The 107,234-nt window shown below is 45.9% G+C and overlaps 1 protein-coding gene across 1 annotated transcript; it reads right to left on the bottom strand.

Moving 5' to 3' along the window:
* Positions 1 to 16,151: 16,151 nt before the first annotated feature.
* On the bottom strand, positions 16,152 to 89,642 carry LOC121271621 (myosin-binding protein C, fast-type-like). Its single transcript, XM_041177666.1, has 31 exons — positions 89,475 to 89,642; positions 89,334 to 89,360; positions 86,580 to 86,603; positions 86,447 to 86,476; positions 80,151 to 80,228; positions 78,596 to 78,744; positions 77,250 to 77,364; positions 75,503 to 75,548; positions 74,355 to 74,411; positions 72,595 to 72,764; positions 71,577 to 71,709; positions 69,731 to 69,855; positions 66,705 to 66,810; positions 64,024 to 64,190; positions 62,244 to 62,409; positions 61,799 to 61,905; positions 60,125 to 60,154; positions 58,589 to 58,731; positions 53,001 to 53,160; positions 51,667 to 51,771; positions 49,370 to 49,558; positions 48,993 to 49,127; positions 46,684 to 46,851; positions 43,619 to 43,707; positions 39,999 to 40,194; positions 32,030 to 32,169; positions 30,270 to 30,429; positions 27,329 to 27,465; positions 25,548 to 25,734; positions 20,456 to 20,497; positions 16,152 to 16,347 (listed from the first exon to the last, which is right to left on the bottom strand). The coding sequence occupies exons 1-30, from the start codon at positions 89,527 to 89,529 to the stop codon at positions 20,487 to 20,489; spliced, it is 3,405 nt and encodes a 1,134-aa protein (XP_041033600.1). The 5' UTR covers positions 89,530 to 89,642; the 3' UTR covers positions 16,152 to 16,347; positions 20,456 to 20,486.
* Between the last annotated feature and the right edge of the window lie 17,592 nt (positions 89,643 to 107,234).

Below are 107,234 nucleotides of genomic sequence, written 5' to 3'. Positions count from 1 at the left end.
CCAGACCCTGGCTGTGCTGTGCCTGTCACTGTGCACCCAGACCCTGGCTGTGCCCGTCGCTAGGCACCCAGACCCTGGCTATGCCCGTCGCTAAGCACCCAGACCCTGGCTGTGCCCGTCGCTAGGCACCCAGACCCTGGTTATGCCTGTTGCTGGGCACCCAGACCCTGGCTGTGCTGTGCCTGTCACTAGGCATCCTGACCCTGGCTATGCCCGTTGCTAGGCACCCAGACCCTGGCAGTGCCCGTTGCTAGGCACCCTGACCCTGGCAGTGCCCGTTGCTAGGCACCCTGACCCTGGCAGTGCCCGTTGCTAGGCAGTGGCAGCTACACTCGGCTCTCACGAGGGTATAGTGCAAACTGCCCAACGTTCCATCCTTAACGGCCGCTCAGCCCGACCAGGCCCGCACAGCTCTCATCACCACCACCACCACCACTCCCGGCCTCTCTTCACGGTTACAATGCCCTCCCAAGCTCGCTCACTCACTCACTCACCCTCCTGGAGTTGCAGAGACCGACACGGAAGAGGCTGACGAGCAGAAAGCAACTCTGGATCCAAGCGCAGCTTAACACCATCATCGCGCAACCAAACTGCAGAGGAGCAGAAACTACAAAGCCCAATGCAACATGGGATACCGGAGGACCATGGGGGCCGGTAGGATGATGGGATACTGGAGGACCATATCTCCCGGTACCGTGAAGCTTGCCGGGATCGGGGAGGACTGTTTCTGAAGAGGATGGAGGTGCAGTAGCAGGCTGGAAGAGAATGGTTGCTACCCCTGTTCCTGTGTCACAGACTGAACAAACACATTAAAGTCTTAATTCTTTAGAAAGTAGAAGCCCACCCACAGAAACGTGTCTGCACCGGCTCTCCAAATGAGTATGGTGACTTTGTGCCATTCTGCTGCCCCTTCCCCCTTAGAGTGGATGCTGATTCCCTTAGCAGAAAGGGGGGGAGGGGGGGTGACTGGGGGACCTAGACTTAAAGTGATTCGTACAAGGATTAGAAGGGAGATGAGAAACGATTTTTTTTCACCCAGGGAATGGCAGAGGTCTGGAGCTCACTGCCTGAAAGGGTAGTAGAGGCAGAAACCCTCAATTAGTTTAAAAGGCATCTGGATATCCACCTGAAGTTCCGTAAGTGTTTCCATATTTTCTAAATATTTGAAAAGGAGGAATGAGTAGAGATGTGGGGAATGGCAGTATGTGAATTGCTCCTTAGGAGAGCTAGCACAGTTACGATGAACTGAATGGCCTTCTGTTCTGTACTGATTCTATGACACTAACCATTCCACTATTGACCTATTGCCCTCACATACGTAATTCCAAAGTTATTAAGCTGCTATTTGTTCTCAATTCTCCCATCAACTTCATATTATGTGTGGCCTAATCAACTTACATTTATATAGCATTTTTCACAACCGCCAGACATCTCAAAGCACTTTACAGACAAGTACTCTTGAAGTCACTCTTGTAATGTAGAAAACGCAGTGACCAATTTACACACAGCAGCAAGTACCCACAAATAGCAATGTGATAATAACCAGATAATCTTTTTTTGATTGAGGGATAAAGATTGGCCAGGAAGCAGGGATAACTCCCCTGTCCTTCAAAATATTGCCATGGAATCTTTTACATCCATCTAAGCTGGCAGATGGAGCCATAGTCGTACAGCTCATCCAAAAAGACACCACCTCTGACAGTGCAGAATTTGAGTGTCAGACTTGATTTTTATGCTAAGATAAAAGCAAAAAACTGCAGATGCTGCAAATCCAAAACAAAAACAAAAATACCTGGAAAAACTCAGCAGGTCTGACAGCGTCTGCGGAGAGGAACACAGTTAACGTTTCGAGTCCGTTATGGACTGTGTTCCTCCCCGCAGACACTGTCAGATCTGCTGAGTTTTTCCAGGTATTTTTGTTTTTGATTTTTATGCTCGAGTTCTGATTTGGGACTTGAACCGAGAACCTTGTGACTCAGAGGCAAGAGTGCTCCCACCTGATACTTTTAATATGTTTAAATGTTCTCAAACTCTGCATTCACTTATGCACATTGGCAGTTTCAAGTTGTTCAAGGCATAATGTACCCTTGTCAATTAACGTGACTCCTCAACACTTCCTTCAATTCCATACTTTCTCCGTAACCTCCCCCAGTAATCATAGGTTCATACAGCCTGTCCTTCTTGTGCCGATGCTTTGAACAGCTCTCCTAGTATGCCCCAGTTTGTTCCCTATAACCCCATACAAATTAGTCCTCTTTATGGACATAGCCAACTATCTTTTGAAAGTTTCTGTGGAATCTGATTCCACAACCTTTTCAAGCTCTGCATTCCAGATCTTAATGACTCTCTGTGTTAAATCATTTTTCCTCATTATCCCTCTAGTTCTTTTTCCAATTATTTCAAATCTATGACTTCTGGCTACCAATGCACTTGCCAGAGGAAACAGCTTCTCCCTATTCTATTAAAACCCCTCAGAATTTTTAGTTTATCTTAACCTTCACTGTTCTAAGGAGATCAAGCACAGCTTTTCTTATCTCTCCACATAATTGAAATCCCTCATCCCCGATATCATTCTGCTGATAAACCTCCTCTGTGCCTCCCCAAGTCTTTGACATCCTTCCTCTAGAATTATACATAATACGCTAGTTGAGACCTAACCAGAGATCTATAAAGGTTCAGCTTAATATCATTTTTTTGTATTCAGTGATCCTATTTACAAAGCCAAACATTCTATATACTTTCTTAACCAGCCCAACAACCTGCCTGCCCCCTGCAAAGATTTGAATATATACTCCCAGTTCACTGTGCTCTTGCAACAATACCAACCCCAACCAAAAATAGTACTATTTAGATTACACCCCCTTTCTATGTTATTTCTGCCAAGGTGTATCGTTTCACATTTATCTATATTAAATTGCCCCTGTCTGTGTCCGCCCAGTTCACCTGTTTGTCTACATGCTCCTGAAGTCCTAAAGATTGGATAGGCTGAGGTTGTTCTTCTTGGAACAGAGGAGGTTGAAAGTAGATTTGATTGATATGTACAAAATTGTGAGGGGCCTGGACAGAGTGGATGGGAAGGGCCTATTTACTTTAGCAGAGAGGTCAGTGACTAGGGGGGCCATAGATTTAAAGTGATTGGTAGGAAGATTAGAGGGGAAATGAGGAAAAACTTTTTTTACCCAGAGGGTTATGGGGGTCTGGATCTCATTGCCTGAAAGGGTAGTAGAGGCAGAAACCCTCATTTCATTCAGAAGGTTATTCAGCTCAAGTGTATGGCTATGGACCAAATGCTGATAAGTGGGATTCGGCTGGGTTGCTTGTTTTTCAGCCGGCATAGACAGGATGGGCCAAGTGGCCTCTTTTTGTGCCATAAGCTTCCTATGATTCTAAGTCTGCCGCTATTATGCTCATTATTAACATTGCTCAGTTTTGTATCATCCACAGTTTCAAAAATGTGCTCCCTATTGTCGATCCCATCCATTATTTTTGCTGATAATTTCCTCCCTACATTCATCAACAGATCCTTCAGCGATCCTACAAGGCAGTAGTTAAGTTACTGCATCTTCATCTTCTCTATGCCCTTTACCAGGATAATGTAACCCTTGTTTTTTTTGTAAATCTTTGAAGTTTCATCATGTCTCAAGTCTAAAAAAAGAACTGCTTTGATGGCTCCTCGATCATGTAACAAGAGCTGTTAATTCAAATTCCATCAATGGCTTGAGAAAGATTGCTTGATAAATGTTTATTCCCCTCCAATCTGGTAAAACTAATGAATAAAATTATTTTCTGTCAATGATCCTTGTTTATGGAACTGAAACTACTGCCACACTTGAGGAGACTTTACCCTCTGATTTGTATTGTGTGCCATTAGCCAGTTTCTACATGTCCTTGAGAGAGCCTTGCTTTTCCTTCCATAGAATCATAGAATGGTTACAGCACCAAAGGAGGCCATTCACCCCGTCATGTCTGTGCTGGCTCCCTGAGTGAACAATGCACCTAGTGACATTTTCCCACCTTCTCCCCGTAACCCTGCATGTTCTTCTTTTCCAGATAATAATCAAATTCCCTCTTGAATGCCTCAATTGAACCTGCCTCCACCACACTTGTGGGCAGTGCATTCCAGATCCTAACCACTTACCGCGTGAAAAAGTTTTCCCTCAAGTCTCCATTGCTTCTTTTGCCAATTACCTTAAATCTGTGCCCTCTGGTTCTCAATCCTTCCACCAGTGGGAACAGTTTCTCCCTATCTACTCTGTCCCAATTCCTCATGATTTGGAATTCCTCTATCCAATCTCCTTTCAATGTTCTCTTCTCCAATCTATCTACATAACTGTCTGAAGTTCCTCATATCTGGAACCATTCTCATGAATCTTCTCTGCACCCTTTTTAATGCCTTCACATCCTTCATCCATTACAAGTTTAACATAACTTCCTTGCTTTTGTACTCTATGCCCCTATTGATAAAGCCCAGGATGCCAAATGCTTTATTAACTACTCTTTCAACCCGTCCTGCAATGATTTATGTACATATACACCCTGGTCCCTCTGCTCCTGCATCTCCTTTAGAATTGTACCCTTTATTTTATATTGTCTGTCCACATTCTTCCTACCAAATGAATCACTTCACATTTCTTTGCATTAAATTTCATCTGCCACTTCTCTGCCCATTCCACCAATCTATGTCCTTTTGAAGTTCTACACTATTCTCCTCACAGTTCACACAGTTCACAGTTCTTCCAAGTTTTGTATCATATGTGCACCAAGGCCTAGGTCAATATATATCAGGAAGAGCAGGGTCCTAACACCAATCGCTGCGGAAACTCCACTATAAACCTTCATCCTGTCCAAATCATTAAATACTACTTTCTATTTCCTATCACTCAGCCATTTTCTTATTCATGTTCCTACTGTCCCTTTTATTCCATAAGCTCTAACTTTGCCCATAATTGTGGCACTTTATCAAATTCCTTTTGGAAGTCCACGTACACCACATCAACAGCATCGCCCTGATCAACCCTCTCTGTTACCTCGTTGAAAAACTCAAGCAAATTAGTTAACAAACCCATACTGACTACCCTTAATTAACCCGTATTTGCCCAAGTGACTATTAATTTTGTCCCAAATTATTGTTTCTAAAAGCTTCTTCATGACCAACGTTAAACTGGCGGGCCTGCAATTGCTGGGCTTACCTTTACATCCTTTTTTTGAATGAGGGTGTAACACTTGCAATTTTCCAGTCCTCTGGCACCACCCCTGAGTCTAAGGCAGACTGGAAAATTACAGCCAATGCCCCTCAGTATCCTTGGACGCATCCCTTCTGGTCCTGGTGCCTTACCAACTTTAAGTATAGACAATCTACCCAATACCTCTTCCTTATCAATTTTAAACCCGAAACCTGAACAACCTCCTCTTTCATGACCTGCGCATATCTTCCTTTTTGGTAAGGACAAATGCAAAGCATTCATTTCATATCTCAGCCGTGCCCCGCCTCCATACATGGATACCCTTTTCGGTCCCTAATCACCCCGACTCCTCTTTTTGCCAGACTTTATTCCACATACTGTGCATGTCGAGTCTCGATTGCCCTGTCTCTGCTGATGTCAACGGAACTTTGCAATGGGGCGCGTTTCTCTCACAATTTGCTGCCATCTGTGTGACATAGTTAGAGCTCTTCCCTCCTGTCATGGTGTTTGCTCACTTCCCACAAGTGGACCTGCGCAAATTGTGGACATGCTGATAATTGGTAGCCCCTCAAAGCCAGGAGGATGCTCACCACAGAGTGCAGCCCATGGCAAGAACCCGCACACGGAATCTACTAATGCGGGGAGCTGTTGCGCTGCAGCTACCACACAGTTCTTGAGACTCGCCCACTCTTATTGACTGTCATAGGCATGTTGGAAGGTTTCTCAGGTTGAAAATCAATCTGTTTGACCACGCTCCGCAGTCATCAAATGGGACTTAAATCCATAACTCCTGGCTCGGAGGCAGGGATACTATGCACTGCGTCACAACTACCTCTGCAATCTTAACATAAAATCACATTCATATTGGGCTCAGAGTCCATATGAAGTGACTCCATGTACGTACAGATATTATTTATGCAAGACACACACAAAACAGCAAATGTTTATGCAACAACAACTTATATTTATTACAGCCAAAAACCGAAGACAGTGGAAATCTCATATTCATATAGCGACTGTAATGTGATAAAATGTCTCAAGGCGCTTCACAGGAGCGTCATGAAACAAAATATGACACCAGGTCACATAAGATATGGGGTCAGATGACCTAGACCTTGGTCAAAGAGGTAGGTTGTAAGGACCGTCTTCAAGGCCAAAAGTAAGATAGAGAGACAGAGAGATTTATAGAGGGAACTCCAGAGCTTAGGGTCCACGCAACTGAAGAGGCAGCTGCCAATGGTAGAGCAATTAAAATTGGAGATTCTGAAGAGGCCAGGAAGAGATGAGTGTAGATGTCTCGGAGGGTTGCAGAGCTGGAAGAGAACCTCAGAGATAGGGAGGAGCAAGGCCGTGAAGGAATTTGAAAACAAGGATGAGAATTTTAATGTAGTCAGCGTAGATCAGTGAGCCGAGGGGTGATATGTGAATACTTGGTGTGAGTTAAGACACGAAGCAGAGTTTTGGATGACCTCAAGTTTACAGAAGGTAGAATGTAGAAGATAGACCAAAAACTAAATCCACAATTTATTCTTGCTAGCCAATGTAAAGACTACCAATAATTTCTAACCCACATTTGGTTCCATTCTCTACAAATCTGCCTGCACCTGCCTATATCAACATCCTGGGGGTTACCATTGAACTAAAACTGAACTGGAACAGCCATATAAATACTATGGCTACAAGAGCAGGTCAGAGGCTGGGAATTCTGTACAGAGGAAATTACCTCTTGACTCCCCAAAGCCTGTCCACCATCTACAAGGCACAAGTCAGGAGTGTGATGGAATACTCTCCCCTTGCCTGGATGAGTGCAGCTCCCACAACACTCAAGGAGCTTGACACCATCCAGGACAAAGCAGTCTGACTGGCACCCCATCCACCACCTTCAGCATTCACTCCCTCCACCATCAACGCACGGTGGCAGCAGTGTGTACCATCTACAAGATGCACTACAGCAACTCACCAAGGCTTCGACAGAACCTTCCAAACCCATGGCCTCTATCACCTAGAAGGAGAAGGGCAGCAGATGTAAGGGAACACCACCACCTGGAAGTTCCCCTCCAAGCCACTCACCATCCTGACTTGGAAATATATCGTCGTTCCTTCACTGTCGCTGGGTCAAAATCCTGGAACTCCGTCCCTAACAGCACTGCGGGTGTACCTACACCACATGGACTGCAGTGGTTCAAGAAGGCAGTTCACCACCACCTTAAGAACAATTAGGAATGGGCAAAAAATGCTGGCCTAGCCAGCGACGCCCACATCCTGCAAAGGAATAAGTCAAACTCCACTGTGCTGTCTCCAACTAATTCTCTGCAGGACTTCAAAACTGTGGAATTCCTCACTGCCTTTATTGGTCCCACCCTCTTATAATATACAGGCTCAGCATCACTAGAGCCTGGGTTTGTCTCGTCCACCATTTTGAAATTTGAAAGGTCTCCTGTGAGTGCTAGGCCTGGATGCTACAAAGATTTTGTTGAAAGGGCGCTGTACATTTTTCTTATAATGAATTTGCTCCGAATGCAATAATGAGGAACAAAGGCCTGCAAATCTTCAAAGAATTCGATAGTCTTAATTAAAATACATTAATGGACTTGCAGCACCCCCTTAAGCTACCATTTTGAAATGCTGCTGTGTAACAGAACTGCAGTAGGATCTTTCCATTCACCTTGGCCAGTGACTTCTAGATAAAGCAGTTAATGCTGTCTGATAGCTCATTAACTACTTCAGAAACCAGGATGAATAACTGGCTGGGAAGAATATGAATGAGGATTAAAAGGACAAGATGAGACAGGAGATCAAATGTCGACTAGAACACGATGGTTGCTGCAGATCTGTCAACACTTGTCAAATCCAAAGTATAAGATTCTCTGTTACATGCCGGTCGTCTGTCAGAGGAGTTATCTCGAGCCCAAAAAAAAAAAATCAGAAGCTGCAGCAAAAAAAATTGCATAAAAATTTGAAAGTTAAAACGAAGTCTGGTCATTAATTGCTGATCCCTTCATTCACGTTTTGATGATTCAATAACTTGGTAGCTATTTTCCAGTCACTCAGTCACACAGGAATCATGAGGCTGGAGGGCGGTGGATTTGAGAGTTTGAAATCCCCTCTCAAATCCCTCCAGCTCAGCGTCTCTTTAAGAGCCTCCTTTAAATCCACCTGTTTGACCAAGCTTTTGATCACCCCTTCAAATCTCTCTTGCTTTGGCTTCAGCGTCCATTTAATAAAATATACTATGTGTGGGTGAAGCTCTTTGTTGGCTTTGTTATGTGAAAGGCACCAATTTGTTGAGTTAATCATAACGACCCGGGTGTGTGTGAAAAAATAGTTTTCTCTGCATGAATATAAAACCAGAAAGCGCTGGAAGGATTCAGCAGGTCTGGCAGCATCTGTGGAGAAAGACACTGAGCTAACGTTTCAAGTCCAATATGACTCTTCTTCAGTTCCTCTTTCTAGTTTCCTGGTTTCATACTTCACTTCAGTTCTGAAGAAGTCATATTGGACTCAAAATGTTAATGCTGTTTCTCATTCTACAGATGCTGCCAGACCTGCTGATTTTTCTAGCACTTTCTGTTTTTATTTCAGATCTCCAGCATCCGCAGTATTTTGTTTTTATAGTACTGTTTTCTCTTTAATCAAGTGGTCGTGAACATACTTAATACTGTCGTAATATGCCTTTTAAGGAATAGCAGCATGCCATTACTGGAAGAGAAGTATGTCATGTGATCCAGCCTCAGTTTCACTTCAGCCTGGAGCAGAACACACAGCTCTGCTGATGTCTTCAAGCTTTCTCTCCATGTATGTATATATTCTCATGTGCCTAATCTAAATAAATGAAATCACAATGTGTTTAAACCATCCCTTGGTATCTTTATATCATAAAAACACAACATGGTGGCAGCAGTGGTCAAACAGCGTGGCAGCAGGATTAAGTATAGGAACAATTTGGCGGTGGACAGCCTTAGATTGTGCTACATGGCATGAGATGATCCTTGACATTTTGGTCAGAGTGCAATAAGTTCACAGCTTCAGAAAGCATTGAAGTCGCAACAGAGTGACTGCACAGAAAAGTTTTGAAGACATCAGCAGAGCTGTGAGTGCTGGTTTCTGCTCCCAGGCCAAAGTGAAACTGAGGCTGGATCACATGACACACTTCCCTGCTAGCGATGGCATACTGCTATCCCTTAAAGGCATATCACAACAAATAAATCTATCAAAGTGGCTTTAATCAAGTGCCAGCCACGGCTTAATTGGTAGCACTCTCAACTCTGAATCAGAAGGTTTTGAATTCTGAGCACCACTCCAGAGACCTGAGCACAAAAATCAAAATTAACACACCAGTGCTGTGCTGAGGGAGCGCTGCACTGCTGGAGATGCTATCTTTCGGCTGAAAAATTAAACCGAGACCCCATCTGCCTCTCAGGCAGACAAACAAGATCCCTTGGCACTCTTTCGAAAGCAGGGCAGTTATCCCCGGTGTCCTGGCCAATATTTGTCCTTTAATCAACATCACAAAAACAGATTATCTGGCCATTAACACCACCATTTCATCAAACATCACTGTTTCTGGGGGCTTGCTGTGTGCATATTGGCTACCATGTTTGCAACATTACAAAAGTGACTACACTTCAAAAGTACTTAAGTGGCTGGAAAGTGCTATGGGATGCCCTGTGCCCATGAAAGGTGCTATATAAATGCAAGTTGTGTTTATAATTACTTTGCCTTTCACTTTCTTGTGCTCTTTTCTCTCCCTTTTTTCCAACACTGTCTTTATTCTGGTTTCTTTTCTTGATGTAACTGTGTCTATTTTGCCCTTCTTGTTTGCAACCAGCCTGTTTTGGGATCTGCTGCTGCCTTCCTATTAGGAACACAAAGGAGAACAAGACATCTCAGAGCTTAAAGTCATAACTCAACGACTAAAGCTCCCTCGGGTACCTGAGGCAGCTGAGCTGTATCAACTACAGCACCTGATCTGAGCTGAAATTGCTAATCTCACCAAGAGGATGTTTGATAGTCCACTCCTGAGTTAGGAAAGGAGAATTTCAGACCGTGTTAACATTCCTGATACCTACCTAACATCGTCCGCTCCAGGTGCGATTGTGTGGAAACATACGAACAAGGAGCAGGAGTAGGCCTCGAGCCTGCTCCGCCATTTAATAAGATCATGGCCGATCTGATAGGAACCTGAAATCTGCATCCCACCGACCGCAGGTAACCTATCACTGGGCTTGGCCTGATGCCTCCACAGTCGAATAGCATGCCCACACTGTCAAATCTCACACATGAAGAGACCACTTGAGCAAAATAATGAAGAGCTGTATTTCAGCAAGGAATCAACAACCTCAGGAGAGGAAGAATTGATGGCAGTTACGGTAATTCCCCCATTTTGAGCTCATTCTAATAACATATTTTAGTTTCAGAGCAAGTTTCATATGGAGAAACTTTTTTGAATAGCACTGACAGCCACAACCTCAATGTTCCTCGGTGTAGCGTGGTTGGCCAGCCTCAAGGGACTGAATGGACATTTTCTGTTATTATTCCTGAATGATTCCCAGACTCTTCTGATGGGACAGGGACCGATTCCCGGTTTCTACCGGTGAGACAGGATCCTTCTGTTCCTGTCCCCCTGCCTCTTCTTGCTTCTTGCCTGCTGCTGTTTTGGGCTCTCTTGGCAGTAACTCAGGCCAGGGCCTGACAGCCTTCCCTGGACACCCCCCACCGCTAACAGCCAGTAAAGGTGCCAGGACTCTGGACCAAATGTTACTGGGAGGCAGCCAGTACCTGTGGAAAAGTACACCAACGTGAGCATGAGAGGAGATGGGGAAATATTTAAACATTCACAAAATAGCCACACTTTGTGGGTTCATGCATTCTCCAGGGTTTGAGTAGTTCATCTAGGACGAATCTTCAGTGTCGTACCAAGACCCTTGCGCTGTAGGTGGTCCCATCTTTTGCACAAGGCATTGAACCCAGGTCCCATCTTCCCAATTCTGGTGAAAGGCCATCAACTTGAAATGTTAACTTTCTTCCTCTCTCTACAGATGTTGCCTGACCTGCGGAGTATTTCCAGCTTTCACTTTTGTCTGCTTTGTCAGGAGTACCTAATGGATCCCACGGCACAAATCAAAGAAGAGCAGGGGAGTTCTGCCCAGTGCCCTCCCTCAGCCAACATCACCAGAAAACAGATTTGGTCGTTATCATGTTGCTCTTAACGGAACCATGTGCACAAATTTGCTGCCACATTTCCTGCATTGCAACAGTGGTTGAGTCAGAAACTCTTGTAACATTTAACGAAGTATTTAGATATTCCATAGCTTCCGGGACTACGGGCCAAGCGCTGGAAAATGGGATGAGTGTAGTCAGATCTCTGTTGAACGGACACAATGGGCCAAATGGCCTCCTTCTGTACTGTAAACGTCTGATTCTAGGAGTAAGAGGCAGACATTCGGGCTGGAGGACCCCCCTCAATCACCTGCTGCCTGGTGGACCTGTTGATGGCCAGGCCCAAGAGCAGGCTACAGTCTTTCTTTATACTCCTTTTGAGTAACAACCAAGCAAATAAATTAATGAACTAATTGACACCCTGTTAACAGGGGCACCAGACTCCCTTTACTCTCTTTTGAGTACAGCAAAAAAAACAAATGAACAAATTAAATTAAAGTGATAGCCCCTTAAAGGGTCACTGTAGCTAAAGACATAATTTTTAAAGGAAACTTAACTAATTAAATTAAGGTGTTTCTCCCAGGGCTGATGATGCACTCTAGCCCCTGCAGTACCCACCAGGCAGGGGGGATTCCCTGAGCCGAAAGTGTGCTCTTCTGCGCATGCACACGAAAGAGCGCCCTCATCTCCCTGAGGCTAAGTGCTGCCTCAGGGAGATCGGCTCCACAATAAAAAAATCTGAAAAATAGATAAAAAAATTTCCCTGCCATGACCCCTCACGTGTCACTGTCACATGAGCTGGGACATGTCCATCACTTTTAAATACACTTTAATTACATTTTTTAAAACCTACATGAAACCTCATCCCACCTTTGGATGAGGTTTGATGCTTTTTCTATTGCCCGCCAGGGCTCCTGGCCTCCCCGCCAATCTTAAGGTTGGACGGGCAGGTCCATTAATTAGTTTAACGACTTTGTCAATGACCTCAATTGGCCATAAACAGGTCAACAGGGGCACAGCTGATTCTGCTGAGCCCCCGCCTTCCTGAAAATTGAAATGGGGCGGGGTGACCTCGGGAGTTCCGCCCGACATTGTCCCACGTCATTTTACGCGTTGGCGAGCGGGCCCCATCCCCCCTGCTCGCCGACCGGGAAATCCTGGCCATAATGTCCCTTAACCTCCAGGTGGAAAATCCTGGCCATAATGTCCCTTAACCTCCAGGTGGAAAATCCTGGCCATAATGTCCCTTAACCTCCAGGTGGAAAATCCTGGCCATAATGTCCCTTAACCTCCAGGTGGAAAATCCTGGCCATAATGTCCCTTAACCTCCAGGTGGGAGTCAAAGTCACCTGCCCATTGAAAAAGAATTCACATGCCATCTGATTTCGAGTGATTCAGCTTCTCAGGTTTGTAACTAGTGTGGCCGACTGTGATTAAATGTATTCCTGGAGGTTTCATCACATGATTTGCCCCCACACTCCAGCCATTAGTCGGCCAACACATCCATCCTTGTGACGTACGGCCTTCCTACGCCAATTGGAAAGCAAAGACACTCATTACCCAATTGGATGATGCTTGACTGTCAGCCAAACAGCCCATTTTCAATATTTTTATATCTGGTAAAGAGAAATATTCAAAGAATATGACAAAAAAAACCAAACATTTTAATGCCCCCGATGATTTTTCTCCAGGGTTGCACACACAGTAGTGTTCAGGAGATTGACCTTCAATTCCTGGAGACTCCAGGCCAATCCTGTAGAGTCGACAACCCAATTTGTATCTATCCTCATTCTATTGATGTCAACATTTGCCCCCAGGGTTTTGCATCTGTGTATGGCAGAAAACCAGGGACAAATAGCAGAGGCCAACTGTATTCACACTGCTCATTCGCAAAATTATTGACCAATGGCTGAAAAAAAATTAGACCGTTTCAACAAAATGGCAGAGTTCGCGACTTTCAGATGAGATTTTAAACCAAGGCCCTGCCTACCCTCAGGTGGATATAACCAATCCCACAGCCATTGTTTCAAGGAAGAGCGGCAGTGTTCTCCACTGGTGTTTTGGCCAATATTGATTTCTCGACCAACACCGCTAAAACAGATTATCTGGTCTTAATTGCTGTGCTATATGAGATATATCTGTGCCCGAATGGGCTGCTGTGTTCCCTGCCTTCCAACAACGACTACATTTCAACAGTACTTCATTAGCTGTGAAGCGCTTTTGGGATGTCCTGAGGTCGTGCAAGGCACTATATAATCGCAAAGTTACGGTACTCATAACATACTGACACACAAGCCAACATCCTTAACATGACACCATTGGTAATATCTCCACCATGTCATCTGCTCTGCCTTTTTACCTTTCTAATCCACCAACTCACCTGCACTAGACTACATGAAAGGGAACGTAAAACCAAACATTTGTTTGCTTGTCATCTCTCACTCACATCCACTACATTCAAAGTGAGCTGGGTGGCTGATTTCATCTTAGGTGATTGCCACTTCCTCCCCACTCGGGACGAAGAGCTGTTGGGCTCGTTGAAGAAAGCAACCAGCACTGTTCCCGAGTGGCTTCCGTTATTCTTTCTAATGAAACTTCTTCCACTCTTTTCCCGCTGCTGAAGATGCCAACCTTCAACTGGAGTGTGGCTGCCCAATACTGGCTCAGTGACTGTTAGCAAGCTATTCCACTAAGGAGAGCATCACAGCTGAGCCCAAACCAATTAACAATTAACAGATGTGCTTTCCAACAGAGACATAAGATGTACTCAGCTGTAAGCCAATATTTTTTTAGCCAGGGGGTACAGAAGCTCCACAATTGAGATGGCTTTTTCAGCAGAGTTTTATTCCCTCTATACTGTTTCTCTGGTCTAAATAGCACTATTGATATTTTCAATGGAAACCTTCCGAAAGCCATTTTCATCTCTTTGGGAGTGAATGGGATAGGGTCTGATCAGGTTATCCTATGGAGAAACTGAATGAGCTATACCTTTATTGCCTAGAGTCTAGAAAAATAAGCGATGATCTCATCGAAACATTCTCAAGGGGTTTGATAGTCTAGATGCTGGGAGGAATATTCCTCTGGCTGGGGAGTCTAGAACCTGCAATAATTTATAACGGAGATGAGGAGAAATTTCTTTGCTCAATGGGCCTTTGGAATTCTCTACCCCAGACAGTCTTTAATGCACAGGAGGCCATTCATCCCATCGAGTTCATGCTGGCTCTCTGTAGAGCAACCCCATTCTCCCTCCTCTACCACGTAGCCCTAGACGTTTATTTCTCTCAAGTGCCCATCCCATTTCATTTTGAAATCACCCATTGTCTCTGCTTCCACCATGCTTGTAGGCAGGGAGTTCCAGGGCATTACCACTCGCTGCGTAAAAAAAGTTCTTCCTCAAATCCACCCCCTGCACCGCAACTCTTTCCCAAAATCTTGAATCTGTGGCTCCAAAGATGTTGAAGATTCCATGGCAGCGTGTGAAAAGGATGAGGGTGGTCTCGTACTGTCCTTGTCAATATTCTTCCCTTAGCCAACATTTCTAAAGAACCAAAAACAGATTGACTGGTGGTAGAGCTGTAGATGCTGATTAATTGACTCCATGAAAGTCAAGCTCAGTAGACTTTTGGGTATTAAGGGAATCAAGAGATATGGTGGTAGTGCAGGAAGGTAGAGTTGAGGTAGAAAATCAGCTGTAATCCTACTCAATGACAGAGTAGACACAAAGGACTTTTCCTTTTTCTGATGTATGTTCCTGTCCACATCTCAAAAGAAAATTAAGATAGAGTACACCAGTGGTCCCCTCTTAGTGATGTTATTCCACTATTAGAGAATAATCTTGCAACCTCTGTGAAGTGAGGTATGTCACTGAGGAAGGAAAGAGCCTTACGTGACAAAGTACACAGTGATGGCATCTCTTTGTAACATTGATCTAGAACAAGGGGTCACAATTTCGGAATATGGGGTCGACCATTTAGGACTGAGACGAGGAGAAATTTCTTCCTGCAGAGGGTGGTGAACCTGTGGAATTCTCTACCACACAGGGCTGTGGAGGCCAAGCCATTGAATATATTTAAGAAGGAAATAGATAGATTTCTAGACTTTTAAGGTGTCAAGGAGTATGGGAGAGATCAGGAGTATGGCTTTGAGATAGAGGATCAGCCATGATCACACTGAATGGCGGAGCAGGTTCAAAGGGCCGAATGACTTACTCCTGCTCCTATTTTCTATGTTTCTATGATCAAAGATCACATTCAATAAAATAAATCAATATTTGTTTTAAAGTAGCCTGTTCTGACAGAAATGTCAACTTTCTTTCTCTCTCCACAGAAGCTGCCAGACCTGCTGAGTATTTCTACCATTTTCTCTTTTTACTTCAGATTTCCAGTGTCTGCAGCATCTTGTTTTTGAATAGGAAAAATAGTTTATGGTTTAGCAGAAGATGAAATGTATTCATGGTGGACACCCTGCACTCTCATTACAATCCAAAACAAATAGTTGTGATGTTTATAAGATTTGATGGGAGATATTCACTCAGACCCTTGCGCCACCCCAACCCACACAATCCCATAATCACCGCCACCCCCACCCTGCCACCAAGTTCTCACCCGCCACTCTTGCAGTACGCAGCTCGGAAGGGAGCCTCAAGAATGTGGCCTTGGAGACAATCAGGAAGAAAGTTGCACCAAATTCTTACAACACAAATTGGCAGATATAACCGACCTGCCATAACCCACGGCTGCCTGTTTGCCAGACGGATGCAAAAACTGTTCAATTTTTTTTTTAAGACCAAAGAAATACCCAACAAAGACATTGTCTAACCTCTTTATTTCACTAAAAATATATATGGGTGACATAAAACTGAAGGACAAGATAATGCTTTCATATATTAATACAGTCAAATGTAGCCATATCCATTTTGAGGGGAATAGTTGGCATCGCTCCAATCATCCTTTGTTGCTTGAAGAAAACGGTTGCCATGCATTCTGGGAAAGTGAATTGAAGCTGCCTGCGGAGCACAGGGTCAGAGGTCAGATCAAGAAGCACCATCACTTCAAAAGGCTATCTATTTCATAACTGAATTTGAAAAATCTCCTGTCACCTGAGACACATTAATCTTGTCATAATGAGTATGCCGGGGTAGACAAAAGTGACGTTTCTGATCAGACCTGGATGAAATGCAACCAGCTATCTCACTACTGTCCTGGCCAGAACATGTGGAACAGGCTACCGGAAGTTGCTAGAGGTATGGCTGCCAGGGGCCAGGGTGTGCACTTAAGAACTGGAAGGAGCGTGTAGCTATGGTAAACAAAAACCAGAGATGTGGGAGCGACACTCCCCCTCCATTATGGTAAGAACTTAGTTGTCAGGGGCAAGACGCTCTTAGTGCTGCTGAATGTGGCACAGGTGTGGCCCGTTCCTCACTCCTACACCGTGGTGATTACCCAATCCATCTCTGCTTTATCTGGAGGTCAGAAATGGACCATGTTCGCAGGAACACGATGTACAAACCTCTAGATAAGGGGGAGAAAATATACCCAACATCACCCTCATCTTGATGGCCACCTTTGTGTGTGCCTGCATCAAGCTGTGTGTGGACCCTCAGGACCGAGGTTCCACCTGTGCCCGGTGTTACAGGGTCTGGCCATGTTGCCGGGAAATGTTCCAAGCAGTTGGACTGTGCCGTACCACCTGTCCCTCATGGAAAAGTTTATGCAGAGAAACACCACTTCCCACAAGTCCATCAGGCAATGGTCTGCACATAATGTCCTCAAGGCCTGTGGAGATGGTAGATCCTGTCAGACGGTTCCCTGAGCAGACTGTCAAAGCTATTTGGCAGAATGCCTTCAAACAAGCACCAAGATGTAGCTTGGCGAGACAGGCCCTCTCCGTCAGGTCCTTCCTACACGCCCAGAGTCTCACTCCCTCCGCACGTTGCCCTCAAGGTGGCTGCGATGGGGGAAGAGACTGTTGTCCACCTCCTTCTGGAATGTGCCTTTGCAAAGGAGGTCCGGAAAGAGTGGCAGTGGTTTTTGTCGAGGTTCATCCCGAGCAGCTCTGTGACGTGGGTCTTTGTGCTCTACAGGCTGTTCCCAGCGACGTACAAACTGACAAAAATCACTGGCTGAGGGAGACCATCGTCTCGGCGAAAGACGCTCTTTGGTCTGCCCGAAACTGCCGGGGGCAGGCCCTACCCACAAGGTTTAACAGCATTTGCGTTCAACAGCATTTGTTTGCACTCATTTGACATCAATTGGACACAAAAGCAATCAGTTATCTATCAATTGTTCTTAAGAGCAATTATTTAGCTGTCATTTAACATTGCAAGTCACCTAACTGGCATCAATGTCATCAATTGCCCCAAACCTCAGCACTCAAACATTTGCCTTTAGTAACATCACTTAGGCATTCGGACACCAAAAACAATCATTTTCCAAGATTGCGGCATTTTTCTTCACCACCTCCCCCCATCCCCAGATTATTTTCTCCCCCCCTACCCCCGATCAATTTTCTCACCAACCACACTTCCCAGAGCAATTTTCTTCTCCCCCTCCTGAACCACCCCCCATCATCCCCAAATTGCAGCAGTTCTCTTCCCCCTCTCTCTCTCCCCCTCCCCCCACCGCTCTGTCCCTCCCCTTCTCCACTTCTCTCTCCCCATCCCTCTCTTCCTCCCCCACCATCCTCCATCTCTCCCCCCTCAACCTCTCTCTCCTCCACACCTCTCCCCTATCTCTCTTCCAACTCCATCTCTGCCTCTGTCTCTGCCACCTCCTCACCATCCCACACCATTCGCCCCCTCTCTCCCCCCTCCCTACTTTCTCTCACCTTCTCCTCCTCCCCTCCCTCTCTCTCCTCCATCTGCCCACCCCCCCTTCTGCCTCCCCCCATTCTTCCTCTCCCTCTCCCCCATCTCTCCCCTTCCCTCAACCAGAGCGGAGGTTGCAGGGCCAGCCAGACCCAGAAGTGACAGTGAGACCAGCCCTGAAGCAGTTTTGAACAGGCGCAGGAGCATCGATGGCGCCAGCAACAAGGTGAGTAATTTGGAGGGGGCTGGTGGAGAGAGTTGAGGGCGGCCCAGATCCTTGAGTTCACCGGGGGCCCGAGACCTGGGGCTCGACGGGCCGGAGACTGGAGTTTGGCAGAGATAGCGGGGCCCAAGACCTGGAAACTAAAGGGAGAGAGGGGGTAAGAGATTGAAGACTGGAGGTGGATAAGAGGTTTGAGGTTGGCGTGTAGTGGGGGGGTGGTGGTTGCAAGGGAAGAAATTGGAGACTGGGGGTGGGGTGAGTGAGGTAAGAGATTGGAGACTGGGGGGGGTGAGTGAGATAAGAGATTGGAGACTGGGGGGGGGGTGAATGAGATAAGAGATTGGAGACTGGGGGATGGTGAGTGAGATAAGAGATTGGAGACTGGGGGGGTGGTGAGTGAGTTAGATTGGAGACTGGGGGGTGTTGAGTGAGATAAGAGATTGGAGACTGGGGGGGTGGTGAGTGAGTTAGATTGGAGACTGGGGGGTGTTGAGTGAGATAAGAGATTGGAGACTTGGGGGGGGGGGTGAGTGAGATAAGAGATTGGAGACTGGGGGGGTGAGTGAGATAAGAGATTGGAGACTGGGGGGGTGAGTGAGATAAGAGATTGGAGACTGGGGGGTGTTGAGTGAGATAAGAGATTGGAGACTAGGGGGGGGGGGTGAGTGAGATAAGAGATTGGAGACTGGGGGGTGAGTGAGATATGAGATTGGAGACTGGGGGGTGTTGAGTGAGATAAGAGATTGGAGACTTGGGGGGGGTGGTGAGTGAGATAAGAGATTGGAGACTGGGGGGGTGGTTGAGTGAGATATGAGATTGGAGACGGGGGGGGTTGAGTGAGATAAGAGATTGGAGACTGGGGGGGGTGGTTGAGTGAGATATGAGATTGGAGACGGGGGGGGTTGAGTGAGATAAGAGATTGGAGACTGGAGGGTGAAGGAGGGCAAGAGACTGGAGGAGGAGGGGGTAAGAAATTAGAGACTGAGGGGGGGCGGTGGGCTGAGGGTTTGAAGACTGGGAAGAGTCAGGGGGAGAGTTTGGAGACCAGGGGGAGTGGAGGGGGAAAGGGTTTGGAGATGGAGGGAGGGGATATCTAAGAAAGATTTTTGATCCTGAGACTGGGGTGGTGGGGGAATGGGGTGAGAGAGTTTAGATACTGAGGCTGGAGGACAGGTGGAGAACAGGATTTAGACCATGAGATCTGGGGCAGATGGGGTGGGCAGGGGTAGAGTTTAGACCCTGAAACTTGGTGTGGGGTCGGGGGGGGGGGAGAGTTTAGCCCTGAGATTGGGGTGTGGGTGCATGGAAAGAGTAAAATAAGTTAAGAAATGATGGGGGTCTGGTGGGTGTTCTCAAGCATGTACTGCATAGTGGAAAGATTTTTTGGTCTATATGAAAAAACTGAATAGATTCTCTATTATTTAAGTAATTAATTTCCTTTTGTTTCAAAGCAGGTCGCTGAGCATATTGGATAGCTTTGATTGCACTCGATGCCTTTGAATGTCTTTTGCCATTCGATGTCAAAGATGGTGAACACTGCTGACATGCACTGAAACTCATTCCAAGTTAGAACATTTTATGTCAAATGATCGCTGATAGTTTTTGAGCACATTGAACACAAAAACGATGTCAAAATTTTCGGGTAGGGGGAATAGGTCTATAAATCTCTGGGTGTGCCAATGCTAGCTGGGAACCAAAAACAGGACTGACTCTCAAAGGATGCCATAGCCTGCCACGGTCTGAATGCTGATCCAGGCACAGAGGGTTTATGTTAAGTAAGCTGACTTAAAACTTCTGGTACAAGGGACAGAGCATTTACACTGCTGCTCTGAAATCAGATCATGGAAATCTGTTGCAAGCACACCAAAGGAGTGACGTGGCAGAGACATAAATGTAATATGAGAGTTTTTATATTAATAGTTGAACGTGACTGGAATCAGTCCACTCAAACTGAAGAATCTCAGCATTCTAGACAACCTGGAGTGACAGTTTTAGTCGTGGTATCTAATCAAAATTTTAAAGCGTTGGTTTGTAGTCTTTTCTCGAAAAAACAAAATCAGTCTAAACATCAATTCGGACTCTTACCATGCTGTTGCTGCACTATACAAAGAGCGCTTTATTGAGGAACTGTAACAGAAAGAAAAACAGAAAATTGGTTTGTTTCTCATCCCTGAAATTATCTTCCCTCCTGTCCTGACCATGCTCAGTTCATCGCTCAACCTCCATTGCTTCACCAGTTCATCATGTGTGCACCCAGTCGGTGCTTATTGGCAGGTTGTCCCATCCTGTGACACTTTTGCCCTCCTTAACCACCATACTCGAATGCCTCCTGATTGACCTTGGCTCCTTTCAAGAATATTTCAATAGCTATAGGCGTGATATACATACTAACTGAAGTTGCTAAATGTGAACCTGTGTCCAATGGATTTGGATCCAGCTCCCAGTCATGAAAAGATGGTTCAATAATAGCATCGTTCACACACTGGGTACGTTGTCATATATATTTCTGTTAATCTTTCATGGGATGTGGGCATCACTGGCAAGGCCAGCATTTGTTGCCCATCCCTAATTGCCCTTGAACTGAGTGGCTTGCCAGGCCATTTCAGAGGGCAGTTAAGGCTCAACCACATTACTGTGGATCTGGAGTCACATCTAGGCCAGACCAGGTAAGGATGGCAGATTTCCTTCCCGAAAGGACATTAGTGAACCAGAAGGGTTTTTACAACAATCGCTAATAGTTTTATAGTCACCATTCCTGAGACTGGCTTTCAATTCCAAATTTTATTTAATGATTTTAAATTCCATCAGCTGCTATGGTGAGATTTGAATCCATGTCCCCAGAGCATTAGCCCAGTCCTCAGGTTTACTAGTCCAATGACATTGCCCCTGCACCACCATCTCCCGCAATAGAAAATTACAGGATACCAACAGGTACAGTCACCTGATCTCAACCTAAATAAATGCATGATTGGCTGCAATGCTCGTTGGCTTGGGAGAAAGAGGGAAGGTGGTTCGACTGGGGGAAAATCAGCCAATGTTACTCTTTGTGATTGTCATTTTGTGATTTTTGGGTGTGGACATTAGGTGAAGATAAGAATGGCTACGACATCAGCTGGGATTTAACATAGAATCATAGAATAGAAATAACACAGAAAGAGGCCATTCGACCCTTCATTTCCACACTAGCTCTCTGTAAGGGGAACCCGGCTAGTCCCGCTCCCTGCCTTTCCCCAGTGGCCCTGGCAAGTTCTCTCTCTTCAATTCCTTTCAGAAAGCCATGACTGAATCTTCCTCCGCCACACTCTCAGACAGTGCCTTCCAGGTCCTAACCACTTGCTGCATAAAAAAGGTTTTTCCTCATGTAACCTTTGCTTCTTTTGCCAATCCTTTTGCCTTAAATTCATCTCCCCCGGTTCTGGAACCTTCCACCAACGGGAACAGTTTCTCTCTACCTACTCTGTCTAGGCTCACGATTTTGAACACCTCTATCAAATCTCCTCTCAGCCTTGTCTTTCCTAAAGACAACAGCCCCAGCTTCTCCAATCTAGCCACGTAACTGAAGTCCCTCATGCCTGGAACAATTCTCGCAAATCTTTTCTGCACCCTCTCCAATGCCTTCACATCCTTCCCAAAGCGCGGTGCTATAGAAAAATGTCCCGAGCAACGTTCCCTCAAACCCTCAATCTAAAAGTCCCCAAGCAGGCCATGCACAAGTTGACCCATTTAAGTTAATGGGCATGCACGGGAAAATTACAGGAGCTACGCCCTGAAACAAATTGCCTGCGCATTCCAAAATAATATCGAGGGTACGTTGGTCCTAAGGTCCCATAGTCAAAAACAATGGATGCTGGGCCAAAGGAGGAGCAATTGGGAGAGGTAACCAAAAGCATGGTCAAAGTGTTGGGTAAGGAAGAGACTCTGAGAAGGAGCACAGGGGGGTTGGGAAGGTTTAGGGAATGGATTCCAGAATGTGAGGCCGAGACATGGCCAACCAACGGTAGGGAAGGAGCAGGGTTCAAGCAGAAAAGACCGCCAGAATCGGAGGAGGTAAGAGTTCGAGAGGAAAAGGTCGTTGGGCTGGAGGAGATGACAGGGGTACGGAGGGGTGAAGAGTGAGTGCAAGACCACTTAGGCATTTAAATGCTATTTTGGAGGCGTCGGGACAATGTAGGTACAGGATAGGAAACTGGGAGCATAGCTTTGACAGAGCTGAAATTTACAAAGGTGGGAAGAAGGAAGGATGGACGAGCTTAACTGTGAAGCAGCCAGGAGGTCAATCCCATCTTTACCTGTCATCCACAGACAAACAGACTGCAGTTAAATATTGAGGATAGTGACCATTTTTTAACCTCTCTCTGTAGCCATGGTGCACTATGGATTATCTGGAGCTCCCAGTTACTACACGGGCTGAGATCAGGCAACTCAACACAGGCCAGGAACTGAACCTGGGACTTCCTGGCTTGTAGGACTTCATGTTTTTTCTTTATCTTGTCATGGGATGTGCCATTCGCTGGCAAAGGACAACATTTGCTGGCCAAACCTAATTGCCCTTGAACAGAGTGGCTTGCTAAAGTTAACCACATTAGTGTGGATCTGGAGTCAGGTAAGAATGGGAGATTTCTTTCCCTTCCCTAAAGGGGATTAGTGAATCAGATAGGTTTTTAATATCAATTGATGACAGTTGCCATGGTCACCATTACTGATGGCTAGCTTTCCTCTGTCAGATTTATTAATTGAATTTAAATTCCACTAGCTGCCGTGGTGGGATTTAAACCCAGATTCCCCCAGAGAATTACCCTTGGCCTTTGGATTACTAGCAGGGTAACATTACCACTACAACACCATCTCCCCTTAGAAATACACTTAAAATGCATAGAATTTACAACAAGGAAACAGGCCATTTTTTCCAAACTGTTTGTGTTTATTCTCTACATGAGCATCTTGTTCTAATCACGTTTACCCACCCTGTTCCCATATCCCTTCAACTGCTTTGCCTTCATCCACCCATCCAATATAATTTTGAACGTTGACAGTGGCTGCCTGAATCACAAGCCCAGAATGAATTCCACACCAGCCTTACCACACTCTTGTGCAAAGAAATTTACCTTTTCCCTCTGTTCTAAGTATTTTACATTCAATCTTGAACCTCCAGCCCCTTGTCCCAGGTACCTCAGCTACATGGAAACAATTTGACCCTATCCACCTTGACTCATCCTTTCATAATTTTCCATGTCTATGAACATCCAAACAATGACAAACAGATAAAGATCCTCAGATCAATTCAATCTGTTCCACGCCATCGAGTGTCACGATATAGACACACTGCACCCCGACCTATGCGATCTCCTGGGAGAGGTGAAAAATCGGATGAAAGTACAAAATCTGGATTGGATGAAGAAAGTTGGGAAAATTCTCTTTGACCCATCCAGCCAATCGAACTAATCCAGGTCACTATGGCTTTGCACGGCTATTACGTTGACCTGTATTCCACATTCCGGGGATTGGTTTACTCGGTTGGCCAGATGGCTGGAGTATGATGTAAAATGATGCGAACAGGGTAGGGTCAATCCTCACACCTCCTCGCCTCGCCCTGTGCTTGCAGAGTGGCACTCCTCAAACTATAAGTCGCCAAAAATGTCTCTATCTGATGGAGAGAGATGCCTGTGGTACTTTGGGAATTTGGCTAGATGTACTCTGCATTCTTCATGAAAAAAGACCCTTTTTTTTTCAGCACTAAAATAAAATCAAAATACTGCGGATGCTGGAAATCTGAGATAAAACAGAAAGTACTGGAAAAACTCAGCAGGTCTGGCAGCATCTGTGGAGAGAGAAACAGTTAACGTTTCGAGTCCGGATGACTCTTTCTTCAGTTCTGACTTGAAATGTTACTCTCTCCATAGGTGCTGCCGGACCTGCTGAGGTTTTCCAGTACTTTCTATTTTTATCCCATTTTTTAAGTCTTCCTTAATGGTTTTACATCATAACAGGCAACATTCTAGCGAAGCTGTGTTGTACCCCTCTAAAGTGCTAATATCCTTCCTGGAGTGTGGAGCAATTGGGAACAAAAGCAATAGTGGTTATGTTATGGAATGAGTAACACAAAAGCCTGTACTGAGACATGTGTTCAAACCCCACCATGACAGTTGGGGAAATTTAAATTCAAGTAATTAAATAAACTTGGAATAAAGAAGTTACATCAGTAATAGTACCAGGAAGCTACCAGATTGTGATTTTTTTAAAAAAATCTAGTTCACTAACACCCTTCAAGAGAGGAAATCTGCCATCCTTTTCCTTTTCTGTTTTTGTTTTTGTTTTGGATTTCCAGCATCCGCAGTTTTTTGTTTTTATCCTTTTCCTGGTCTGTCTTATATGTGGCTGCAGGTCTATAACAAATATAATTGAATTTAAATTCCACCAGCTGCCTTGGTGGGATTTGAACCCATGTTCCCCAGAACATTAGCCAGGACCTCTAGATTACTAGTGCAGTGATATTATCGCCTAGATGGAGAAGGGCAACAGATGCATGGGAACACCACCACCTCAAGCTCCCCTCCAAGCCACTCAGCATCCTAACTTGATTCACTGTCGTTCCTTCACTGTCGCTGGGTCAAAATCCTGGAACTCTCTTCCTAACAGCACTGCGGAGTGCTGCAGTTCAAGAAGGTGGTTCAACACCACCTTCTCAATGAGGGCAATAAATGCTGGCCAAGGCAGCGATGACCACATCCCATGAACGAATAAAAAAAAAACTGCCCTCTGAATTCGCTTGGCAAGCCACTCAGCTGTCAAGAAGGAAGCTCACCACCACCTTAAGGGCAATTAAAGATGGGCAATAAACGCTGGCCAGACCACATGCCATGAATGGAACAAAAAATACTGAGATTGCACACAGTGTTCTAAAGCTTTTATATTGGTCCATCATTATCACTCACTTTAAACATTTTAAAACCCTTGTGTTAAAACCTAGAATCCTATTAGCTTTACTTTTAACAACCCCACCGACCCAAAGTGCTGCCTTTAATGTCCTTTGAAGATGTTAGCCCCTCTGAATCCCTCCATTCTTCCAAAGAAACGAGCCTACTTCCATTCGGACTGGGCATTGGATTCAACCACTGAGACATCAACAAAACTGGCACATACCAGACAACACATGAAGCAAAAAAAAAGTGAACGGCACCTCTCACTTCCAGTTTACATTCCACCTCAGCTTCACCCAGGTCGTTTACAGCCTTGCAGCTATATTTTCCACCATCAAATGTGCTTGGCTTACGGATCTGCAGTGTCAGGACGCCTTGGTTGTGGTACATCAGGAACTTGGGATCATCTATGATTGCCATTTTGTTCTTCATCCAGACAATCTTTGGCTGCATTTGGGAAAAGGAACTGGGTTTTACTCGTGTGGAGGTCGCGGAAAAAGAGCAAGAGCAAAATAGACTTGAGTAGCAATGCATGGCTATAGGGAAGAAAAGGCTTGCTTTATAGATTTGATAGAGGTATTCAAAATCATGAGGGGTCTGGACAGAGTTGATAGGGAGAAAGTGTTCCCACTTTCTGGAAGGATAGAGAATGAGAGGGCACATATTTAAGGTAATTGGCAAAAAAAAGCAATGGAGACACGGGGAGAAACTTTTTCACACAGCGAGTGGTTGGGATTTCGAATGTGCTGCCCGAGAGTGTGGCCATGATCTCACTGAATGGCAGAACAGTATCAAGGGGCCGAATGTCCTCTTGTTCCCACAATCTTACGACCCTTCCCACATACACATACACATATTACACATGGTTCGGGGATTATTTGCAGCAGCCTCTTCACATCATTCTCAGTGGCACGTATTGATCAAACTAGAATTTAGCACTTTTCCCTTAATATTTCTTGCTGTTTAGCAAAAAAGTGCAAGGGGTTGCTATTAGAATCAGCATTAGTTCAGATTCCATAGGGCAAATGAAAGGATGCTACTTTAAAGAACAAGTCTTGGTATATTTGATAACATTGGCAATGCCACATTTATTGCCCATGTCTAGGTGCCCTGAGGAGGTGATGGTGGCTGCCATCTTCTTCCATCACAACAATTGTTTCTTTTATTTCCCACCAAAGATAGCACTTTCAAAGATGCAGCACTAGAGCATCAACATGGGTTTTTGTTCTCAAGTCTCTCAAGTGAGATTTGAACCCATGACCTTTTGACACAGAGGTGAGAATGCTACCAACTGATCCACAACTGACATGGAAGATGTTAAGAGTCAAACATAAAGTGTGGGACTGGAACTATGCACAGGCCAGATAGGTTGTGGTAGCAGTTCTCCCTCCCTCGAGGGCACTTGTGAATAAGGTGGGTTTTTAACCACAGCTTGACAGCTTTGGAGTGTGCTGCTGTGTGGGTTAATGTTCAGACAGTCAGATATAACCTGATGTGAAATGATTTGATCATATGGAATTCCATACAATGGAGGTAAACGGGGCCGAGTTCCCTCCAATTGAACTCTATATATTAGGAGTGAGGGGAAGGGTTTTTGCTCCATTATAACCTTATACACTTGGAATAGATTAGAAAGGGCTTGGCCTATTAGATTCCGAACAATGAGAGTGACTAGGAAAGAGTGTGTTCCTTTGGATTGTTATAGCTGGACCAGAAATATGGTTAAAAACATCCTCCTCCTCCCTAAGAGGGCATTGGTGACCGTGGACTTCTAATGGATTGAACATAAGAAATTGGAGCAGGCGAAGGCCATTCAGCCCTTTGAACCTACTCTGCCATTCAGTAAGATCATGGTTGATCTCCAACTTCAACAACATCTTCCTGAATACCCCCCTATCCCTTGATGTTTTTAATGCAAGGGATTGGTTCATGGTTACACTCGGCAAAGTACTGCAAACTTCTGGCCTAGTGGCAGGGACATTATCCAAGGCACCACAAGACCTCCATTGTTAGAACTAACTGTCTTAAATAATACACTTACTTTAGGAGAGCCTCGTACAGAGCAACTCAGCTTTGCTGTGTAACCTGCTACAATAGAACGATCCAATAGAGGCTGTGTGAATTTCGGTGCTTGGCTAAAGTCATGCTCCTTGAACGGTGGTGATGCATAAATCTTGCCTGTGGAGGGAGAAAGGGAAGAATTAAGACTCGACTTGACTAACCTTTTTTACCCCCCAATGCTGCTGAGTATTTTTCTCCACTTTCCCTGTTTCACCTCAGTGCCTGACATTGCTAAGTATTTATCACATGTCTGGAAATACGCATGCACTGCCCCACCACCTGCCCCCTGCCCCAATCTCACTGCTTCACGGTGTTGCCTGCTGGTACGCCAACTGACAACAGAATTTGTACACAATCTCATGGTGTAACCGTGCAGGCAAATTGTTTGCGGACGATACAAAACTTGGAAGCATTGTGAACCATGAGGAAGAGTGTAGAACTTCACAAGGGCATAAACATGCTGGTGCAATGAGCAGAAAAATGGCAGATGAAGTTCATTGCAGAGAAGTATGAAGTGATTCATTTTGGTGGGAAGAATATGGAGACAGAATATAAAATAAGGGGTACAGCACTAAAGGCTCTGCAGGAGCAGAGAGACCTGGGTGTATATATGCATAAGTCATTGAAGGTGGCAGGACAGGTGGGAAGTGTGACTAATAAAGCATACAGTAGCCCAGGCTTTATTAACAGGGGCATAGAGTACAAGAGCAAGGAGGTTAGATTGAACTTATATGAAACACTGGTTCATCCTCAACCTCAAGTGGAGTATTGCAACCATTTCTATGTTCTAGACTTTAGGAGAGATGTTAAGGCATTAGAGAGGCTGCAGAAAGATTCACAAGAATGGTTCCAGGGATGAGGAAATTTAGTTTTGAAAATAGATTAGAGAAGTTGGGACTGTTTTCCTTGGAGAAGAAGGCGGAGAGCAGATTTGATAGAGGTATTCAAAATCATGAGGGGATTGAACAGAGGAGATAGGGAGAAACTGTTCCCACCAGTGGCAGGATCGAGAATGAGAGGGCACAGATTTAAGGTAATTGGAAAAAGCAGTGAAGACATGAGAAAAATCATTTTCACACAGCGAGTGTTTAGGATCTGGAATGCACTGCCTGAGAGTGTGGTGGAGGCAGGTTCAATCGAGGCTTTCAAGAGGGAATCAGATAGTTATCTTAAGAGGAAGAGTGCAGAGGGTTATGGGGAGAAGGCAAGCGAATGGTACTGGGTGAAATGTTCATTCGGAAAGCCAATGCAGACACCTCCTCCCATGCTGTAACAATTCTATACTTCAGGCAGAAGACATGGGCTTTAACTTTGCTGCACTTGATCTGGGAATGCCTTCTGGGACTGTGTAAAGGAAGGGAGGGGAAGGACATGTGTATTCACAAGCTCAGACTTCAGTTACAAAGTACAATCGGCTGAAGGGTCATGAGGACTCGAAACGTCAACTCTTTTCTTCTCCGCCAATGCTGCCAGACCTGCTGAGTTTTTCCAGGTAATTCTGTTTTTGTTTTGAATTTCCAGCATCCACAGGTTTTTGTTTTTATTACAATCAGTGTTGTTATTCAGTAAGCATGGCAGCCAATTGGCAGGCAATAAGATCCTACAAGCAGCAGTCAGACCAGTTAACCTACTTTGATAGGCTTGGTTGAGAGATGAATAAAGGCCAGGACATCAGGAGGATTCCCTGCTCCTCTTTAGTGTCTGCTGTGGCTCAATTGGTAGCACCCAGACCTTGGAGTCATAGCTTCTGGGTTCAAGTCCCACTCCAGGGCCCAAGTCAAAAATCAAAGCTCCTATTCCAGTGCAATACCAAGGGAGTGCTGCGCTGTCAGAGATGTTATATTTTGAATGAGATGTTAAACCGAGGCCCCATCTGCCTGCCCAGGTGGATGTAAAAGATCCCACCGCACTATTTTGAAGAAGAGCAGGGGAGTTATCTCTGACGTCCTGGTCAATATTTATCCCTCAAGCAGCATCACAAAAACAGATTATCTGGTCATTATGGCATTGCTATTTTTGGGAGTTGCGGAGTTCAAAATGCTGTGTTTCCTACAATACAAGAGGAACAGCACTTCATAAAATGCTCCATTGGCTGTAAAGTGCTTTGGGGTGTCCATTGGTCATAAATTACTGTACAAATGCCAAGTCTTTGTTTTTCCTTTTTAAAAAAAAAAAGTATCTTGGGAACTTCCACAGCCAAATATACAAGCAAATCAGGTCTGATTTTAACATTTCACCTGAGAAATGGCACATCTCACAATGAAGTTGCCCTTTGCTTCTGTACTGAAGTAGCAACCTAGATTATTCAATTTTTTAATGGGATGTGAGTGTCGCTGGGCAAGCCCAGCATTATTGCCCACCCCTAATTGCGCTTGAACTGAGCAACCTGCTAGCCTTTTTCAGAGGGTGCTTAAGAGCAAACCACATTGCTGTGGGTCTAGAGTCACATGTAGGCCAGACTGGGTAAGGATGATAGATTTCCTTCCTAAAGAACACTAGTGAACCAACAATTTTTTTTTTTAACAACACTTGATGATAGCTGGACTATTACTGAGACAAGATTTTCATTAATTGAATTTATCAATTGCCATGGTGGGATTTGAACTCGTGTCTCCAAGGACTAGGCCTCTGGATTACTAGTTCAATGACATTACCACTATGTCACCATCTCCCCTAAGTGCTAGAGTGCAGCTTGAACCCACAAACTACTTCCAAAGGCAAATCCCTGAGCTAAACTGACACATTAGTCTACAGTAGATTGTGTGTGGGGTTAGTTAATGCCAACACTGGGTAAAGAAAGCACAGTCGCTAAACTTTCAGACTCAAGGAGATAATCTTACACCAAGCAACGCAATCAAACATTGAGAGATTTGGGGACCCCTATGTATCCTGTTGAGAGAGGAGTTAATCCTGTCACTTACTGTCTTTCTGGATATAGGCCGTATTCTTTGTTGTTCTTGGACTGTCACTTAGACCACAGATATTCTCACTGTAGACACGGAAGTAGTACTCGTTGCCCATGATGAGATCAGAGATGGTGCAGTGAGGTTTACGGTTATGGTCATACACAGTGAACCATTCCTGAAACCAAAGGGTGAAAGTTCATCACTATTTTCTCAGTTGGAGCTAAATCCAGGTCAAAACCATCTGAGAAATTTCCTCAAACTAAGTATTGGAAAAACTGAAGCCATTGCCTTCAGTCCCCACCATACACTCTCTGTTCCTTGGCTACCAACTCCTTCCTTCTCCCTGTCTGAACCAGAGTGCTCGCACCCTTGTTGTGGTATATTTCACATTGAGATGAGCTTCCGACCACCCCACCATTATTACCCATTTCCACCTCTGTAACATTGTCCAACTCTGCTGCTGCCTCAGCTCGTCCACTGCTGAATTCCTCATTCCTACCTTTTTTACCTCTAATCTTGACTAAACCAACAAACTCCTGGCTGTCCTCCTACTTTCTACCCACCATAAACTTGAGGTCATCCAAACCTCTGCTGCCCATGTCCTTACTTGTACCACGTCCCGTTCACCTAGTACCCCTGTGCTTGTTGATCCCCGTTAAGCAATGCCTTGATTTTACAATTCTCATCCTTGTTTCAAAATCCCTCCATGGCCTGGCCCCTCCCTATCTCTCCTCCTCCATCGTCTTGAGATGTCTGCGCTCATCTAGTTCTTGCCTATTGAGTGTGCCGGATTTTAATCGATCCACCATTGGTGGCTATGTATTCAGCTGTGTGGGCCCCAAGCTCTGAAATTCTCACCCTAAACCTGACTTTCCATTTCTTTCTCCTCTTTTAAGACGCTCCTTAAAACCTACATCTCACCAAGCTTCTGGCAATCTGCCCTAGGCTAATATTGCCATCATGGTTCAGCATTAAATGTTGTTTTATAACACTCCCATGAGGTGCCTTTGTGTCAGTCGGATCACAAGCCGAATGACAAAGTATGAAACCAGAGGCAAATCGTTTTCTTGATAGTTGGTTTATTTACAGAACACAACTTTGCATAGCTCTGCCTCCTACCTGCTAATCAACCCAGTGTCTCAGAAATATTTCTTCATACTCTTTTGGGTATACCAATAAAATAAACAAATAAACGAATAGAATTAACAGCCCCTTAAAGGGGAAGTCTCTCTTTGTATGTGCTCAAGGTACTTAATGAATCAATGCACTTCACCCATGTATCCTTAACCTTGATAATACAATTAATATCCCATTAACACTGAGGTTGTCTTTAATACTTTAAAGGGGCTAAATAAATAAGGTTGTTGCTGTTGAGAAGGTGGAGCAAGGAATCTGCTAGCACTTCCTGCTCATAACATGCTTGTGTTTCTTTCTTGGGTAGCTTTATCTCTTTTCTAATGTGCAATGTTGTGCTGGGCTATGCATCCACAAGTACTTTGCACAAGCAGCAAGTCTTTATGTCTGAGCTCTGACAGGATCAGCAGCCCATCAGCACAGATAATTTCTACCCTCATCCCATGCCCACTCTTCCTCTCCATTGTCTCGGACATTGTGGGTGCAGAAAAAAATATTGCCCTGAGATTGATAAACTGTGTGGTGCTACCTTCAATGCCTCAGCTGAAACTGCAAGTGCACTGGAATTCACAGCTGCGAGGTATAGCATAGCAAGCCTATGTCAATATGTGCTGCCAGCCCTGCCAATTTTACCCGCTCACCATGGTTTTCTTGTCGGCTTTCTGAATGGTGTAGCCAATGATTTCTGTGTTCCCATCGTCCTTTGGTGGTGTCCACTCCAAGCTAGCATTGAATCCCCAGACATCTACAATCTTCAGGCTTTCCGGAGGTGCAGGCTTATCTGAAGTAGATTCAGAGCAAAGAAAAATTACAGCAAAAACTGCAATCAATGTTCAAGAGAATGAAATTAAAGTGGTATTTGTTTTTGCAGCAGCAGTCAGCTCCAACTAAAGCCCAGGAAACTCCACTGGGTAGCACTCACATCTCTGAGTCAGTAGGTTCTGACAGCATCTGTGCAGAGATAAACAGAGTTAATGATTCGAGTCCGTATGACCCTTCTTCAGAAGAGTCATATTAGACTCAAAACGTTAACTCGGTTTCTCTCTCCACAGATGCTGCCACACCTGCTGGGCTTTTCCAGCATTTTCTGTTTTTATTTCAGATTTCCAGTATCGACAGTACTTTTCTTTTATCTGAGTCAGAAGGTTGTGGGTTCCTATAAATCTTATAGTTTAGTATCATACTGAGGAAATGCTGCACTGTCCGAGGTGATATCTTGTAGACAAGATGTTAAACGGAGGCTCTCTCTGCCTTTTTTGGTGGATTTTATAGATCCCATGGCACTATATAAAGTGCCGCAGTGAGTTCTCCCTGTAGATTATCTGGTCATTAATCTATTGAAGGTTGGGACCTTGCTAAGTATGCACTGTCCGCTGTATTTCCCAATATGACAACAGGGACTACACTTCTAAAATGTTACTGGCTGTGAAACGCCTCTTGAAAGAACTGCATAAATGCAAGTTCTTCCTTCCTATGACAAAACAACTTGGCATTTACATTTATTGTCTGTCCCCATCGTTTCCAGGCTGCAGTGTCTCAGTATATCTCTGCTCCCTTGTGTCCAATCCTTTGGTTCATTTGGGTTCTCCCCCTCCCACACTGACCAGCTCTTCATTATGAATCAACAGGGTGGACGGATGTACTGCCTCTACTGATGTGTAAATTTTCACATATTGGTTAACATGACCGTTCCTCATCCTGCACAATGCGTCGTGTTCCATTTCTGATACCCAAGTCTGGTTGGATAGCGTACAATTGCATACAGCAGATACAGGTGTAGCACCTTTTGATATAACAAAGACTGACTTGGATTTATGCAGCATCATGTCACATCTCAGAAAAGAGCAAAGCCCTCATGTAGCACTTGGAGTACACTGACTGTTATTTTGTAGGCAAACCTAGAAGCCATTTTGCACATGAAACTAGTTACAAAATGAATGACTATTTCATCTATAATTGGTGGCTGATGTTTTTAATTAATCCTGCACTTTCTTTGTCCTGCTATTGATGGCAATATCTTCAGCTGTTTAGGGCCCAATCTCTGGAATTCCCTTCCCAAACCTCTTTGCCTCACCATCTCTCTCTGTCTCTCCCCCTACTTAAAACCTACCTCTTTGGCTAAGTGTGTGATCACCTGCTTTAAATGTCCCCTCCTTTGGTTCAGTGTCAATTTTTGTCTGGTTCTGCTTTGTGAAGCGCCATGGAATGATTTTCTATGATGCCTGAAAGGGTGGTTGAATCAGAAACTCTCGTAACGTTTAGAAAGTATTTAAATATTCACTTGCTTTGCCATAGCCTCCAGGGCTATGGACCCAAGCGCTGAAAAATGGGATGAGTGTAATCATGTCTTTGTTGACCGGTGCGGACACAATGAGCTGAATGGCCTCCTTCCATGCTGTAAACGTCTATGAGCCTATGAGATAAAGACACTATACAGATACAAGTTGCTGTCATTGAGGGAGGAATGTTGGCCAGGTCCTGGGAGAATATGCTGCCCTTTCTCAAATGGTACCATGGCATTTTGTGCAACATGTGCATCGGGTCTTCATATTACAGAAAGGATATTGAAGTACCAAAGAGAGGACAAGAAGGATTCATGAGAATCATACCAGAACTGAGAGGTACAACTATCAGGAAAAACTGAACAGACTGGGGGTCATTCTCTAGAAATGCAAAGACTGTGAGGTGACCTGATAGGAGTCTCTAAAATTAAGAAGGAGTTAGCAACCTGTCAACACTCTCTATACTTCACACCTCTCAATGTGACATTTTCTGATATACCTGCGGCCCCAAGGTAACATTCATACATTTCCACTTGTGGGTGAGACCAAAACAAAGGCATTATAAATAAAAGATAGTCATAAATAAATCCATTTTAACATCACTAGATTAGTAATCCAGAGGTCCAGGCTAAATTGGTTCAAATCCCACCATGGCAGCTGGTGGAATTTAATTAAATTAATATATCTGGAATTATAAAGCTAGTCTCAGTAATATGACCATGAAACTGTCATCGGTTGTCATTAAAAACCCACCTGGCTCACTAATGCCCCTTAGGGAAGGAAATCTACCATCTTTACCTGGTCTGGCCCATGGGTCCAGATCCACAACAATGTGGTTGACTCTCAACTGCCCTCTGAAATGGCCTAGCAAGCCACTCAGTTCAAGGGAAATTAGGGATGGGCAACAAATGCTGGCCTTGCCAGTGATGCCCACATCCCATCAAAAGAATAAAAAAACCTCAAGAGTGTGAAGGCGAATACCTGAGATACTTTGAAGGGGAAGCTAGATAAATACATGAGGGAGAAATGAATAGAAGGATATGTTGATAGGGTGAAATGAAGTAAGGTTGGAGGAGGCTTATGTGGAACATTGACACCAGGGACATGTTGGGCCAACTGGCCTGTTAGTGTACTAAAAAACACCAGGCAAGCCAACCCTCAGTGTCAAAGGATGGCGTCTCTGACAGTACAGCATCTCCTCTGGAGTGAACAAGGGTGTCTGCCCGGAATGCATAACATGGAGCTTTCTCTAGGAACCAAGTGAGATTTGTCAATACTCCACAGGATCAAAGAGACTCAATCTCTTAGTTCAAACATGAAGAACAATCTCTTGGGAAAGGTACAACATTGGTGGAAAAGCACACCAGCAAGATTTGACTTCTTTAGGATTGGAGTGAATAGCTTCTCACCGAGAATTTCAAAGTCAAGATGGAGAAACTAGGGCTTGGTGCCAGCAAGGAACATTTGATTATCCTCCTCCCATTACCTGGCAGTTAATGCCAGTACAGCATTAGGCTAATGCCAAGGACACTAGACGTAACTTTTAGACCAAGCAGAAATTGAATCTTTCACAGCTCAAGCTGTTGAGCAAATAAATCACTAGCTGGCTTTTTTAAGCAATTGATCTTTGGGGTTTGGACGTCCCATAGGTCACAGTTCATGGGGGGCAACAACAGGCTATCGAATTGCTCCAAAGTTTCCTTCTAGGGCAAAGAGGGCATTTCTTTCCTAGCAATATTCTTTGGAATTTTACAAATAGGCTTGGTACACAGGGATAGAGTGGAATTACTGACCGACCTCTCTTGTAATGTGATCCTGACAGAATGAATATCACAAGCTTGGCATTAACTACACTGTACTGGGGAAGAGCACTTACTAAAGACGGGTAATGCTACAGAGATGGGCATGTTAAGCACGTGTGGGTATCGAGCAAATTGTTTATGTTCTAGGGAAAAAAAATCTTAATTAAAGTGTTTTCCATGAGTAATCATTCAGATTGGAGAAATATTCTGATATTATCTTCCCATTCCAGATGTCTTTCACCCCTATGGCTGGGCCTTGAGCTGCCTAAGCTCTGCAGTTCCCTACATAAACTTCTCCACCTTTCTCTTCTCCAAGTATCCCCTCAAAAACTTAGCTCTTTGACCAAATGTTTGGTTGCTTGACCTAATGTCTCCTTCTCCTCTGGCTCGGTATCAACTTATGCCCCATTTCACTCCTGTGAAGTCCCTTGAAACGGGAATGTGATGCATAGCTGAGCTGAAGGCGCTATAAAAATGCAAGTTGTTGTTATTCAGCGAGAGGTATGTATGAATGTTACCTTGGGGGCCGCAGGTATATCAGAAAATGTCACATTGAGAGGTGTGAAGTATACAGAGTGTTGACAGGTGTAAGGAAGTGTTACATTGTGAGACGTATATCAGAGAGTGTTGCGCGAGGGGTGGGTTATACCATCGTAAGCAGTTAACGTGATATCAGAAGCTAAAACAGCACCAATTCTATCTGATCAGAACTCTGCACATCTGATCCCTCAAATTGAGCTTGGTTATCTTTGCTTGTCCTACAGCCGGAAGCTCAATTAACTCTGTATCAGGCGTGCAAACTAATCCCTTCTGGCCCCAAACCCCTGACTTCACCCTTTCAGCTAAAGAATTATTTGTGTCCTTTACACTTGGGCCAACTGTCCTCGCATATCAGGCCTTCTTCTTGTGCAGAAAGTTCCAGAATACTGCATAACCGCCAGGGCAGTCTGGGTGTTCTGACTGTAGTGGCACAGCAACGGTCAATGGTTGCCCCTTCCTGAGCTAACTGCATTACAGTTTTATTTTTAAACCCGTTGCTGTATGGAAAGGTGACACAATTCTTGTTTTTCTCCCCTTAGTTCCTCCACGCATTAAATTCCTGAACTCAACCATAATCTGGTGGGACGGTTTTTGAGTGGAGAGTAACCTCAAGGATGGAGGGAAAGTTGCTATAAAATGCCTTTGGGATATATTTTCACTGCTATCTCTCCTCCATCTCAGCTTGCCTCTCCCTGACCCCTTCTCCCTACGTTGCTTGCTGACCTACATTGGTCCCCAGCTCTGCAACACTTCGATTTTACATACAAATGTGCAAATTAGGAGGGGTAGGCCATTCGGCCCCTCAGTCCTGCTCCGCCATTCAGTAAGATCATGGTTGATCCGATTGCGGCCTCAACTCCACATTCAACACCTTTGACTCCCTTCTCATCCTTGGTTTCAAAACCCTGCAGGGCCTCACCCCTCTCTATCTCTGTAACCCTTCAGCCCCACAACCCTTTGAGATCACTGCATGCCTTCCAATTCTGGCCTCTAGCATATCCGTGATGTTTACCGTTCAACCGGTTCTGGGCCGTGCCTCCAGCTGCCTGGGCTATAAGCTCCGAAATTCCCTTCCTAAGCAATTCCACCTCTCTCTCCTCCTTTAAGATGCCCCTTAAAATCTATCCCTTTGACCAAGCTTTTGGTCACCTGGCCTAATATCTCCTTATCTTAATGTTAAATTTTGTTTGATCAAACTAATATGAAGTCCCGTTTACTTCGTTAAAGGTGTTATATAAAATTTGAGTCTTTTTACATGTCTCAACTTAACTAATTTTGCTGAACACAGGAAAGGCCTTATGAGTTTGCGCTAGGCCTCAACAATGACTGGACCCTGATACTTGCAATACAAGAATGCAAATCACAACTGAAAGGATTAAACATTTCATCGAGTCTTTAAAAATTTGTTCATGGGATGTAGATGTCGCTGGCTGGGCCAGCACTTATTGCCCTTGTTCAGAGGACAGTTAAGAGTCAACTGCATTGCTGTGGATCTGGAGTTACATGTAGGCCAGGTAAGGACAACAGGTTTCCCTCTGTAACAGACATTAGTAAACCAGGTGGGTTTTTACAACAATCAGCAATGGTTTCATAGTCATCATCAGATTTTTACTGAATTCAAATTCCACCATCTGCCATGGTGGGATTTGAACCCAGGCCCTCAAACGTTATACTGGGTCTCTGGATTACCAGTGACAATAGCACTATGCCACCACCTTCCTCTCTATAACCTTCCAACACTTCCTGAACTGTTAGTGAACTTCTTGGATTATGCATATCAACTTACGACTCGGATATTGTAGGCAAACCCAGACCGGCAAAGACTGGCTAGGCTGTTTCAGTGCCAGAAAACCTATGTGAAAAACAGCCCTGACAACATCAGTACATTTGAGAGGTTTTTTTTGGAGTTAGACGTTACACTACCCAGCAGGGAGAGACGTTTTAGCCAAATACAAAACTTCTGCAGAATTGGCTGGACACGTTCCTGAGAAGGAAGGGCACACTGATTTCGAGATGAGAGATAGCTGAGATTAACTAGTGCTGTGGGCTAGCTCGATTGCCTCCGAGGGTGAATTGAAATTCTCTCAATTGATCTGGGGCTTTGATCTCCATTTTTACCTTTCCCAGGAGTTTACAAAACTGTGGGGTGGCAGGAGTTGGGAAGAGGGTGGGGGAGGTGATAGTCTTTAGCCTGATTGGACATCACGGCCTGAATTTTGCGCTCATTGTGTGCGTGCGATTGGCGAGCCCAGAAGTGGACGAGATATGCGCTTTCGGCCATGATCGCAACGGACATGCAATTTCACACTGGCTGGCCAATTAACTGGCAGCCGGCACGAAACATGCGCCGAGAGAGGCTGAGTGCTGCCGGGGGTGGGGGCGGTGGTGGAGCGGGAAGAGGACGGGTGTCAAGTGAGGGTGCAGGTGGCGGCTTACAGCGAACTCCCTGAAGGCTGACAACTGCTGTGGAGCTGCCTCAGGGAGCTGCAATATTAGTCAAAGGAGATCTGCACCCAAACAAATGCCTCAAACTACAAACAACTGACAGGAGTGGTCATAAATCCTCAACCTTCGAAAATCTTCTGGGCATTTTGTTGCGCCCTGGATCGAGAATGAAGCAAAAATGTGAAGGCCGCCTGGTCAACTGGCACATGCGCCAAGCATAAAAGGCACTAAAAATTTTGGTTGATTGGGGATTTAACTGGCTTAATTGGAATTTTGTCAGCGGGCGCACTCCGACATCTGTGCAAGCCTGCCGACTGTGATACCGCGTGACATTGCTATGATATCGGGAAGCCCGCCCAATGTTTCCTCAGGCGGTTTCGCACTAGTTCGGGTCAGACCCACGTCCGACCGCAGCAGGTAAAATTCTGGCCCATGTCTTGGTAGGGCAGAAGATCTTTTTCTATTGTTATTCATTTGTTCTGGAGTCCTGGATGTTAGTTAGATGTACATGATGAGCATTTCACCACTTCCTCAAAGAATCTCAGCAATCAGGTAAACTCAAGACCCTTGGGTCTATTGACTTTAGACTTGGAGATGAGCTGATAAAGAGGTCTATAACATAATTAAGGGCAGATTAGTATCGCCTGTGATAATTATTCCATGTTAACAGATTGGAGAGGAATAGAGGACATGAGTTTCATGTAAGAGCAGGAATAGCGGATATCTTTTCCCAGAAAAATGAATGAATTGCCATTTTTTATTCGTTCTTGGGATGTAGGCGTCACTTGCAAGGACAATATTTATTGCCCATCCCTAATTGCCCGTGAGTAGGTGGTGAACCACCAAAACGGAATGGCTTGCTAATCCATTTCAGAGGGTGTTAAGAATCAACCATATCGTTGTGGATGAGACTAGCATTTTATTCCAGTAACATTACCGTTATGCTACCATCCCCAGTTGGTGTAATGGGTACTGCTGAGTGTGTTGTTTAGATAGGCTCTGTAGACGATTTAATGTTGTGTGCTGTTTAAATAGTCTCTGTAGACGATTTAATGTTGTGTACTGTTTAAATAGTCTCTGTAGACTGTTTGCTATAGTGCACAGACTACTTTCTGTAGCCTTCAGGAGGGAGCTGAATGGGTTTCTGACTAGGGTAGAGACTGCAGAATTAGTGTCTTTATGGAAAAGACTCAACCCATGTGATCTAGTCAGATTGGAGAAGAATTTTCCAGAGTATTTGTTCCCTATGGTCTCTGGGTTTCTTTCCCTCTCCCAGGAGATCACTTGGTTGCATGGATGGGGGTGAGGGATTGGAAGGGAGGTCAAGAGAGAGAAGACGTGTCTATTCATGATGCTCCAGCATTGCGGTCAAGGGCTTGATAGGACCAGACTGTCTTTTCTTATTTGTCAATTTCATACATTCTTACATCTTACTTTGTAAAGCGTCTTTCATGAAACATTTCAAAGTATTTTCAACTTAAAGCTGAGGGATTTCTTTGGCTGCCCATAATTAAATATGCCACCCAGACTATGGTGCTTACCAACAACCCGAATTTTGACTGTTGCCTTGTCGATCAAGTTCTCAATCTGAATACTGAGCTCATATTTCCCAGAGTTACTGCGCTCGGCACTTCGGATGAAGAGAATGGTGTCCACTTCGCTGTTGCGGGTACTGACTTGCTTGGAGTCCAGCGGCTGCCCATCTTTCAACCATGTGACCAAAGGCCGTGGCTTTCCCTGATGAAGACACAAGTTCAAACAGTCAATCCAACTCAGGCGGGTTGAGAAAGTGAAGCATGCTTGTGAATCAACTCAAGGTTATTATTTTAATTCTGAAATATTTCTCTTCCCTCACTCCATATTTCTCTTCTCCACTCCTGAAGGCAGTTATAAATAGACTTTGTAGACTGGGATGCATTTCCAGCGTTGCACCCATGTAACCACTCTTTATGTGAGCCCTGGCAGTGATTCTTAGCAAACTCTCGACCCTCTGAGGCATTACAGTTGAACCACATTCTGCTCTTATTCAATATATTGGCTGTATATGGTGACATCATTTTTCCCAGCCAGAATAGAGATAGACGGGCAAATTATCCATCTATCAGTCCTGGAGACCCCCACTGCTGCAAGTAACTGGGATTAATTTTACACATAGAATTTGTATTACACAACTATTCCCCATCATTTTGCTGGAGAAATCACCATGATTTTTATCAGGAGACATTGCTGTGATTATGGTCATCAGTTCTGTGCTCTCTAACTCATAGTGAATCTGTAAATAAATTCTGTAGACTGTCTGTAATATGCTGTTTAACTAGAATCTGTAGACTATTTGCTTGTAGTGCATCGTTTAAAGAGACTGTGTAGAGTTTAACGAGTGTGTTGTTTAAATAGACTCTGTAAACTGTTTGCTCTAGTGTTCATTTGAATAGGCTGTAGACTTTTTTGCTGTTATACATTGTTTAAATAGACTATGTAGACAGTTTAATGAGTGTTCTGTTTAAATAGACGCTGTAGACTGTTCTCTGTAATATGCTGTTTAAAAAGACTCTGTAGGCTGTTTGCTGTATTGCATTGTTTGTAGACTATTTGCTGCAGTGCATCATTTAAAGAGACTATGCGGACAGTTTAATGAGTGTGCTGTTTAAACAGACGCTGTAGACTGTTCTCTGTAATATGCTGTTTAAATGACTGTAAACAGTGTATCGACTGAGTGAATTGACTTGTTTGCTGTGAAATAGACTGCTTGCTGAAAGTCCTGCTGTAAGACCCCCAGGCCTCCAATATGATAAAGTGATGTCAACAATGCAGCAGATCAGGAATGTGCTGGTTTTCCCTTCTCTATTCCAACTATTTCTCTGAGACCAACTGCAGCAATCTAATTACTCCCTTATTTTAATGTACTGTATTGGTAAGGAGAAAAGCAATTTTGTCTTGACACAGTTTCCCCATGTGCAGACTTTTCTTTACCCCCCTTCATGATTTAGTGCCTCCTCAGGTTTCAGTCATGTCAGTTGGAGATCACAGCTGTTCTCTGTCACAGTTACAGACTTGCAGAATGCATTGAGACTTTATCCTGCCACCTTTTTTTATTCATTTACAGGATGTGGGTGTCGCTGGTTAGGCCAGTATTTATTGCCTATCCCTAATTGCCCTAGAGACGGTGGTGATGAACCACCTTCTCGAACTGCTGCGGTCCACGTGGTGTAGGTACACCCACAGTGCTGTTCGGGAGGGAGTTCCAGAACTTTGCCCCAGCAACAGTGAAAGAACGGCCGATATATTTTCAAGTCAGGATGGTGACTGGCTCGGAGGGGAACTTCCAGGAGGTTTTGTTCCCAGGTATCTGCTGTCCTTGCCCTTTTAGATGATAGCGCTTGTGGGTTTGGAAGGTGAGACTCAAATCCAGCCCAGTGAGAGGGTGTGAAAATCCTCATTTCTGATAGAAATCCCTCTCCCACCCCAACCCCCATCCCTCAGAACACACAGACATCTCACTGAACTTTCACCTCTAGGATCAGGTATGAAAATCCTCCTTCAAAGTTCCTACCTTAAAATAACTTGTGGGCAGGACATAAAGATAGAAGAACTTCTTTCCAGATTGTGCAGCCAAACCATCCCCACCCTCGCTATGAAAAAAATTGCCACCCTCCCTGACCTCTCCACCTCAGGAGTTTTTATTTATTCTTTCATGGGATGTGGATGTCACTGGCTAGGCCGGCATTTATTACCCATCCCTAACCGCCCTTGAGAAGGTAGTGGTGAACCACTGCAGTCCATGTGGGTGTAGGTACACCCACAGTGCTGTTAGGAAGGGAGCTGCAGGAGTTTGACCCAGCGTCAGTGAAGGAACTTGGAGGGGAACTTGCAGGTGGTGATGGTCCCAAGCGTCTGCTGTCCTTGTCCTACTAGGTGGTAGAGGTCACAGTTTTGGAAGGTGCTGTTGAAGGAGCCTTGGTGAATTGCTGCAATGCATCTTGTAGAGTGAGTCACCCTGCCATACTTCATCAACTCCTCTCCTTAATATCTCTGCTATCACTTCTTTCCTCCAATCCTCAATCTTCCTCTTTCTCTCCCTCTCCTATTTCACAGCATCTCTCCCACCTCCACTTTCCCACACCCATTTTCAATGCCTACTATTCACTACTCTCCTCATCCACCCTCACTTCTATCTCCCTTCCACAGCCCCTTCTCCATGCTCCCTCTCATCACTAGTTTGCTCCTTTGTCCTCTCCTCTCTTCCCCTCCCTACCCTCTCCCCTCTCTTTTTGCCCCACTTTTCTCCAATTATCCCTTGGACTGCTAACCCTGATAGCCTGAATACTTGGTTTTGATTCTTTCCCTAGCCTTGCACACAGGGAAAGTAGCATTATGTTCAAATTTGTCATCTGTGCACATTTTCTGAGCCCTTTTTCATTTTAAATTATTACATCCACATTAATGATGAAAATTGCCTATGTAAACATATCAGCCTGTCATTATACACTCAACCCAACTGAAGTGCTGCAGCATCACCACTGGTGAGAGGGCATAATTACAATGTGATATATAAGTGTCCATATTATAGATCTGGACATAGGAATAGGGGTAGAGCATAGGACTTTAAAATGAGAACCAAACTATTTCTCCAAAGCCTAGTCCAATTACCTGTCATTTTCTAAACTCACTTCGTCTGAAGACTATACCAAGCCTTGAGATCATAGAAAGTCATGTCAAGGAAAGCAAACTTAGAGGAAAATTCTTGGGAGATTAATTGGGTTGGGTGCAGCTCATAATGGGGTGTGGCGGAGTTCAGGATGGGATGACATGATCTGTAGGTAGGACTCGATCAGAGTTTTGTCATTCTGTTCTTTTCATTGCTAATTCACCTTCAGATCCTGGCTTGTTAATATGAAGGTGAATATCACGTGGCAACACAAGGTTCAATTCTCAGGCGGGAAGGTCATGCTGTTTCCTGTTCAGGCACGGTGGGGCTGAATGGCCTCATCCTGTGCTGTATCATTCTATGACTCTATTAAATGAATGCCTTCCTCCAAGGACCTTGCCAACAAGGAGTTTGTAGGTATGTACCCCAGGACAGACAGGCGCATATGCACACACACACACATACACATACATGTACACACACACGTACACACATATACAAAAACAGATTCCTCACCTGGAAAGGGATCAAAAGATTGATTTGTTGGCCAACCTTCCTTACGAATGTGTGTCTCAGTTGGCGTGGTAGCCAGATTTTTGGGTGTTCTACATGGAAAAGAAAGGAATAAAAGAAGATTACAGTGTACCCTGGCAAGTCTGCAGTGCCTCAGCCTTGACATAAGTTCCAATAGGTAATTGTGATGGAGGTCTCAAGAACCAAACATAACCAAGGCAGACAACCATTTAGCCAAAGTTTCTCTGCAGTACAGTACTCTTTGGATTTGCCATCAGTTTGCCACCTTCTCCAGGGCAATTAAGGATGGGCAATAAAATGCTGGCCTAGCCAGCGATGTCCACATCATGAAATAGAAAAGAAATATATGTTTGTGCTTATATTACTTTGCATAGAAATTGCAGCACAGAAACAGGCCATTTGGCCCAACTGGTCCATGCTAGTATTTATGCTCCCATCCTATTAACATAACCTTCTATCCCTTTCTCTCTCATGTGCTTATCTAGCTGTCCTTTAAAAGGAATCTGTCCTATTCTCAATTTCGCTGTGTAGTGGGAAGTTCCACTTCCCTGGCATTTTCTAACTAAAGCAGTACAATAAGTCAAATAGAGTGTGACTGCCTTGGGAGGAGGTGGTGGCATAGTGGTCTTGTCACTGGACTAGTATGTCAGAGACCTAGAGTAATGTTCTGGGGACCCAGGTTCAAATCTCATCACAACATGTGGTGAAATTTAAATTCAATAAAAATCTAGAATTAAAACTCTGACAATGACCATGAAACTTGGTTCACTCATGCCTTTAGGAAGGAAATCTGCTGTCCTTACTGAGACCACAAGGGCAATAAATGCTGGCCTAGCTGATGCCCTGTTGGTGCTTTCAAGGGTGAGATCAATTTAGATTTTTTTGTTGGGTAAGGAATTTGGAGCTATGGTGGGTAAATTGGATCAAGATACAGATTGATCATGATCTAACTGAATGGAGCAGATCTGAGGGACTGAATGCCTTCCTCCTGCGGCTGATGTTCTTATAGGTGGTCCTCCTATCTGGGCAGATCGTGATAAGAACATAAGGACTAGGAACAGGAGTGGGCAATTCAGTTCCTTGAGCTTGCCCCGCCATTCAATACGATTATGGCTGATCTCATTTCTGCCTCAACTCCAATCCAATTTCCCACCCTCTCCCCATAACCTTTCAACCCATCACTAACTAAAAACCTGTCTATCACCTCCTTAAATTTATTCAATGTCCCAGCATCCACTGCACTCTGAGCTAGTGAATGCCACGGATTCACGACCCTTTGAGAAAAGTAATTCCTCCTCATCTCTGATTTAAATCTACCACCCCTTAGCCTAAAACTATGGCCTCTCATTCTAGAATGCCCCACAAGGGGAAACATCTGCTCCACATCTACTTTGTCTATCCCCTTTAGCATCTTATATACTTCAATTAGATCTCCTCTCATCCTTCTAAACTCTAGCAAGTATAGGCCTAAACTGCTCAATCTCTCCTCATAAGACAAGCCCCGGATCTCTGGAATCAATCTAGTGAACCTCCTCTGAGCTGCCTCCAATGCAACAACATCCTTCCTCAAGTAAGGGGACCAAAACTGTGCACAGTATTCCAGGTGCAGTCTCACCAATGCCTTGTACAGTTGCAACAACACTTCCCTATTTTTATACTCTATTCGTTTAGCAATAAATGCCAAAATTCCATTTGCCTCCCTTATTACCTGTTGTACCTGCATACTAGCTTTCAGCGATTCATGCACAAGGACACCCAGGTCCCTCTGCACTGAAGCATTCTGAAGTTTCTCTCCATTTAAATAATAAGTCGCCTTTTTATTCTTCTGACCAAAATGGGTAACCTCGCAGTTACCGACGTTAAACTCCACCTGCCAAATTTTGGCCCATTCACCTAACCTGTCCACATCCATTTGTAAATTTCTTATTTCTTCATTACAACTTACTTTCCCACCTATTCTGGCATCATCTGCAAATTTAGCTATAGTACCTTCTATCCCTGAATCCAAGTCATTAATATAGATTGTAAATAGTTGGGGCCCAAGGACCGAACCCTGTGGTACCCCACTAGTTACAGCTTGCCTTCCAGAAAAAGACCCATTTATCCCAACTCTCTGCTTTCTGTTGGTTAGCCAATCAGCTATCCAAGCTAATATATTACCTCTAACTCCGTGTGATCTTATCTTGTGTATTAATCTTTTGTGCGGCACCTTATCAAAGGCCTTCTGGAAGTCCAGATATATTACATCTATAGGATTCCCACTGTCACATTTTCAAAGAATTCTAGCAAATTAGTCAAACACGATTTACTCTTCATAAAACCATGCTGACTCTGATGGATTGCATTTTGACTTTCCAAATGCCCCATTACTACTTCCTTAATAACGGATTCCAACAATTTCCCAACAACAGACGTTAAACTAACTGGCCTATAGTTTCCTACTTTCTGCCTCCCCCCCACTTTTTGAATAAGGGCATTATATTAGCATGTTTCCAATCCACTGGAACCTTTCCAGAATCCAGGGGATTTTGGAATATTATAGCCAATGCATCCACTATCTCCGCTGCCACTTCCTTTAAGACCCTGGGATGTAGGCCATCAGGTCCTGGTGACTTGCCACCCTTTAATCCCAATTGTTTGCTCAGTATTTTTTGTCTAGTGATGGTGATTGTTCTAAGTTCCTCCTTCTCTATACCCTCTGCACTACCTGTTACTATTGGGGTGGTACTAGTGTCCTCCACCGTGAAAACTGAGGCAAAATATTGGTTAAGTGTCTCTTCCATTTTTGCGTTCCCCAGTTTGGTATGCCTTAGTTTTTGCCTTTATATTATCTTTAACTTCCTTGCTTAGCCAAAAATGCTTTTTGATGACTAACGCCAACTGTTGTTAAAACATTATGAAGCCTTGTTCAGACTACTCAAATTTCGCCCGAAGGAGGTGGATCACATGTATAGGTTGGAATCTGTTAACAAGCTCCCAGGTCCCTCAAAATGGAAAGCTCAGTCATTAGCTTTTTATTTTGCGCAGTTTATTTGGTTGCTACTTACGGACAATCTCACGGATAGTGACCGGCTGGCCGAGTACGGCAGGTTTACTCTTTCCAGCTATGTTCACTGCCCGCACACGGATGTTAATCTTCTCTCCGGTGGGAAGGCCTTTGACTGTGTATCCTAGACGATCCACCAGTTCTTTGTTGGCTGCGATCCATTCATCGGCTGCAGAGAGGCAGAGGTTTCATGGTTAAAACAAAAGAGAGGGCAGCCATATTCAGAACTGAGATTGGTGGACTTTGGTCAAGATCTTGGTTAAGCAAGGATACTAAGGGTTAGGGAAGCAAGGAAGGGGATTGGAGTTCGGATATAGATCAGCCATGATCTAACTGAGAAGCAGTATAGGCTTGAGGGGCTGAATGGCCTCCTGCAGTTCCTATGTGCCACTCCTACATAATTCCACGATCTTAGCCAGATTGCCAAGGGGATAAGGCAGTGGAAAAGCAAGTAGTTTGCTGCACAGAGGGAAGGGGGACAAAAAGGGCTTTTAAGAACTGGAGCAGTGGGTTTTAAAATGATTGGCCTTTCACCTCGACTTTAAGTCCAGCCTAGGTTGATGGGTGAAAGTTCTCTCCAGCTCCGGTGCCTGCAAGGGGCCGATGTCGCAGGAGAATGAGGTCATAATGCAAACATTGCCCCTAATTTGACACTAAACCTGACAGTCTCACTCAGAAAGGCAACTGGATGAAACAATCGTGCCCGACTGTCCTGTTGACGTGCACGTGGAGCTGAGGTATGTCATTAGGTCAGGCCGAGAGCTTTCGAAAAATAGGTAGTCACGTCAGCAGGTCGCTGGGGGCTGAATGCAGGCTGGTGGTGGGTGGAGAGCTGTTGAGAATTTGCCCTCTTGTTCTCCCAGCCATTTTGGTGATGCCATGGTTGAATTTTGCGGAAAGCGGTGGAATCATAATGGTCTGCCAGAACAAATATTATATAAATTTCATTTTAAAACACCTTGGGGGGGGGTGGGGAGGGGCGGGGGATCTTTTCCGTCCGTTCTTGCCATTTAGAAGCTTTGTTCCCAAGTCTCATAGCTCCGATGAAGCCATTCGGCCCATCACGTGTCTGTCAGCTCTTCAATATAGAGCAATCCAAAAATAAATCTGAGTCCCTGCTTACTTCCCATAGCCTCAATCTTCCTCCATTTCAAATGTTGGCCCATATTCCCTTAAATCGCCATATCACCAGGCAAGAACCATCTCCAACTTGAGAATCTAACCATCTCCCCTTGACAATCAAAGACATTATCGGTGCATGGGAACGCTCCCCACTGCGAGTTCTACTCTAAATCACACATTCCACCTTGTTGACTGTTCTTTCACTGTCACTAGGTCAACATCCTGGAACTCCCTCCCCAACAGCACTGCAGGAGCACCCTCACTGGATGGGCGGCAGCAGTTCAAGAAGGCGGCTCCCAACCACCTTCTTGAGGGCAATTAATGATGGGCAATAAGTTCTGCCCAGCGACACCCACATCCCAAGAAAAAACTTTTTAAATGATGCCAGGTGTCCACTCAACCATTCCCCGTGGCAAAGTATTTCATGTTCCAACAACCCTCTTGTGTAAAGATATTCTTAACCATTGCTGGGCTACATCACCCAACAGCAAAAAGTAACGTCAGGCGATAAGAGATTCAGAGTCAGTAAATCCGACTGCAAACGGCACATTTATACTGGACATTAGATTGAGTTGTAGCAGAGACAGCACAACGGGCTGTCAACATTGGCGCCAGTTAAATACTCATTAAATGTCACCCCGAGATAATGGGCAAGGGTTTTGCGGTTTGGGTCAGGATGCCGATGTTGGGGTCAAATGGGGGGTCCTGACCCCACACTGTGTCGGGAGTAGTCACCTGGCCGTGACCTCCCCTGAATTGGCCAATAGGAGACACTACAGCGTGGAAGGAGCTGCAGCCCAGCACTGCATGAAGGGGAGAAAGAGAGAGAGATCGCACCTCCACTTGGAGCAACTTCAGAAACTTTTGAATTTAAAAAAAAAAACGGCCACAGCTGGTGAGCCACCATTTTGGAGGAGGATCCCCGGGGAAATTTCAGTCACCCTCAGATAATTGGCCTTAATTAGCCTTTTACTTACTTTCATTGGCTACACACTGCTTCCAAGCGCTTCCACCCCAATCCCGCCTCCAGGGGGGGAATGGCCCGGGACAAGATGATACTGGCAAACTGGCATGCCAGGCAGCTGCCCGAAAATTCATGCCTGCCTCCTCCCAATCTTGCTTCCCCTGCCCCGGCCATAGTGCGTTGAAAATTCTGATCGTCGAATCAGCGAACTGTCCAGTACTTACAGCCTTCCTTTGAATATTCAATCAGGTATCCATCCAATCCACCAGCGCCAATCTGTTCAGGTATTCTCCACTTCAGGGTAATGGTGGTGTCAGTAACATCTTCAACAGTTAAGTGCGTTGGCTCGCCAGGGACGGCTGGAGACACAAAACAAACGTTTAGCAGCAGGTTTGGTTTGGCAATTTGCCGCAGGCATTACAATTGTGGGATTTCTGTGCCAGCCATGTTCCCACAGCAGGGTGGCTGAGAACGGATGAAAGGACGATAGCTTCCTAAAATCCCCGTTCGTAATAAAAATTTTCAGTTGCTGACAGAATGCTAGCCCTCCACCTTTCCATTGCGATACCACTTCCAACGCCCAAAGCTGCTCCTTGCTTACCAAGTGGCATAAAAGTCCGTGAAGAAATGCTGGGTTGAGATGTGCCAATCCCATTCACAGCATACACACGCATCTCATATTGACAGCCCTCTATCATCCGGCTGGCAGTGAAGCTTGTGGCTTGTATAGGTTCAAAGTTCAACTTCATCCACCTCTGGCTAGTTTTCTTCTTCCTTTCCAGTAAGTAACCTGCACGAAGAGTCAAAGAATAAACAGCACTGTCGTTGGACCTCCCCCCTCCACCTCCCCATAATTTAAACCAGAAGGACCCCTCCCTAGAAAACAAACCAGAGAAACTCCCCATTATCATATGAACCAAAGCCACTGAGCAAAAAAGGAATGTAGAGCCAGTCTTTCCTTAACATAGGTTTATTCACAGAGCATAGATTCCCTTTTTCTTCTCCATACAGGTGAAAACCGGTTCTTATATATACTTAAGAGTAATGCCGTTACCTTTCCCCAGTTAGTAACAGCTGCTCTCAGCTACAAGTAGAGCACCCACTTCATTGTGACAGGGTTGCAACATTAACACCTCTCTCAGCCCACAATGTAGGCCAGAGGAATCCGACTCGGTGACATAAAACAAAGAGATCCCTCCCACTATCTGAGAAAAGAGGCTTTCTACAGCCTTCCAGACTCAACATTGAGTTCAACAATTTCAGACCACCATCTTGATTTTACTCTCACTTTTGCCTGTTATTTTTCCTTTCAGACACCAGCAGTTTATAGGTCTGCAATTCCCACCTTCTCTGGACACATTTTTTGCTTCTTTACATGTCCAGTTGCCACTCCCTTTGACCCTGCATCACCAATGCTTTTGTTATTTAATCTCTCCTGTCTCCCCCCCCCCATCACAGGCCATCCCTTCATTGTTTTTTTTTTACACCTTCCCTCCTTGCTGAATATTGAACTTATTCTAGTTCTGACGAAAGGTCATCAACTTGAAAAATTAACTCTGTTTCTCTCCCCACAGATGCTGCCTGACCTGCTGAGTATTCCCGGCATTTTCTGTTATTTTTTTTTTCAGATTTCCAGCATCTGCAGTATTTTGCTTTTGCGTCAAACAAGGGGATTCCTCTTGATGCCAAGGACTAGTGCCTCCCCGCCATAACTGAGACCAAAATCTCCCAGACTCTACCCTATAGGCCAGAGCAACCCAGCCCCATAATGTGGGTCTGTTTACTCCTATTTATAATAGGCTAGGGGCTTCCTACCCACTGCTGGAGTATCGTGTCCAATCCTGGGCGCCAGACTTTAGGAAGGATGTCAAGGTATTGGTTGCAATGGAAATTTACTAGAATGATCCCAGGGATGAGGGACTTCAGTTCGTGGAGAGATATGAGAAGCTAGGAGTGTTCTCTCTAAAGCAGGATAAGTTATGGGGGGGATTTAATAGGAGTGTTTAACACTTTGATGGGTTTTGACAGAGTTCATAGAGAGAAACCACTTCTATTGGCAGGAAGGTAGGTAACCGGGAAACGCAGATTTAAGGTTATCGGCCAAAGAACCATAGAGGAGATGAGGAGATAGTAAATCCAATAGGAATTCAGAAGCAACAGTGGTTGGAATGTGGGACTCGCCACCACAGGGAGCAGTTGAGGTGAGTAGCATAGATGCATTTAAAGGGAAGCTGGATAAACACATGAGGGAAAAAGGAATAGAAGGAATGTTGTTTAGTTAGGATGAAGTAGGGTGGGATGTGTGGAGCATAAACACAAGTCTGTTTCTGTGCTGTAAATTCTACGGAATTTCTTTTACGCCGTGAGTTATCACCTGGAATTCAATGTCTGAAATGGCAGTGGAAATAGATTCAATAATAACCTTCAGAAGAAAAGGTGAGCTATGTGTATGTAAAGAAGAGTCAGCCAGCATTGGGTGTGAGGGGGTTAGAGTGGAGAAGTAAGCTCTGCAATAAACAGTCTCAACCAAAAGTATCCTAGAGCAGGATTTTCCAACTCCGCCTGCCACCGGGAATTTCCGGTCCTGCCGAAAGTCAATGGACTTATGGCTGGCCCACCGCATTCCTCACAGCGAGACCCATCACGGCGGGGCTGAAAATTCTCGGCCCTAGTCTCAGTCCTTCTTCACAGCCAGGCTTGGGACTTTCTCAAACGCTTTGAGTCAGAAGGAAAAGACTTTTTTCTTCCCTTGACTACAAATTTTGATTTCCGTTATGTTAGACCACCCACAGCATTGCTCACCTCGCTCCCTTTTATAACAAACAAGAATCGCCTCTCGCTTTTACTTCTCCCCTTTAAAAGGCAAAAATGTGGACCTCATCTGGAACATGCAGGTACCTGTGACGGGCTGGCCACCATCATATGGAGGAACGTCCCATCCCGCTGTGCACCAGTCCTCTCCAATGCCAATGATCTTGACATTCACAGGGGGATCAGGCACATCTGCAACACAAAGGATTGGTAGCTATTACTGCACACTTGCCAAAACAACAACAGTTCCTCCGACCCAAAGGCGGCAGAAGCTAGATAGAGTTAAGGGTTTGTTGGGAGTGGACAAAGCATTCAAAGTGCTGGATGTTCTGAGGGCCTCGGATCCATAGAGTGTTTCCCGATGGCTGACTATGCCACACTTTGCATGACAGAGAAATTTCTGTAGACTGGATCTTTTACTCGTCCCTCCATGCACTTAGATATTGCCCAAAATTTCAGGATATCTTCGGTAGTCATTTGAGCAGTGAAAACGGTTCTGACTATAGCTACTAGCTAACGGACTAGAGGATCGGGAATGGTAACATAATGTTAATGTTACTGGGCTAGTAAATCCTGGACTTAATGCTCCAGACTCAAGTTCAAATCCCACCAAGGCAGCTAGTTAAATTTAAATGCAATTAATTAATAAAAATCTGGAATTAAAATAAAAAGTAGCCTCATAATGGTGACCATAAACTATTTGGTCGCTGTAAAAACCTATCATAATTTTTTTCCAGGAAGGAAATTTGCCAGCCTTGCCTGGTCTGGCCTACATGTGACTCCAGACCGCTTTCTGAAGTGGCCTAGCAACCCATTCAGTTGTATCAAACTGCTACAGAAAAGTCGTGTAACCGCACTGTTATGTGTCGACACCACATGGACTGCAGTGGTTCAAGAAGGTGGCTCACTATCACCTTCTTGAGGACAATTGGGAATGGTAAACAAATGTGGCCTTGCCATGAATAAATAATGAAAAAAGAAAAGAATTGCTGAAAGTAATCTGAGGTGTCCTTACAGTTATCCACAGGACCGCCTTCCTTTCCTCCTAGTCCCAAGCAGACAGGAGATGGGATAGATGGGATGGGATGGGATCATAGTTTAACTTCAGAGATTTACTTTGCTGAAGGCACAAATTCATCAATCACCTCAGGAAGGTCTTTAATAGTCATTTGAGTGGTGAAAACCGTTCTCAATAGCTACTAGCCGATGGAATACCTCCATGTGAGACACAGGTGAGTACATGAGTGGAAATATATTTTTGGCATTCAGCTTTTCTAAAAAAAGAATTCTCCAAAAACTGGATGAGTGGCAACTGAGCCACCGGGCCCATTTCGCCTCCCTTTTCTGATCAGAGTTTCTTTCTGCATTTCTGAAACTGTTGCACTTGTTCCTGCCAGATCGTCCATCCCCCTGAGACCTACCGACAACTTTAAGGAAGATGGTAGCCTTATCTTCACCAGCTGGGTTCTTGACCACGATATTGTATTTTGCCTCATCCTCTCTCACCGCTCCTTCCAACACCAAACTGCTGACGTTGTCCTTTGTCTCAATCTGCAGGCGGCCTTCTGATGCCGAGAGTTCCTAGGCAAGATAATAATGAATAAGGCTAAAGAAGGATTCGTTCTTTGATTCCGCCATGTTGTCAGTTAGATATTACTTTGCTCACCTCAGGCAGTCCCAAACTCACATTAAACCAAAGTGGATTTGTTGAGTCTCAAAATGGCGGATACATTATGGGTCATGGTTCAGTGGGTAGCACATTTGATTTTGGTGGGGCAGAAGCTCATGGGTTGAAATTCCAATCCATTGGCACAAAAACTAGGCTGACACTCCCAGTGCCAGTACTGCACCATCAGAGGTGTTGTATTTCCAATGGGACATTAAACTGAGCTCCGACTTCCCACTTGGGTGGGCTTACAAGATCCCCAGATACTATGTTGAAGAAGAAGAGGAGTTCTCACTCTTGTCCCAGCCCCAATATTTATCCCTCGAGCACTATCACGAATAAGAGATTAGTTGGTCATTACCACATTTGTGGGAGCTTGCTGTGTGCAAATTGGCTGCCTCATTTAATGCATCTCTAATAGTTAATAACTTCATTGACTGTAAAGCATTTTGGGATGTTCTGGGATTATGAAAGACCCTCTAGAAATTAATTTCTTACTTCAAGGGCCAAAAGATGATCCATCTCAGCCACCTCCAGAGTTCCCCAGTGTCACAGGAGCCAGTCTTCAGCCAATTCAATTCACTTCACGTAATTTCAAGAAACAGCTGAAGGCACTGGATACGGCAAAGGCTATGGGCCCTGACAATATTCTGGCAACTGTACTGAAGACTTGTGCTCCAGAACTTGCCGCACCCCTAGCCAAGCTGTTCCAGTACAGCTACGACACTGGCATATACCCACTTACATGGAAATTGCCCAGCTATGTCCTGTACACAAAAAGCAGGACAAATCCAAACCAGCCAATTACCGCCCCATCAGTCTACTCTCAATCATCAGTAAAGTGATGGAAGGGATTATCAAGAGTGCTATCAAGTGGCACTAGCAATAATCTGCTCCCTGATGCTCAGTTTGGGGTTCTGCCAGGGCCACTCACTCCTGACCTCATTACAGCCTTGGTTCAAACATGGACAAAAGAGCTGAACTCCCGAGATGAGGTGAGAGTGACTGCCTTTGACATCAAGGCAGCATTTGACTGAGTGTGGCATCAAGGAGCCCTAGCAAAACTGGAGTCAATGGGAGTTAGGGGGAAAACTCTCCACTTGGAGTCATACCCAGCACAAAGGAAGATGGTTGTGGTTCTTGGAGGTCAATCATCTCAGTACATTACTGCAGGAGTTCCTCAGGGTAGTGTCCTCGGCCCAACCATCTTCAGCTGCTTTATCAATGACCTTCCTTCCATCATAAGGTCAGAAGTGGGGATATTCGCTGATGATTGTACAATGTTCAGCATCATTCTTGACTCTTCAGATACTGAAGCAGTCCATGTCCAAATGCAGCAAGGCCTGGGCAATATTCAGGCTTGGGCTGACAAGTGGCAAGTAACATTCACACCACACTAGTGCCAGGCAATGACCATCTCTGACAAGACGTTCAATGGCATTTCCATCGCTGAATCCCTTATCGGGGTTACCATTGACTAGAAACTGAAATGGGGCAGCCATAGATTTATAAAATATATATATATAGTCTGTCCACCATCTACAAGACACAAGTTAGGAGTGTGATGGAAAACTCTCCACTTGCCTGGATGGGTGTAGCTCCCACAACACTCAAGAACCTTGGCACCATCCAGGACAAAGCAGCCCACTTGACTGACAACCCATCCACAAACATTCACTCCTTCCTCCACCAACACACAGTAGCAGCAGTGTGTACCATGTTCAAGATGCACTGCAGGAATTCACCAAGTCTCCTTGGACAGCACCTTCTAAACCCACAACCACTACCATCTAGACGAGCAGCAGATAGATGGGAACACCACCACCTGGAAGTTCCCCTCCAAGTCACTCACCATCCTGACTTGGAAATACATTGCCGTTCCTTCACTGTTGCTGGTCAAAATCCTGGAACTCCCTCCCTAACAGCACTGTGGGTGTACCTACACCACATAGACTGTAGCAGTTCAAGAAGGCAGCTCACCACCACCTTCTCAAGGGCAATTAAGGATGGACAATAAATGTTGGCCCAGCCAGTGATGCCTACATCCCAAGAATAAATAAAAATGTATATATATCTGGCAGCCACTATAAGATATTAAAGTTGTCTGACTTCACTGGGTGGGCCTTCTACCCCAGGGGGAAGACTCAAGAAATCAAACTATCATATCATGGTCAGCTACAAGGGCTCTATAGAGAGCTTAGCACAAGTCCTCATAGAAACAGGCCCACAACACAACCCTGCTCTCCATATTAGCCAACATCACAAGGTCCAATTTTCCACTCCTAAGGTCAAGCTTTTTTGCCTAAAAAGAATTGAAAAACTACTTCAAGGAAACATTTTACAGGATATAAAGTGCTTTGGGACATCCTGAGGTTGTGAAAGACAGCTTTATGAACACAATTTCTTATTTTATCTTACCTTAAGCATTATAAATAGTCATCAGTGGCACTTCCATTATGGAGTGTGTAAACTTACGCATTCAGAGAGAGGAAGGAATGACTTGAATTTATATGGCACCTTGCACAACCCCAGGACCTCCTAAAGCACTTTACAGCCAGTGAAGTACTTTTTGGAGTGTCGTCACTGTTGTAATGTAGGAACCACAGCAGCCAATTTGCACACAGCAAGCTCCCACAAACAGCAATGTGATAATGATCTGTTTTATTGACGTTGGTTGAGGGATAAATATTGGCTGGTACGCCAGGGAGATCCACCCTGCTCTTCTTCGAAACAGTGCCGTGGGATCTTTGGTTTCATGTCACATCTGAAAGACAATACAGCATACCCTCAGTACTGCACTGAGGGGGGGGCGGTTATCAGCCTAGATGGTATTTTCGAGTTTCTGGAGTGGGGCTTGAACCCAGGATCTGCTGGTTCCAAGACAAGAGGGGGGTGAAAGGTCGTCAGGAGGGTAGGTGGGAGGTTACAATCAGATCAGCCTTGAATGGGGGAGCAGGCTTGAAGGCCTGCTCCTGCTCCTCTAGCTCCTATGTTTGTAGGAGCGCTGTCCACTCAACCATTTGTTTGCGCAGATAGAATGTCGAGACCCTAGACACAATCATAGACGGCGAAGAGTTTTACAGCACAGGAAGAGGCCATTCGGCCCAACGTGTCTGCACCGGCTCTCCAAATGAGCAATTTACCTCCTGCCCCCTTAACCCTGCACATTGTTCCTTTTCAAACAACTAAGAGAAACACCCTCACCCAGTCGGACAAACAGCCCATCACTAAACAGAAGGGGCAGCCGGCGCACGCCGGTCCAACTTAAAGAAAAGTGCTGAGCTAAGTAATGAGGGTCACGAGCAGTTATCTCCCACTGCCATGTTTAGGATGACTGCAAACGTGCAGCTTATCGGATCTCCTCTCCTGCTCAACCCTCAAAGTGCCAGCTCCGTCTGGGACAGCGCTGCCAGATTCAATGCTGTGAAATTAAAGAGCTTTGCGAAACAGGCAAATCCTAAATAAATGCGCAGGTTTCCCCATTAAGGTAAGGGGAATAAAAGCAAAAATGAGTCAATGTGTTAATGAGCATCAGACGCTTTTATTCCCAGAAACAATATTTGGCGTGATCGATTAATGGTGACTCACAAATTTACCTCTTAGGAAATTGGTTCATTCATTCATAAATTCAACTGTGAAGCGACAGAAAGGGAGACTTGCATTTACGTAGCGCCATTCATGACCTCACAACGCTCTGAAGTGCTTCGCAGGCATCGAAGGACTTTTGAAGTGTAGTCGCCGTTGTAATGTAGGAAAACCTGGAAGCCAACTTGCGCACAGCAAGCTCCCACAAACAGCAAAGTGATAATGAGCGGATCATATGTTTTCGAATGATCTTGGTAGAGGGATACATGTTCGCCAGGACACCAAAGAGTGCTCCCCTGCTCTCTGAAACGGTGACACAGGATTTTTGTTTTTGTCCACCGGGTGGTTGTGGGGGGGGGGGGCCTTGCTTGAATTTCTCATCCAAAGGACAGTGCCCCTGACAGTGCAGCACTCCCTCAATATTGCACTGGGCGTGTCAGTGTGGATTTTGTGCTCATGTTGCTGGAGTGGGGCATCACATGGCCCCAAGATATGCAAACCTGACGGTAGCCAACTTTGATTCCTAGTTTGTGCTGGGTTGCCTGACCTCTGCCAGGAGGGGCTAAACCATTATATATTTAAGGGGAGGTGGTGGCGTAGTGGTATTCCAGAAACCCAGGGTAATGCCCTGGGGACCTGGGTTCAAATCTCACCACAGCAAATGGCGGAATTTGAATTCAATAAAAATCTGGAATTAAGGGGGAAGTGGAAGCGGTGGGTGGGGCAGCAAGTGAAGTGGTGAAGTGAAGCCCCCCCCCAACACTGCTGATTGTTGTAAAAACCCATCTGGTCCCCTAATGCCCTTTAGGGAAGGAAATCTGCCATCCTTACCTGGTCTGGCCTACATGTGACTCCAGACCCACAGCAATGTGGTTGACCCTTAAATGCCTTCTGAATAAGGGCAATTAGGGATGGGCAATAAATGCTGGCCTAGCCAGCGATGCCCACATCCCATGAATGAATCGAAAAAACATATTTTTTAGGGCAGCGATGGTGATGTATAACTGGAGTAAAGGTTTTAAACGCTGATAGGCTGTAACACGCAGTCAGGGGTGCAATTCCCTTCTCATTATTTTAATGAGTTAAAGTTGCCAGGGTACAGAAAGTTGGGAGGTGTTTCTGCTGCTGATGGCTGTCGCATTAGAATCAAGTTGGTGTGGCGAAGGTGAGCTAAGGGCAGAATCGGGCGTGGCTATGATGCCTTTCACAGTCAAATAGTTGGTAGGCTCAAGGAATATTCTTACCTGGAGTTCTCTCGGTCATCTGTCAAAATTTTGAGGGGAACCCCGCTGACATAGAATGTGCCAGGTTCCCTGCTCTGATTAGGCAGTTACAGCAATCAATCGGGAGAATCCCATTGGAAATCCCCAGTGTCAGTCCTGAAGCTCATACATAAAATTGCCAGAGGGTGGCCATCCGGAGGGCCAGAGGGCGGCCGTCCGGAGGGCTAAAGTGTGGCTGCCTGGTGGACCACAGGGTGGCTATATGGAGGTCCAGAGCATTCCCACCTGAAGCTCAGGAAAGTAGACATCTGGATGACCACAAGGTGGCAGTATGGGAGAGCTAAAGGGTTGGCATCTGGAAGACCAGCAAGTGGGCATCTGGAGGGTAGAGGGTGCTCATCTGGAAAAGCAGATGATGCTCGTCTGAAGGATCAGGTGGTGTGTATCTGGAGAATGCTGAATGAAAATGACAATAAAAAAGCAAAGCACTTAATTGCGACAGATCAACCCACGGGGAGTGACTGGAGACGCCTACCTCATCGGACTTGAACCAGCTAATAGTTGGAGGGGGTTCACCACTGGCGTCAACATCCAGTCGGAGCTTGTTACCAGCTATCACAACAATGGTATTATGGGAAACCACACTGCCTGTGCAGTCCAGGTGGATCTTAGGAGGCTCTGTTTGAAAAATAAATAAATGTTTCAGTGTGGACAGAGACAGAGACAGAGACAGAGACAGAGAGAAAGATCAAATCCCAAAGAGGAAAATAGAGAAAAAAAGACAATAAGAAATTTGCACACAAGAGAGGAAGACAAAACAGAGGGGGAGGGAGAGAGCGCAGGCAAACGAGAAAGCGAGCGGGAGGGCGAGTGGGAGAGCGAGTGGGAGGTCGGGCGTGGGAGAGCAGGAGGGTGAGCGCAGGCGAGTGGGAGACTGAGCAGGGGTGAGCGGGGAGAGCGGGCGAGTGAGCGGGGGGAGCGGGAGGGCGAGCGGGAGGGCTAGTGGGGGGAGCGGGAGAGTGGGCGAGCGGGTGGGCGAGCGGGAGAGCGAGCGGGGGGAACGGGAGGGCGAGCGGGAGAGTGAGCAGGGGGAGCGGGGAGAGCGGGCGAGTGAACGGGGGGAGCGGGGAGAGCGGGCGAGTGAACGGGGGGAGCGGGAGACAACAAGAGACAGGCAATGGGAGAGCAGCACTTAAACATTCAGAAGGGCTAACATTCATAACTAAAACGATAAAGTCACCTTGGGATGGAGGCCTGGTGCTATACAAGACAAAGGAACATAGGACTTAGGAGCAGGAGCCTTTCAGTCCTGCTCCACCACTCAATAAGATCAGGGCTGATCTGGTTGTGGTCTCAACTCCACTTTCCTGTCTGCCCCCCATAACCGTTGACCTCCTTGTCTATCTAAAAATCTGTCTAACTCAGCCTTGAGTTAAGCCAATGGCCCTCCACTGCTCTTTAGGGAAAAGAATTTCACAGAACCACCCTGAGGGAAACAAAAATCTCCTCATCTCTGACTTAAAAGGGAAACCTCTTATTCTTAAACTGTGTCCCCCTAGTTCTAGTCTCCCCCACAAGTGGAAACATCCTCCTGGTATCTACCCTACCAAGTCCCCTCAGGATCTTAGATGTTTCAATAAAATCACCTCTCATTCTTCTAAACTCCAATGGGGACGGGCCTACCCTGTTCAACCTCTCTTCGTAAGATAAGCCCCTCATCCTGGGAATGAGTCGAGCGAACCTTCTCTGAATTGCCTTGAATGCATTTATATCTTTTTTCAGATAAGGAGACCACATTTTTCCAGATGTGGTCTCACCAAGGTACAGCTGCAGTAACTTGCCTACTTTTATACTTTTACCCCCTTGCAATAAATGCCAACATTCAATTTGCCTTCCTAATCACTTGCTGTACTTGCATTCTAACATTTAGCAATTCATGTGCCAGGACACCGAGGTCCCTCTGTACCACTGAGTTTTGTAATCTCTTTGGCTGATCACACAATGTAAATTAAAAATGCAAACACCACAATTAAATTGAACAACATTCAGTACCGATATCTAAACAACTTACCTTGTCGGGGGACATAGACGATTTTGACCTCTGAAAGACACAAGAGAGAAATAGAGATTGAAAATAAATTCAACAGCTAAAAGAAATATTAAGCTTTGCTCCAATTTGCTGATCATCGATAACCTAGGGTAGGAACATAGGAGCAGGAACAGGCCATTCAGCCCCTCGAGCTAGTTCCACCATTCAATGAGTTCATGACTGATCTGTATATGAACTCCGTCCACCCAGCTTGATACTAAGTCTCCTAATACCCTTGGCTAGCAAAACTCTATTGATCTCAGATTTCGTATTATTAATTGACCTAGCTTCCACTGCTCTCTGAGGGAGAGAGATCCACCCTTCGACAACCCTTTGTGTGAAGAAGTGTTTCCTGACTTCTCTCCTGAATGACTTCTGATTTTTTGTCCTAGACTTCTCCACCCAGTGGAAAATCTCTTTCTATCTACCCCATCAATTCCTTTCAAAATTCTAAAAACCTTAGATCAAATCACGGCTAAGCCTTCCATATTCTGGGGGATACAAGCCGAGTTTACATAATCGCTCCTCGTGAACTAATTCTTGTAGCCCTGGTAACACTCTGGTGGAGCTGAGCTGCATCTCCTCCCAAGGCTGGTATATATCCTTTCTAAGGCGTGGTGTTCCAAATTTACACAGTACTCCAGATGAGGTCTAACCAGGGGTACAACAGCAGAAAAAAAAATCCCCCCTTTCATGTTGCCATTCTAGATCTTCATCAAGATAAGCTGCAGGATTAGAATGGACTATTGTACTGGTAACTGATTCAGGCCTTTTCTTGGTGTGCTGAAAAGTCTACAATCACTAGCTTGTGACTAAAATCACTTCTTCCACGATCTTTGGTTTTTGAATAGTATCTCTATTGCTACACTCTGTAGATTTTTGGGGTTTTTTTGTAGTCCTGTCTATTTTGTGCGTATCCAGTCACAGTCCTGTCTATATTTTGCGTATCCAGTCACAGTCCTGTCTATATTGTGCGTATCCAGTCACAGTCCTGTCTATATTGTGCGTATCCAGTCACAGTCCTGTCTATATTGTGCGTATCCAGTCACAGTCCTGTCTATATTGTGCGTACCCAGTCACAGTCCTGTCTATATTGTGCGTACCCAGTCACAGTCCTGTCTATATTGTGCGTATCCAGTCACAGTCTTGTCTATATTGTGCGTATCCAGTCACTGTCCTGTCTATATTGTGCATATCCAGTCACAGTCCTGTCTATATTATGCGTATCCAGTCACAGTCCTGTCTATATTGTGCGTATCCAGTCACAGTCCTGTCTATATTGTGCGTATCCTGTCACAGTCCTGTCTATATTGTGCGTATCCTGTCACAGTCCTGTCTATATTGTGCGTATCCTGTCACAGTTCTGTATATATTGTGCGTATCCAGTCACAGTCCTCTATATATTGTGCATATCCAGTCACAGTCCTGTATATATTGTGTGTATAACCAATCACAGTCCTGTATATATTATGCATATCCAGTCACAGTCATGTATATATTGTGTGTATAACCAATCACAGTCCTGTGTATATTCTGTGTATCCAAACACAATTTTGCATATACCCAATCACTGCCCTGCATATATTATATATACTCGGCCATGGTCCATGGGTTAACTGATACAATGGAAGCTCGAAATGACTCAATGCCTCATACCTAAAAAGTTGAGCTTGGCAGAGAGGGAGATGGCATAACCGTCTGGAATGAAGGTGTAGTCAGCTTCGTCATCTGGTGTCACACCATCAATCACAAGTCTATGAAACCTGCGGAGAGGAACAAGGGATGACCCAATGTCCAAGTTACAAGGGGCGGGGGTCAAATCAGCAAGCACAATGGCAGCAGGGTCATGGAAAACAATAACATCCAACGGCGCAAATGAATAGCAGCGACCATCCCACTGCTGATTCCGATCTTCAGGGTGTTCTTTCACTTTAGGCATGACCTTATCCCTCATCAACATGTTTGAAGGAATCTCTGCGGGCCAGAGGTTGTGTTGGGCATGACAGCTGATCGACCGTACCTGGTGCAGGGAGATCAGGGTGGCGCAGGGGCAGCAACAATATAAACCCGACCAATTGCCATTGAAGAGGACACGACTTACCTGCCATTGTGGGTGATGTGGACTCGCTTACTGGGAACAACCTCAATCCCGTTCTTCAGCCACTTGCCTGTCACCTTGTCGTCAGACACTTCACACTTGAAGACTGCCTGTTCTGAGGCCTTCAATGTCAGGTCAGCAAAACTCTGCAATATCTCCAGGACCTTGTCTGAAACACAGATTCAAAAAGCACACAGGCTCAGTCCAGCTGAGACAACTCGGCTTTGAAAAAAAATTACTTCGCCTCAACGCTACCAAACCTTGAGTAGATCATAATTAGACCACATAAGCATCTATTCCCACTGCTGTCATCTGACTCAATGATAACAGGAATAACGTAATAAAGATAAAGAATTAAAGCACTTCACAACCAATTAAGTATTTTTGAAATGTCGTCACTATCGTAATGTAGAAAACACAGGAGCCAATTTGCGCACAGCAAGCTCCCACAAACAGTAATGTGATAATGACCAGATAATCTTTTTTTGTGATGTTGATTGAGGGATGTATTATTGGCCAGGATACTGGGGTGAACTCCTCTGTTCATCTTCAAAATAGTACCCATGGGATCTTTTGTGCCGACGGGGCTTCGGTTTAATGTCTCATCTGAAAGACGGCACCTCCAACAGTGCAGCACTCCCTCAGTACTGCACAGGATTATCCAGTGATTTAAATTTTTGCGTTTAAGTCCTGGAATGAGACTTGAACCCACAACCTAATGACTCAGAGGCCAGGCCCATAGCTGCAGCTGTGCAAGTGAGTTAAAGACTGGACTCTAACTGAGAGGTTCAGAAGGTTTTCATGTGTATAACAGGTCTTTGAACATGTGATGTTCAAAATCATAAAGGGGGCTGGACAGAGTTGAAAGGGAGAAGCTGTTCCCGCTCATAAAAGGATCAAGAACGAGAGGGCACAGATTTGAAGTGATTTGTAAAAGAAGCAAGTGTGACACGAGAAAAAAACTTTTTCACACACAAGTGGTTCGGGTCTGGAATGCACTGCCTGGAAGTGTGGTGGAGGCAGGTTCAATCGAGACATTCAAGAGGGCATTAGATGATTATTTAAATAGAAACAATGAGCAGGGGTACAGGGGAAAGGCAGGGCAATGGCACTAGGGCATGAAGTTCATTTGGAGGGCCGGTACAGACACAATGGACTGAATGGCCTCCTTTTGTGCCATTAAGATTCTGTGATAATCCACATTATATGAAGGTGGTTAATGGTTAAAGCACAAAGGCGGCCATTTGGCTCACTGAGTCTGTGCTGGCTCTCTGCAATAGAAACACAGCTGGTCCGACTCCCCTGCCCTTTTCCCATTGTCCTAGTTTTTCTCTTCAGTTGTTTATCCAATTCCCTTTTGAAAGCCATAATTGGATTCTCCTCCACTGCACTCCCAGGCAGCTTAGTCAAAGTCCTAACCGCTCACTGGCTAAAAAAAAAATATTTTCCTCATGTTGCTTTTGATTCTTTCACCAATTACTTGAAATCTTTATCCTCTCATTCTGAACATGGTTTGAATCTGTGTCCTCTGGTTGGTGTCCCTCTTGCTGAAAGAAACAATTTCTCCCTAAAACTCCTCATAATTTTGAACACCTCTGTTAAACCTGACTTTAACCTCTGTGAAAACTACACTGCAATTCGCTTCTTGAATGACACGTTGAACAAGCCAACTGGCAAGGGCCAATCGGATGGCTGCTCTTTTCTCTTTGAGCCCCCTTCACTGTGGTTTGGGCCCCACCCCACCACCAGCCCATTTCATTCTCCGTAGCTCATTGTGAAGTACCTTCCACAATCAAATCAGCTTCTGATTCCCCTCCGTTAGTCATGATCTTGTAACGACCTCCATCAGACTTGTTGGCATCATTAATAATCAACATATGCTTCTTTCCGCTCTTCTTAATGCGATGTGACATGGAATCCACTCGGGTCAACTCCACCCCGTCCTTTGACCTTAAAAAGACAAGAGAGAGGGAAGGTCAGAGTTTTCCCCCCCCATTCCACACTGTTATGCACACTATTTCCATAATTTACCTCACTAAAACTTCCCAATTCCCTCCCTGCCTATAAGATGCTCTCAGAAACCTACCTCTTTCACCAAGGTTTTGACCAAAAATCTCCAAGTGACAAGCCTCAGTGGCAATGCTGTCATGAAATGCTTTGGGATGTTCTCTTACATTAAAGGCAAGTTATTGCTGGTGTCATAGGCCGGAATTTTCCAGCCCCTCATGCTGGTGGGATCTTCTGATCCCCTTGAAGTGAAAGGCGATTTCAACAGCTCCCAGCCCCACCTTAGGTCGGGGTTGGGGGGGGATGGGAGGGGCTGGAAAATTCCGGCCATAAAGTCATTATGTCGCAGAAGGAGGCCATTTGGCCCATCGGGTCCATGCTGGCTCTCTGTGGAGCAATCCAGTCAGACCCATTCCTTCTCTCTATCCCTGTAGCCCTGCAAGTTCATTTTCCTCAAGTGCCCTTCCAATTTCCTTTTGAAATCATCCTCTGTTTCCACCGCCCGATTTCCAAGTCATGACCACTTGGGGAGTAAAAAAAGTTCTTCCTCACATTCCCCCCTACATCTCCTGCCCAGAACCTTATATCTGTGTCCCCCCTGCTCCTTGTACCGTCAGCTAATGGGAACAGCATTTCTTTGACTACCTTATCAAAACCTGTCATAACCTTATACACCGCGATCAAATCTCCCCTCAACCTCCTTTGCTGCAAGGAGAACAAGCCCAGCTTCTCCAACCTAACCTTGTAGCTAACATCCCTCAACCCTGGAACCGTTCTAGTAAACCTCCTCTGCACCCTGTCAAGGCTCTTCACGTACTTCCCAAAGCATGGTGACCAGAACTGGACACAATATTCTAGTTGTAAACAGAGCTTTATAAAGATTCAGCGTAACTCTCCTTGTACGGTACTAAGGCATACCCATCAGGGAGCTCCTAGTTTACTCCTCGTTGAATTAGTTCATTGCACTAGGGTGGGACGGTGTAGGCAACTTTGAGACTCCCAAAGGGGACAATTGACCAGGGAGGGGGCTCCTGCTGCCAATCACCACTATTACACGCAAGCCAGCAGGTGCCAACCAAGCACAGGGTCAGCTCAGCCTTGATGACATTCCTGGTTGAATAGATTGTTGTCTGGACTCATGAATAACAGACGAGCCTGCACTTGGGGGTCCAGAGGTTGGCCTCTGTCCATGGAGCCTCACCCCAGAGAGGGCCAGTGTCTCCAGGAGAGAAGGCAGAAAAAAACCTTTATTCAAAAAAAGGAAAATACTGAAATCACCGGATTTGAATATTGGTCCAGTTATTGCAGATCGTCTTTTATTGGGGCACTGTTACATCTGGCTCTTGCAGCTACACACAGTTAACAGCATTAACGGCTTCAGATCAAAGGTGAAGGGAAGGGATGTGGCTCATGTGGTGTATACATCCCAGCATCGACTTGTTGGGCTGAATGGCCTAGTTCTGGTGCTCCCATGCATCTGCTGCCCTTGCCCTTCTAGGTGGTAGAGGTCGTGTGTTTGGGAAGTCCTGTCAAAGATGGAATGGCGAGTTGCTACAGTGCATCTGGTAGATGGTACACACACTGCTGCCACTCTGCGTCGGCGGTGGAGGGAGTGAATGTTGAAGGTGGTGGACGGGGTGCCAATCAAGTGGGCTGCTGTGTCGATGGTATCGAGCTTCTTGAGTGCTGTTGGAGCTGCACTCATGCAGGCAAATGGAGAGTGTTCCATCACACTCCTGACTTATGCCTTGTAGATGGTGGACAGGCTTTGGGGCATTAAAAATTACTCACCACAGGATTCACAACCTCTGATCTGCTCTTAGAGTCATAGAGGTATACAGCACAGGAAAAGGCCCTTCAGCCCATCGAGTTAGCGCTGGTCAAACAAGTACCTAACTATTCCAATCCCATTTTCCAGCAGCAGGCCCATAGCCTTGTATACCATGGCATCGCAAGTGCACATCCAAATACTTCTTAATTGTTATGAGGTTTCTGCCTCTACAACCCTTTCAGGCAGAGTTCCAGATTCCCACCACACTCTGGGCGAAAAAATTCTTCCTCACATCCCCTCTAAACCTTCTGCCCCTTACCTTAAATCTATGCCCCCTGGTTATTGATCCCTCCACCAAGGGGAAAAGTTCCTTCCTTCATGTCCCCCCTCAATCTCCTCTGCTCCAGGGAAAATCACCCCAGTCTTTCCAATCTGTCCTCATAACTAAAACGCTCCAGCCCAGGCAACATCCTGGTAAATCTCCTCTGCACTCTCTCTGGTGGCTACAGTATTTATATGGGTGGTCCAGTTCAGTTTCTGGGCAACGATAACCCCGAGGATGTTGACGGTGAGAGATTCAGAAATGAAAATGCCCTTGAGAAGGGCCCTGTATCCTAGCACGTTAGCCTCTCTAGAGGAAGAGGGGAAAACTGGGTGGTGGAAGGGAGACATGCAAAGATCCTTACCAGACTACAACTGCTCCTTCCTCTGAGACCTCACAATCGAACTCAACCCGGTCATCCACAAATACATGCTGGTCATCCAGGGGCACAAGGATGGTGACAGGAGGCTCTGAGAAAAGAAATGAGCAGTTTAACGTTGATAGTGGGGGAAAGAGATATCAGGGTCTCCTGAGCACTTAGACTGGGAGATAGAGAGGGAGTTGGATTTCTTCTATGTGCCAACTGAAAGCAGGGTCAACAACCGCCGTAGCACATGGATCTGCTGAATAGCCATTAGCCAATGTGCAAAAATAAAGCACGACTGAATATCATGTTAGCATTTCAGTTATATCAAGTATTATTTGGAAGAAAATAAATGAATTAACGGCACAAATAGAGGTTAATGAGTATGATCTTATAGCCATTACAGAGCCATGGTTACAAGGAGGTTAAAGCTGGGAACTAAATGTTCAGGGATATGCGGCTTTTTGAAAGGACTGGCAGGAAGGAAAGGGTGGTGGGGTAGCTTTGTTTGTATGAGATGGAATAAGCATGATAGCAAGAAATGATCTTGGATCAGAAGATGCAGAATCCATATGGGTGGAGGTATGAAATAAGGCACTGGTGGGAGTAGCCAATAGGCCCCCTAACAGTAGCCAGACTGTATGACAGAGAATAAATCAGGAGATAATGAGGACATGTGAAAAAGGCAGTACATTAATCATGGGTGACTTTAATTTTCATGTAGATTGGAAAAATCAAACTGGCAGAGGTAATCACGAGCAAGAATTCATAGAGTGTATTCGGGACAGTTTCCTAGAACAATATGTTGAGGATCGAACAAGGGATCAGGCTATTTTGGATCTAGTAATGTGTAATAAGATAGGTTTCATAAATGATCTCAGAGTGAAAGATCCCCGAGGAAACAGTGACCATAATATGGTAGAATTTAGCATTCAGTTTGAGAGTGAGGAACTTAGGTTGGAAACAACTGTGCTAAATTTAAATAAGGGTAATTACAAAGGAATGAGGGCAGAGTTGGCTGGAGAGGACTGGGAAAGCAGTTTAGCAGAAAAGATGGTTGATGAACAATGGCAGACATTTAAGAAAATAGTTCATGACTCACAACAAAAATATATCCCGGTGAGGAAGAAGAATTCTAGAAAGGGGATAAACCAACCATGGTTAACCGAGAAGTTAAGGATAGTATCAAATTGAAAGAAAAAATATACAGTGGCAAAGATTAGTGGTAAGCCAGAGAATTGGGAAAGTTTGAAAAATGAACAAAAGATAAAGAGGGAGAAAGTAAACTTTGAGGGTAAACTAGCAAGTATTATTAAAAAAACATGGACAGTAAGAGCACCTTTAAATATATAAAAAGGAGAGAGACCAAAGTGAAGAGAGACCAAAGTGAAATAGTAATGGGGAACCAGGAAATGGCAGAGGAGTTGAATAAATACTTTGCTTCAGTCTTTACAGCAGAAGACACCAATAGCATTCCAATAATACTAAATAGTCAAGGGGCAAAAGTGGGGGAGGAAATAAATACAATAACTATCACTAGAGAAAAAGAACTAGGAAAACTAATGGGGCTAAAGGCCAATAAGTCCCCTGGACTTGATGGGTTGCATTCTGGAATATTAAAGGAAGTAGCTGCACAGACAGCAGATGCACAGGTAGTAATCTTCCAAGAATCCTTAGATTCTGGAGAAGTCCCAGACGATTGGAAAACTGCTAAAGTAACACCCTTATTCAAAAAGGGAGGGAGACAAAAAAAAAGGTAATTATAGGCCAGTTAGCTTAACATCCATCATTGGGAAAATGTTAGAGTCTATTATAAGGGATGTAATAACAGAGCATTTGGAAATGCATAATATAATCAAGCAGAGTCAACATGGCTTCATGAAGGGGAAATCATGCCTGACAAATTTATTAGAATCCTTTGAGGAGGTAACAAGCGGGATAGATAAAGGGGAACCATTTGGGATGTCCTGAGGTTGTGAGTAGGCGCTAGGATAGATAAATGCACGTTCATTGTTCTCCCTGTATGATTCCTCTCCCTCCATTGCGCAGCACTTCCCTGCACAGTTCAATACAAAGCCAGTTACATTGGTCACCTGACTCCACAATGCTTTAAAGACATGAGACCCGCGGAACTGGCGCATGAGATTGCCCCTTCAGGAGGGGGAAGCAAGCGAGCGGTGGTAAAAAGAAAGAGCAGGCTGGTTTTTTCTGAGCCTTTTACATCTCAGACCTCCTTGACAATTATTCCCAACCATCGTCCTAATTTTTGGGAACAACTTCACTATCACTGGGCCAAAATCCTGCAACTCCCTCCCTAACAGCACTGAGTGTGTACCTATACCACAGGGACTGCAGCGGTTCAAGAAGGCGGCTCACCACCATCTTTCTCCAGGGCAATTACAGATGGGCAACACATGCTGGCCTAGCCAGCGATGCCCACATCCCGTGAAAGAATTTTTTTTAAACATGGAATGCTTTTGCCTGTGCTTTTCCGATCCCGGTCTGCCTTGGCAGCTCATGTCCGATTAGCGTCAAACGCGTTCACCTCAGCTCTATCGCCTCCTCAACTTGCAATGCAGGATGTCCTTTAGAATATCAACCCGCATTTATATAACTTCTTTAACACGGTGCAACATCCCAAGGCACTTCAGAGTGTCAAAGCAATGTTTGAAAAAAGCTTGGTCACAGAGGGAGGTTAAGAATTACCTTAAAATCATAGAAGGCAACAGCCCAGAAAGAGGTCATTCAGCCCATCTTGTACGTGCTGGCTGTCCGCAAGAGTGACTCATCCAATCCCACTCTCCCGCATCGTCCCCGTTAAGGAGCAGGGTAGAGAGGCGGAGAGAGGTTTAGGGAGGGAATTCCTGAGATTAGCACCCAGGCAGCTGAAGGTACAGCCACCAACGCCGGAGCGATTAAAACTGGGGATGCTCAAGGAGGCCAAAAGTGGAGGAGTGCAGAGGTTACAGTCATGATACAGTAACGGGTGGCAGAGGCCTAGAAAAAAGCAGTGAGGCTGCACTAACCCTTGACGAAGAGGTCAGCGGTACATTTATCTTCACCAATGATACACTCATATTCTGCGTCATCTGCCAGCGTGCAGTTCTTAATGGTCAGCACCCTCTTCAGTCCAATGATCTCAAAGATGTACCTGCCAAAGACGGAAAGCAAGAGAGCAAGCCATTGAGAAAACAGGCAAAGCATGAGGAGCATTTTGAAACTCACATTCAACAGCAGGCACCGGGAAGATTAGATTAAACTGGCAGGTCACCCATGGAGTTGCTCCGAGTCAGAAGTGGAAAGTGCGACAGTACATAAGTGTGACGCTAATCAGAGGTGCCCGTTTACAACAACTTGCATTTATATTGCACCATTTAACAGAGTGCCATGTTTCAAGCTGCTTCAGAGGGGTGATTATCAAACAATTTGACACCAAGTCACATCAGGAGATATTAAGATGGGTGGTGAAAAGATTAGTCAGTTAAAAGCTTAAGGAGCGTTTTAAAAGGAGGGGAGAGAGGCGGACGAGGTTTAGGAAGGGAATTCCAGGTCCCAGGGGGCCAGGCAACTGAAAGGCTGGCCGCCAATAGTCGAGTGATTAAAATCACAAAAGGTCAGAATTGGAGGAGAACAAGAGTTCTGAAGGGCTGGACAGTGTTATAGAGGTAGGTAAGGCTGTTTTAATACATTCTGTGGATCTGGCGAAAGCCAGGAGGGTAGGAAGAAGCAGTGTCTGGTTTCGATCTTTATGCTTTGGGGTGGATACACTTGTATTGGAAGCAGTTCAAAGAAGGCTCACCAGGCCAATTCCTGGGATGAAAGAGTGGCTTTAAGATAGATGAAGAGAAATTTCTTCTCTCAGAGGGTCATTAGTCTGTGGCATTCTCTACCCCAGACAGCAGCGGAGGCTGGGTCATTGAACATGTTTGAGGCTGAACTAGACAGACTTTTGATCTACAAGGGAGTCAAGGGTAATGGGGAGCAGACAGGAAAACGGGGTTGAGGCCATAATCAGATAAGCCATAAACTTATCGGATGGCAGAGGAGGATCGAGGGGCTGAATGTGTTCTTATAACTCCAAACCGACATTATCCATAGCCTAAGCCATCAAGCTCACAGTTCAATGGGAACAATTGTAATGGGGACCCACTTGCTTCATGAGGCACTGATTGCAGGCAATGAGATGAATAAGCCACAGGTTAGAAAAACCAAATAGTGCTGGGACCAATGGTCCGGAGTGCTGATTTACTAAAGGCAAGTGATCTACCAACTGCACTGCTCACCATTTGGTTTTCCTAATTCCTGGTCCCAGGGGAGGTGATGTAAATGGGGATGTGTAAAGCATGACTTGCAAGACTCAAAGGCCAGCCACTGTAACCAGGGCAACGAAGCCAGGGATTGGAGAAAGTGCCACAACACCAATCCAAAATTAAGAAGCAGGGCCGAAGGATAGCTCTAAGGCCAGCCCGGTCCTAGCATCAGAAGGAAACGGGGCAGATGGGGCTAGGCCTGAAATCAGCTGGCTGCACACAGGTCGAAGGTAGTAGCCAATGCTAAAACCTTGAAGATCAGGTCGAAGACCCAGAAATTGAGTTTCAAAGGCCCAACATTCAAGCCAAGAATCAGAATGGTGGAACAAAATGACCAGTGAACTTGATGAACTGCAATACATTGCCACCTAATGGTAGGAGGCCTTCAACTAAAGTGACAGGCAAATGTTGACATGGGGATGTTTTCCCATTTTAAAACCTTGATGTAAAAATTGCAAAGGGGATGTAAGGTTACAAAATGGACAGGAGGTCCACTCCATACACAAGGCTTCTAATTATCACTACAGTTGGCATCGCAAAAATATTTGACTTCCCAACGTACCTGCCACTTGGTCTGATTTCCTTCCCATTCTTCAACCATTTCACTTCCAAGTTTGGTGATGCCAGCTCTATGGCCATTCGAATTTTGCCACCTTTGTCTACCTGATATGCGCTCTCCAGCTTTTTAGCAAATGCTGACCAATGCCAATTAAAAACAGGGGGTGGGGGGGAAAATTAAAATATAAATTAATTATGCAGCAAACATAATTTTTAGACAGGTATAGTGAACACTAATGAGAGAACAATTTTACACTATGCGCAATTATCTGTACCCTCGCTATTAAGACTATTAAGACTGGACAAAAAGGAGCAACCAAGTTTTATGGAACAAAGTTCTGAGGGGTGGGTTTTGAATTTTGGGGTCATTCAGGTGGGACAAAGGTGGCCCACCCTTTCCCTCGTACCTCTCCCACTGCCATTTTGAGGCACTGGTCTTACTTAAACTTGGCAGCTAAGCTGCTTGCTCCAAACAGGAAGACAGAGACTACAGCAAGGAAGGCCACAGGGGAAGTAGGCTTGCAATGGCAGAGGGTTGAGGTGGGGAGGCGGACAGCTGGGTTGAAGGGGGAATGGTGGGTGGGTGAGGCAGTTAACCTTTCGCCAGACCTAGCTGGCTCCATTGCCCACGAGAGTGGCCGGAGTGTATCCAGTTCTGACCTAAAATGGCAATTGGGAGTCCCATTTAACGCACAACCCCCAATTTCCATGTTAACAGGGACCTGTGGCCAGAATGAGGTGGGTGCTTATAAAATGGCGAATGCCACATTGTCACTGTTAACGAGACAATGGGCCGAATGGTCTCCTTCTATGCTGCAACAAAGCTATAATCCCGAGAGTCCGATTCCATTTCGAGGCCATTAACATCCAGTTTAAAGCAGGTAACGGAAATCGATCCCTGTATGTCCACAAATACCTTTGTGCGCGCAAGTGAAATTGAGCGTGTGGAGGTGCCTGTCCACTCTCTCATTCTCCCTCTCCCCAACTCCCCCGCCTCAGGTTATGGCCTAAGATTCACTCACATTCGCTCTTCTTCTCCACCCTCTTTTTCTTCTTCAATCTCTTCAACATGCCCCGTAGGTCAGTGATGCCGTACTGGAACGCAATTTTCTCATAGTCACAGGGCTTGGCACTCTTCAGGATTTCCCAGACATCGACATCTTCGGTTGGAGTTGCTTCAATTTTGACTTCCCTGTTTCAAAAATAACAATAGTTAGTGATGTCAAGCAGCCACAGTTGCCTGGCACAGAAACACAAATAGCTGGAAAAACTCAGCAGGTCTGACAGCATCTGCGGAGAGGGATACAGCTGACGTTTCGAGTCCGTATGACTCTTCATCAGATCTAAGACATATAGAAATGAGATAAAATATAAGCTGGTAGGAGGTGGGTGGGACAGGAGAGCTCGACAGGGGGCCAATGGGGGCCAAGAAGAGACTGCCTGGCTACTGTGTTTCCTACATTATAACAGTGACTACACTTCAAAAGTACTTCATTCCCTGTGTAGCACTATGGGACATCCTGAGATCATGAAAAGGCACAATATAAATGCAAACCTTTCTTTTCTTTCGACACTAGGATTGTCCACATGTAGGTGGACTGTATGTGTGAAAAGAACACAGACTCATGTGGAGAGGGAAAAGAACTGATATATCATCTTTCACAATCATGGGCCATCTCAAAGGAGATCAACAGCGAGCAAACTGCTTTCAACATGTAGTCCCTGCAATGTTAAATAGCAAATTCATCCGTCTTTGATGTTGCGCGGTTGAAGCATCAGTCCTGGTCGGGGGACAGGAGAGAACTCTTTGAAGCTTTTGCAACCTCTTAGTTAGACAGACATCGTCCAACATCTTATGCAACATCCTGGGGGGTTTACCATCGACCAGAAACTGAACTGGACCAGCCATATAAACACTGTGGCTACAGGTCAGAGGCTAGGAATTCTGCGGAGAGTAGCTCACCTCCTGGAGGCTAGGTCACTGAAAGTATTTAAAGAGGAGGTAGATAGATTTTTGAAATATCGGGGAGTTGAGGGCTATGGGGAGTTGGCACGAAAGAGGAGTTGAGGCCTGGGGCAGATCTTATTAAATGGTGGGGCAGACTTGAAGGGCCAAGTGGTCTACTCCTGTTCCTATTTTTTATGTTCTTATGATCCTGACTCCCCAAAGCCTGTCCACCATCTACAAGGCACAAGTCAGGAGTGTGATGGAATACTCTCTACTTGCCAGGGTGAGTGCAACTCCAACAACACTCAGAAAGCTCAGCACCATCCAGGACAAAGCAGCCCCGTTTGATTGGCACCCCATCCACCTTCTTAAGCATTCACTCCCTCCATCACCGACGCACAGTGGCAGCAGTGTGTACCATCTACAAGATGCACTGCAGCAACTCACCAAGGCTCCTTTGACAGCACCTTCACCAAGAAGGACAAGGGAACAGAATCCCCTGCAAGCTCCCCTCCAAGCCACACACCATCCTAACTTGGAACTATATCGCCGTCCCTTCACTGTTGCTAGGCCAAAATCCTGGAACTCTCTTCCAAACAGCACTTTGGGTGTCCCTACACACCCTGAACAAATTTTTAAAAAGGCAGGACCTCCAACAACACAGCACTCCATCAGTGCTGCACTGAAGTGTCAGCCTAGATAGACCATCAACTGCGCAAGTCTTAGACCCACAACTTGCTGATTCAAAGTTAACAGCTCTGCCAACTGAGTCAAGCTGACCCTTATAATGTACGGGTTTAAACACTTACAAAACATAATTCACTCCTCCCTTACCTTTTCTTCAGGAGTGCACTGAAATCCAGCTCTCCGGCATCATCACCAGCTGTAGCTCTGCAAGTGAAATGAACACATCTTAATTTAACAATCGAGATCTTTTCTCAGTCGTGTTCAAATATTCCCTCTCTCTGCTAAGTTTTCTCCTCATCTTCCAAAGGTGCAAGCTCTTACACAGAATTTACAGAAACAGTCCAACTCAGCCCATCAGGTTCATGCTAGCATTTATGTTCCACTTGAGCGTCCTTCCAATCTTCTACATCCCACCTCATCAACAAAACCTTCTATTACCTTCTCCCTCATCTAGCTTCCCTTTATAGATATCTATGTCAGCGCAGCTACACCATGTGTTAGCGTGTTCCACATTCTCACCACTCTCTGGATAAAGCGGTTTCTCCTGAATTCCCTACTGGATTTACTAATGACTGTCTTATATTGACGGTTCCAGCTCTGGTCTTCTCCGCAAATGGAGCCATCTTCTCTATCCCTAACATATCGAAGCCTTGCTTAATCTTAAAGGCCTCTCTCAGGTCAGCCCTCTCTCTCAGAGAGGAAAAAGAGCCCCCCAGCCCGTTCAGTCACTCCTGATAGGAAAATCTTACTGGGGTGCCACTTCATCGACTGTGGCAGCCCCCATGCGATGTCAACCAAGGGGCTACCCTTCCTTTATGAGACCAGGCAGCCCTGGATCAGGTTCAGCCATGATGCTCTCCAAAGTGGAATGACTGGCAAACATGCGCCATGTGGGCTGAAGCGAGATCAAACAGTTCCTGGAACCGCGAATGAGTACAGTAGCTGAGTGGTGACTGTAGACCATTAATCGGCGGAACACAAATCCGATTTGTGCCACAGTTTAAGAATTTAAAAACAGTTTGAAAAAAGGAAATGAGCAAATAAAACACTGGTTTCAGTAAAAGTGGCCACTGAAACCCAACTAATGGCTTTTAGGGAAGGAAACCTGTTGCCCTTACTTGATCTAACTTGTCTGAGACTCCTGTACAGTTAGTGCAGTCAACTCCTAACTCCACACTAAAGTGCCCTAGCGAGCCACTCTGTTGTAGCACAGGGCAACTAGGGATGGGCCACAAATGACACAGGATGGACCAGTTAGGGGTGAAAACAAGTGAAGAGAGAAAGAGATTACTCACGTCCGCTTGAAAGTTGAAAGAATATTAGTAGACTCTTCTACTGAACCTGTAGAGAAATTAGTGAAGATTTAAAAGGTAGCAGAAGAATAATCAAGTTTACACAGCACAGATTTAAAAGGGCGGTTTCCAAATGAATTGAATCTTGAGAAAGTACGGTGGATATATGTATAGGTTTCAGAAGACGTCAAAGATGATGACACCCAAGTGATTTGCTCCTATTAAAAGGTGCCAGAGTTTTGGGCAAAACTGTCGGTTTTTTCAGCTTTGAGATCAAACAGGAGTATTTAAAATAGCAGAGGGAATTAACAGGGATAAACTCCTGATTGTTGCCAATGCATGTCGGCGGGGTTATGGTCCGGAAACCAGGAAACATGGATCTCTTTGGAGTACCCAGTCATGCTCTTCCCTTCAGCTGCCACACCAATATCACAGCATTTCCCAGGGCCTTCCCCAACCGACACACAGCCCTGACCTTTGGGGCGGAGGGAGGGGGGGGGGGGGTGGATTTTGTGTCGGTGCAGGGGATCCCATCTCAGCTTCCCCACAACCGTGACCCACTGATTTATTTTTCTTGTATTTGTAGCTCTCCCAGCTGAGAAGGTGATCGCTGTTTTATAATGGAAAGGCCTAGCTGCCTGAGGGCAATTGCTATCCAACTCCCATCTCCTTCCAGACCAAGGCTCCATTATCAATGCCAAGCTATTATCTCCCAGACCCTGGATCCCTGTTGCATTCTCCCACCAGCCCTACAGGCGTGACATCATTGGATTCCTGTGCATGTGCAGTAGGGTGTTGGTGGCCATCTTGTGCGGCCATCTTGAGTTGGCAGGACACCTAATGAATCCCGATTTTGCATTAAATTAATAAGAGGACAAGGAGGCAGTAGTTCAGGAGAGTGAAAGGTAATTTTAAGACTGATATCAGAAAACCCTCTTCACAAACCAGACTGATTAATTTAGAACTAGGGAGCGCAGTTTAAAAATAAGGGGTCTCCCATTTGAGACGAAGGGGAGGAGGAACTTCTTCTCTCAGAAGGTTGTTGGTCTTTGGAATCCTCTTCCCCAGAGAGCAGCGGAGGCTGGGTCACTGAATATATTCAAGGCGGAGTTAAAGTTTTGATTGACAAGGGAGTCAAGGGGGACAGGCAGGAAAGTGGAGTTGAAACCAGGGTCAGGAAAATAATAGTTTGGCATCAATAACGGAGTCGTGATCTGGAAGGAGGTGGGAGTTGGTTAGCAATTGTGTTCAGATCAGCCACGATCCTATTGAATGGCAGGGCAGGCTCGAGGGGTCCACTCCTACTCCTGAGCTTATGAAATGGATTCCAAAAATAGAGAAATGGAGGAGAAAGCTTAAGGAGGGTTTGGATCTTGTGGAGTTTTGGGGGGTAATGTCTGAGATCTTTCAGGATGGAAGAATTAAGATGGGCAAAATAGCTTTTCCTATCGGTCTTGTGAATTAGTACTGCAGAGTCTTTGGCATCCACCAGAACCACAAAAACAGGTAATCAGGGCCTCATTTTAACACCTCATCTGAGGGATGGCACCTCTGACTATGCAAGACACCCTCACAACCGCACTGGGTGTTACCACGGGGTTTTGAGCTCAAGTCTCCGGAGTAGGACATGAGCCCACTGGCCTTTGACCCTGAGTTAAGAGTACTACCAACTGAGCCAAGCTGGCTGCACTGAGTATTCTTACTGACTGTATAATCAATTCAGGATTATTAAGGAAAACGTGTTTCTTACTTTCAACAGTGATGTCAAAAGCCACACTGTCGAACTGATCTTTTGAGGTCACCTCACACCTGTAGCCACCTGCGACGTTCTTATCGACCTTTATCTTCATCTCATAGGTGTAAACCTGTGGAGAGAGAATTAGTTATCCATCATCTTAACTGAATTCTTCCCATGTCCTGTCCACCCGCTGCTCGCCTTCTTCCTTGTCTACAGCTGCTGGGCTCATCTGTCTACCTCTACTTAGCAAACTTAGGAGCCAGTGCTTAGCACAGTGCTCCCCAAACTTTTTCCTCATGTGTCCCCATTTTAAATGCCCCAGAATTCACTTGACCCCCAAGAGTGAAAGGTCGAGGGGTACAGGAGCTTTGGGTGCAGGACGATGAAGGAGTGGCCTTCATCTGCCAAGCGGGGGGTTGGGAGGGGTGAGGTTGAGTGTGGCACAAAGTGTTTAAGCTGCAGGGTTTTTTTTTTTAAATAAACAACCTTTCCGCAGGCTTTTTTTTTTTGGCTGTAGCAATCAGGCCTCAAAGGTCTGTCCGGTAGGCCGCACCCACCATTAGAAAAAAAAGCAAGGATTTAAAGGGGCCTCGCAGCTCTTAGCGTTCAGTCCGAGTTCCATGGCAGCCGTTGCTGCCCCGGAGCTCGCAACCCCAAAATTTCGTCCTGGGGGGGTGGGGGGGGGGGTGGTCACGACCCACAGTTTGGGAAGCCCTGGATCAGCACTTGTCACTTTACTACCAAGTCTGGTCTTGTGAAAGTTGGGAACCGCAGCCATACTTTTTTTGTCATTCCACGCTACTTGACCAATGTCCGCAGGTACAACTATGGAATTAATAGCGTGCACTCTCGCTTAAATTAGATGCTTATGGTCAGCCAAAGCTCAGTGGGGTAGCACTCTCCCCTCCGAGCGAGGGGCGTGTGCATAAAATCCAGGCTGACACTCCAGGGCGGTGCCAAGGGAGTGCTGCACTGCCAGAGGAGCGGCCTTTCAGATAACACATGAAACCTAGGCCCCACCTGGCCTCTCGAATACATCCAAAAGATCCTGTGGCCACTATCTGAAGAAGACCGGGCGAGTTATCCTGCTATTCTGGCCAATACTTAGCCCTTAACCAACATCACTTAAAGATTATCCAGTCATTACCACGTTGCTGCTTGTGGGGTCTTGCTGTGCACAAATTGGCTGTCGCACTCTCTATGTTACAATAGTGACTACACTTCATTGGCTGTGAAATGTTTTGGGGCATCCTTAAGTTATTAAAGGCTTTATTTGGCTTGTACATTTTTTTTTTATAACTGTGTCATTAAGATGGGCTACGTGGAACTATCTCATCCCGTTCAAAGTCCTGCCTCACCTTTGCTGTGCCATCATATTTTTCACTGAACTGGTACACCTTTCCGGCTTTGCTTCCCAGGTCCAGCCATTTTCCCTTAAACCACTTGATAGCTGGTCTCCTTACAAGTTTGCTGGAATCAACCTTAGCTATCAACGAGATAGTCTGACCTGTCGATCAAAGGCAAGAAAAGATCAGTCAAGCCCCCTCCTTCACCTCACTCTCTGTCCGCTCCAGGACTCGGCAGCATCTCGGGAAACGCCAAAGAGAGTGGGATGTGATGATCCCACAAAGGTTCAGAGCTGGCTTCTAATTTTACGTCCACAACTTTAGCATCCTATTTGACCCAGAGCTGAGCTGCCAGCCCCATAAATTCATCCATTTCCACCTTCATAATCTCGCCTGTCTCCACTCCTGCCTCTGCCCAGCTGCTGCTGAAACTGTTGTCTGCGCTTCTGTTAACTCCAAATTCGACTAGTCCAGCACTCTCCTGGCCAGACTCGTACATTCCACTACCCACCCCTCCCCCCCCCAACCCTAAATTTGAGCTCTTCCTAATGTCTGCCGTCCATATCCTGGCTCACAACAAAACCTGTTCACCCAACAGGCAAGAAGCTCGACACCGTCCAGGACAAAGTAGCCCACTTCACTGGCACCCCATCCTCCACCTTAAACATTCACTCCCTCCACCACCGATGCACAGTGGCAGCAGTGTGTGTACCATCTACAAGATGCACCGCAGCAACTCACCAAGGCTCCTTTGACAGCATCTGCCAAACCCGCGACCTCTGCCACCTAGAAGGACAAGGGCAGCAGATACATGGGGAACACCATCACCTGGAAGTTCCCCTCCAAGCCACTCACCATCCTGACTTGGAAATATATCAGCCGTTCCTTCACTGTCGCTGGGTCAAAATCCTGGAACTCCCCTCCTAACAGCACTGTGGGTGTACCTACACCACACGGACTGCAGCGGTTCAAGAAGGCAGCTCACCCAACACATTCTCAAGGGACAATGGGGGATGGGCAATAAATGCTGGGACTTGCCATCGACATTTACATCCCACGAATTAATAATTTTTTTTAAATCCCTGCACTCCGTGGTCTGGCCATGTCAATTGTGAAATGTTGATCCTCTTGTTCAAATCCTACCTTGGGTCATAAGATATCCAACAAAGTTAAACTCAGCAATGATTACAGCACTTGTTTTCAAATGGTAGAGAGATGCAAGATTCCTGACAAAAGGAACTGACCTGAAACAAATTGGGGAACTTTACAGCCTCCTCCCCGCCAGCCGGCTTATTTGCAGGTGGCGGGGTGGGATGGAGGAGGTGGGGCATGTAAAATAAATCGGGTGGCTAGCTCTCCGCTTTCCCACCCAACCCTGAGCTGGTTTCCCATAATACAGTGGATGTGTCAGGCACCAGCCCAACACTTCCCCCTGCCCCCAACACCAAAGGAAGCGGTTTCTCCCTGTTGAACTTTTTTAAATGCTCGGGAGATCCCCAGCCTCTGACTGGGACCAGTCAGACCGCACAACATCAAGGCAATCGTTTGTCCTTCCATACAGACTCACCAACGTGGGCTGTTACCGATTCAGGCTTCTCAACGAAGAGACCAGTCAGGTTTTGATGAGCATCAGCCGGAGCAGTATCTGCGGAGAGAGAGAAAGAGAGATTCACTCACCTCAGGATCCGGGCTCTGAGCAGGAATTTTACATTGGGATTTTACAGTCCTGCCAAAGTCAATGGACTTTTGAGCAGCTCGCTGGCTACATTTAACAGGCTCCCCGCCCCCTCCCCAACCCATAGCATCGGGGCCATAAAATTCCACCCTGTGATTTCTGAGCTGTGTTGGGGGGGTGGGGGGGGGGGGGGGCTTTTTTAAAACAGTGTTACTCAGGAAACTTTCTTCCAAGGATTACTTTCAGGGACGCTTCAACACGGCTTGGAAGAACATAGACATGTTTTCACACCTTTTTTTAAAAAAATATGGAACCAAGGCAGAACAGTCAATGTAAGGCATAGTTGATTTAAACTTTAAGTCTCAACGACCCTCCTTCATTAAGTCATAGCACAGCGCCTGCTCTGGGGTTCCCTATGCTCACTGGGTGCACCTCTCATAAGATGGATTCTCCCAACCCCCACCCCCCACCCTCTCTGGTCTCATGAACCCCCCCACCTCCTCTGGTCTCATGAACCCCCCACTCCCTCTGGTCTCATGAACCCCCCACTCCCTCTGGTCTCATGAACACCCCACTCCCTCTGGTCTCATGAACCCCCCACTCCCTCTGGTCTCATGAACCCCCCACTCCCTCTGGTCTCATGAACCCCCCTCCCCTCCCTTGCTAGGCTCCCCAATCCCTCCCTGGCCAAAAACGTCGGACTCACCTTTCAGCCCGGCAACCCATGTCCTTCCTTCTCAGGACTCCCTTCTAGTCCCAGCAGTGGCCACTACGCTTTCTGGCACTGCTGGGGCCACTCAACTGCCGGCCAATCAGAATGGCCGGCAGCTCCCAAGGGCAGGACTTCCCTATGCCTGAGGGGCAGAAGGCTCACTCTCAGCTGGTCAAGGTGACCAACTCTGGGTGATAAAGATAAAGGGGCGTTTTGTCGTGGCAGACCATAGGAGCGGGAGAGGGGTGTGGTGATGGAGCCATAGGAGAGATGGGGGGGGGGGGGGGGGGTGGTGCGTACTGATGGGGCAGTTGGAGCAGGGGAGGGGCGTGGTGATGGGGCCAATGGAGTGGGGGAGGAGCATGCTAATGGGGCTGCATTCCCAGCAAGTTCGTCGTGTGCGAGTTTCCAGACAGTGGGTTGGCGAGTGGGGAGGAGGGTGAAGGGGAGGGTGAAGGGAAGGGGGAAAGACAAGGGAGGGGAGGGGATGGGCAACGTGCAGTGCATTGCCTTTGGTCGTAAGACGTTTTGAAGCAACGATTGTTGCCCGACAGGAAACAGGGGAGACCGTGGCAATGCCACTGAATGAGTAATCCAGAGATTTGGGCTAATGCTATAGGGACAGGAGTTCAAATCCCACCTTGACAGTTGGTGGAATTTAAATTCAATAAATAATTTTTTTAAAAATCTGGAATTGAATGCTAGTCTCAGTAACGGTGACCATGAATCAATTGTTGTAAAGAAAAACCACCTGGTTCACTGAAATCTGCCATTCTTATCTGGTCTGGCCTACATGTGACTCCAGACCCATAGTAAGATGGTTGACTCTTAACTGTTCTCTGAAATGGCCTAGCAAGCCACTAGGTTCAAGGGCAATAGGGATGGGCAACAAATGCTGGCCTTGCCAGCGATGCCCACAGCCTATTAAAGGATGAAGGAGGGAACAGTCAGCTGATATCAGGGTTTAAAATAACGGGGTGAAATTTATCATGGGGTTTGGGATCTTGACGTCAGGCCAAATGGGGGTTTCCGTGCCTGCACTGGTAGGCGGCAGGGTGTGTAAACAAACCAGGGGCGGTTTTCCCTCCCTGCACTCACACCCTCCTCACCCCACTCCCGACTCCTTCTGCCTCACACACTTTAAAGATGAAGATCCAATCCCATGTGTCCCAGGCCTCAACATGCCAGTCTGATTGGACATCGCCGGCCCTCTTTACTCAGGCCTGTAGAAGCCTAACTTGCACCAGCCCTCACCACACTGTGGATACCTGGAATCCTCAATACTGCTCTTGTGGTCACAAAGCCAACTGAAGTCTATTTAAATGCAAATGAAAGACTTATGCAAAATATTTCTCCTCTGGTGTGGGCTGCGAATGAGCAGTGAATAACCTCGTCCATTTACAACACTGATATGAATATCCTTCTATTAAACTGCAAGACCAAGCTGTGACTTGCAAGGTATTCAAATGCACTTGAATATCCCCCTTTACATGTTAGAAATGAGGTACTGATAGCACAGTAATTGTAACTGTAGGAGAGGCTGAACACTAGTTACCTTTTAATTACTTCCCTCTGTACCTTAATTCACAGCAAGCTCCATTCTCCAGGCCTATGGTACGTTGCACCGACATGGAGACCCTCAGTACGCAAACACCAAGTGTCACTACGTGCTGAGGTTCTACCTGTCCCCAGTGTTGCGAAGGGTGGGTCTGGCCACGCTACCGCGGAACATTCCAAGTAGTTGGACCATGCTGTCCCACCTGTCCCTCGTGGAAAAATTTATGCAGAGAAACACCTTTGACAATAAGTCCATCAGACAGTGGTCTACACGTAATGTCCTAGAGGCCCTTCAGGAAAAGGAGATGGTGGATCCTGTGGGATGGTTCCCCGAGCAGACTGTCAAAGTCATTTAGTAGAATGCCTCATCGCCAGAACTTTCCAACAAGCACCAAGATGTAGCTTGGCTGGTGGTGAGAAAGGCCCTCCCTGTCAGATCCTTCCAACACGCCAGGAGTCTCACTCCTTCTGCACATTGCCCTCGAGGTGGCTGTGGTGGGCACGAGACCACTGTTCATCTCCTTGTGGAATGTGCCTTTGCCAAGAAGGTCTGGAGAGAGATGCAGTGGTTTCTGTCGAAGTTCATCCCGAGCAGTTCTGTGACACTGGACTCTGTGCTCTACGGGCTGTTCCCAGGGACACACACCGAGACAAACATCAACGGCAGCTGGAGGATCATCAACTCGGTGAAAGACGCTCTTTGGTCTGCCCGAAACCTGTTGGTCTTCAAGTGCAAAGAGTTGTCCCCAACCGAGTGTTGCAGACTGGCACATTCCAAGGTCCAGGGCTACGTGCTGAGGGATGCATTAAAGCTTGGGGCCGCTGCTGCAAAGGCAAAAAGTCACTAAGACCTTTCAGCCATAGTGCAGCGAGGGGCTGGGAATTGTATAGACCCCTCGGGCTGCTTGACTCATAGAAACATAGAAAATAGGAGCAGGAGGAGGCCATTCAGCCCTTTGAGCCTGCTCCACCATTCATTATGATCATGGCTGATCATCCAACTCAATAGCCTGCTCCCGCTTTCTCTCCATATCCTTTGATCCCTTTTGCCCCAAGAGCTACATCTAACTCCTTCTTGAAAACATACAAAGTTTTGGCCTCACTACTTTGTGGTAGCGAATTCCACAGTCTCACCATTCTCTGGGTGAAGAAATTTCTCCTCATCTCAGTCCTAAATGGTTTACCCCGTATCCTCATACTGAGACCCCTGGTTCTGGACTCCCCCACCATCGAGAACATCCTTCCTGCATCTACCCTGTCTAGTTCTGTTAGAATTTTATAGGTTTCTATGCGATCCCCCCTCATTCTTCTGAACTCCAGCAAATATAATCCTAAACGACTCAATCTTCCCTCATATGTCAGTCCCGCCATCCCAAGAATCAGTCTGGTAAACCTGCGGTCTGTCCGCAAGAATGACCCAAACCTCCCTGTCGCTTGCCATTTTAACACTCCACCCTGCTCTCTTGCCCACATGTTTGTCCTTGGCTTGCTGCATTGTTCCAGTGAAGCCCAACGCAAACTGGAGGAACAGCACCTCATCTTCCGACTAGGCACTTTACAGCCTTCCGGACTGAATATTGAATTCAACAATTTTAGGTCTTGACCTCGCTCCTCCATCCCCACCCCCTTTCTGTTTCTTCCCCCTTCCTTTTGTTTTTTTCCAATAAATTATATAGATTTTTCTTTTTCCCACCTATTTCCATTATTTTTAAATATTTTAAAATCTTTTATGCTTCCCCCACCCCCACTAAAGCTATACCTTGAGTGCCCTACCATCCATTCTTAATTACCACATTCGTTTAGATATATATCACCAACTTCAACACCTATGTGTTCTTTTGTTCTGTTGTCTGTGACATCTTTTGATGATCTGCTTCTATCACTGCTTGCTTGTCCCTACAACCACAAACCCCCCTCCACTTCTCTCCCCCCACCCAACACCCCCCCCCCGCCACCACACACACACACACACACCTTAAACCAGCTTATATTTCACCCCTTTCCTATTTCTACTTAGTTCTGTCGAAGGGTCATGAGGACTCGAAACGTCAACTCTTTTCTTCTCCGCCGATGCTGCCAGACCTGCTGAGTTTTTCCAGGTAATTCTGTTTTTGTTTTGGTAAACCTTTGCTGCACTCCCGCTATAGCAAGAACATCCTTCCTCAGATAAGGAGACCAAAACTGCACGCAATATTCCAGGTGTGGTCTCACCAAGGCCCTGTACAATTGCAGCAAGACATCCCTGCTCCTGTACTCGAATCCTCTGGCTATGAAGGCCAACATAGCATTTGCCTTCTTTACCACCTGCTGCACCTGCACGCGTACCTTCAGCAACTGGTGTATGAGGACACCCAGGTCTCGTTGTACACTCCCCTATCTCAATTTATTGCCATTCAGATAATAATCTGCCCTCCTGTTTTCGCTACCAAAGTGGATAACCTCACATTTACCCATGCACCCATTGCCATGCATTTGCCCACTCACTCAGCTTGTCCAAATCACACTGAAGCATCTCTGCATCCTTCTCACAGCTCACCCTCACAGCCAGCTTTGTGTCACATTGAATGTATACAGCGAATACTAAATGTATCATAATTGTATTGAAGTACCTTAGAGTGCAACATGTTCTATGTCGATAACTCGAATACTATTGCACTGTGACTCTGTAATGATCATGTCTGTAATGATCATGTCTGTAATGATCATGTTGAAATGTTTGTAATATTCATTGATTGTAGTGAAGCACCTCGTGATCCATGTGGAAAAGTTGAATCTGATTGCACTTATTTGTGATAGCCATTTTGAAATGTTTTGCAGATATTTTATGAATGAAGTATATTTTTCCGAAAAGAATGTTGCACTGACACGCTAATGTGGCTTTTTGAGGCTAAAATGTTTTCTGTACGACGCAGTTGCTCTGGTGAGACATAAAATGATGCAAGGTAAAATAAAACGACAACTTCAGGGGTCAAGGTTAGATCCATTGATTCTCACTCACTTCAGTTTAAAAGAGCCATCTTATTTTGATGGGTCTTGTTTTTAAAGATGGTCTAAACTCTATACCCGATTAGTCAGGGATTCCCCTGGAGGGGGCAGGGGAGGGGGGCTGAATTGGACTTTGGGCAAACTGTACAACAGGAGATATTGGATCAGACTCATTACCCGTCTCCCCAGATTGACTTCGAATGAATCAATGAACCTGGAACTAGAATCACAGGGTGGGATTTTCCACCCGCCAGGATTGTTCGGTCCCATTGAAAGTCAATGGGCTTTTGGCAGGGCCACCGCATTCCCACGGCAGTGCTGAAAAATCCAAGCCATAGGATGGCTACAGGACAGAAGGAGGCCATTTGGCCCCATCTGGCCATGCTGGCCCTCTACAAGAGCAGCTTCCTGCTGCCACTCCCCCACCTTTTCCCCCATCGCCGTGCAAATATCTCCTCTGCTAAATTCTCAACTAACGCAGGACCAAAGGAAAGGCCACCGACCTGAAATGTCAACTCCGTTCTCTCCCCACAGATGTTGCCCGACCTGGCAAGTGTTTCCAACATTTTCTGTTTTTATCTCAGGTTTCCAGTACCCGCAGTGTTTTGCTTTTGTACAGTGCTGGAACGCTACAGAAACAGTTATAAATCCACAGCCCCAGGTTTTTAATGGGGCGGGGGTCTCCTATCGACCTCAGTCTATCTGACAAGAGCTATCCAATCAGTCTCATGCAACGGTCACTTGCAAAAGGGAATTGGATAAATATTCGAAAAGGAAAAATTGCAGGGCTATGGGGGAAAGAGTGGGGGTGGGGGGAGTAGTGGGGGAAAGCTTGTTCAAAGAGCCAGCACATGACGATAGGCCAAATGGCCTCTTCTGTCCTGTATAATTCTTTTGAAGTTTATCAGTGAGGCAAATGAACCAAAATTCTTACCATCTACAGGAAGTTCAACATGACTGTGTTCTACAAAGAAAAGAGAAACATAGAAACTATTCTAAGCAATCAAAAAAGGAATAAAGATCATAGAATAAAACATCATAGAATCAAGGAAAAAAAATTTGGCTACCTTCAGCAGGAGCTTTGCTTCCTTCTGCAGGAAAAAGAAGGGGAGAATCAGTTAGTATGGTTCCTCTTAATTTTCCTTTTACCAACAATTTTACCCATTCTCTCTGTCTGCTCTCCAAGGTGCTGACTCCTTCCCTGGCTCCACAGTGCAAACCCTGCTCAAGTGGTCATTATCCAAAAGTTTAATAGGGGTGGGTCAGTTAGCTCAGTTGGCTGGAGTGTGATGCAGAATGATGCCAACAGCATACATTAAATCCCTGGAATGGCTGTGATGGTTCAGCCTCCTTGCCTTGCCCCATGCTTGCAGAGCAGAACCTCTCAAGCCATATAACCAATCGTCTCTCTCTCCCACTCTCTAATGGAGACAGATGCCTACAGTCCATCATGGACTATGGGTAATTACCTTATCTGAAAGCCTAGACAGTCAACACCAACTGGGCGTTCAATATTAGAAGGCAGCACAGTCATGCCCATTGATGTCCACATGCAATCCTCCTCCCCACCCCTCGACCCCCATAAGCACTGGCAGTAGGGAAGGACAGGTGCGGCCACTAGATGGTGAACTGCAGCAGGACCTGCTTCCTCGTGCGCAATCATGCCGAATGCCCTCTGGCAAAATTCATCAACACTCACCCATCCACCATGTTCATGACCAATTCAAAAAACACAACTAGCTGAGTTGGACATCACTTACCCTTCACAAATCCATGCTGGCTCTCTCTGTCCTGTTAATACAAGCCCCAGTGCTCAGTTATTGTCTCTAAGAATAGATCCCAGTTACTTCCCCATACCTTATGTTAAGCAGGCAAGTCTGTAGTTACCCTTCCTATGTTGTGGAGTGGCATTTACAATTTTCCAACCCAAGGCACAAGCTTTCTAGAGGGTTTTGGAAAATTATGACTAACATATGGATGATTTCCTTACCTGGTTCTTTTAGTACTTTGCAGTGGAGCCATCAGGTCCTGGAGATTGTGTCTATCTTAAGTTCCATTATTTTCCCCATTACCTTTTTTTTTTAAAAGCTGCATTAAATCCCGAAATCTTTGGGGTCCCAATGAATCCCAGGGGATCATCAAATTTCTCTCATCATTATTCTATATTATAATGTACTCGTTGACTAGAGAGCATCTTGATTCTGTGGCTGTACACAAAACATTTTCTGCAGTTTTCTTTGTTATTCATAGGATATGGGCAACATCGAGTAAAGCCAGAGTTTATTGCCCATCCCTAATTGCCTCACCTTCTTAACAACTGAGTGGCTTGCTAGACCATTTCAGAGGGCAGTTAAGTGTCTGCCACATTACTGAGGACATGAAGGCATATATAGTCCAGACCAGACTCCAAACGACAGTAATGAACCAGTTGGGTTTTTTATGACAATCCAGTAGTTAGGTGACCATCATTACATATTTATAGTTACTAACTGAATTAAAATTCGCCAGCTACAATGGTGGAATTTGAATTAATGTCTTCAGGCTTTTAGTCCAGGCTGCTGGATTATTTGTAACCACTTATCTTACGCACTGCCGCTATCTTATGGAAGTTAAGAGAGGGAGCCCCTGGAAGGTGCAAATTATCTCTGGGAATCTATTAATATTTCTAGAGGATCTCAAGAGTATATCTGTATATTGGACTATGCTAATGTTTGTGGGCTATCCATGGGAGTGTGTTAATATTTCTATGGGGTTGCCCAATGAGTACATTGGTAATTATTAAGTGCCTTGAGGAGAATATCAATGTCTACAGAAGGCCCAGAGGAGCATGCATTTGCAAAGGATTGTTAGGAATGTACCAATATTGGAAGAGATGGTGGTGTAGTGCTAATGTCACTGGACCAGTAATCCAGAGGCCCAGGCTAATGCTCTGGGGACATGAGTTCAAATCCCACCATTGGAAGCTGGTGGGATTTGAATTAAATTAATAAAATCTGGAATTCAAAGCTAGTCTCAGTAATGGTGACCATGAAACTTTTATCGATTGTTGTAAAAAATCCATCTGGTTCACTAATGTCCTTCAGGGAAGGAAATCTGCAGTCCTTACCCAGTCTGGCCTACATGGGACTCCAGTTGACAGCAATGTGGTTGACTCTTAACTGTCCTCTAACTTGGCCTAGCACACCACTCAGTTCAAGGGCAATTAGGGATGGGCCAGTGACAGGAAAGAATTATATTTTTTTAAAAACCCTCTGACAGAAACAATAACAATTTGCGGTTATATGGTGCTTATAGTAATATGTCTGTGCTTCTTCACAGCAGCATAGTCAAAAGACAGGTGGCAAAAAACTTAGAGAAAGGCAAGTTTTAAGGAACGTCTTAAGGAGGAGAAACAGAAAGGTTCAGAGAGAGAATTTCACCCCTTCGGGCCCAGGCATTTGCTCTAACCTCACTTTTGCAAGGTCAGCTGGTTGTACATTGAAGCCCCTGATAGGCAGAGTTAGTGACGCTTTCAAAAGGGAGAGTGGGGAGTCCACCACTTCACATACAGAACATTGGAACATCAGGCCCTGGAACTTTCCATATGGAACATTCAATAAGATCATGTGCCTCAACTCCATTTACCCGCCTGCGATTAATATCCCTCAATATCCTTGCTTAACAAAAACTCTTGAGCGTCAGTCTTCAAATCTCCAATTGTTCCCCCACTATCCAATCTCTTGGGGAGAGAATTCCAGATTTCTATGAGCACTGCATAGAGAAGGCTCCATCATTAAATGGGTTTAATTTTAGCCAGCAAAAGGAAAGCATAAAGTACTTACCCACAGCCGCTGGGGCAGCAGTCTTTCCTGTAATACAATGAAATACAAGTGATTAATTAATGGACAATCTTGGTCAATGCCCAGATCATCCCCCGCTGGTGGATATGTTAACAGGCAGCTCTCTGCCAGAGAGTTACACACCTTCTTCCTTTAGATGGAGCTCAAACTTCTCTTTGAGTGCGCCCAACACAGCCATGTAAGCCCCTTCATCCTCCTTGACCAGGTCGTTGATGATCAGCGTTTGTTTCTTGCCCTCCACCTTGATGGTGTACTTAGGGCCGGCAATGATGTCCTTCCCTCCCTTCTGCCACTTCACCTTCACGCTCACCTTCTCCACCTCTGCCACAAATTCCGCCTTCCTGCCCAGCGATGCCGTCTGGCTCTGCGGCTTCTTGGCGAAGCCGACTGCATTGGAGAGAAAGAAAAGATCAAAGATATATGTCACCAAAAAAGGAGAGAGATGAAAACTCGGAGGGGAATGGAGGGGTACTGGAAAAGGTAGAAATACAACAAAGCATGATTTCAAACTGAAATTGCGCAATTAAAATGATACGTGACAGACAGGTCACATTACCTCCTACCTAGTGAATTCCCAATATGGTCGTTTGGAACCCAAGATCGCAGAGAGGTTAACATCCCCATCATCATATAAGGGAGACAGAACCCATACTTTAAATAGGATAGCGAGGCACCAAAGCAGGTGCAGAAATAGATTTACAAAGATGATGTCAGAAGTGAGGGTGTATGACTATCAGGAAACATCAAACAGGCTAAGATTCTGCTCTCCAGAAAAGAGATGGCTGAGGGATGACCTGACAGCAGTCCTTACGTTTAAGAAAAGGGCTTGAAGTGGTTGATGTAGAAATGTTTCCACTTCAAGGGAGACCAAAAGTGGGGGCCTAAAATACAATTTAGTCACCGGTCAATCCATTGAGGGATTCCGGGGCAACTTCCTTTACCTAGAGAGTGGTTTATCTCATTGGAACATAGGGTAGTCTGAGATGCTTCTCTAGGCTGGATGGTGTGGAACTAGGGGTCAAAATCTCAGGGTAAGGGCTCAGCCCACTTTCCTGCACTATCCCCTTGAATCCCTTCATGCCCAAAAATCGATTAATCTCGATCTTGATCAACAACTGCGCATCTGCAGGTCTCTGGGGGTGGAGAATTCCAAATATTCACCACCCTCTCAGTATTGAAGCTGCTCCTCACCTCAGTCCTCATTGGCTGAGCCCTTACCCTGAGATTTTGACCCCTAGTTCCACACCAACCAACCAGGGGAAGCATCACCTCAGAATCTACCCTGTAAAGCCCATTAAAAATGTTATATGTTTCAATGATACTCTTACTTTGTACTCTTTTCAAATCTCTCTGCCCTGATTGATTATTTCTTAATATTTAGTTTTCTCAAAAGTTCCTTTTTCTATCTTCCTCATACCTCACAATTCCCTGTTTTTCCCATTGTCCTATATCCACCCTGCTTTTTCATCCTTTTCCACTTTTCCCATGTGATGCTCTTCCACTGCCCCCTATCCCTCATCTTTTTCCATTCTCTTTATTATACTAATACTTTATGCATTACATTAATATTTTCTCACATCACAACAGTGATGTAAAAAGTACTTCAAAATTACCTCATTGGCTGTAAAGTGCTTCGGGACATTGTAAAGTTTTGAAAGGTGCTGTACAAAGGTAAGCCTTTCTTGTCTTAAGTTTGATCTTCCTTCCCGACCTTTTCACTCTCCTCTCCTGAAAACTCTGGCTCCTCTGGTTCCCCCAGGCAGTGGCAGCCTTCCAGTGTCTCACCCAGTGGTCACATCGCCCTGGGTGAGACAGGTTTTCTGACCATGGATGGCATGCGTTGGTGTGATGCAGATCACTCAGTTGCTGTGGCAACATGTGCTTTGACATGCATGTTGTGGTCTGGAGCTATGGATAGTGATGGTAGAGGCTCCAATGTTGTTTCCATCACATGGCTGGAGAGGAGTCTCTCCCTCTCTTACCGCCTGCCATTGGTGTGTGTTGGAAGGATTTGCAGGTTGATAGTCAGACACGTTATGAGCTCATCTTCCTTGGCCATCAAGTCCTGGAGTGGGATTCGAACCCAGAGCTTCTGGGTCACAGGCAGGGCCACTACCCTCTACATATGAACATACAAGTTAGGAGCAGGAGTAGGCCGCTCTACCATTCAATAAGATCATGGCTGACCTGAATGTAACCTCAACCCCACATTCCTACCTACCCCCGATAACCTTTCACCCCTTGTTAATCAATAATCTACCTAGCACTGCCTTCAGAATATTCAAAGGCTCTGCTTCCTTGAGGGAGAGAGTTCCAAAGACTCACGACCTCAGAGAAAAAATTTCTCCTCATCTCTGTCTTAAATGAGCAACCCCTTATTTTGAAACAGTGACCCCTACTTCTAGATTCTCCCACAAGAGGAAACATCTTCTCCACATCCATCCTGTCAAGACCCTTCAGGATCTTAAAGGTTTCACTGCAGTATGAGACCTTCTGGATGGCACATAGTTGAGCTTAGTCCTATACTCAACCTTCACCCTCAGGTTGGTTGATGAGTAGGTGCAGAAGCTGGAACTGATCTCCCCTCCATCCCTCCATAACCCAAGATACTAAAGTTAACACTCCAACTAATGCTCACCCAGCCATGGATCAGTGAGTTGCTCTCCTGTCAGGAGGTTGTGGCTTAAGTCCCCCCTCTGGAGACCTGAGCACATAATCTGGGCTGACACTCCAGTGCGGTACTCAGGGAGTGCTGCACTGTTGGAGGAGCCGTCTTCCAGATGAAATGTTAAATCAGATGAGGTCCTGTCAGATAAAATATCCCATGTCACTATGCCCAAGAAGATAGAATGGACAGGATGAAATTGTTTCCTTTGATGGAGAATTCTAGAGCCAGGTGACATAGATTCAAGATAAGTGGCAGAAGGTGTAGGGGGGACATGAGGAAGAACTTTCTTACGCAGAGGGTAGTGGGTGTCTGGAATTCGCTGCCCAAGTTGGTGGTAAAGGCAGAAACTCTAAACTCTTTTAAAAAGTACCTGGATCTGCACCTTAAGTGCTGTAAGCTGCAGGGCTATGGGCCGGGTGCAGGAAGGTGGGATTAGAAAGGGCACCTGGGTGTCCTCGGGCTGGCATGGACAAGATGGCCTGCTTCTGTGCTGTAACTTTTCTATGGTTCTATGTTCTCAATGGTACAACAAATATGGCCAATCCCTTCCTCAGCACCACAAAGGAAAATAGATTTTCCATTTTCCAGCCATTATCTCATTGTCATTTGTGGTTTTGTGCTGTGTGCACATTATCTGCCCTGGTACCCTACAACACAACACTTCAATGGCTGGGAAGTGCTTTAGGACATCCTAAAGTAACAATTGGCCCTCTATAAACCTACACTTTTCTTTTCCTTCATTAGCTCAGCTGAGGCTGGGTACCGAGCTTGAACATCTTCCCCAAGCCTGTGTACTTCATATCAGGCAGCGAGTTCACCCACTCCCATAGGAAACCATTGCCATCTGGCAGAACGCCATGAGTTCCAGCACATAACCAAGGCCGACACTCCAACATGGTGCCGGGTGGGGTGGGGTGGGGTGGGGTGGTGCTACATTGTCAGAGGAGCTGGCCTTTGGTTCAGACCAGGGGCCCCATACGCCTGTGCCAGTGGATAGAGAGCTCCCGTGGCACAACTCTAAACAAGAGCACGAAGGGCCAATTACTCAACCAACACCATGGCAACTGGTCACTTTCACCAATGTTGCTTGTGGGATCTTGTTGTGCACAAACCATACTGTCTGTCTATGTCACATCAGTGACCTTGTTTCAAAACAACATCAATGGCTGTTTTACCACTTTAAGTTAGGAAAGACCCCGTGTAAAAATCATAATCTATCTCCATCGCTTTTCAGTGTTGCAGACTTCTCTAAGAGTGTCTGGTTCTCACTCTCCCTCCCCCTCCCTCTTACTCTTTCTCTCCGCCTCATATTCTCTCACTCTCTCGCTCACCGTCACTCTTGCCCTCTCTATCCCTCACTTTTGCACTCACTCCCTCCCTCCCCCTCACTCACTCTCTCTCTCACACACTCTCTCTCTCTCTCTCTCTCACCCCCACCTCATGCATTCTCTCTCTCCCACTCTCCCTCACTCTCCCTCACTCTCTCTCTCTCTCATGCACTCTTACCCCTCTCTCTCTCCCCGCTCTCTCTCTCTCCCCGCCCTCTTCTCTCTCTCGCCCCGCCCTCTTCTCTCTCTCGCCCCCCCCCTCTCTCCCCCCCTCCTCTCTCTCTCCCCCCCTCACGCTCTCTCTCTCCCCTCTCTCACGCTCTCTCTCTCTCCCCCTCTCTCTCCCCCTCTCTCCCCCTCTCTCCACCTCTCTCTCTCTCCTCCTCTCTCACGCTCTCTCTCTCTCCCCCTCTCTCACGCTCTCTCTCTCTCCCTCTCTCCCCCTCTCTCCACCTCTCTCTCTCCCCCTCTCTCACGCTCTCTCTCTCTCTCTCTCCCCCTCTCTCACGCTCTCTCTCTCTCTCCCCCTCTCTCACGCTCTCTCTCTCTCTCTCCCCCTCATGCTCTCTCTCTCCCCTCTCTCACGCTCTCTCTCTCTCTCCCCCTCTCTCACGCTCTCTCTCTCTCCCTCTCCCCCCCTCTCTCACGCTCTCTCTCTCCCCCTCTCTCATGCTCTCTCTCTCTCTCTCTCCCTCTCTCACGCTTTCTCTCTCTCCCCCTCTCTCACGCTCTCTCTCTCTCTCCCCCTCTCTCAGGCTCTCTCTCTCACTCTCTCCCCCTCTCTCACGCTCTCTCTCTCACTCTCTCCCCCTCTCTCATGCTCTCTCTCTCTCCCCCCCCTCTCTCATGCTCTCTCTCTCTCTCTCCCCCTCTCCCCCTCTCTCTCTCCCCCTCTCTCACGCTCTCTCTCACTCACTCTCCCCCCTCTCACTCACTCACTCTCCCCCTCTCTCACTCACTCTCTCTCCCCCTCTCTCACTCACTCTCTCTCCCCTCTCTCACTCACTCTCTCTCCCCCTCTCTCACTCACTCTCTCTCCCCCTCTCTCACTCACTCTCTCTCCCCCTCTCTCACTCACTCTCTCTCACTCACTCTCTCTCACTCACTCTCTCTCACTCTCTCTCTCCCCCTCTCTCATGCTCTCTCTCTCTCCCCCTCTCTCACGCTCTCTCTTTCACCCCTCTCTCACGCTCTCTCTCACTCTCCCCCTCTCCCACGCTCTCTCTCTCTCTCACGCTATCTCTCTCTGCCCCTCTCCCACGCTCTCGCTCACTCTGCCCCTCTCCCACGCTCTCGCTCACTCTGCCCCTCTCCCACACTCTCACTCACTCTGCCCCTCTCCCACGCTCTCACTCACTCTGTCCCTCTCCCATGCTCTCACTCACTCTGCCCCTCTCACACGCTCTCACTCACTCTCCCCCTCTCACACTCACTCACTCTCCCCCTCTCACACTCACTCACTCTCCCCCTCTCACACTCACTCACTCTCTCCCTCTCTCACTCACTCTCTCTCCCCCTATCTCACTCACTCTCTCTCCCACTCTCTCACTCACTCTCTCTCTCCCTCTCTCACTCACTCTCTCTCCCCTATCTCACTCACTCTCTCTCCCCTATCTCACTCACTCTCTCTCCCCCTCTCTCACTCACTCTCTCTCCCCCCTCACTCACTCTCTGTCCCCCTCTCTCACTCACTCTCTCTCCCCCTCTCTCATTTACTCTCACTCACTCTCTCTCTCTCTCTCTGCACCCCCCGCCCCCCCTCCCTCTCCTCTCTCTCACCTTGTCCTCATCACCAGATATCTTGCCCTGCTGTCAGCCAGTAACTGAGGATTTATGGCTTGGACCTGGGTATGGAGCTGACTCAGGAATTGTCAAGGAGCCCAACTCAAGTGATCTATGCTTCTGCTTTAGACTCTATTTCCAGAGTCTATCCTTATTTAAGTCAGCGGCCCTTACAAATCAAAACGCAAGCCAAAGAAGGAACAGATGTCAGCCTCTTTGGAAACGTGATCCCTTTACACAGTCATAACTCAGAGCACGGGACAACATTAAAGAAAATCCTTATGGATTCTGGTGCCTAATCGCTGCTTTCTATCCTCTAGATTGCTGTTAATTCCAGCCTCTGACATTTATAAACAATGTTCAATCTCAATAAAAGCATCTTCCACGAATATTATTGTCATCACCAGATCTTGCGCTCAGTCTGGAGCTGGGCAAGCAAGGAAGTTTGAGTTTGCATGGAGTGTACAGAACAGAAACAGGCTATTCAGCTGTCACTTATGCTCCACATGCACCTCCACTAAACCCTACTTAGAATCATAGAATCTTACAGCAGCGTAGGAGGCCTGTGCTAGCTATCTGAAAGACCTGTCTAATTTGGTTCCACACCTCAGCTTTTTCTCCTGTATTTTAGCTCTCTTAAGGTCTTCTGTCTAATTGTCTTTCTAATACCTCCTATCAAATCAGATTCCAGGTACTTCATCTCGCTCTATCACCTTAAGTTTCGCAGTTAGTTTTGCCTTTGTGGAAAGTCACTAGAAATCCCACAATAACTGGCAGTGAAGCAAAAAGAAAGGAGAGAAGCAAGATGCCGATTGGAACAAGGAGCCTCCTGGTATCCAGTGAACATTCTGGAAACTTTTGAACTGCCCCGAACAGATGGCAATATGGTCCATTCATTGGAGAATAAAGTAAGCTATTTCTAGTATCAAGTTAGTGCAGTGACCCCATCACAGATACTGTATACGGAGTAATTCCAGCACAGAAAGCACCCATTCGGCCCATCAAGTCCATGCTGGCTCTCCGTAGAGCAGTCCAATCCATCCCATTCCCCCGTCCTATCCTCGTAGCCCTGTGAGTTTATTTCCCTCAAATACCCATCCGATTTTCTTTTGCAATCATTTATCTCTCCGCTTCCACCAACCCCGTGGGCAATGAGTTCCAGGTCATTGCTGCTCACTGTGTAAAAAAAAATTCCTCCTCACATCCCTCTCTACATCTCTTGCCCAAAACCTCAGATGTGTGTCCCCCTAAGCCCCTTGTGCCATCAGCTAATGGGAACAGTTTTCCTTTGTTTGCCTTTTCTAAGCCTACGATGATCCTGTACATCTCTATCAAATCTCCCCTCAATCTCCTCTGCTCCAAGAACAGCCCCAGCTTTTCCAATCGAGCCTTGGAGCTAAGATCCCCTCACCCCTGGAACCATTCTGGTAAATCTCCTCCGCATCCTCTCAAGGACCCTCACATCCTTCCTAAAGTGTGGTGACCAGAGCTGACTATCCTTATTTAACACATATGAAAGGTCTGAAGAATAACTAATGCTTGAGTGAGTTACAACCCAACTGATAGTCCAAATGGGTTGGGATGTCAAAGCTCCCTTGTTTACAGCTACCATCTGAAACCTTTGATCAGATTAGGCACCTGCACTTGATTTTTTAACCACGGATTACATTCACTGGCTTGGCAGGGGATTCAGAAGGAAGGGCAGGAAGAGGGGATTCAGGTGAAAGCCTTGGTTCTTGCCTCTGAATCAAAAAATTGAGAGTTCAAGCCCCACTCCACACACTTAGATTTGCTGTTTAATATTGGGACAAGGGGAGGCCATTCAGCCCCTCAAGCCTGTTCTGCCGTTCAATGATACCATGGCTGATCTGTGACCTAACTTCCTATGCCTACCTTCACCCCACGTTCTTTAAAACCTTGGTTAACGAAAAAATGATCTCAGATTTAAAATTAATTGATCTGGCTTTTTAAAAAATTAATTTATGAAATGTAGGTGTCGCCAGCATGTGTTGCCCATCCCTAATTGCCCCTTGAGAAGGTGGTGGTGAGCTGCTTTCTTGAACCGCTGCAGTCCCTGTGGTGTAGGTCCACCCACAGTGCTGTTAGGGAGGGAGTTCCAGGATTTTAACCCAGTGACAGTGAAGGAACAGTGATATATTTCCAAGTCAGGATGGTGAGTGGCTTGAAGGGGAACTTGCAGGTGGTGGTATTCCCATCTATCTGCTGCCCTTGGTCCTTCTAGATGGTGGTGGTCGTGGGTTTGGAAGATGCTGCCTAAGGATCCTCAGTGAGTTTCTGCAGTGTATCTTATTGATGGTTCACACTGCTGAATAGTCATTTGCGGAAGAGAGTTCCAAACTTCTACCACTGTTTGGAAGAAGTGCTTCCCTGATTTCACTTCTGAAAGGTCTAAATTTTGGACTATGCTCCATGGCCCTATGTTCCAAGCTACCCTGCCCTGCCCCCTTAGCTGTAACCTGCAAGGCTACAGGCCAGAAGCTGGAAAGCGGGATTAAAATGAGCGGCTAGTTTCTTCTCCTTTTGGTCAGCTCAGACATGATGGGCTGAATGGCCTCTTTCTGCACCGTAACTTTTCCTATGGTTCTTAGGTGAGCATACAAGCTGGCATGGCTCTGTTGAAGAACAGCTGGGATGTCTGGGCCAACATTCATCCCTCAATCAATGTCACTGAAACAGACCATCTGGTCATTATCACATTGCTATTTGGGGAGCTTCCTGTGTGCAAATTGGCTGCTGCGGTCCCTGCATTTTAAAAGTGCTGCATCAGCTGTAAAGTCCTTTGTAACGTCCTGAGGTCATGAAAGATATTCTATAAATGCAAATCTTTATTTTTGTGACTCAGATTCTGTGCTGCCACGCATTCTATTTTCATTTGTCCTCTTGAAAAAAATCCTGCAAATTAAGAGCCATAGAGTCATTTATGGCAGGGGAGGAAGCCATTCAGCCCATCAATTTCACACTGGCTCTCTGAAGAACAATCCAGTCAGCCCCAATGCCCCCTGCTCTATGCCCCGTAGCCCTGCAAGTTTATTTCCCTCAAGTGTCTATCCCATTTCCTTTTCAAAATCGTTAATTGTTTTCTCATCCACCGCCCTCATGGGCAGAGAGTTCCAGGTCATTATCACTCTCTGCGTAAAAGGCTCTTCCTCACCCCACCCACACCCCCCCACTACTCCCCCTCCCCCCACTACTCCCCCTCCCCCCCACACTGCCTCTCTTGCCCAAAGCCTCAAAGAAAAAGTAGAAGGAAAAATAAATCAGTGAAAGAGAAAAAGAGTGAAAAGCAAAAAGAAATAAAATGCAGCAAATAGAATAGAAGCAAAAAGAGAGATAAAGAAACAGGAATGGGGGCAGAGAGGGAGACACAGAGGCAGTAAAAGAGAGATACACACAGAGTCAGAGTGAGGGGGAGAGTGGCAGACAGAGAGAGATAGGGAGAGCAGAACCAGAGACATACACACACACACACACACACTGAGGAACAAAGATAGACAGAGAGAGAGAGAGAGAGAGAGAGATGGAAAGGAGCATTTGAAGACACAAACAATAAGAGAGGCAGACGCGGGGGGAAGATATAGACTGAGACACAGCAAGGGAGCTGTAGAGGGAGAGAACAAAAAGAAGCTTGACTGGAAGGGAGGGAAAAGGGGGAAAACCACTAGCATTAAAATGTTTTATGAGCCTTAAGTGTCGGTTGTTGGGATTTAACTTAATGCTCCTTTAAATCCTGTTCACTTATTTTCCAGCGACAGGGTAAGTAGCACTCGGCATCAGTAAGCTGCTGGGTTATAGTCATGCAGCCAGGCTGAGAGGGATGGTGCCGGGCAGCCAGTCCTATTAGGAGCAGAGAAGGTTCCTCAGCTCCACTTGCCCTCCCTTATCAGGGTTCAGGGGCACGAGTTATAATAAAACAATACCCCGGCGAAGTCTGCAGTCACACTCAGTGTGGAAACCCAACACTTCGGGAGACAGGTTTGAACTTAGCTTGACAGCAGCTTTAAGGCAACTTAAGGCACTATTTTCAGCTGGTCCTCACAGTCAGACACTTCACTACCCATGTCGTCATGTTAAGCCCTTGCAGGGCTGCTGGGGAGGTCACCAAGCCTAAAAGCAGGAAAAACCTCCGCAATATTTCCTTTGGCCATTGTGAGGGAGCAGGGCCTTTATCTTTCAATAAAGAATCTGGATGAACATCTGCTGACGGCCAGGAATGAAGGCTGAGTTACACCAGAGGTGGGGGGGGCAGGGGCCGAGGGAGCAAAGAGATGAAGGGTGAAAAGATAAACCCACCTTTCAGGAATTCGAGACATCCCAAAGCGCTTTACAGCCAATCAAGTGGTTTTGCAATGTATCGATAGTGCTGGAATCCTGACAGCCAATTTGCGAACAGCAAGCTCCCACAAACAGCAATATAATAATGGGCAGATAATCTGCTTCTTTGTGATGTTGGTTGAGGGATAAATATTATAAGAACCCTCCTGTTCTTTTGCAAAATAGTGGCAGCGAGATCTCTGGCATCCACCTGAGGGGGCAAACAGGGCCTCTGCTTAACACCTCACCCAGACATCCTGTGCTGCTGAAATCTTGGGAATATCACATTCTAAGTGCAAGGAGGGGGGAGGGTTTAACAGCCGAGTAAGAAGAAGCAAAATGGGTGAAATCGCTTTTATAAACCTCTGGCGTTGACATCGGGGAATGACAACTTAAAGGGACAAGGGGGCAGAGATGCAGGGTGAGCCTGGCACTGACAGGGTTAAGTCAATATTGAAGGCCAGTTCCATTCCTCCACTTGAGATCTGGCACACACCCAAACCTGTCCTAACCTTACCATTCTCAGAAACAGAAACTCTTCACGTCCATGCACAGACTTTGACTCAGGTTTCCTAACGAGGCTGCAAAATTATTTCTGGGGGCGCGTTATTTATTATTGGTGCTGACTTCCAAAAAAAAACAATATCCCGAACTGGAATACTTTCCTGGAGAGTTCCATGAAGAGGCAAGGTGGAGTTGAAAAGAAGGGCAGTCAATGTTTAGAGAGTTTGGGGTGTTTGTCACAAAATAGAGTTGATTATTAAGAGAATTAATTTAACCCTAATTTCGAACCGTGAAGGAATTCTAATCCTTTTTTGAGGTAACGATGCTGAAAGTACACATTACAGCAGTGGCTACACTTCAGAAGTACTTCAATGGCTGTAAAGCGCTTTGGGAGCTCCTGAGGCTGTGAAAGGCGCTTGATAAATGCAATATCTGAAGGACGTTTGTATTCTCGAAAACACTAACCTGCCCTTTCCTCTTTCGGAATCTGTTATGCAAACAAGTTCCCAGTTTGTACCAGTGCAGCTTTGCGCAGACTGAGTAGATAAGCTATTGCACCCAAGGAATTTGGCCCATTTCCTCTGAGGGATGGTGGGGGCTGAGGGGGAAACTTGGGGCCGGGGTAACTTTTTGCTTGGGGTAAGGCATGCATGGGCGGTCAGGGGAAACTGGAGTAGGGGAGGGGCTCTGCTCCCCAACCCCCACCCTGCCCCCTCCCCAAAAATTGTCCTCTCCACCCACTTTGTGGTTTGATATTGAAATGGGCTGTCAACCCTGCTGTTATCCCACCTTAACAGCACTCTGGGTGTATTTCCAGCACAGGGACTGCAGCGGTTCGAGAAAGTGGCTCACCACCACCTTGTCAAGGGCAATCAGGGATGGGCAATAAACGTCGGCCTAGCCAGCGACTCTCACATCCAGTGAATGATTTTAAAAAGGGTCATCACCCACTAATCAACTCCACTTGCTAGAAGGTATCTCAAACCCTCCAAACAACACCAGGCACCCCCTCCTCCAACCCCGCACCTCTCTGCTCTTAAACTCTCAAACTCCCAACATTGGCCGGAATCAGTTCCCATATTCTGCCCAGCTTCCCGTTAGCACAGCTCCCAAATGGGCCAATTTTAACCTACTTTAATTAAAGTGTGCTAACGCGAGTAGCAACATGGATGCAACTACAGAAATAAATGGTGTTCAGAAACTTTCTGGGAGACCGTTCGGCCCACAGTCTCCGTGCCAGCTCTTTCAAAGAGCAACCTCTCCCCATAGCCCTGCAATTTTTTTCCTCTTCGAGTCTTTATCCAACTCCCTGTGGAAAGTTTCTCCTGAATCTGCTTCCACCGCCCTTTCAGACCACAAGACAAGCCCGTGTTGTATTTTATGCATCAACTGAAAGAGTCGCTGTTTTGAGGGTATTAGTATGAATATGCACCACTTTGCAACATGAAAATGCAATATTCACTTAACCCCTTCGGCGCCAGACTTAATCTGCAGCTTTAATCCCCCCCACCTTCCCTGAATGGGAAAGTGTTGAAAATAAATCTGTCCATTTGGCAGAGAATCGACTTTAAAATGTTCCCTCCTGACGTGTCTCCTCATTTTAAAAAACGGTCAGCAAAAATTTAAGTTGCTTCCTCCCCTAATTTACATGAATCAAATATTGCGAAACATAAACAACCTTCATTATTGTCCACATTCTCCAGAAGTGGAATTCACAATCAAACTAAGTGAATTTGCAACATTCGTGGTTGTTTCCATTTTTGATACAGAAGGTGGCACCAAAAAAACCAAAGTTCAGACAGGTATCTAAATGTAAAGGGCGGTTATTTTAGGAGTTTGCAAACTGTTGCAAGGGTCCCTAAGCGGGAGGATTCCTCCTGGGACCCCAGCTCACTCACACTGACCTGGCTTCTTGGGCTCCGGCATGAATGAGTCTCGATCGTGCTCCGCTCCAATTGCGTGACCAGCACCCAGCGGCTCCCCGATATATAAGTCACCCACATCTCAGAGAGAGGCTCAGGGCTACCCGATCCCCTCCCCTGGAACCTGCCACACAGCGAGACAGTCCCCCGGGGAGGGGCTGAGACACCAGGAGGGACAAGTGCCAGAGGCACTGTGGGTCTTGGATACACACAGAGAGAGAGAGTGAGAGTGTGAAAGGAGAGAGGGACAGAGTGATAGACTCAAAGGGATAGAGACAGACAAGTGATAGAATCATGGAATGGTTATAGCACAGGAAACCATTCAGTTCTCCTGCCCTTTGAAAGAGCAATTCACCCAGCACCATTCCCCCACCTTTTCCTCATAGTCCTGCATATTCTTCCTTTTCAGATAATAAATCCAACTCCCTCTTGAATGTCTTGATTGAACCTGCCTCCTCCACCACATTCTCAGGCAGAGCATCCCAGATCCTAACCACTCGCTGCGTGAAAAAGTTTCTCCTCACATCTCCATTGCTTCATTCACCAATTACCTTAAATTCTGTGCCCTCGCATTCTCAATCCTTCCACCAATGGGAACACTTTCTCCCCCCCACCCCTCATGATGTTTAAACACTTCGATCAAATCTCCCCTCAGCCTTCTCTTCGAGCTAAACAGTCCCAACTTCTCTAATCCATCCATGTAACTGAGATAGAGAGACAGATAGAGAGATGGACAGATAGAGGTAGAGAGGAGAGAGTGATAAACAGAGAGAGACAAGGGAGAGAATGACAGAGGTAGAGAGGAGAGAGTGATAAACAGAGAGAGATGGAGAGTGACAGAGAGATAGAGAGGAGAGAGTGATAAACAGAGAGAGAGATAGAGAGAGTGAGACAGAGATAGAGAGGAGAGAGTGATAAACAGGGAGAGACAAGGGAGAGAGTGACAGAGGTAGAAAGGAGAGAGTGATAAGCAGAGAGAGAGAGATGGAGAGAGTGACAGACAGAGATAGAGAGGAGAGAATGATAAACAGGGAGAGAGAGATGGAGAGAGTGCCAGACAGAGATAGAGAGGAGAGAATGCTAAACAGGGAGAGAGATGGAGAGAGTGCCAGACAGAGATAGAGAGGAGAGAGCGATAAACAGAGAGATAGAGGTGAGAGCAATAGAGATGTGGAGAGACAGTTACAGATAAATGTGTAAAGAGTGTGATGGACAGAAGTTGAGAGGCATAGGGAGAGAGTTTTACACAGAGGGAGAGAGTGATAGAGAAATAGGGAGTGGGTGACAGATAGAGTGGTGGTGAAAGGGAGAATTGGACATAGAGATGAAGAAAGCGAGAATTTATTGTTGCCAAATTCTCCGTCAAAGAAGACACCATTGGAACTCGAAGCACTTTGCCATTTCTTCCTTGTTGGGTTAGCATCCTGGAACGTTCTACCTAACACACCCGAGGGAGCCACCTCACCCCACAGAGGGCCAACAGCACCCTCCCTGAACATGTAGGAATGAGGAAGGAATGCAGCTTTGCCTGAGATGCCAATGTCCCCGAGTCCCAAAGAGTCAGCCCAAATGCAACATCTGGCCATGCCCTCACTGAATGAGACTGGCAGATTAGTGCTGTTGCCTGACTGGTTTAGTCCACGTCCATTAGGGGTTAAAGGGAGGGGGTCTAGAGTCATTTTAGACTGGGCGATTTTAGACTGCGGTCAGAGTGACTGTCACTCCATCAGCCTGAGACTGGAGTAAGGCCAAACCAATCCAAACCACAAAGCCAACTCTGACTCAATGCATTATCCCCAAACTCACACATTTATTTTTACATCACGTTGGCGTAGGATTTACTTTTGGGCACATTCCAAAAGACGTGCGCAGGGAACAAAATAATCACAGCTTACAAGTGTATTGCCACAGCATCAAACAGCCCTATCACCCTCTGACCTCTCTGTCCTCTAAGTGGCTCCTCAAGGCCTCTCTCTTTGACTGAGCTTTTTGTCATCGGTCTGAGTGCCTATTATCTCCTTATGTGGCTCAGTGTCACATCTGTTGACACACCTTGAGATCATAAAGATGCTGCATAAATGCAAGTTGTTATTGTTGTGGCCCCCACAATAGGAGGAACATAGGAACAGGAGGAGGCCATTCAGCCCCTCAAACCCATCCCACCATCGAATTAGATCACGGCTGATCTGTATCTTAGCCTTGTGTATTCCAACAGATAAATTTCTACATATAAAAGCTCAAGGGGTATGGGGATAGTGTTGGAAAGTGGTGTGGGGGTAGGGGTAGAAGATCAGCCTTGATCTAGTTGAAAGGTGGAGCAGGCTCGAGGGGCCAAAGAGCCTATTCCTGCTCATGTATCCTGTGTTCCCATGTTTAACTCTAAACCCAAATATTCCACGTTCCTCAATACCCTTAACTAACAAAAACCTGACTCCCGAAGAAGAGTCATACGGACTGGAAATGTTAACTCGGTCTCTCTCTCCACAGACACTGTCAGCCCTGCTGAGCCTCTCCAGTATTTTCTGTTTATCAGATTTCCAGCATCCGCAGCATTTATAAAAATCTAACAATCTCAGTTTTGACATCTTCTATTAACCCCAAGTCCCATCAGCTTTTTGGGGGGGGGTGGTTTCAGATTTCCACTACCCTTTGTGTGACATCACACTTCCTGACATCACCCCCGAATAGCCTGGCTTTAATCTTAAAGTTATGTCTCCTTGTTTTGGACTCCCGGCACTCCCCCCAGCCCCATCCATCCCCAGAGGAAATAATTTCTCTCTATCTTCACTATAAAATCCTTAAATGATCTGAAACTCTCCACTTAGATCACCCTCTATTCAATTTTCCCTCTACTCAAGGGAATACAAGCCTAGTCTTATGGTTTCAGTATCATTCTGGCAAATCTGTGCTACACTCCCTCCAAGGCCAATATATCCATACCTGATGTGCGGTGTCCAGAACTGAATGTAGGTGATAGTGGGGCCCAGTCACTATGTGATTGACCGAGCTCAGTACAGTGCAGCGCTGTCACTGTGGAAGTGTACAACAGTGTGGTTATGTTACACAGGGTGATAGTCGAGACACACCAAATCTGACAGGTGGAGATTTCCCATGTCCCCTCAGAACAAGGAATGCTAATGGCATTCGCATACAATAGCCATAAACTGCAGGAGGATGTCAATGGAATAGTCAGGTGGGCAGAGCAGTGGCAAATGGAATTCAACCTGGAAAGGTGTGAGGTAATGCACTTGGGGAGGGCTAACAAGGCAAGGGATTACACTGTCAATGGTAGGACCCTAAAAAGTACTGAAGATCAGAGGGACCTTGGCGTGCATACCATAGATGCCTGAAGGTAGTAGGACAGGTAGATAAGGTGGATAAGGTGATGTAGGGGATACTTGTCTTTATTAGTCAAGGTATAGAATACAAGAGCAGGGAGGTTATGCTGGAACTGTATAAAACGCTGGTTAGGCCACAGCTAGAGTACTGTGTGCAGTTCTGGAATCCGCATTATAGGAAGGATGTGATTGCACTGGAGAGAGTGCAGAGGAGATTTACCAGGATGTTCCCTGGGCTGGAGGGACTGAGCTATGAGGAAAGATTGGATAGGCTGGGGTTGTTTTCCTTGGAGCAGCGAAGGTTGAGAGGGGACCTGATAGAGGTGGATAAGATTATGAGGGGCATAGATAGGGTGGATAGGAAGGCACTTTTTCCATTAGTAGAGGGGTAAATAACCAGGGGACATAGATTTAAGGCAAAATGTAGAAAGCTAAGCGGGGAGTTGAGAATTTATTTTCACCCAGAGGGTGATGGGAGTCTGGAACTTACTGCCTGAAAGGGTGATTGAGTCAGAAACCCCTGTAATATTTAAGTATTTAGATAGTCACTTGTGTTGCCATAGCCTCCAGGGCTATGGGCCCAAGCGCTGGAAAATGGGATTAGTGTAGTCAGATCTTTGTTGACCAGCACGGACATGATGGGCTGAATGGCCTCCTTCAGTGCTGTGATCGTCTATGAGTCTACTGCATAACATTGCATCTGTTTAAATTATTTTCAACAGTGAAGTATGCACAGTATTACAAAAAGCCATTTTAACACTCCACCCTGCTCTCATGCCCACATGTCCGTCCTTGGCCCGCTGCATTGTTCCAGTGAAGCTCAATGCAAACTGGAGGAACAACACCTCATCTTCCGACTAGGCACTTTACAGCCTTCCGGACTGAATATTGAGTTCAACAATTTTGGATGATGAACTCTCTCCTCCATCCCCACCCCCTTTCCGATCCCCACCCCCTTTTTTTTCCAATAATTTATATAGATTTTTCTTTTCCCACCTATTTCCATTATTTTTAAATGTATTTCTATCCATTGTTTTAACTCTACCTTTTAGTCTTTTTCGATTCCTTCACCCCACCCCCACTAGGGCTATCTGTACCTTGCTTATCCTGCTTTCTACCCTTAATTAGCACATTCCTTAGATAATATCACCACCTTCAACACCTCTTTGTCCTTTTGTCTGTGACATCTTTTGGTTATCTCCACCTATCACTGACCCTCTATCCAGCTCTACTTGTCCCACCCACCCTCTTCCCCTTAAACCAGCTTATATTTCACCTCTCTTCTATTTTTACTTAGTTCTGTTGAAGGGTCACTCGGACTCGAAACATTAACTGTATCTCTCTCCGCCGATGCTGTCAGACCTGCTGAGTTTTTCCAGGTATTTTTATTTTTGTTTTGGATCTCCAGTATCCGCAGTTTTTTGCTCTTATATTACAAAAAGCCCATTGAGAACTCATGTTGGGAATTCAGCTGTGAGGTGTGGTCTGTGTTGAGGAACAGTGCATCTCAGCCACGCACGTTTGACCACACTTAAGACCTGGAGCACTCATTCCCTAAGACCATCCACTCGCACCGACCATATGAAAAAGAGAGGAATGACGCCACCCAGTGGCCCAGCGGGTAACTTCACTGCTCCTCTAATACCAAGTGTTCATTTGCAATTCTTGCTGTACTAACAGATGGCAGACAGGCAGTTGGGGAGCTACAATTAGCTTCAATGCCCAGAGTTAGTGGAGGGGAAAGAAAAAAATAACCAGCTGGCCATCTCCCATTACTCCAGCTGCAAAGCATGTGAGCGTGTGTGGAGGCCTGTGTGTTTTTGTGTGTAGAAGCATGTATGTGTGTGTGTACGCGTTTGTGTGTGCATGTCTGTGTGCATGTGCGTGAGCACGTGTGTGCATGCATCGCTGCATGTGTGCGTGTGTGTGGGTGAACGTACGTGTGCATGTGCGTGTCCGTGTGTGCATGTTCATGTGTGTGTGCATGTGTATGTGTGTGTGTGTATGTG

Source organism: Carcharodon carcharias, chromosome 31 (genome assembly GCF_017639515.1).
Source record: "Carcharodon carcharias isolate sCarCar2 chromosome 31, sCarCar2.pri, whole genome shotgun sequence".
Taxonomy (NCBI): Eukaryota; Metazoa; Chordata; class Chondrichthyes; order Lamniformes; family Lamnidae; genus Carcharodon; species Carcharodon carcharias.
Note: the sequence above shows the minus strand (reverse complement) of the source record. Positions and strands in the feature narration are given on the sequence as shown.

Coding starts and splice junctions, on each gene's coding strand:
- LOC121271621 (XM_041177666.1), bottom strand. CDS start 89,529: ATGGCTGTGTTGGGCGCACTCAAAGAGAAGTTTGAGCTCCATCTAAAG. Junction 27,466..30,269: donor GGCCTATATCCAGAAAGACA/GTAAGTGACAGG, acceptor CTCCCTCCACAG/GCAAGATTTATGCATCACCA. Junction 25,735..27,328: donor CTGTACGAGGCTCTCCTAAA/GTAAGTGTATTA, acceptor TCCCAAATGCAG/CCAAAGATTGTCTGGATGAA.